The 144,179-nt window shown below is 48.0% G+C and overlaps 1 protein-coding gene across 1 annotated transcript; it reads right to left on the bottom strand.

Annotated features, from left to right (window-relative positions):
• Nucleotides 1–32,548: 32,548 nt before the first annotated feature.
• Nucleotides 32,549–97,676, bottom strand: LOC119433209 (E3 ubiquitin-protein ligase RNF220-like). Its single transcript, XM_037700364.2, has 14 exons — nucleotides 97,626–97,676; nucleotides 66,781–66,940; nucleotides 66,076–66,266; nucleotides 64,644–64,953; nucleotides 50,045–50,174; nucleotides 49,450–49,495; nucleotides 48,489–48,560; nucleotides 47,393–47,435; nucleotides 46,584–46,727; nucleotides 43,607–43,751; nucleotides 38,784–38,870; nucleotides 37,214–37,262; nucleotides 35,242–35,316; nucleotides 32,549–33,918 (listed from the first exon to the last, which is right to left on the bottom strand). The coding sequence occupies exons 1-14, from the start codon at nucleotides 97,674–97,676 to the stop codon at nucleotides 33,847–33,849; spliced, it is 1,575 nt and encodes a 524-aa protein (XP_037556292.1). The 3' UTR covers nucleotides 32,549–33,846.
• Between the last annotated feature and the right edge of the window lie 46,503 nt (nucleotides 97,677–144,179).

Below are 144,179 nucleotides of genomic sequence, written 5' to 3'. Positions count from 1 at the left end.
AAAAAATGACTATCACTCAGCGAAAAAATATTAACACTCAAAAACCACTGGGATGGGTTCGGAACGTAGGTATAACTGAAGTAAAGACTAAAGGATGATGGCAGAAGTCATAGTCATGAGCATGACTCAGCAAAAATGAAAATTACTCAGTGAAAAAAATAACACTCTGAAACCACTGGAATGGGTTCGGACGTGGGCACTAAGTGAAGGGTACACTAAAGGACGCTGGTAGAAGTCATAGTCATGAGCGTGACTCAGCAAACATGAGAATGACTCAGCGAAACAAGATTAACACACAAGAACCACAGGAATGGGTTCGGGTGTGGTACTAAGCAGGGACGTAGACAGGGGGGGGGGGGGGGCTGATGGGGCTTCAGCCCCCCCCCCCCCCCCCCGGAATGTTTTCGTGCCGGCATGCACCGCCGACCAAAACTACCACTGACGCCAGGAATCATTCTGGATTCTGTCTACAATGTCTTTTTAACGCTCGAAAAGACATTTCGGTACGAACATTGCGAACTCTGGCTGGATTTCGTGACAACGCCCTTGCACCTGGAGTCACGTTACGCTAGGAGCCCCATACGAGCACAAACTTTTCAAAGGCTTTTCGAAAGCGAGCGGGCGCGTTGCGGCATCTCGCAGCGGCCGCGGAATCTACGGAGCGCATGGATTTCAATTACGAAACTTTATGGGTATAAAGTTCTCACAAACTTTTGACGCGAAAGGTGCACTGACATGCTTTAAAAATGCAAGCTTTAAATATTTTCAATTCTGGAACTTTATGGGGTAAATGCTCTTATAAACTTGGGCCAGCATGCGCGCACTGAGCCCTCGTGTCCAAGCCGTTCCAGAAATGAAGGCACGCGGTCGCAATCTTCCACACACACGAAAATACTAAATATCACCGTGACTGTGAGCTAGCAGCTGATAATTTTCTCCAAACATTTTCAGGACGCGTGCCTAATGTGATCGATAAGCTGGACCAGAGAGAGAGAGAAAGAAGGGGAAGAAAGACAAGGAGGTTAGCCAGTGTAAATACCGGCTTGCTACCCTGTACTGGGGAAAGGGGTAAAGGGAATAAAAGGTGATAGAAGAAAAAGAAAATTGAAAGAAAATTCGCGCAATAACGCGACCCTACGCGCTACAACGTTCAAAGCCGGTCGCACAATTCACAAGCCCTCAAGAACTTCAGCAGAGCCCTTAAGGCCTTGAGTGCCGAAGCCCGTCTAGACCAGTGTCCTAAAGCTTTTTCCTCTGTGAGGGGGCGATTGTCCAGTTTTTCAAGCGCAGTCGCGAGCACTTTTCTTGCCACATTGTAGCGGGGACAGTCACAGAGGAGGTGCTTGATTGTCTCCTCGCAGCCACAGTTGTCGCAAGCAGGGCTGTCGGCCATTCCAATGCGGAAGGAATAGGCGTTCGTGAATGCCACGCCGAGCCACAGGCGGCACAGAAGTGTTGCTTCCGCTCGTGGTAACCCTGGTGGAAGACGGAGTTGCAGACGTGGATCCAATCTGTGGAGGCGTTCGTTGCTGAAATCACTGGTGTTCCACAGAGTCTGCGTAAGCTCGCGTGCGAGGGAACGAAGTTTTGTGGCGGCGTCTTTTCTCGACAGTGGTATCGATACGATAGGGGCACCATCGTGGGCCGATCGGGCGGCGTCATCCGCACTGTGATTTCCCGAAATTCCGCAGTGACCCGGTATCCACTGGTAGATGATGTTGTGCCCCTTGTCGGTTGCGTGATGGTGACGTAGTCGGATGTCTGCGACTAATTGTGCGTTAGGTCCGTGGTTGAAAGGGTACAGCAGGCACTGGAGAGCTGCCTTCGAGTCACAAAAGATGGACCATGACTGTGACGATTTGGGACCAATAAATTCCAGAGCAGCACGGATAGCTGCGAGTTCTGCAGCCGTCGATGATGTAATGTGAGCTGGACCAGGGCAGGCAAAGTAAAATATGAGAAAACAGAAGAAAGTAAATGGCCTATTATTGAGGAAATTCTTTTTGCGGGCGACAAGGTATACCTCTCCGTGGCCACAGGGACAGTGGCCCTATGGATTTAAGCATAGCCCCCGCTGAAAATACAAGTATTTTCAGAGCGCCTTTTCGCATGCGAGCTCATTGTGGAGATACATATCTGAAGAACCATTTGGAAAGTTGCCCCAGTAATGCCTCGTATTTAAGCCCAGATGCACAAAACCAAATTATAGAAATTTGTGGTGAAATTATCAAAGAAAGCCTAGTTGCAGAAGCAGGCTGCTTCTCCATACCTCCTGACAATACTGCGGACATCGCTGGAATCGAACAGCCTACTGTTTGTGCAAGGTACTTAAACAAGGATGCCATTGACATCGAGGGAGTGTTTTAGGTTTTAGCACCGGAATAGATGCCCTCTCTCATTGCGACTGCAGGTTCTATGTAAACGTGTACAAACTGCTGCAGATTCTAGTCACCCTTCCAGTGACCATTGCCAGCGCAGAGAGAGTATTTTTTAACAAGAGTTTACTAAAAAAACAACTTGCACTCTGCAATGTCTGTGGAACGCATGGTAAGGCTGGCGCTTCTATACACCCACAGAGACGTCGGCATCAACGTGTCTGAAGTCAATGACCGCTTCGCTCAACTTCCCCGCCGAGAGAAGTTTGTCCTTTAGATAGCGAAACAGCAAAAATCAATTCAAGTAAAAAGCTCTGTTACTTCAGGTCCATAAGCTCGTAATTATGAAAACGTATGACTGTTCGTTTGCTTTTAAAACGGCAGAAATTTTAGCCGTTTATTCTAGCAGTTAGCATCATGATTAAAATTATCATGCGAATACGAAAATTACGAGGACATCAATAACCAATTTTGACTGACCTTGCTCATTGAAAGCCCGGCCTACGCGGCGTTTGCCAAAAACACACTCGGATATTGGGTAGTTAAACTTGCCGCATCATCTGTGGATTTCGTTTGTCCTTTTCTTTCCTGTTTAGCTACCTGCTTTTATTTGTTTTTTGAAACGAAGCAATACCCTCCTTTAATTTTGGGTGCAGAATAATTGTTGCCGCTGTGCAGGCAGTTAAATTACACATTTTCGTACTGATTTCTGCATTATTTCTCTATTATTCCACCCACATGGCGCTGTTGCGACCGCTGCATGGCCCGAGTACATATCACAATTTCTGCGATCATAGTTTTGTTCTTGCCTAGATCATCTGTCTTTCTGGGCGCAAAGTTTACTATCTGTGACTGCGCAACATGTTCATTGGTCTTCTTTGACGCATTATATACAGTGACGTTTTCTTAAATACGTAGATTTATTGTAGACTTAGACGTATATTTAAATATCTTGTTGCGAGGTTGTGTGTATACAAGCAGGGAACTTTGTTTCCAGCGACATTGTTTTGCCCTTTAGCGAGTTGTATCTTCGCATTTGTATATTCCATTCTATCTTCGCATTTCTAATGTATATTTTGCAGAACTCCCACTTTTTATTTCTACTCACTGTTGGGAGTGTAATCTCGGTGTAATTACAATACACGACCGGTAATAGCTGCTCCTGCGCAATCTAATGCAACGAGGCACAGCGTTATTGATGTTTTTTTCCTGGCCGTTGCATATCTGCAAGAATGTAATCAAGGTTCTTGAATGACAAAGATTCATCAAAATATTTGCCCTCAACTTATTCATTTCATGGCCTTTACGTTTTTCATATCAGCTGCATGCACTGCTTTGCTGGTTTCGAACTGATATAGTTCTAAAGTTCGTGTGATATTTTCTTTACTTATTAAATAGACGAAGAACATAGAAGCATTGATATCAGTTATTTCAGCCACAATTTTTGAGACATACGAATATATTCTTTTGTGAAAAAATACATATTGTATTTCACAGTGCGTAGCGTTCAATCATTCCTTTGCAGCATCTAATGTACAATGACATTGGCAATGCAGTTATTATTCATGTATTTGATCCCTCGACAAATTCTATAAGGAGAAGGCCACACTGCAGCCTGAGCCCCCCCTCCCCACCGAACAACATTTATGGCTATGCCACTGATACTAAGTGAAGGAAAAGGCTAAAGGTTGATGGTCGAAGTCATAGTCATGACTGTGACTGAGCAAAAATGACAATGACTCAGCAAAAAAAGATTGACACTCATAAACCACTGAAATGGGTTCGGACGGCGGTACTAAGTGAAGGAAACACCAAAAGATGGTGGTAGAAGTCATAGTCATGAGCATGACTGAGCAACAATGACAGCGAAAAAACATTAACACTAAAGAACACTGAAACGGGTTCGGACGTGGGTACTAAGTGAAGGAAAAGGTTAAAGGTTGATGGTAGAAGTCATAGTCATGAGCATGACTTAGGCTTTCGCCTTAAGGCCTCTTAGGCGTAGCTAAAGGGACTCCTGAGGACTCATGACATGAATGCCATGACATGCGTGTCATGTAGGTCATGAAACAGCCACCTACGTCTTGGTGCTCTCATGGTCGTTTCGTTAACTCGGTAGGCTCCCCGCACACTGCTTCACATAACATCGATTCCCACAGGTTGTGGGATCTGCCGGCTTTTTATGTTAATTATTTTGTTTTACTTGCTGTCAGTTGTTCCCCCGATACGTAGATAGCAACGGCTGCAACGAGCCGCCATTTTCTTTACATGTGGGCTTCTATGGAAGCTTCGCTACCAGTTCACATATACCTTGGCCGTGTTGCTCGCGGTGCGCGTTCGCGGCGTACATACGCTTGCGCGTAACCCGTGTTCACGAAGTGAAACGTCACTGTAACTTAGTATTGCGATAGCAATAATATGGACACTCCGAAGCGGATTTCTGCCGTCGGCGTCGCCGTCGCCGTGAGGTTCCGTATGACGTCAACGGCGATGAAGTCGTCGCCGCGCTCCGAACGCTGTATGTGCTAGTGAAAGGGCGTGAGGGACGCGCGCTTTCACGCGGAGCGAACGCGCGTCGGAGAGCAAACGCGCGTTCTGCGCTGTGCTCCCTGAAGGGCTGCAGAATTAAGCGTCGCTTTCCTCCTTTACAATCACCATATATATAGAGAGCAAACGCGAACTTTTCTCGTCGCGCGAAAGGCCGTGGGGGGACTGGAGGGAGGGAGGGAGGGGAGGCGACGTTTAGCTGCGGTACCAAATGCGCATTTTTATGAAAACGTTGCGAGGCGAGAAGGTGGGTAAGATTTCCGACGCTGCTCGACGAGTGTCGCATTTTGACCTCGTCCGAAAACCTCCGAGCCGCCCCGCAGAGGCACCGGCAACAGTCACCAACGCCGTGCGCGTTCGGTGCGAACGCGGGCAAAACGCCGACGGCGTCGACAACGTTGTGCGCGTTGCTGGTGCTGCTGCATGTCCAAGTTTATACAGCCGATAAAGCTACTATCCTTACTCTGTATAGCTCTCTACTAATTTGCTATCGCAATTGATGCTTCGCCTTTCGTGAGAAACTGCGACAATTTTTTTTCCTTTTGATGCCGTAGTGCAAACTAATCCAATAATAAAAAAATTCCTTAGCTCGATAAAACTGCGAAAAACCAATGCTTCGCTTCGGCATGCATGCACCGTTACCCGGTGGCAAACCCGATCTCTCAGACACTCAAAATACTGCGCAAAAGTCCATTAGCTGACGGTCTGGTTGCTCGTGTTGGACATGCCTGATTAAAAGTGCGCAGTACGAGAAAAATAATTCGTTGCTGCTATCAGTGCTTTACGTTCGTAGCAGATATTGACGAACTATTAGTCAAAGCATGACGCAGCTGTCCTGAGGAACAACCTTGGTTTTGTCGGATAGTATAGTGCCTGCGCAAGGTGGAGGCCTTCGCTCCGTTCCAGATACCACTACCGGGCTTGAGTGCATTCGGTTACAGTTCTTATACAGTGTCAGAGTTCTTACTGTCCTTGAAAACCTTTCTTTGGTCCAGGAAAAAGCTTCTGCAACCATAACTTTATCTCGAGCACTACTGAGCAATGAAATTATCTATCTGTAGCTGCTGTACAGCATGTCATAATGTTTCATTGTTTGACGAGTGCTTCAAGTACTGTAGCACTGTTCGAGATGTGAAGCTGTTAAGTTTTTGCAGCGACTAGTAAAAAAACGTACATGAAAAGCGTCTATCTATAGTGTTGGTTGCACTTCGTGGAACAGTCTTGTTCAGGTAAAACAAAGCCTTTCTTGTTACTCTCGAACGTTATTACGAAACACTGCAATAAATAATGCTGTGAAGTCGCTGAAATTCAATTAAACACAAGATAGCTCCGGTCTGCATCAATGAAAAAAATTATATCATATTGTTTGTCGATACATGTGCCTATCACTGTTTATGCATGAATCCATATTAGCATAATTTTGTTTGTGTGCATTTACTATACATCTGCGGAACGTTCTTTCTGACAAAACCGCAGGGGTTTCCTTTATAGCTTGGTGTTACATTCGGGTGGCTGACTATTTTTCCCTTTCATGATACTTTCTCCACCTTGCGGGGTTTCGCAAAACTGATTTACCAAGACAGTACATGTGTCCATATATGCCGATGATATCTCCATTTGGATATCCCGATACCAGCACAAGCGCCTAACAATTATGGCTGAACATACAGTAGTGTCTGCACAAGCCTGTACCTTTCATCGGTAGGATTAACAATCTGGTCAGACAAGTCCCGTTTTATGCCTTTCCCTGGGCTGCGGCGCAGGATAACTTGGATGAAGGTTAGCCACGGAAGCACCTTAATTCATCAAGAAAATCACGGAATATTTCTTGGCGTATAGTACTTGATTCCGGGATCGTAGACACGTCGTTTCGTCGCTCGGAACCGCGCTTGAATGCGGTATACGAATGATGGCCGGCGCGCGCTGGGGCAATCATCCTTCTTCGATGTTGGAGTTACACTCGGCACTGGTGGTAGATCGCGTGTTTTTCCAGTGATCGTTAATATCACCACCAAAGTCCCAGTACGATCAATTGGGGTCTCTACATCGAAAAAGTTTCAGGACAGCTCTTGGTGTGTCAAAGACAGCTTCTAGCGACAAGGTTTTGCATGCACGAGTCACAGTCGTCCTCTCTCCACCTCCTTGCATCTCAAAGTCAGCTCTTGCAACTCTGCCGCCTCAGCGAGACTCAGGCAGGAAGAGCGCTTCTCCGGAGATTTCGAAAGCAGACGGAATCGCGCGTCTTTTTAGCACTGAACACACTTCATGAGCTTGGCCTGCACATCACTAAGAATTTAGATGGTCGGAAACCACCGTGTTCATATGAGAGTGTGGAATACTAACTTACCGTTCCGCGTATTCGCACCAAGAGCCTTAAAACTATAGCAGAGGCAAAATATTTGGCGGTCGAACACCTTGAAAGATTGTATGACAGACATCTCCATTGCACACCGACGGCTCTTTTGACAGAGAGAGTGGAGCTAGCGCAGCGGCGTACGTGACACCGACTCTCAGTGTCTCATGGGCTGCTAGACTTGACGGCGTCGTGCCTTCCACGTCATGTGAAAGTGTCGCCATTGCACCACCCTTGTGGAAACTGAATTCCTATCAGCCTCACCCTGTAGTTCTCTTTTCAGACAGCAAGGCTGCACTGCAACTATTACTGCGCGGGTGTCTCGTATTCAACGTGCATCACGCTGGCCTGTTCGATGTGGCATACCAAATCGAAAATGTTGTCCTGCGCAATCAGACGTGGCCGGAAGCCAATCATACATGTTGGAAGAAACTTGTGATGTTCAAGCCAGCATGCCCGGCCGTCTGACACACACGAGCCTTTCCACCAATTTCTCCACGCGCGAAGTTAGGGAAACCGGTCGATACGAGTTCAAGACTGTTCTGTCCTTTCCAGGTTCAAGTATCGGTACAACACATGCCAACTTATAGGATGACGGTACATATCCATTTATTCAGATATTGTTAAGGAGCGTCTTCTTCCACTCCTCAGGTAGGTTAGAAATCACCTGGTTGGTGATTCCATCGGGTCCCGGGTCACAGCGGCGATGCGAGAATTGCAGCTTCCTCGATGTGAATGAGGCATCCGGCACATACTGCGTGGAAGGCGGAGAGTAGAAATTAGTCGCTGCGGACTTTCCAAGCGCGTGTATGTCCGAAAACTCTTCAGCCAGTGACAACAAAGGGTTGTCTTAGGATAATCAAAGTGTAACAAGAGGCTTCAGTGGTCTAGGCGCCTCTCTGCTCACTGTCCATGTTCGCGGTGTCCATATGCTCGCGCGTAACCTGCGTTCACAAAGTGAAACGTCACTGCAACTTTTTTACCCTTTTGATGCCGCATGGCAAACTAACACAACAATAAAAAAAACGCTTAACCTTGCACTTGGCCGCGCAACGCTTGAAACAGCGAAGCTGTGCGATAGTAGCCCAACATTTTCCGGAAGTGCGCGCGAACTTTTAATCTTATTACTCATGATGATGATAATTTATTTTCGGGCGTCTCGGTCTTACGGCCGTCACTGCGCGTTGCATAGCGCAGCTTGCAACACCGACACCGCGTTCCAATGCCGACACCGCGTTCCAGGAGACCCGCTCCGTGAATGCGTCTATCTCGCTTTCATAGCGCGCAAAACGTCTTCACCTCGCAGAGCACGAGCGCACGAACGCGCCAGCTGTGGACGAAGACGACGACGCTCGAACGCAATCATATGGTTCGCATAAATGCATGCTCTGCAGGCGTGGCTGTATAGCCTAAGTAATCACACGTCAACGAGCAGTCCATATAAAGAAAACGTCACACACAGCAACATCGTCTATGTTCACCTGGTGCTCATATTAGCGTAAATAGTTCCTGTACATGCAACATTTCATTTATTGTAATCAATACCATGTTTTAAAAAAAGTGGCTGTATAGCCTAGTGGCTATACATCACAAGTTTCTTGCTACGCACCACAAATTACGGCTGGCTTAAACAGCTTCGCTGTTAAAAAGAAAACTAATGCAATGGTAAACTTGGCGGTAATGCAGTTCCACTCAACGTGAAAGGTGGGGAAGTGTGTAGCAGTGATTCGACGGTGTTTCGTCCCTTGTGTTTATATTGTTTATCCTGTGTTTATCTTGTGTTTAGCAATGCATCATCCGTTTTGACACCTGTGTTAAGGCACAACTAGTGGGAAACCGCCAGGCACATGGAGCCTAACCACCACTCATATGGATCCAAAGCCTTTGCTGATGATAGAAGCGATTTTAACGAATTTCTGTTAATTAATGCGCTTAACGCTTGATTATTCCTGTCTCTTAAATTATCATGAATCATGTTAGTTTATTTTGAACCGGTTTTGATCAATTCTGCACTTGTCTTGATCCTATTTTGAGCACTTGTTTATGAGCGTGATCACGCGGTAGACGCCGACGCCGACATTCTGGGCCGCTAAAGTGCTTATCTCGATAAAACTGCGGAAAAACTACTGCTTCACTTCGGCATGCATGCACCGGTGTCCGGTGGCAAACCCATTCTCTCAGGCACTCAAAATCCTGCGCACAAATCTGTTCGTTGATGGTCTCGTTGCTCACGTTGGGATATGCCTGATTAAGAGTGCGTAGCACGAAGAAAATAATTCATTGCTGCTATCATTGCTTCACGTTCGTAGCGCATTTTGAGGAACAATTAGTAAAACACGACGCAGCTACCCTGAGGAACAGCCTTGGTTTTGTCGGACGGTATAGTGTTTGCGCAAGGTGGACGCTTGTCTCCGAAGCACTGATGAGCAATGAACTTATCTGCAGCTGTGTTGTTATTTCGAGTACGTAAGCGCTGTCGCAGTAAACTTCAGCGGGCAAACTTCGAGGACTGCTGTCATCATGCCGTATGCGATTTCAACATGATGAAGTCGGAGGTGGCCCGTGCTTGTGCTTATTGGGAGTCCCTAGAGTGAGCTTGGTATAGCATTTCGCATGAGCGCTTGAGTGGTCTGTCCGCGCGTTGGTGAAGAATGTGTATGGTGCGTAATACAGCGCAGTCGGGAAGTTAGCAGATGCATACCATAGGCAGTCTCGCAGTGCTCCGATTGTTGGCGTTTCGTGGCTACTTATGGAATCTGTTCCGGCAGTGAGTATTATGGCCGTGTATGGATCCCTAAGGACTGCATGTGGTGAAATCATAAAGTCCCATAATTAGGTATGAGCAGTGAACGACTGAATGGTTTTTGGCAGAGCGGGCGGGTGCCGTGGTTTCCGACGGTGAGCATCAACTGTCAGTGTTTCTAACAGTGTTCGTCGAAAGTTCTGGGCTTGACAAATTTTATAGGTCGACTAGGGAGGACACAAGAAAAAAAGGGGGAAAAAACGCCCGCGAGTGACACATACCGCCGCTTGCACCTAACTATTTATTTCGTTTATTTCGGAAACGTCGAACTAGATTCGTTCATCCATACAAGGTTAACAAATTAAAAGATCTTGCATTTACAGATGGTCATATAGAACTTGCGTTTTCCTTTCACATAGGTGGACACTGGGGGTGGGCGCGAACATTTCACCGCGATCCTTCTGTACACTCCCTCGCATATATGTAACCTGTTATTTATCACGCCCCTTGGGGAAGGTATAGTCTGATCGAAGTATACGGACTGCAGCAGGATCGGTTGCAGAGATGTGCGACAGATGAACGACACGGGCCGCTTACGAGGGCTTCCTTTGAGGAGGCCATCGGGGGCTCGTTGACCCGAACTCGATCACGCCGAGCCCCCACAGCAACAGCAGCAAATATCCGTGCCAGTCTTCCTCGCACTGTGCGAACGAGGCCGGCAGCACCCGGAGTCGTGCAGCTGTACGCAGCTGGTTTCAAAGAAAAACGCCGATGCTGACGGCGGAAGCGAACATTATTGTTACAGCCGCTGTGTATGCGGCTCCCCGCCTTCTACAGACACACATAAATTAGACAATGGCGTTTGGTGACGAGAAACTTGCTCGGTGATTTTGGGGGGGAGGCGGGGTTGGCGTGCCACGGCGTCGTCGTCGTCAAAGCGAGGCAGATCGAAGCCAGTGTCCGTTGCATAGGATTTCCTACAAAAGTTACTATATAGGAGGACTCTGACGCTGATGACTGCATTCTCACTTTGTTCAATCGCAGTGGCGGTGCATCACGGTGTTTCAGCGTTGACGATCATAAAACATAGCACAAACGAACAGAAGAGTCGATGAAAGAAGACGATTGTGGTCCGAATGGACATGATCGGCATAGAGTAAATGGATTTGCTTAAGCTTGGTCCGTGTGCCTTCAAGCGGATTTATGACTTTGTAAACTGATCATTTTCAATAAGAAATGGTGTTTGCAAAGGCAACAATTCACCATGTTTATTTATGTTCGCGGAAACCCATTGCTTCCGTGTGTTTCGAAAAGAAATGTAATTGCTTGGAAAATCAGGAATAAAAAGCGTAGTGTACATCGACTCAGTGACGTCCCAAGCCACTAAGCACGAAGATGAGAGAAATCCATCCACAATAACCGTCGTCGCTATGGAGGCTGAGCGATCGCAGCGCCACAGTTCTCCCCTGGCGGATTTTGCGGGAAACAGTGGTTCGTGGTGTCTTCCTGTCGCTTGTGTCAGGGCTGATCTGGAATTTCAGGAAGGGCGAAAGTTGGTCAGCTTCGTTCGCAATTAAGTCGCTGTGGCGGCATTATTTTGTAAAAATAATTTTTGTTTCAACGACAGGTTCTCGCTCATTATTTTAATCGATTAACGGTGTGCAAGAATTGTTTCTCAAAATGGTACTGACGACAAATAGAATAATAAGCAGGAAAGCAGTGCCTATGGCCACCTGCTGCTCTGCACGAGATCATGGATTCAATTTCCAGCCGCGCAGGGGCCGCATTATACGACGGGGGCAAAATGCAAAACTGCTAGTGACCTTGATTTATCGGCGCACGTTAAAGAACCCCAAATGTTCAAGATTCGTCCGGAGTACTCCACTACGGCGCTTCTCGAAGCCTCAGAGTTGTTTCGCGACGTTGAATCCCACGAATGAAATTACGTCTTCAACAAGTACCGATCAGTTTGTAGTCATGCCGAAGGATTTCTTGGTTGTTATTTCCTGCTAGATAGTTTCAATAGTCATTTTTGCTTTTTTTTCCGTAAGAGATGGAGAGCTGGGAAGAATTTGGACAAAGTGGTGAGACACACACCCGATCAGTTATTCTTTCCTTTAAATTTGAGCACAAAAAAGGGCTGCATTGAAGCGCATGCATGCACACGCTGCACCTCGTAGTTCTCGTCCATTTTGGTGCTGAAGTTTAATGTCGATCGAGGAACAACTAGCCATACAAGCTTTCAGTTGTTCTATTACTCTTCTTTTCTTGACGGGCCGACGCGCGTCCAGCGATGTAGTGGTCCATAAACCGGATACTCCAGGACAAGACTATCCATGAGCACATTACGCCTGGTTGGCAGTGTTTGGGCACCATATATAACGACCTTCCCGACATTCACGGGAAGCTTCCGCTGCCTGCTCCCGTGCCGCTAACACTGCTCGCGATGCATGCAACGAGTGAGAGAAATTTCGCGCACGTGACCAAAGCAGGCCGAATAAGGGGTACTGTTACAGCAGTCAAGGCCGCGCAGCGTGCAGAATTGGGAACTGAGGCGAGAGAGAGAGAGAGAGTATTACGGGTAGACTGCCTGCGACGATGTGGTATGTCCCTGAAGAAGATGGGAGAGGGAAAGTGGAGAGAAGGATAGGGAGGGGGGGTGAGGGTGGAGGACACAGCAGTGACACTCAAAACGAAACCGGGAAGTCAATGTTGCCGAGTTGGCAGCTGCGACACCCAGCCGTGCGATCGACAATCCGCGGGAGGTTGTAATGGAAGAAAAGAGAGAGAACCTCCCTTAGTTGGCGGTCTGGTGTGGAGTTTCAAAGACATCGGGAGGTGGGGGAGTGTCAGCGGCGTAGCCGAGTGCGTCCAATGCGGCCAGAAAAGGCAGGAACCGCCTGTATCTAAAAAAAGCAACAAAAAAATAAACCGCACGGAAAAGAAAGGAATTGAAGAGAGTAACGCCTGCTTAACACTGAGCGGCATTTGCAGCCCGCCACGTGTATAATACGACCGCCGCGCATGCGCAGGCCAGAGCGGTACGGAGTCTGGACGACTAGGCTGCTGCTGCTGCTGCTGCTGCGGCAGTTCGACTCCTCTCGAGTGACTCTCACTCAGCGGGTGTGACAAAAGAGGACCTCGTCGCTACGGCAGCAGTTTTCGCTTGCCACCGCGAGAAGTGACTCTACTTCCCGCCGAGGGAGAGAGAGAGCACCCGCGGCTTCGGGCCTCACAAAGGACTTGACTCCCCAGCTTGACCCCTCCTCCCCATGACACCTCCCCCCTTAACCCCCCTTTTTTTTTCTCAGCGAAAAAGCAGACCGATAGCTGGGATTCCGAGCGTTTTGAGAGCAAGTTCCGAGCCACACGTAGTGCAGGGTAACCGAAGAGAGCAGCATGCGTTCCTCTTTAGAGGGTGTGTGTAGGTGGGGGGGGGGGGGAGGAAGGGGGGTACAGGGGAGGCGTTCCAGAGAGGGGGGCTCAACTATCAGAGCAGCAAACTGTACGGCGCAGGTGTCGCATTCGGGACGCGCGGATACTCGCACCCCCCCCTACCCCTTATCCGCTTACTGTCGCAGAGCTCTCTCAACACCCTTCCCCTCCCCCTCCCCCTTTCCTTCCTCCTCTAAAGCCCCGCCGAATTTTTTTCCCTACTTTATCCGGGCTCAATTTTCTACTTGAACAACTCTCCACGCTTCTTTTCTTCGTCATCGGGGGTTGGGGGACAAGGCTGCTGAAAAGATGAAGGGGCGGCGGGGTTTAGAGGGCGAGTCGGCGATGTGCAGGGCACAACAACGCGCGCACTCGTTCGCACCCGTGAACTGTTGTTGTTTGGCGCGGCGTGCGTGTCTGGTTGTCACCGGCCGCTCGCGGGTCGAGCGCATAGTCCGAAAAATCGCTAAAGAAGAAGCAAAAGAAATATCAGAGTGCGCTACAGCGAGAGCCACCGAAAGGCGTCACACCCCGAAAAGAGGTTACACAGGCCAGTGAGTCCCTTCGTCGCGGCGTTCTTTGCCTGTGTGCGGCTGCGGAGGCTTGCCGCCGTTCGTGTGCGAATGGACGATGCGCCTTTGTGCTCGCCGAAAAAAAAAAAAAAAAGAACGAAGCCAGCGCAAGCGCTGCGAAATAGGGAAGCGTGAAGCTTGGGTTATAAGGAAAGGGAAGAAAGTGTGCCTTAGCCGGACCCCAGTCAAAATTTGCGAGCGCGTGCAGATAGACGGACAGTAGGACGCATCGGCTCTGCGGATGAGATTAGACCCGTATCTGCGCATGCGCGCGCGTTATCGGTGGGGGGCGGGGAGGGAGCTGTCGGGCCGCCGAATATTATTGTTGGCCGGGCCCGAGATGGCCGCCGGTGTCAGGGGATTCAGAACGTGGCCCCTGTAGAAAACGTTATGCAGTTCCACAGACCTTAGCATTCGCTGAAACGAGACAGAGTGACAGAATCCAAAATGGCCTCGCCGGGGTGGCGTAGGGGCGTTGGCGTTGAGCTCCGGGAGCGACGGCTCAAATCCCGGCCGCGCTGGTCGCATTTCAAAGGCTGGCGAAATGAAAGAACGCCCGTGTACCTTTCATTGTGCGCAAGTTAAAGATCCCCTGGTAGCCAAATTTAATCCCGAGTCTCACACTACGGCGTGCGTCATAATTGTATCGTGGTTTTGGCACGTAACACCCCAGAATTCAATGCACAAAGTGCTCTCCTTGACGTGTTGAAACGTAAACCGGCTCCGTGTACGTTCGGGGCGGACTCAAACGCCTCGCGTCGACCCTAGGTTTGCACAAAATGTAGGTCTTTGGCCCCCTGCTCATGTGCCTTAGAGACACCCATTAGTTCGGACAGTCAAAAGAGTCTTGCGAACACTCGTCTGCTCAGACATCACGTTAGAAAAACAAAAACAAAAAGTGTGGTGGTCAGTGATGAAATCAAGAGCTGAACATCGGTTCAGCATTTCACTTATTGATTACCCGCCGTGGTTGCTTAGTGGCTATGGTGTTGGGCTGCTAAGCACGAAGTCGCGGGATCGAATCCCGGCCACGGCGACCGCATTTCGATGGGGGCGAAATGCGAAAACACCCGTGTACTTAGATTTAGGTGCACGTTAAAGAACCCCAGGTGGTCCAAATTTCCGGAGTCCCCCACTACGGCATGCCTCATAATCAGATCGTGGTTTTGGCACGTAAAAACCCCATAATTAAATTTTAATTTTCACTTATTGATTCTTTTCACGGTGATCCTTTGGTCGTCCTTTGATTTTGTAACCGATTGGTAACAGCGAGCGCTGACGTTGGGCTGTACTTGCTAATGGTCCCCGATCGCTCAACGCGTCATCGTAAGCAGCGCGCGAACGAACGAAGACGAATTAGTAAGGAAAGACACACAACAGGAGTTCTTAGTCCCGTGTTCTCTTCCTTAGGCGTCAATTTGCGCGCCACTGTACTTGCAATAGATCACTTCCAACTTGCCCGCTGGACTGGACGCGCGTACTCGAGATCGCTGGAGGACGCTCTTTAATAACCGTTTGTCCTGTAAAGCGTAGCGAGTGTATACCGGGTGTTTCTGCGAATAATATATCCAGCATTAGGATTATTGGCTGAAATTTGAACTTACGAATAATTCCGGCGTAAGTGAGCTTTCTTTGAATTCACCCCAAGATTCTTATATTTAATGGAAACCACTAAGTAAAAGAGGTAATTAGCGCGAATTTGTTAATTAGCTCATTTTCCTTGGCGATTTATCGTACAAGTAAATCTTGCCCATTTAGGGTAATCCGGTAGATGCAGAAGAATCGCCCTGCCCCCATAGATTACCTTCAGTGCAGTACAAAGAAACGACCAGTTTACGGGGTGTTTCTGCGAAGACTAGATCATTTTTAAGAAATCACGTGTGGCAGATGGCGCAATTCTAATCCTTGAGATGTATTGCTCAAACAGGCAGATATTATTTTCACGAGAAATCGAAATGCATAATCGACTAATTAACAAAAAATCACTAATCAAGCTTGAAACTAATTACCTTACGGCAAATACTGCACCTTGAAAATTTTTAGCCAGAGAGATCACAATGCGGATTCAATTGGAACAACTTGTCAGGATGACACTGTTCTCGAAATATTCATTCCAGAACTTCGCGAACAAATACATTGGCGTTCCTGTTATTTTTGTGCTAAAACTGTATTTTGTTAAACACGTAAGTATAGCTATAGTGCATTTTTTTGTGTAAGTTTTCATGGCGCATATTTCGAAAAATTATGTAATCCACAGAATCCTTCTCAGGTGGATATTCCTTGCAGGCTCACCGGCTACAATTCGTAAATTGTAGTACGTACTACAATTTACAATTGTAAATCATAATTGGAAATCAATTGTAAATCATAATTAGTGAATTTTAGTGTTATTAGCAAATGTTCCATTTGGATTTCTAGTGCAAGTAATGGCCGCCTCTTCGAATAGACCAGCTCAAGAACTAGAGCTACGCTATCTGCAACACGCGAATGTTTATTATTGTTTTAAATTCATCTAATGGTATCGCAGAAACACCCCGTAAATTGGTGGTTTCTTTATACTCATTCAAGGTATTCTAAGGCAGCGCGATTCTGTTGCATCAACTGGAATTACCTTAAACAGGGAAAGCCTTGCACGCACGATAAATCGTCAACGAAAACGAGCTAATTAACACATTTTCACTAATCACTTATTTGATTTGTTTCCATCCGCGCACTCATGTCCCGTTGCGAAATCGAAGCCGAGCAGTAACGAAGTTATTCGTTTAATATAGGAATCTTGGCCCGAATTCAAAGAAAGCTCACTTAAGCTAAAATTGTTCGTATAGTTCAAATTTCAGCCAATCCTAATGGTGTCCCAAATATCATGCACCGACATTAAAAAAATATGTAAATGCTATACGTTGCCGCGCGACTGGCCGCTCGAGGTACTTTGCGTGTATTCGCGGGCTTCTTTCACGCTCGGAAAAACACTTTTACGTAGCACGTATTGAGCAACAGAGAACCTGTATCGGGAATTTTTCACGTTGCTCTACATTTTTATCATTGACAATTTTAATCTAATTTTATTAACTCAGAAGTTGATTACTTAACTAAGCCTAATTATCTAAATAGACGGAATGCAAGAAATAATCATAGCATCTCCAAGCGACGGCAAACACCATTACGCTGATTTTGTCCAGCTACGTGGCATTTGCATATTTTAAAAGTTTGGCCTAAGTTAAGTCAAACACCCTGTATTATTAGTCAAGTCGGCCAGCCAATGGTAAAGATCGCTCACGAACGACAACATAATTTCGGGCCATCATGTTTAGCATCACTCTTGAGATATACGTTGTTAAATTACGCGGCGAAATGCAGTCGTATTGCAGTGTTATTTAATTTACTATTGTTAAATTGTAAAATATTGTTAATCGGCATACTTGAGGTATTTTAAGCTAATATTGCATGCGTAAAAGATAATGAAATACTGGTAATTAGCTAACGTCACAGTGCGCTTTGTTGTGCGAGTATTGCCTGCCTCTTCAAGTAACCCACGTGATGTTACGGAACTGCGCTGTCGACCACATAGACGAGTTTTGATAAAGTGTTGTTGAGACGTTGTATGTCACGCGCCAAACGGGCAGACAATTTTCGGTAGACCTTTCAGTTACACGAGTGTTTCTCGAAAATACAAGATTGCTGTCAAACGGACGTACGATTCCTATAGTTTCGATTTCCCGTTTAAGGTCCTGGAAAACAACCACGCAACAGCAGCATGTAGTCTCTCCAACACGACAGACCATCTTGCACCAAGCTTATTCTCACTCAGGCAGTGCGGCGGTTTATGCGCCAGTGCTTTAATGTGAGGTTGAGTGCGAGCCCATCTGGGAACCGTTGTCCTTTTATTACACTTCGTGCTTTTTTTGTTTTTCTTGTTCGCGTTTGGGCGATGTGACAGAAAACCCATGATGCAGCTATTTCGGTGATTCCCGTTTTCTCTCCCGACCCCCTCGCGTGATACGGCCCGAAGCGGCCCGTCGAGGAAGCGACAAATCTCTCCCCTCGTCCTCTTACCGTTAGCATTTCGCTTTTGACGGCCATCTTACAAGCGTTCCGTCCGTGGCATCCCCTGAGCAAGGGTGCCAGAAAACGGCGCCCAGAGAGCCCTTCGTCTTATCCTTCCCCTCTTTTCGCTTTCTCCCTCTTTCTCTCGCTGCCAAGTTCACAGCGCCATCTCCGAAAAAAAAAAAAAAAAACGCCGGCGCGCTTCCCGACACCTTCCGGTACCGTATCGCGCGCGCCGTACCGTTCACAACTCGGCAACTCACGCCGCCGACGCTCCGGAAACAATCGTCGCGGGAGCAACAAGCCCGCAACGAGCCCATGATGAAATCGACAAATCACGGGAGGCCCCTTCCCTCCCTCCCCGCTTCAGCCGTCGCTGCCCTGGGCGGCGAGGGCCATAAAGGCCTCCCTCTTTCTCCTCTTCTTCCATCCATCCCTCCCCCTCCCTCCCCCCTTAACCTTAACCGAAGCTACGAAGCCGTTCTTTCGGGCCTCTTTCTCCCTCGCCCAGCCTTTCCATCCTACTCTCTCTCTCTCTCCCTCTGCTACGAGGCACCGCGGTGCGGCGTGCCGTGAAAGCGGCAATTGAATGCGCCCCCGGAGTGGGACCCGAGGGAGAGAGAACCGTAGCGGCGGCGTAAAGATGCCGCACTGTGCTGCCAACAGCTCTCGCAACAGACGCACGGGTTCACGCTGCCGCGGACGCAAGCGCCGCACACGACGCGTATTATGGCCGCGTGTATAACAACCGACGGGAACGTTTCGGGAAGTGTCGCAGCCGAGCTAGGGTTTGGGGGGGGGGGATGGATGTCGGCGAAAAAGGCCACACATCTTTCGAGCGCTTCGCCGCTCCGTACGCAACCTCCTCCTCCTCCGTGCTCGGCCGTTGAAGCCGCCGCGTTTGTAGTGTTGGCCGGTGGCTTCTGACTCAGAGCGGATGGTTTATTCGCATCGGCGTTTATATCGGCGCAGCGATCTCTTCGCCCGCGCAAGCTGCCCCGCGCGGGTGCCGCGATAGCGAACAATTAGGAGAGCCGGCTAATTGCGCCTTTTATTAGCGCGCGCGCTTTAATTCGGTTAGGAAGGAAGTGTTCCCTGACGATGGGGAGAAAAAGGTGGGGGAGGGGGGGGGGGGGGCGAACGAGTACCTATCTAGGCGCCAAACGAAGCGCTCCTTTATTTCGCCGTATAGATTCGACCGCAGCGGCACCCGCCTCCTCGTAAAAGCTAATTAGCCGTTGGACGGGTCGATTGCGCTCCAAATGACGAGACCGCGCGAGAGAGAGAGGAGGAATGGGTGCCGCGTTATCGGCATCGGCTCGCCGTTGGAAGCGGCAACAACCAACCGCCACGTGTGTAGTGTAAACGTGTGGCTCTTTTTCGAAAGAACAGGAACTCGTGGTGCCGCCGCTGCCTTGCGTCAGGCGAGGAACCACAGCAGACGACGCGCCCGAGCAGACGAAAGAAAACGCGACTCCAGCAGGGGGCCGGATTCTGTCAAACGCAGCGGCTTCGGCTTCTCTACTTCCCTTTCTTATACTCTGTCGCGTCGTGTATAGATTTTTTTTTTTTTGCCCTTCGAACGGCGCGATGCTGCAGGACCTGGCTGGCAAGCTTCGGCGGCAGGTTACTGGGAGAAAAAAAAAAGGTCGATGGGGAAGTTTCCGCAAAGAAAAAAAGAATCGTTCCGCTTCCGCGTCAGCAGATCTTTTCTTGGTTCTGCTGTAGCCGAGAAGTATAGTTAAACGAAAATGCACGAGAACTTGCTGATGCGACGCGGAATGAAGAACAGTGATAAGAAGAAGAACGGAAAATATTAGAAACGTCGACAGTTTGCTCGCCGCCATATACTGCGGCTTTATTTCGACGCAGCGCGCGCTGTAGCTGCATGCGGCGGGGTCGACGGCTTCGAGCTTGTGTGTACGGCTAGCGGTCGCTCGTCGATTTCGTAGGAGCAACAAGCGAATCGCTGTGGCGTGAAATACCTCTCTTTCCTTGCGGAGCTCGCTTCCCTAACGTACCTTACGCCCCCCTCTTTTATCTCTCTCGCGGGGCCTTTTTTCTCCGACTCTGCTTTACCTTTTCTTTTCATTCTGAATGGGACTAAGGCAGGAAGGATGGGGATCTCCCTGCCGTTCCTTTTTTTTTTTTTTCGAGTGTGTTCAGTTGTGAAAACTGACAAAAGACCGCCGAAAGGCACGAGGAAATGACACTCGGAGAAGGAAGCGAAACTGCGGACCCCCCTGTTTTTCGCTGTCCTGTCGTGTATAGCTGAATTGTAGCCGCTACTATACATGAGCGCAATTACGGAAAAGAACCCTTTCAAAGATCCCGTGGTGCGACTTCTTTCGTCTCGCCTGCTCGGAAGATGGCGCTGGGGGAAAGACGTGTGGAATATACGCCTTGACCGAAACTCATCTGCGCCATTTGGAGCAGCCGCTTGTTATTGACAATTTCGTATGGAAGGGCTTGCAACACGTTGACTGGGTCAATGAAAGGCGAATGTGTAGGCATGCTAATTAGGCGACGCATGAAGTTGTAAAGGGTAAAAGAGACATGGGAGGGGCTTCTATGGATTAGCGGCACATGGGAAGGCAAAAAGACGGGGCTTGGAGTACCTTACCTATGGACAGGTAGTGATAGCGCAGATAAAAATAAAGAATTGATTGGTTGCATTCGAAGCGGTATTAACGAGTTCGTGAAATCGGGCCAGGTGGTATTCGTATAGGAGGAATGAATGCGCACATGGAGGATTTAGACGGATATACTGATGAAAACGGTTCTCCAGTGTGGGATCTGTGTGATGAACAGAACCTTATGGTGGTTAACAGGGAGAATATGCCTCATGGACAGATAACGTGGCAATGCGGAAATAGACAGTCATGTATCGATTACGCCTTAGTCTCAGAAACGGTCTACGCGCGAGTAGACCTCATCTACAAAGGCAAAGACAATGAGAATAGGACGAACTCGTACAGGGCAGTTGCAATTACGTCGGTGGGGATATAAGAGAATGGCAGTTCCAATTAGTTACCCTTGGCAGGCTCCTTGAAGCCGAAACTGGCTGCAAAAAGAGCGTCTGTGTCGTGCCCTGTGACGGGGGGGGGGGGGGGGGGGGGGGGCGACTACATCGACGACACAGACGCTCTTTTTGCAGCCAGTTTCGGCTTCAAGGAGCCTGCCAAGGGTAACTAATTGTTCGCGTAGCTCCCACATGAACTCCGCTATTCAAAATTTGATCGTTGGGATAGGTAGCGTCGAGGACGGACCCCAAAGCACTCATTTGCTGTAGCCACCTATTGTTGATAATTATAAAGTTAATTACCGTAACTTCGCTAATTACGTACGTAAGTGCGGACATTGCTCTGTATCTAGAGGCCGCCAATCCGTACACTCGAATGGCAAACATAACGTGACCAAGATTTATATTTTTCTAATTTTAAAAATTTGCTGCAACTAAAAAAAAAACACCCTGTATAGATGGCAGTGCAAGCCATAAAATTAGAACTGTAGAGGTGGGGGAACAAAAACGATGTATTGGGGGAACTACAGAATGCGTTCAGGCCAGGCTGACGCTTAGAAGATAATATGGTTGTACTAACTCAGTTCACATAGAATTCAGTAGCTCAGGATAGACCTTTATAAATAGCATTTGTAGATATCAAAGGGGCCGACGACAACGCAGACAGGGAATTGTTATATGATATTCTCAAGCACGAAGGCGTAGATGACGACTTCATGGAGCTGCTGAGGGAGCTATATAGAGACAACCGAGTACAAGTTGTATGGGAAGCTCGAAAAGGTAACGAAGTGGTGGAAATTCACCAAGGATTGAAGAAAGGATGTCCTCTGTCTCCATTGTTGTTCACGCTTTATGTTAAGGGTATAGAAAGACGACTGGAAAACAGTGAATTGAGGCTTGGTTTATCCTACATGCGTAATGGACAAAATGGTGCTAAAGAAGGTCCCGGGACTGACACAGTGCTACTAGCGGACAATACAAGAGATTTACAGACACTTGCGAAAATCTGTGGCAACGCAGCGACAAATCTTGGCCTTACGTTTAGCGCAGAGAAATCGGGAATTGTGATACTTAATGAAGAGACGAGTAATTAACTGGTGTCAATTCGACAGCAAGTCATAACCATAGTCAAGCAATATAAATACTTCAGCGTATACATAAACGGAGGGCGATCAAAGCAGCACAGGGAACAGCAAGAAACGGCTATATATAGACACCTTCAGGGACCGGTCCCTATGATTTTGTAACGGGTGATGCAGTCGATGCCCCGCGCCCGCACCTACATGTTGCGCAATGTAGGAAATATATACGAGGTATTTTAAGTTAGAATTAAGCGAATGTTTAAAAATCGCCTGCCGCATATGGCACGACTCTATTCTTTTGAGCTGGATTATACTCAGAGAGGCGGAAATCACGTGCACGAGAAATCAAAAAGCATAATTGAAGAAGTAATAAAGTTTTTACAAATCAACTTTTACCTATAGTTACCTTACGGCACATATTATCAATTTACGAAAGGCATGTCAGGGAGTTCTCATGGTACATTCATTTGAAATTAATTTTGAATCTGCAGCACCAGCTTTGAGGTAAGCGCCGTCAAACTTGCCGTAAAATGCAATGTTGCATCGCTATCTTTTTTTTTTTTTTTTAGCAAGGCGCCTTTTTATGCAATGAAGCACGAAAATGCATGGAACCCCAATGTATTTCGTCGCACATTTTGGGAACGCGTGTCTCGAAAGTGGTGAAATGCCATGAATGTGTTCCAAGTGGATATGCCTTGCGAGGTGACCAGCTACAATTTGTAAATTGCAAAATAGGTCGTAACACGCTCAGTAATCTTGGACATTGTCCCTTCGGCAGCCTGTCGAACTTCACCGCAACACACCAGCGTAACTCAATGGGCAGCGCATTAAAAAAATTATAATCTTGAATAAGATTGCCCAAATTTCAGTAACATTCAGTTAGAAACGTCCAGAGGGTACTCCCTTCTTATGACATACTCATTTACGGCACTTTGTCTTACGTAACATCCCTGCTGCGTCGCCACAGTGTTTTGGTCAGGATCAAAAATATTTATAGTCCATCGATGGTATGTCCGCCGAGATACCGAACGTTCCAACAGCAGACATCAGCCAGTAGACTGCTACTGGCTGATCTTCGTATCCGTATCCGTATCGATGGTATACCCCAGTCTTTCCTACCGCTTCGCTACCTCCGAGTGTAGCACTTCTATAGTATGTGCTAAACCGAAGCCTGTATTCGGCGTAGTGGCTTTGCATGGTGTTGCGCTGCTAAGCCTGAGGTTGCGGGATCGAATCCTTTTCGATGGGGGCGAAATGGAAAACCCTCGTTAAAGAACGTTAAAGAACATCCGGGTGGTCAAAAGTAACCCGGAGTCCCCCACTACGGTGTGCCTCATAATCATATCGTGGTTTTGGCACGTCGAATCCCACATTAAAACGGAATGCCTGTATGTATTCTGCACCGGATGCCTGTTCCGCCGGCATTATCATATACGGCCGCCTGTAGGGACTGCGATGCTAGATGCGCTACTAGCTTTTCTTTGATTGACATTTCAACCCAACTGCCACCGCCTCACACCGCCGGCTTTCACCGGCTTACACGCTGCCGCACGTTTACCGCTGTGGAACACCCCCACGACAGCATTGCTTCAAAGGAATGGAATCGAATCGTTTTAAAGGGAGGTGTCCTCTCCGGACCAAACGAAGCGTTCAGTTAGGCCAATATCTCGCAACCCGCTTCGCACAGGACTTGCTCAACCTTTGCTTCGGCGCAGCGTTCGGCCGATGATGTAAGCTTATTTTTTATTTTTTTTATGTCATCGCGGCGATCTTCGCGGCTGCGTACATTGCATGGCCGCCATGAATCAAAGTAAGCGATACGCAATGTGGCACGGCATGGAGGAACGGAGGGGTGTGTGAGCGATGGAAAAGCACTTGGCGGAGGAGAGAGTCAGCTTGGCTGTGTGTACCCAGGGTTGGGCTCGAGACGCCGCTACGCGGAAGATGTCCCCTGGCGGTCGTAAACAGATGTTGGCAAACGGGTCGGAGGGAGGCGATGGAGAACTGCAGTACGGGGAGCGCCGAGCGGTGCCGAGAAGAACGCGAGGTGTGCTGAACGCATCGGGGACGATCATTCCGTACACGTTAGCGGCGTATCACACACGGGAGGATTATTCTCACTGCGCAGTTCGGCGTTTCCAAACCCCTGGCGTCTGTAGCGCGCTCAGATGGGGGCGCGGAACGAAACTAGAGCGACATTTGACCGTGTAATGGCCATTCCTCGTGATAGACGGTTGTCTGTGCGCAGGGAAAGCCACTTTTGCAGTTGCAGGAGATAGGTGGAGAAATTTTATTTACAGGAAAAGCCGAGAAAGGTCAGCCTGAGCTGCCGCACTTTCGATTGCTGCTGTGGTACTGGGGGAAATGAAAGGGCAGTGAAATGCATATGGATGAATGATGACAGTGAGGGGAATGATGGTAAGTGCGTCAGACAGCGGCCCCACTTAAGGCGCTCGGCCAGCTAGTCCCGTGGCTTGCGGCAACTTTCGCTTTCGTCGTCGGACCCGCAGTTGTGTAGTATCAGGCCATGGACCGAGAACGGCGCCCTCCGACAAGTGGTTCATTTGCCGACGCTGAATGAGAAACTGTGCAGTGTCCTTCTTTCCTGCACATATGCCGGGCAATCACGTAGTCCCACAAAGCTTAGCAAAGTACTCGAATTCCTCTACGACCTCTGCGCGAAACCTGGGATCGGAAAGTGCACACTGAAAACCGATCTGTAGGTGTCACTATTGCGGCGCACCCTGCATGCCAAGGTATTTTCTTTCTTTCTTTCTTTCTTTCTTTCTTTCTTTCTTTCTTTCTTTCTTTCTTTCTTTCTTTCTTTCTTTCTTTCTTTCTTTCTTTCTTTCTTCCAGTCGTAACCATGGTCTTTTCCTTTTTTTTTTCTTTTCCGTTTTGTTCGGGTCGACTGGCCCTGCCTTCCTTCTTTCTTTAGCCTGTCACTTTCTCTCCTACTGAGGGGTGCACACTACCGTCTATTGTTAGAGCTAACACGGAATTGGTATTTGAACACAAATTACTGCTGAAATATGGCATGCATACACGCTGCAGTCGGACGCCTCTATAACGAAGTGCATGGTACCTCCAAAATTGTTCACTATAAAGGTCACTTCGTTGTAAACATCGCGCATCGTACCGCGCACCCAGTAGAAAAGGTTAAGCACACCCAACAAGAGAAAACCTTCGTCTGAAATGAAATCGAGCGACTTGGGGGAAGTAAATCGCTATTCTTTCCGTGCGCACTTCGTCTAACGGAATGTGCGACTGCAGCCGGCGACCTTATTAGGCCGAGGTCTGCAATTTGTAAATTACAATATGGGCCATAAGGTAATTAGTTAAAAACTTCGTTAGTGAATATTTGTTACTTAGTCGATTGTGCATTTCAATTTTTTGTGCAAGTAACGTCCGCCTCTTCAAGTAGACCAGCTCATGGACTAGATCATCGGAAGCCCGACACCAGGTAAGTATATACCAGGTATATATACGGCTATATATAGACACCTTCAGGGACCGGTCCCTATGCTTCTCGGCCTTTTGGCTAAGATCAAATGTAGTACCTCATGGACTAGAATTGTATTGTCTACCACAGGCAGTTTTCAAAGCTTTTTGAAAGTGTTCGCGTGAAACACCCGGTATAGTTGATGAGCGGGCTCAGTACATGGCTCGCCTCAGGCCCAATGAATACGGAATCACGAGCATGAAGTAGCACCCTTATATATATATATATATATATATATATATATATATATATATAAAGTCATGAGGGAGCATACATTAAGCGGAAGAAATGGAGCTGGGCAGGTCATGTAATGCGTAGGATGGATAACCGGTGGAACCATTAGGGTTACAGAATGGATACCAAGAGAAGGGAAGCGCAGTCGAGGTCGGCAGAAAACCAGATGGGATGATGAAGTTAGGAAATTTGCAGGCGCTAGTTGGAATACGCTAGCGCAAGACAGGGGTAATTGGAGATCGCAGGGAGAGGCCTTCGTCCTGCAGTGGACATAAAATATAGGATGATGATGATGATGATATAAGTAAGGCGACAGAGCGGGGGTTCGGGCAGCGGATCTAACACGCGTACGTGCATGCTCTCGTGTGCGCCGAACTTCACGACCGTCTTCAGTTTTCAAGATCGCCGAGCGTGGTTCATTGACTTGCCTGTGAAAGACAGCTGGGGTCCAGGCCTGCTGAATTGTGTCATATAGGCGGTGACTTGCTGGCCCGGTCGTTGTCTTAATATTGTACTCACTGACGTTGTGCTTACACATATTTCTGTAATGGATCCTGAACCAGACATGTCGGCTATGGATCCAGATGCTGTCGCAGTCATTGCGCATGCCTTTTTATGCTATAAACATTCCTCTTCTTCTTCTGACGTCAGAGGCAGCAAGTTCCTGCTTCCGCTGTTGCAGTAAGCCCTCTATAGCGTTGGCGTATCCCATGAATCCGTCCGCGGACCATGTTTCAAGTGGCTTATATAGCTCCGGGAGTGGAGTCTGAGTCTGGCATCCGATCAGCCTTTGCACAGTTCACTGCAGCGCATGAGTTATCTTGTGCGCGAATTATTGTTCTGAGTATTTTTTTGTATTAGAGTGCATTTACACTGTGTACGTGAATATTGCTTTATATTTGTAAATTCCCCGCATATAACTACTGTTTTTTGATTTACGTTATTAGTTTGTAGATAATTGTTTAATTTGCGTCTACATTTACAACGGAAGCACATCACATTTAATTGCGCGTATGTGCGCCTTCACTGCTTCAAATGCGGAGTGGAGCAAGATCCCTTGTCAAGCTATATGCCTTTAGCTCTTGCTCCACTTTCTTTTGTATTTGGAAAGAAAGAATGAACTTGTTCAAAACTACAAACTACATTATAATGTGGGATGCTGCGCCATTCAAGGAAAACCATTTGAAATACGTGCGTTTTAAAGCGGCATTAACTTTGAAGCTTCTTGACTTTCTGGATGGCTCTTTTCCTCATGTCATTGGAGTGGGAGAACTTAACAAGGAAATCGTCCTGAATCAAATAGAAATTTCTGAACGGCTCCGCAGGCATAGCTTTGACAATGTTCAACAGAGGAGGCTCCCAAAGGCTGAAAGGTAAAAATCCATTACCGTGAAACGGTTCTTCTAAAATAGTTCTCCTTAAAAATAAGAAACATCGCCATAATAAGAAGCCGTCTATCGTCTCATCATCACCACACAGTGGGCGCTAGGAGATACGGTACCAGACCAGCTATATGAAACCTGTAGTTTAAGGCAGGTACTTCAATTCATCGAGAACGGCGGAAATTTCCACTCCAAGAGAATAGGATGCGTCGATGCTCAAATGAATGTGTTAATGTGGGGTTCCAAGACGTTTGAATGACTGGGTATGTTTTGAACCTAGCTGCAGTTGGAAAGGCTGACGCCGAGAGAACGGGACCACTAAGGACCGCTCTTGCCAAGCTGTCTGCTATTTCATTCAGAACTATTTCTCCTGCAGCATGATAGTTGGGACACCCTGTATATGTTGCCTTTTTCATTTATCTGTATACATCAAATTTATTTCTTTCCATACGTCGTACAAAACACTGAAAGCAACAAACTCTGGAGCTTGGTGATGCGCGCTTGGAAGCATCTCGTGAGGAATGGGAAGTGAATTTGATGAGTCCTGCCGTTGCTCACCACTTGCTCGAAAAATAAGTGATGTTTTTTGTTCACTTTTAGAGGATGTGCTTACTATAGTCTGTTGAATTATAATGTAAACGTCCACAGAGCTCACATAATAACTTGTATCTCTTTGGTGGATATAAGGGCAATGTTCAATGAAGAAATGTGGTTGCTGTCACGTCACCTACGCTCGCATCTAATGTGGCCTGTTTGGGTAATATGTCACCATTTTGTTTCCCACATCACTAAGTTTCGCGATAAGTTTCACCCGCCAATTTATCTAGCGGTGGTAGATACCGTAACAAAGCCGCTCACCACCCTAAAGCAAGACTGAATTATAGTCGGTGACCACTCAAGAATTACAAGGTTTGTTATGTACGCTTTCCAGCTCAAACACAGTTTGCTTAGACCACAAGAAAATGTATGCACCCGTAGGCAGGCGCACAACTGTGGCATGAACATTTCGTGTAACATAACGTATCGCACACGCGGTACATCTTACTTGATATAAACAAAACAAATGAGCAAACAAAACCAGAAACAGCGCTCGCCAGCCAATGAGGTTCGCTTATTTGGCTGACGTCAAGCGGTTCCGCATGTTTGAAGCAACTGATTTTTCCCTACCGATCCGTCTTCGTGTCACTGGTATTAGTTTGAAATGTGAACGCCTGGGCCAAGTTTATGGGTGATTCAGGTATCACTGCTCAGCCGAAGGAAACATTTTAGCTCGGAACAACTAGCTTTTATTTTCCAATTAGTCTAGCATTTACTCTACCAGAGCAAAGTCAATAAGGTGAGATCGAATTCCATATGGCTAGGGTCTCTATCAGAGGTGAAAGGCAGGTTTACTGCGTTTTTGTGGGTGGAGCTTGTTTGTTTGTCACTAACTAAAGATACTTGACACCCCACCTTGTCAGCGCAAGGTAATTTCCATACTCTCAGTGAGAGTATGGAAAACTTTGTCAGTTTTAGCTAAGTGACAAGAAGGATTCAATAAAAGAAAAACGCAGTAAGCGTCGTTCAAGATATGTAATGCAAGCAAGCCATTGTTCTCACGTGGTCACAGATTAAAGCCTCATTCGTAGAGAGCGCGAAAGCGGCGTTAGTAAGAGGCCTTCACATGATGCATACTTATGGTCATGACCTGGCCATTGACTTCATACGTTATAAATCAAGCTGCTTAATGTTTTATACTGCTGGTACCTGAAGTTATTTCAGTTATCGAAGTAGACCCTTATAGTTACCCATTGAGCTTCATTAGTTGAATAACTGTCCTGCAGTCCCTTTGACCATGTCAACAGTTTATCGCACACACACACACAAAAAAATACTGTATCGTAAACGTCTCACTCTTTTGGGTTATGTAAGCAAATTCACCTCCGACATTTCAGTACGCTTGCAAAACTCGAAGCCCTGTAAACAATTCCTGTTTGGCATCCGGGAATGCCAGATGCCTTGTCATAAAGAGCAAACTGTCAAATCTTAAAGACTTAAAGACAAGCGTTTTGTCTCCAGCACTTATATCTTGGCCATTTAACTGTTTGTCCTATCATAATTCACCCGAGAGACCAAATGCTGATTCATTTTGGAAAAGGTTTGATGTTTTGAAATTGCTGCCTGTTAAATTACTTTCATTTCGCGCTAGACGCGGCCGCGTGCGAAGTCTCATCAGCCGCACTTGTGAAAAAAAAAATGTAACCTGTAAAAAATATACAGTCAAACCCGGATATATCGAACCCGGTTATAATGAACTATCGTGTATACCAAACAGCTGTAAAATTCCCTTGGCAATTTTTGTATAAAGTTTTTTTATTTGATACATATCGAATTAGTCATAAATCGAACTATTTCGCGATCCCCATCGAGTTCGATATATCCGGGTTCTATTGGATGTCTAAATCATCGACGTTCTGACGTCAGAACCCCTAAGATAAATAAAAAAAAATAGGGAGACGTTGTGCCATGCCCTACACGGCGAGAAGGGCAATTTAATGGCCGCAAGAACGTAACTTCTGTCGCGTGCCTCTGCAGGGGCCGTCATGGAACTTCACCTATACGATCTGGGTGAAGGATAATTAGTCACGTGATGCGAGCGGGGGCAGTCTGCGTAGGGAGGACCGAAAAGGCAGTCTCCCTCCAGCAAGGAACGAGAGTGGCTGGTCGGGTCGCCAACGCCTGATCAACCACGGGACCTGGGGCCCTGATCGGCCGCTACCTATACTCACCTTCAGTAAACCACCCGTCTCGACTTCATGAAGTCCGCAGGCCCGTCACTCTTGCCACTTTCCCTGGAACTAACTTATACAGAGTGTTTCACTTAACATGGGCCAAACGTAAAAAAAATATGCAAATGCTACGTAGATGGACAGAACCAAGGTAATGTTGTTGGCCGTCGCTTGGAGGTTATTTTTTGCATTCCGCCTAGTCACATAACTAGTCTGAATTATTTAATCAACTTCTCAATTACTATAATTAGATGAAAAGTGTCGATGAGAAAATCGTAGAGCAGCATGAAAAATTCCCGATACAGCTTCTCTGTTGCTCAATACGCGCTAAATAAAAGTGCTTTTCCGAGCGTGAAAGAAGCCCGCGAATACACGCAAAGTACCTCGAGCGGCCAGTCGCACGGCAATTTTGCGTGCATTCGCGGGCTTCTTTCACGCTCGAAAAAAAAAAAAAACTTTTATGTAGCACTTATTAAGCAAGAGAAAGCTGTATCGAGAATTTTTCATCTTCCTCTATGATTTTCTCATCGACACTTTTCATATAATTATAATAATTGAGAATTTTAATTATTCAGACTAGGGATGTGATTTGGCGGAATGCAAAAAACTGTCAGCCCTTCCACTGGGGTGGAGATGGAAGACCAGCGAAGTTTTACTATGGTGGGAATTGTGTATTTCCAATTATGACTATTAAGATGTGATGGTGTAATTGGTGATTTCAACTATTGAAGAATGAGAAATATATATGATCCAGTGGTTTTCATTAATATAGTGACCACAGGGACCATGGCCTTATGGTCGCTACGGTACACCGTCATAGGGTGTACGGCAAAGGTTGGCACGTTCTTCATTACGCGTCACCAACGTCGCGCGCGTTCGGTGCTAACGCGGGCAAAACGCCGTCGCCATCGACAACAGTTGTGCGCGTTGTTTGTGTAACCGCGCACAACCGCTGCCAAAACGCTGGCTACGTGACGGAAGGGCTAAACGCCGTTGTCGACACTGTCAGGGGAGAGGCGGGCGAGAGCCCAGAGAGAGTCGGCGGCAGAGGTGACAAAGGCCGGCAGGGCTGCGCGCAGGCGCCGCAGTGGGAGAGCGGCCGCGCGCACGCGCAGTGCCTCGATGGCCTCCTCGCCCACCACTTCCCTTCCACTGGGAAGTCGCGGTTGCTCTCCGCCGTGCGCTCGCTCCCCGTGAAAGCGCGCGTTCCTCGCCCTCGCGCGCTTACACTCGCACATACAGCATACGGCCAATGAGAGTTTTTTTCTATTGCCGGACGCGACCATCGAAGAGTGAGCCCTTAACAGCTTCGCTGTAAAAATCAATCTCCAAGAGACGGCAAACAACATTACCTTGGTTCTGTCCAGCTACGTAGAATTTGCATATTTTTTACGTTCGGCTCAAGTAAAGTGAAACACCCTGTGCAATCTTGTTCCATGTTATCGACTCTCACGCATCAGTAAAACTTAAGGGAGATGTTGTAGGGGCCGGTTCTCGCTGGGGTTCCGGTGCCGACGCAGTCGATTTGCGGCCTGCTCTGGATGGCCGCTGGGGGTTAGCTACAAGCTTGGGCGCTCGTAATCTACCTGGGAGCATCTCTACCATAATCACTATTCACAAATTATAGCACTTGAGTAATAATATCTTAACCATTTTGCCCACTGGACTTACTTCCCTCAGAGTTTTTTTTTCACATATGTTCTTTATGCAAAATTTTCCTTTCTGGTTCCGGCCCCCACTAGGCGTGCCTCATAACCAAAAACGTGGCTTCGGCACGTAAAACCTCGTATTTTTTTTTCATACACCCGGTATAAATGCTGAAATGAGCAACCAACCTGCAGATTGTTCATTAATACGATGGCTAGCATGTAGATTCGTTTAGTCTTTGTACCATGGTTTCATTTACTACGCTTTAAAGCAACTCATTATTTTGAATCAACTTTATTTTCCGAAACGCGGAAGGCAATAAGACTCGGTGCACACGCATAATCAATAGTGTTGCATTTATAACGGAACACTTCGATGAAACTGATCAATTTTCGAAGTCACCAAGCAGGTTGAAGCCACAATGACGAAGTTTAGGCAAATCCATGTGCTAACCATCATTCGCATGCTCGCTTGAGCATCGTGCATGCAGCTTCTATAGATTGACACTAGGGCGAGAGTTCTCCCTAGTAGATTTTGTAGAAAGCTTTATGCTTGACGGGTTGACTATTATGAAATACCTCATGCATTTTGAGCGCCTTGGAAGCGACAGAAAAATTCAGAGAGTAAAAGAGAACAGGACAGGGAGGACTCTGAATTTTTTCGTTCCTTGCGAAGCGCGGGAAACGCATCAGTTATTGGAATTCCTACTATTGCTCAGCTCTCTGCCATAGGTTCTACGTTTTGAATAGATCACGGAGTAGACACACTAGGCAAAGAGAGAGAAAGAGAGAGTGAGAGATTTTGGAAACACAGTCTTCAAAAAAGGAACCATCTGTTTATTCGGCGCCTTTGCCAACGTTTCGCTGGCGCACTTTTAAATAACTCAACGTGTGACAAACAGTGACCGCTGGAGGGAAGGCTTGGAAAACAGTACAGGTAGAACTAGCGGGTGAAGTATTTTCCTCGGGAATGGTGGTGGGGGCGAGGGGAAACAGAAACAAGGGGGGAGGGGAAGGGGGTAGAGTCGCGGAGCACATCCGCACTATGTACAACAAGAGCGCGCGCGCACTGACACCGGAAGTGAGGTGAGGGAAGTGGAGTGTCCTCAGTAAAGGAGAAGTACAAAGGAGTCTGCAAACGGGGGGGTCACGTGACAAACCCCCTTCTTTTCGCAACGCCCGCCATCTAGCAGCTCCTTGTCCAACGCTAAAATGTTCGTCGGGTTCTTCTGCGCACAGGTAAGTTGGCGATGGTCCTGACGGGTCGTGTCCTTTCTCGGACTTGCTGGACAGTTTTCATTAACGAATTAATTCTGAATATGTACGAATTCCCCTTGCTTCGTACAAAAGATAATCAGAAGGCAAAGGTAGTATAGAATAAACGAAAGCTCCTGCTGTTCCTACAGCGAGCTTTAAATTATTCGCATCGTTTCTTAAGAGGATTCCTTGGGTATCCGCGAGATTCTTGTAATGCACTTTACGGTTTCTTCGCGTTAGCAAGTCCCGAGACCGCACAACGCAACATACAAGCTTCAAATTTTCGTAAATACGGAATCCGACCTTTAAGCTACTACGCCACGCAGTAGCAAGTATCTTTGACTGCCTGGAAGCTTTGTCGGCAATAAAGGATTCAAAACGAGGAAGAAGATTTCATCGCAGAATCTGCATCCGCGGTGTATCGGGAAGATCGCTGCTCCCGCAATCGCAACAATTCCGTGCAAACAGGATTACGTGTTATCTGGGCAGTCATATTCTTTTTCTGGACAGACGGTAACAATCGTGAGCTATCTTTGAGCCCAGGCAAGCTGTCTCTACCTCCTGGACAACTGATGCGCAGATCCGCAGTGAAGTCGAGAAGCCAACCACGCGTCTTGAATCGCCACTTCTCGGTGCGCAGAACACCCGACATCTCTCCATTGTGACTAAATCTCGCTCTGATGCCGCGAACAGCCCGCAGTGAGACCCACGGCTGCGTCGCGGCAAGAACCATTGCACTTCGTCGTTGAGAGACGCCAAGCTCGCTCATTGGCCGGCGGCCGTCTCCGCGCCGGTGACGTACGAAGGATGGCGCTTCACGTGGACGCGTCGATGCCCGGCCCGTCGGAGACGAGAGGGAAGCGGAGCGTGGTACGTGGCGCCCCCTAGAGGTGGATCTTGCGCAGGTCGGACGGGCACGTGACCGCGTCGCACTGCGGGCAGAGCCTCTTCGCACCCTGCATGCGTGGCAAAGCAAAAAGGCACAAGGCGAGAATGTTAGAAGAAGTGACGAATGACTTCGAGTGTACCGCCACTGTGACGGTGGCACAGAGTGCTGACACCAATTCGGCTCTTTAAGAAACAGTTTAGATAGCACAATAATAATATAAGGTAGGATATGGGAGAATCCAAGATAACAAACTCCGCATCACTCACTTTTCTACCGATTCATTACAGCCACACCAAAGAGAAAATGGAGTTGAGCTTCATTAGTAAATTACCACTCTATAACACACACACACACACGCACACGCACGCACGCATGCACGCACGCACACACACACACACACACACACACGCGCGCACACACACGTGCGCCCACGCACGCACCGTCCGTGACGTCATCGATCTGCTGCCTGGTCTATGTAGGGAGGTGAGGTGCGGCAAATGTTAACAGCTAGGAAACTTTAGGCTCGGGATCAGCTCCGATGCCGCCTATTCAAATACATATAAAACGCAAGAACCGCTTTTATGAAAGAATCCCTTGGCCTTACTAAAACTTGTTGGGCTAGTTGGTAAATGCTTCAAACAACGCCCCTTTCGCCTGTTTTTTCCTTGGTGTTTTGCATCTTTTTCTTTGCATGAAACCATTTGACCTGTTTCAATGAAATTTGCTTTAATTGAGAGAAAAAGTTGAAATCTGGTGACTGTAGCAAGCGGAAACTTCACTTAGAGCATGGGATCTATTAGAAAAGCTACCGAGAATTGGTACGTTTAAAAAAATAAAAGCACAATGTTTACAAATCTGTAAATCTGCGCCAAAAACAGGTATCGCAGTTATGTAAGTGAAATGCGTTAGAGCAGCTAAAGCGAACCAATTTGACTTATCTATTTGCAGCTATCGTGAATTTTTTACGAAGTTTACGAGGGTTTTGCAAAAGTCCTACTCACATACAAATGGTAAACTTCAGACGTGCTTATAAAGATCAATTTTGTCCTCTTTAGGAGTATTATTAGGTACAGTTTACAGAATCGTGATGTCAGTCCTCATTGCCGAGTTGCACAAGTTGCAAACGTGATAGTTTCGTTTATTGAAATATTACAATTCTCAACAATTGTCACGAAACTATTGACGACCTAAATCAGAATTCCGCTTGCAATATTCTCTATATTTAACTTCTTTTAGATGCAAGAAGCCTAATAAAATTAGGTGCTGTGATTGCCGAGAAAAACGATTCATCCTTTCTCATGTATTTAGACAGGAGCCCCAGAGCTGAAGCTTCGTCTTAAGGTGTGCTCGTTTTATAGATGAAACAAAGCCATATGCGGAAGGTGCTTACCAGAGTCTGAAGCCAGCAGCGTTCGCAGTGGACGTGCCAACAACATACGGAGACCAACGGAGTTGTGTACGGACCCTGCGGATAAGACAAAAAGAAAAAGAAGGAAAGATGAGACACACGTGATTATAGATCTCACATCACTATCAGCCTGACTTATGTACACTGCTGAGCGAAGGCGTCTCCCATCGATCTCCAGTTGAGAGAGAGAGAGACATAAGCTTTAATTGTTTGAAACGCTAATCCGATCTCCAGTTGTCATCGTTTCTTTTTTTTTGCGTCAGTCGATTCCATATCTTACGCCTGCAGAATCGCTAATCTCCTTACACGAGCTCAACCTATAACGTTCTCGACTGTGTGTCCCTTGCTTTGGAACCCGTTCTGTATCTTCTTTTGACGATCGGCTATCTGCCCTATGCATAACATGGCCTGCTCAACTTCTTTTATTCTGTTTCACCTCAATGACATATCAACTACATATCAACTACATTTCAACTACATTTCAACTACATTTCAACTACATCTCAACTACATCTCAACTACATCCCAACTTCATGTGCTCTTACAGATGAAAAAAAGAACCGCTACGCGCTCACACGCACACGATACACACATGGTACATTCGACTGGTCGATCCCTTCCGCGCTGCGACTCGGTTTGTAACTGTGCGGAATTCTCTGGCCACTAGGGCCAGAGTAAAGCATGAATGAGCTAAAAGTTCAGCTGTTCCTGGATCAGTCGTATAGGAGCTACGGGGCTGGAACTCTGTCAGATCATGTTCACGCTCGTAGCTCGAAGGTGAGAGCAGTTCCGATAGCTCTGAGCTGGAGCGCGGCGTGCTTACCGTAGAAGGAGGGACTTGTGCCCCCCCCCCCCCGCCCCCTCTTCCGCAGTTCAAAGGGGAAGGGGAGGTCAAAGTATACAATTTATTAGAGTAAATTATCGAAGGTGCTTTAGGTACCCCGTTAAGAGCTGCTTCTTAAAGGTACCCCTTTAAGAAGCGGCTGTCAAGTCACACGACGCAGGCGTTACAGCTATCGTTCGCATTTCAGGCGAAGTGCTCTGTGATATGGGCCGTACACGTACATATCGAGATAAGAGCCTCCGCTCTTGATTAGTGGCATCTGCATGGGCCTCATTGAGGCCAGAAAGATGGTCCTCTTAGTGTTATAAAACCTTGGAACAATGCCTTCACCAGTCCACGGCAACCGCATTCCTACGAAGATAGTATGCAAAAGAGCTCGTGTACCGAGCAATGAATGCACGTGGAAGAACCCAACGTAGTCAGGATTAATCCTGATCCCCCCTCCAACTCCCCACCGACACTACCTTTACCTGTCGTGGTGACTACAGATTGCTTTGGGAGGTTGAACACAATTCATCGATCGCTACCGAAGTTTTAGGCGTTACGCAAGCAGTGGACAGAGATCATTCATGCAGGCGACGGCGTCACGTGATCTGACGAGCCTTGTATAGTTCCCTACGAAAATTACCTGCTGGGAAATTGGACGCTAGTGGCTACGGGAGGGCTACAAGTGAACGGTTAAGCTGCAGCACGGGAGTGATGGTTAGTTTATGCATTCGCCTAAAATTTCAGTCCTCGTGGCTTCGCGGGCAGCTTTTCGTATTTTGTAAGTTGATCACATTGAACAAAATATTGCGCTACAAATGCACCAATTAGCAATTACTGTGCGTGTGTGCAAGGGCTTGCTGCGGTGCCATTTTGAGAAATGAGTGATTGCTAGGGAAAAAAAAGTAACGCCTCAACAAGGTCTGAAGTCACTACCATGCAGATAAGACCAATTCGTGGACTACCGATGGTTCCTCTGGTAGCTAAACAGCGTTCGGCGGCGCTAGATTTCTTTCTAGTAATTTTTTGCAGCAAACTCTCTGGGCCACGCATTAAAAAAAGTAAAAAAAAAGGAAATGAGGAAAACACCACGATGCAACACCACGAAATGATGTGTGCACTTACCGAGCAAATGACGCACTTCCACCTGACTGTTTCGTCCGCACTTGCGCTTCTGCAGAGAGAGAGAGAGAGAAAAGAATATAGGTCAAGGCAGTTAGCAACGTAGAAAGACTCTCTTCACTATTGCAGCTGCGCTTCTGTCGCTTCCATAAAAAGATTGTCAAAGTGCCCCCCCCCCTTCCCCCCAACCACACTCTCCCCCTTAATGTAGGCCGCCGAAATCAAACGGACGCATGAGCAATACTTCGAAAGCATATACTGCTGACGTCGATAACGGTGTTTGGTGATGGCGCCCCAATTTAACGTCAACACGTTTTCGTAGACGGCGTGACAGCGTGAAGACGGCGACGCGATAGCGACGGTGTGACGACAATGGAAGGAGGGCAAAGGAGGCGATGGCGGCGCTATACGACAAGGGAACATGACCTCTTAAGACGGCATGACGAAAACGGAATTGCGACAGTTTAAAAAACAAAAAACAACAACAAAAAGAAAAGAAAACGACGGAGCGACAAGAGCAGCATGACGCCAGGCTGACGACGATGGCATGCCAACGTCCGCGCAACGGAGTTTTCGTTTGAGCTCGTTTATTCCACGGAATCCAGATCTTTCTTTCTTGCCACATTTGTAAATCTCTATACGCTTTTTTTTTCGTTTCCATCCTTTGCATACAAATTACCCTCTCTGTCTTTCTCACTTTCTTATTGATGAGTCGGGATTGTGCATTTTAAACTTTCAATTAAAACAGCTTGGTTGCCAAGTTTCTCGACCTGTTAATCCATTTTGTTTCCACGTGCTCTTGAGGTATTTGTGCACTTTCGTCGCCCATTTGATTTCATTCGTGAGCCTTCCTTCAAGACTTTGTTCTAAGCTCCCTTATATCTAGAAATGCCATCCATAAAGGCTTATTCCGACATATCGAATATCTATGCACTGAATTAGCACAAAGATAATATCATCTAAGCGTCTGCATTGGTATTGAGTGATCATGTAGTTCCCCGACAATAGAATTCCTTTGCCACCCTCTTGGACAGCTCTGATTTTATGCCTTGCATTGCCATTCTCACAGCTAACGTTAGAGAAGCTGTCAAAATGAAGAAAAAACGTGGTGCAAGATAAGATTATAACACCCAACGGCGTTCGGTCACCAGACCTCTGACTACCGAACACTGCAGGTCTTATAGTCGTATCTTGCACCGTATTGCAGTGCTCGAGTCGAGACCCTCGCTACACAATGTTTTCCTTTCATGACAATCTCTCCGCCTTGCAGATCTTCCCAGAACGTGATCTGCCAGATAATGGCCTCTGAGATCAGGAGACAGCGCGATCTCGGAGGCTACGCTCAAAGTCTGCATAGTTTATGAAGGCAGAGAAGAGAATTCTACTAGAAGCCGGAACCGTCGATTTTAAGTTCGTATACTCTCTGAAGTCGATTACGTAATGGTGCGATGCAACGCGGTCCCTACGAATGTGCCTATAGTTATCGCGGGGAGGACGGGAGCGACAGTGCGAAGACGCAGAGAAGGCATAGAGAGTGGGAGGCCTAGCTAGAAGGTGCGGGGCAAGCAATCACCTCTCATCGGCCGCTTGACCATCTTCAGTGCAGGGCGTTTCGCTACTGCTTCCGACACCGGCTCCCGCGCCCGACGACGAAGGGGACCTGCGACGAGGCCAGTAAAATAGAGAGAAAGGAAGAAAGAAAAAAAAAAAACTGTGAGCCGGCGGGTTCAATCGAATGGACGAATCACGGCCGGGACGGCGTGAAAGTTTCTAACTAAAGGTTTATCTGCCCATCTATACGACTACCGGATCAAATGGAGAGAACGCTAAAGATTTAGGAAAATGAGGAAATGAGGTACGGTATACTAGACGGAAGAAATCCAACTCTGAAGACCGCTGCTTCTTGCCTATTGAGCGTCCGTCGTTCTTCAGGAACACTCAGGGTCGCTTCTGTCTGTTAGTAAAGCTCCCGATTCAGTGGGGTGACATCCATGGTCAAGGCAAACATCTGGTAAACACGAAACTTTTTTTTCTTTTTTTTTTTACAAGAACGAAATTCTCGGGTTACTGCCCTTTTCGCGTCCACTGGAACAGTCAGTTCTGCGAGTCTACCGGAATGATTGTGAATCGTGGAAGCTCATTTCGCTGTTTTACTCTCTAAACATTGTCCCTCTCTCTCAAAAGTAGTATTGATTGTGTCATTTACTTTTATATTTGCCGCCAGCGTCCTACAGACCTGGACGAGACGGCTTAATCTCTACAGTGATTCCCTACCCGGGTTACAATAAAAGGGGGGTCACTTCCATACGCTATCCCGTTCCCTTCTCTATTCTCCCCAAACGGGACAACTGGGGGTGCTAGGCAGGCGAAATGCGCCCTCTCACTGCGAACCGGCCCCGTCGACACGTGCGTAAATGCGCTTTGCCCCGTCCACATATCGTTTCTTTCAATTCTTTTTCTTTTCTTTTTTTACTGGCGGGAAGTGTGTATCCGGCGAGTAGTAGCTTCTCTCTCTCTCTCTCTCTCACTTTACTCTTTTACGGCTGCTCGGCCAGCCTTCCCCGGGAACGTTCTTTTTTTTTTTGTCGTTACTTTTCGTTATGTTTCGTTACCTCGACTTTCTGCCTCAACCTCCCCATTCGGGACAGCTCTGTCACCCTTCCTTTCTTTTCTTTTTCACTCTCAGCTTTTGCGAGAGATCAGCCCTCTCTCACCTGACACCGCCAATTTGAGTGACTGTCGCGTCACGTCAGCCGACCGGAACTGATGTCACTCTGACGTCCGCGGACCCGCGTGCTCTCATCCCGCCGGGCCTTTCCCCAACTTCACCCCATCACCTGTTCCCCAAATGCTCGCTTTTCTTTACGTTATCTCTTTTTTTTCTATTTTATTTTTTCTTACGCCTCTCCGTATTCGCACGGCCCTACTCGGAGCCGTATTCAGAGCGGAGGGTGCGTTTTCAAACCCCCTTGCTCGGGCCCGACGTCGAAAACGGACGGCACCCGTCAAAGCGGGGGTGGCCAATTTGACTAAAAGCACCGCTTCTCACTTTCCCGCCAGGGCAATTCTTGCGTCCCGGACGCAACTGCGCGACAGCGCCAAGCCCGACGCCGCGAAGCCCGCCCATCACTTCGAACTGCCCGTCCTCGCTCAACTTTCTGCGTCGTGTACGGTGCGAGTAGTACATCCTTGTTAGGGCAAGCGAGTCGAGTTTTTTTTGCGCGCTTCAAAGGCGATAGCACGAAACCGCCGCCCCTAGTATGGCAGCCCATCTTGAGTCCTTTTCACACTGTGGAGGCACCACTCTCTCCTCGCTTTTTTTTTATTGCTTTGCTTTTTTTCCCCTTAATGTTTAGCCTCGCTAGGAGTATCGGGGAAGCGACCGAGTGTCGATCTGCGTTCCGGTCATGCGAGTCAACTCAAGCCGTCCCTTGTCAAGTCGAGATGCTAAGCAAAAGAAAAAAAAAAAAAAAAAAAGAGGAACGGGAGGAGAGAAGGCGGACGGCACGTTGTCAAACAGCGGAGAACAACTTGTCGTCGAGAGGCCCGCCCGCAGTCCTAATTGAATTATATCGAGAGCATTTGCATGAGAGCAAAATGGAGACCGTCGCTCCGGCATGTTTCTTTTCTTTTCTTTTCTTTTTTTTCGTTTTTGATTCTTTGGTTCACTTTTGCCCTGTACTTATGCTCGTTGGTACGTGGAAGCTGGAAGAACAACACATGCTATACTTAGTCTTTCTGCTCTTTAAATGTTTCATAGTTGCGTTTTCAACTTGAGAATGAATTTTTCTTTTTTTTTCTACCGCGAGACTCCGTAGACACGAAGTTCTCGTTACACTTTAGGGTGTCTTCAGTGAAGGCGACCCACAACGCAAAATAAAGAAGAAAAAAAAAAGGAGAGAAAGTCCATCAGTTCGGCTTTCTTATGTTCCTGTGAAGCCCTCGCTGGGAAGTGACTTCTCGCAGCAGTGACGTAGTTTTTGTCTTTGAATTTCCCGCGTGATCATTGCTTTTATTCTTGCTTATTTGGCATGCATTTAATCTTGCGCTGTCAGCGGTGACGGAGAGAGTCGACTTATCACGACTACGGCCTGATGTGTCTTACACTTTTTCATGGTGTTCTGCATGAAAGAAATGGTCTGGCGTAATAGAAATTATCTTGTCCTGCTATTTTCATGCTGTGTGCTTTATTCCCCGCCATTCCGCATCGGGCGTTTGTTTGAAGGCATGCAGTAGACAGCTTTAACCCTTCGTAAGCGCCTTACACTTCGTGGAATAGCGAAACGCTGATTACGTCGATGGCAGCACCATCGCTCGTACTGCCATCTCGTGGCGCTTCCTTTAACCACCACGACAGAGAAACGTTTTTGTGTCACGTGATTTTTTTCTTGATGAAAGGAAAAGGGTAGACAAAATAATCTGCTATACGCTAATGATTGTCGCTGTTTGATGCGGTCACACCAGCAGATAGTTAAAGACGCCCGTTGCAACTGAGGCTATGTCCTCCGATCACAGAGCATGACCTCTGATTTCGGAGGTCATGCTCTGTGTGCTCTGGCTGACGTCACTGTCGCAAGGTCGCGTAAACAGCGCTGCTATGCTTCCGCCACATATGCAAGAATGGCTTTTCTTCTGTACTTTATGCTGTGCACTTTATGCTGTGCACTGCTGTCCAATTTCAACGGCCTTGGGAAACAAGTTATCCACCTTTTTGCTTCACGCTTTCCCGTCACGTGACATATCAGTTCTAGATGCCCGGCGCCTGTGCAGTTATTAAAGCGAAAAATTAAGTATTCCTTTGTTTCTACTGTTGTGCTATTGTTGCATGATTCTTCGCATCTCACATTTCTTTCACGTTGTGTTCCGTTGCTCAATTGTGTCGAGTACGATTGAGCTCACAACTGAAGAAGGGCGCGTTCAGCTGGGTTGCGTTTTGGCTTAGTGCTTTTGATTTATCTGCCGAGGATGGAATTGATTTGAAGTTTATTTCCATGGCGCGTAAGAAAAGTAAGTACACGTTTTTCGGCTGTAAATTAAGAAGTTCCAAAGTAGGAACTCTCCGGGGCACTTTTTTTGTGTATACAAGATACCGAGACAAGGCAATGATAAAATCACAACGTAAGAACGAACTGTGCTCATAGAAAAGAATATTTCAGTATCATAACCTAGGAGCGACGTAAAGATACAATAGCAAGAGCGTATAACTCATAATTGTAATTACCCTACAGCAAGAAGTTATTTGGCAGAACTTGTTACTGGGCTAGTCTGGTCACGTATGAATAAACGTAGCATTGGTATGACGGACGTAATAAAGGTGACAGACCGAAATTATCTGCATGCGAATTATCATAAACATGCGAGAGAATAACAATTTATGCATCATATGATTCGTAAAGAGTTAAAACGTTTACTGTTACAAATATTACTATACGCAAACGTGTCTGCAGAAAAAAAAAATTTAAGGATAAGCAGATTTATCGTCGTATGGGAATTGCACTTGAGTTTCATAAGTTGACACCACTATTCATAAGACTACTTACTAAGAAAAAGCTTAGTCACCTCGTGGGTTAGGAGTGCATTAAGTTAGTGTACGTCAATAAAGCGATGGTATTCAAAAGTGACGCTTCATTCTAGATGATAAGCGCGCTGATGTCAAGTGGTCCGTGCAAGAGCGTCATAACTTCAAATCATCTCCCCACTAACAGTGACAAAGTGTTAAAAATTGTATTTGCAGAAATTTGTAATTTTCACAGCCTTGACTGCCTCCACCTAAAAGCTGGCCGATGCCAGTGCAATCCGTTGAAAGGATCTTTTTATGTCCAACTATTACGTATGCGGCACTAACGAGGGCAAAAGAAAGTGATAGTAAAAACACAACCTGTCATCTTGATTTCACTTCTAAATTTTTTTTTATTGAGTTTCAATTAGAGTTCCAATGACATGTAAAGCTTTGTAAGGCAGCCAACTGATGCCAGGTAACCAGAGAAGAAGTCGATTGCTCGACGTGGCCCTGATGGCGAGTTCCAGGGACCTATAATATGCGCCTAAGTGAGGAAAGACCTTTAGTCAGTGTTGTGAAATTTGTCTTGTATACGGCCGTTGCACGCTCTCCAGTCTAGTAGGTCGTGTTCGACCGATTATGCGTAAACCACAGACATCGGAACGGAGTCTTGCAGTCACCCAACGGGACAGCCTCCTCTACCGCAGTGTAAGGAAAACTCAACACGTGCACTCAACGGAACATCCCGTCGGCATCTGCTCCAGTAACCCGTCAGGGGGAAAAAACGCCGCTGATCGATTTTTCATCCGGTACTTTTCGTGCAAACACCTGTCACTTAGTGAACAGAGATACAGTAAAAAAAGAAGTATAAAAAAAGGGATAAGAACGAAACTCACCCGTCGCGCCCTGCGGACGACTGCTCGCCGCCGCCGCCTCGAGATTCGGTGGTCCCGTCGGCACTCCCCGTTCGATCCCGAACTCCCGACGGCGACTGGGGATCCTTGCCTCCTCCTCCTCCCGGAGATCCCGATCGGCAACGCTCTGCGCTCGGAGAAGAGGGCGGGAGTGAGAAAAGACAGGCCGGGTGCCGCCGTATAAGTGCGAAAGAATGGTAAAATTTGGTCCCCACGACACGACACATAAAGGAACAGCACACGGAAAAGAAGAAGCGCAAAGAATAACGGCACGCGCGTGTGTCAAGAAGGGGTATACGTGGCTCGGTTGTGCAGGAGCTGCCGGCTGCACCCTCCGGGTTGCAGTCCCTCCCCCTTGGCTCCCCAATCTCCCCCAATGTTTTAACTCCCCATTTTTTATTCAGCGGTCAAATGCTCGTTTTTCTTCGCCCTTGTTCGCTCGATGTTACTCTGCCATGTCGCATCGTACGTTATTGGAGAACTGAAACAGCCGTTACTGTCACTTTACGCAGCTTGAACTTTAATTCTTGCGCGGCAATGTCTTCCATATTGAGGGCACTACACGTGTATTCATTTGGTTGAGTTAGACTAGCGGGTCTATGACGAGCAATTCGTCTGAAAAACAACAGTTAAACTTGTGTGCGAACATCCAGGGGGAAAGTGCAGCATATGCAAGAAGCAACGCTGAAACTAGCGTAACTTACGTTTTCTTATTGTATGCGATATAAACTAAACTGCCCGTACGGGCCCCCGCAAGCAACCATCTATACTGCTTCGCGATTTCTTCGCCGTGTTATGGTACGCAGCTGCATAATCACTGGTGCTGGCTAGAAGACGTTCTTTCCGGTATACCACGGAGCGTCGGCAGTACGGCACGACTCATCATGCGCGTTTTCTAGCACATGCGCAAGCAGCTGAAATGACATTCGCGGCGCTGTTGCGACAGAATATATGGGAAAAAGTTGCACCCAATGGCTTCTCGCACGTGGCTTGGGCTACAGGTGTGTTTTCTCCTGTTTGAGACCCCACGTGGGACGCCACATTTCGACTCAGGGCCGTCGCTTCAGAGCCACTCGCTCAATCAGAGACGGCTGTCAGCCCTCGGCTATAGAACTACCAGAGAAGAGGCCATAACAGCTTTACTGCACATCTGTGAGCTGCTGAAAAGCCTGGAAGCCTGCTGTCAAGATTCGTTCCGTGCCGCTCATCTCGAACGGAAGGAAGCAGTCGAAGTGGGCATAATCAGCAGCACCTTCACAAGGAATAAACAATCCTGAGTTTCGGCCGAAGTATACGTACATGCCGATTTAAACCGAGTAGGAAGCGACCGAACGAAGAGGAACGGTTCTACCAACCTGGCCACGACGGTCGTTCTTTTTCGTCCCACTGCGTTCAATGTTCCCCACACTCTCCCGTATCTCGCCGTCTCTCTCTCTCTCTCTCTCTCTGCAACATCCTTTAATAAGTAGACCCGTCGCACGCTATACCGGGTTACAGTGTGGCCCCCAGTATAGTCTCGGTGCCCGGCGCCGCAGGGAGCGGGGCGGCATAGCTGGGGCTCAACGGGGCAGAAAGGATTTCGGGAAACGCAGGGGAGAGGGGGGGGGGGGACGGAGCCGAGCCGGAGAGAAGGGAAGCGAGGTCCCGAACAACGCCGGTGCTCGCGACGGAGCTAGCGAGGTTCACTGAGGCGAGTGGCAATACTGGGCGCATCCTCGCGTTCAACTCGGCGTTCGGAGAGGGCAGGGAGCCGAGGTCTTCCTGCGCCCCGGAGCGTGGCAGTGTACGCTGTAGGCGTTGCAGTACAAAGTGTGTGTGTGGGGGGGGGGGAGGGGGGGGGGAGTTGTCGTCGCGACGGTCGAGGCTTCCGGAACTGCCTCGTACGGCACTTCGCACGGTGCGTTTCCGGAATGCTGCACGGAACTGGTAGTGTTCAGCGAACTACAGCGGCGTGTGTGTATGGGCGAGGAGGTGCCCCCAATAGCCGACCGTATTGCACGCTGCGTTTCGTCCGAAATATATGTGCCGGGTCGGCGCACCCCCTCTCTTTTGGGCTCGGCGGATATTGCGGGATGGACAAAGGGCTGCGATCGATCGACACTTTGTTTTTGAGTGCATGTTCTAGAATTCTGTTTTTCGTCGTGTTGGCGATCGTTTTGCTTTGTTTCGTTTTTCTCTCTTCTGTTGAAACGTTACCGACTGCTAACGCGTTTATGACACAAGTGGAGAAGCATGATTGGAATGCGGGCGGTTGGCGGAATGAAGCGCGCGCGCATCCGTCGCATCAGGCTCGAGTATAGAATGCTGACGCACGCACGTGCAGACACAACCACGTGCTCAAACATGAAAGTACACACGAGAATGAAAAAAAAAAAGAAATAGCGACGTGTAAAAGACGGGATAACGTGCAGTGAGCTACGAGCCGGAAAGGACAATATCACTGCAGCCAATTTCGCAATAGCACACATTCTCACGGCCAGTGCATATGGCACGCACGTGTGGGGGAACGGAGGGGGGGGGGGGGGGGGGCACTTATTCAAGCTAACGGGTCTAAATTCTAGAGGTGCACGTAGATTGACGACGGGGGCGTTCCGACACTGGCCAGCTGTAGTATGCTCGCGAAAAAAAAAAAGAAAAAGAAAAGAAGACAAGTGTCCATCGTGCGTCATTGTTGTGCGCAAATGTTAAAGTGACACTAAGGAGAAACACTTAATCAGCTTAGTCTGATAATTCATTCTTTAAAAACTATGTTTTTTCGTCAATTCCGTGGTGAATCGTTGATTACTCAGAACGGTCAAGCTTGCATGCCTTAAATTTCGTGCCCCCCCATTCTTCGCTTATATTTGCCTGCTCACTTGAACGCCCTTAGGTCAGTTAAGGCCACCACAGGCGCAAGCGCAATGAACGCGATCCCCTGAACGGTCCGCCTACGTAGATGAGGCGGTGTACGCGCACTCACCGGCTGACTCGTAGGAGGCATCCGACAGCTCGACCTTGAGCGGCGGAGGTGGACCTCGACTCCTCGGCGTACCCGGTGGAGAACCGCAGTCCGCCGACTGTAGGTCCAGCGGGAGCTCGGCTCGACGACGGCGACCACACAGCGCTGGATGGTTTCCGTTTGATCGCGAAGAGGCGTCCAATGGAGCCGGGACGCATTTAGGGTTAAAGGAGGGAGGCGGGCGAGGGAATGGGGCGGAGAGACAAAGCGAGAGGGTTCACATGTAAGATTGATTGATTGATTCATTCGTTCATACGGTTTTAACGTCCCAAGATAACACTGGAGCTAAGATGGATACCGTAGTAGAGGGTGCCGGATTAATTTTGATCACATTATTTTTTTTAACCTGCTCCTAAATCCAAGTACACAAGTGCTTTCGCATTTAGTCTACATCGAAATACGTCTGCCGCGGCCGCTAATCGAACCCACGAGCTTGTACTCGGTAGCAGAACGCCACTGAGCCACCACGGTGGGTGACGCAAGCTTTAGTGACATATGGCCGTTGTGCATAAATGGGAACTTAAGCAGTCTTGAGATTGTTTAAACATATCTAGCAAACTGATTTGGCATGTTCTTTATGATTCAACTAAGCAAGTCAAAAAATATTATTTTAGTTATGTTTATTATTATTATTATATTTTTTTGAAGGGCTGTAGGAGGTCACTGTACATGACCTGTCTACCAAGGACCGAAAGTGTACAACGCGGTTTCAGCGTAGCTGAAACCTGTCCTTCGTCGCCAAAGTGCATCACTTATCAAACCATGCTTACCATTCAGTCGCTGGTGACGGTTACCGCGGACCTTGAGGTAGGTCTGAAATGAGAGTAAAAAAAAAATTAAGAAAACCTAATTAAGGACTGCGAGATGCACGAGAAACCAGCAAGGACAGCGTATGCCGACCTCCTTCGAATGACAGGTTTTCTTTTTTCTTCTCGTGGGTTTGCGCAGCTGAGAGGTTTTTAACGGTGAGATAATCGTCATCATCATCATCAGCCTATATTTTATGTCCACTGCAGGACGAAGGCCTCTCCCTGCGATCTCCAATTACCCCTGTCTTGCGCTAGCTGATTCCAACTTGCGCCTGCGAATTTCCTAACTTCACCACTCCACCTAGTTTTCTGCCGTCCTCGGCTGCGCTTCACTTCTCTTCGTATTCATTCAGTAAGCCTAATGGTCCACCGGTTATCCATTATACGCATTACATGGCCTGCCCAGCTCCACTTTTCCCGCTTAATGTCAACTAGAATATCGGTTATCCCCGTTTGCTTTCTGATCCACACCGCTCTCTTCCTGTCTCTTAACGTTAGACCTAACATTTTTCGTTCCATCGCTCTTTGTGTGGTCCTTAACTTGTTCTCGAGCTTCTTTGTTAACCTCCAAGTTTCTGCCCCATATGTTAGCACCGGTAGAATGCAATGATGGTACACTTTTGTTTTCAACGACTGTGGTAATCTCCCAGTCACGATTTAGTAATGCCTGCCGTATGCACTTCAGCCCAATTTTATTCTTCTGTAAATTTGTTTCTCATGATCAGGGTCCCCTGTGAGTAATTGACCTAGATAAACGCACTCCTTTGCAGACTCCAGAGGCTGACTGGCGATCCTGAATACTTGTTCCCTTGCCAGGCTATCGAACATTATCTTTGTCTTCTGCATATTAATCTACAACCGCACTCTTACACTTTCTCGGTTAAGGTCCTCAATAATTCGCTGTAATTCGTCCCCATTGTTGCTTACACGCTTATTGGGTATTAGGGTATTAGACTGGGTAAGGCTATTTCCTGTTCAAGCTGAGGCGTAAAGCACAAGCATGCCGATGTAAAACAAACAAACATAGAAACAAAAGCAGCCAAAACCCGACGCTCACCTCCCACCGAGACAGGGGCGATCGCTTGCCGGCCTCGTAGGCTGTCCGACAGGCAGATTGGGGTTCCGGTTGCTGCAGGCGAGAAATGAAAGGACACGCAGATTGAACTTGAGGTACGATTCAATGCCGCGATGTCCGCTTTATGTATCACGTGGCAGGAAAGCTAAAGCCGCAACGCGAAAGCTGGATCCCAGGAGAAAGATTACATAGATTGTGGGTGTTTGCTTTACTCATGCAAAAGTACGCAAAAGTACTTTATCAAAAGCATTCATTTCGTGCACCGAGAAGAGAGTGACGCTATTTCCGGTGCACGCTTCTGGCGTTTTGTTACTGCACTGAGTTAGCAAAGTTTCACAGAACTAGGACGGTAACCAATGTCAACGAAGTTGTACATGCAGCAAAAAAAAAAAAAAAAAAAACTTCGTTATATCGCGAATTTCGTTAATTCGAGATTTTGGTAATTCCATGGAACTAAGATTGGGAAATACAAGTTGTTCGTTACATTGCGAATTTAGTTAAATTGAGGTTCGTAATACCGAGGTTTGACTGTACCTACCTACTCCGTAAATCGGGAATGTCATAAACAAACCTGACAACTCTTGCCAATGGCGGCCGTCAACGGAGTAGCCAACTATAGTAAAGGTTTCTGAAGTGACCTGGTGGTCAGTGGCTATCACGGCAGTGGATTGTTTTTTTTTTTTTTTTGATAAGAGTACACGCGCACATATTCTTGTACTGGCATGGCGTGTTCACTGGTGCTATACACAACCTGCTTGCATCGGCATCATGACTGAGATCCTTAAAGCAAGCGGCAACGTCGCTCAGGCATGTATGAACAACAAGTTAGGCGCAAATAGGAAAACGGCTCATGGTTGACGTTGATGCGAGTAGCCTAAACAGTACGCTAAATGATAAAAAAAAGCACGAAGAGCACGTTGGTTGTCTCCGTATTTCAACTCACCAGTGGCAAGCTGTCCTCGTGTGTCCGGTCGACCCACCGGCGACAACTGCAAAAAGTGATATACTCGTAATAAGAAATGGCGATAAGTCATCAGGAGAGGTGTAAACGAGGGGAAAAAAAAGGGGGGGGGGAGAGAGGGGGTGAGAGAATTAAGAGACGAGGAACGGAGAGAGATGGTGCGACGGTAAGCTACGCTCACATAAAAAGCGCGTAGAAGTGTGACTTTGTGGCTAATTATTATTTTCTCTGCCACCGCTATAGATAGGCGGCCTATGCCATTTATCGTCACTTGTTGAACACTAGAAACGTTCCCAACACCATAAAGGGTAAAAGAACAACTTTGGTGGCATGACTACTAAGTTTTATATCAGTTTCTCACATCATCATCATCATCATCATCATCATCATCATCATCATCATAGCGCTTGCTTTCCTGTGTTTGTTCCCGCAAGTGCGAATGCAGAACTATGCGTTTCTCTGGAAGATTACATATACATCCGGGAACATTACACGCACATAGTTATGAGCAGACGTTGGCATCTTCGATGACGAGGTGTGTTCACTTTACTGGCCAAAAAACCCACTCGTACTTTACCTGTAGAAGTCTGCGAGCTTGTCCATCTCGAGCTGGAAGTGGTCGGCCATCTGCGCTTGCGCCAACGTGATCCCACAAACGGGACAGCTGGTCGCCTGGCCCAGTGTCCACTTCGGAGAACCGAGGGGGCCTGCACCGGTAATGGGCACCACGACTGAGCCGCGAGAGCATCGTGATTTGCGTCGCATTCACAGTGCAAACGACCGCGGTCAGAAATTTTCTCTGACCGCGGTCAGAAAAGTGTCTGGCGATGGAAGTCGTCACCCACTCACCATACGCGATAGCGTATCCTAATTGTTTTTGTCGCTTAGTCGTTATAGCCACGTCGGCACGTTATCTTTCACCTTAGATGGACGTCTTGGCCTCTTTTTGGACAACACCGCGGTGTTACAGTACGGTTCCCTGTTAAAGGGAACGCGCAGTCAGTAATCTTCCATCGACAATCGCTGGAATATGGACGCACAGACTCAAAAACAAATATTTTATGCATAAATGTACGTCCATTTGATGATATCAGCTGGTTCTTTCCGAAGGAGGCAAATAATTGTTTCACGTAAATTGATTTTATCGCTGTCAAAGTGTACCCTTTAACAGTGGAGTGTAGTGAACATGTGTCGCTGCTCAAATTAACTGAAACATCCTCGATCTGATGGACCGAACCGCTCCAGCGTCGTCCGTCTTCGACAGCGTCGCGTACAGGTTCATTATTTCCATCTTAACAGTGTCCATAACGTCGTCCGACCAACTTGTGAGTAGCTGTTCCATGGAAATGTTTGTTTAATAGTTCTTATCATCGTGTCCGGGACTTTGGCTTCTCGTATAATGCCTTTGCAGACAAGAAGGTGTTCATTTCATGGGTTTCAACGGCACACTGAGTACAACTATAAATATAGGAAAATGGACAACGGTAGCGCTTCAGGATAATGTTGAAGATGGTAACGCGCTTTATTGGTCATTAAAACTTGGGAAGTTAGTGGCACGAAACCAGTAGGATGGGGCTGAAGTTGAACGAGGTAAATCAGATCATAAAGAAGAAAAAAGAAAGAAAAGAAAAAAAAAACAGGAAACGAAATAGCAAAAGAAAAGATGAAGCAACGAATGATGTAACAAAAGTTTAAAGAAAATAGGGCGACACTTGGACTAAGATTAAAGATACCTAACAGAGTAACACCCAGATACAAAGAAAGCAGCTAATATATCAGTTCAAGGGAAGAGCACGCGGAAGCGGCCTCTAGATTAAAATACGCGGCGTATATCCTCTGCCACCGATGAAAACCGCTGATCGATAGAACGGCCCCGCGGGCTGCTGCCGGAACAGAAACCCCGCGCTGTGGTTCTCGCCGCGGGCGAGGAATCCCCGTTCTTAAGAGGAGGGCGTGAATACATCGGTGTCAAGAGCGTGTCGCTGGTTGTCCGGGGCAGGGAGGGAAAAAAAGAAAGGAAAGGAAAAAAAAAAAGGGAAATGGAGTAAGAAATATCGAGGGCAGCGTTCACGAAGGAGCTCCTTTGGTCCGTATACCAGCAGCGAAGCTCGGCGAATGCCCCACATTTCAAGCCACCTCGGCGCTGATTCAGCCAAAATTTGTTGGCGAACAATTTGTGGCATCACGTATGCATCCAATATCAAAAATTTAGCCGCCAGCTGTAGTTGGAGTCGCAGTCTAGGCAGGACTCTTTAGCCCTGCAGCAGTTCCACACCGAGGAAAAAAAACATTTACCGACTTGTTCCCATTTAATTTAGAAGAAGTGAACCCCTACCAGCTCGCGCAAATGTCAGTTCCGCTCATTTAGTTCTAGCCGCGCAGAACTAAATTTATTATTAAAGCAATTAACTAATTAGTGATTGGTTTGCTGAACTATCAACAAATGAAAACTCTCTCCAGCGTATCGAAAACGCCACTACAGAATATGTTGGCTTGCTTCCTTGTGTTTAATAATTTCCAGGTATCAAAACCAGGGCAGCATTTATGATACGTCGCTATTTGCAGAATCCTCCGCGGTCGCCCAATGGCTGTGACGTTGCACTGCACTGCTCGAGGTCGTGTTATCGACCCCGGCCGCGGCGACAGCAGTTCTGTGGAGAACTAAATGCGAAAAAAGAAGAAAAAGAAGCACGCTCGTCTATTTAGGTTTAGTTGGGCGTTAAAGAACCTCACGTGGTCAGAATTTATCCGGAGTCCACCACTATGGCATGCCTCACGATCGGATTGAGGTTCCGTCACGTAAAGCCCCAGGATTAAACCTCTTTAAACTTATATAATTGCAGGTTTGAAGAAACAGTCTCACAGACTGCCGTGGTCAACGAGTCATCAGAAGCAAAAGACGAACATCTTAATAGACTTTAAAGTGGACGCTCGGAAATATATGTTTGTGATAAGTTGGGTTGTATAACGTTGTATGCAGCGGGTACCGTACCCTATGGGTTGAGCTGGGAGGGATCTAGTGTTTGTACCTATCCATGTTTGTACGCGTAGGACCCTTCACCAATGGTTAAAGACTGCGAAGCCTATGAAGACTGTGAAGCGGCGTGTACAGCAGTGTAGTTTCGTGAACGCTCTGGAGGGGCGGCCGTAATTTTTTAACATTATATGCTTTCGTTTATTTCGTTTTTGCTATACAATAGACATAAATTTATACGCAGTAACCTTTGTACCATTGTACCTTTAACCATTGGGCGCACGTTGAATAACCACAGGGGGTCAAAATTAATCCTGAGACCCCCACCGCAGTATGTCTCATAATTATAAAGTGGTTCTGGCACTTAATACCTCAGACTTCATTAAGTAATTTAATTTTCTAACCTCAATAACAGATCAAAACATAGAACGATGAAACGATGAAAAATTAAACGGTCAGCCTAGCGTTGAGTGACAGAACGATATTCAATGTCTTAAACAGATATACACATTAGTTATGATAGACCATTTATTTCAAAATTTTATTTGTATTTCCTCAGCGTGAGAAAGTCAGAGCTTTACCGTTAAAAAAATTCGCGTCACAACTTAGCCATCGATGACGTCAGGTTAGCGTCACACAAACCAGCTATTTACGATTATGTATCGTCCGTTCTTACGCCTCAAAAATTCCCAAGTGTACTAGACGAACTATACTGCTTATTTTTTTTTTAGTTCAATAATGACTATTTTAATCTTGAAACAACTAGCGCGGAGCAGGTCCTGCCACAAATCTATTACGTCACGGGGAGATTGGTGCGACGATTTCAAAGTGTCATGGCGTCGTTCGTCAATTTTCCATTCTTCCGTCCTTTCCGGTTTCGTAAGCTTCCGCTCACATTAGGAACCGGTTCTTTTGCTTTTGCGTAAGTGCTCATTACTTGTTAGATTAAGTAATTTTCTTTAAGCGACACTTTAAGCGCAAACTGATGATATCCTAGGTGCATGAAGTCGAATCGGTTTGCACACGAAGTCCTCAAGTAAAGGAAAGTAGGTTGCCGTCGGGGCAGCAGTAATGTCGTACTCAACAGATTATATATTCTCGCATTGACTTTATTTCTGCTTTCAAACACGTGACCTCAAGTTCAGCGCCGGAACTTCGTAGTTATATACCTTGCCACCAGGGCGGGAAAGCGAACTAGACACTAGAATATCCCCAGTCCAATACGCGTGCATTTTAATATGGACAGGTGGCCGCGAGGAATGCGGTAAATCTATACAGTCACAACGGTTGCAGTGGCGTGAGAGAATGCGCCAGATTTCCAATAAAGCGGACGAGAGAAGCTTGGGAGGTCGCAGCCCGTCTGTTACGGATAAACCGTTTACGCGGCTCTTTTTCAAAGGAAACCGCCAACGCAGAAAACAGGCTGGCACACCATCCACGGTAGCAACAACAACAACAACAACAACTTTAGCCAGCGGTGCCGAGAAAAGAAATAAAGAAGAAAAAAAGTGAGCAAGCCCTAAAGAGGGAGGGAAGATGAGGAAGACGTGGAATAGAAAGTGTTTCGTCTCGCGAAACACGTCGCCCATCTCCTGAGGTGGGCGCAAACAGACAAACCGTTTTCGTCCGGCGCACCCAAACAAACACCCAAGGGGTCGACGACGTGCGCAGAACGCCTTGCAAAAAGGGGATTCGCGGACGTTCCTTTTTTTGAGCAGACTCGAACGGAGAAAAATATACATATACATAAAAAAGGGAAGGACACCGTGCACCCGATGTTGCGTCGGAGTAGAGAAAGAAAAAAAAAAGAGGGGGGGGGGAGAGTGAAAAAGACGAGAAAATTGGAAAGATAAAAGCCATGAATAAAGATAACGCAGGCGCAGCGGCGGTCGATGGCTCGATGGGCGAGCGAAGCAGAGCGAGGGACGGTTTTTTCGCCTTTCTTGCCGGAGAGAAGTGATAGGCAAGCAATCCCCCCTAGCGAACCGGGCGTCGTCGGCCCCCTTCAAAATGGAATCTCGGCCAACAAGAAAGCCCTGCTTCTTTCGTTTTTCTTTCCTTTTTTCCCGCTAGCTGTAAAGCGGCGCCACCGGCGACGACGACCGTTGATCCGCGAGCGAAATTGACACAGGCCAAGCCGGGTACAGGCGCGAACCAGAGCCTGGCTTGGGCGCACGGGGAGAGTCGCCGCCATGTTTCCTTTTTCTGTTTTTGTAGCAGACGGAGCGAAGCGAGATCGCCTTCCTGTCTGGAAGCGCGGCGATTCCCGGCTTCTTCTGGGGTTCAAGAAAGAGGAATGGAATAGAGCGCGCGGGGAGGCTAGAAATTCAGCCGGACTCCCGACCACCTGTCAACGCCGGGGGGCGGACGGCGACGTCACACAAGTACGCGTAATCATGGGACCAGGACGATGGACACCGAAAAGATGGGACGCCAGCTCGTCATCGTCTGCAACTCGGCGGCGAACAGACGATACCTGCTGACAGCATCGCGGGAGGTCGTCTGCTTCCGCGTGGGCTTCATCTTGTTTTTTTATGTGCCTGGGATGGAGAGCCATGAATGACAGGGGAGAGAGAGGGGACATCGAACGAACCGCGCTCACCAGGTGCGTTTTACCGCACGCCCCGAGGAGGGAAGAGGGTTTTTGCCATTTCTCCGGATCCTGCCACCCAACGCTTCGAGTTCTTGTTGGCAAACAAACAAACGCAGCCGCGCGACAAGCGGGTCAACAAAGCGGGTCGAGCAGACGAACATCCAAACAGACTGCCGATGTTTGTCTGGAAATGGAGACAAGAAGAATGAAAAGAAAGCAGACGAAAAAAAAAGAAAAGACGGTGCATGGCGCTACGGAAGCCGAAAAGAAGAACCCAGCCCGATTCGGTTTCGGCTCCTCCAGCGCGAGCCGAGTGGGCAAATCGAGCAACAGCGCCGGCTAGGAGGACGGATGGCTAGCCCTAATCCGTCCGAGCTGTTCTCAATTTACGCTGCTCGGGACAATCCATCTGTGGCCTCCCCGACCCGCCGTGCTCCCTTCTTCCCCCACGATCCTCGACGAAGCTTCGAGACGGGAGAGCGGGAAAGCGATAGGGAGGGCAAGAGGGAGCGGGCGAAGCCAGCCGAAGCGATCGGTTTTTGTTGTGCAGCGGTAACCTGCGGTCAGATCGCCGCGCGCGGCGCGGTCGTTCATGCAACGCTTTGACTCCGGCCGCTCGGCTTTTGCTGTCGGTCGCTATATATATATACACGTATAAACGAGGTCCGCGGCATAGCATGCGACGGTGGTCGAGGGGGGTGGAAGTGGGGTGTTTCTGAGCGAGGGGACTTTGATTGCGGCCCGAGTCCGATTTCGGGCACCCGGGCGTTCTTCCTCCGAGCTCGCCAGAACCCTGCGACCAAGATGGACGAGCGCTCATATCAGCACACTATTACGTCGCCACCGCTGTTTCTTCGTTATTTTTTGTTTCTCTCTTCATCTTCGTTTCTTTCGTGATTTCTAGGCCTGGAGAAGCGGTAGCAGCTTGATTCGACTGTTGAGAGACATGAAGCGAGCCGAGCGTCGAGGAAAAAAAAAAAAAAAAAAAAAAGCCGTGGAGGATTGGGGAGGGGCGCGGGCGCGATGGTCCAGGAGAGCTCGAGCGGCGGTTTGCTGGCGGCCGCAAGTTTGCTGCCGCAGCATCAAATCGATGATATTGTCCGCATTCTCGAATTGCGGGGTCATTCGATCCGCCAAGGAAAACGTTGCTGCTTTTTTATTTATTTATTTGTGCCTGCCCGTTCACCAGCCTCTCGTTTGACAGCTCCTGATTCACGTGTACTTCTCTGCTGATCTCTGATGTAATCGGAGAAAAAAAAAAGCGCAAGCGTACGATTCGTACTCTGCGGGTTTAATCGACTTGTAGTCGTTCACCGAAACCTTTAACCTTTCTGCTGAAGTCGTGATCTGCATCACCACTTTTTGGGATATTCGCTTCGCTGAGTTTAAAATCGTGACATAAGCATTTTTATACAAGGATCGATGATACAGCGAACGCACCGGTTTGGCGAGAACTGCAACGATTTACACGATCGCGTAACCTCATCTTCGAGGCCAAATTTATTCTTTAAAAAATCAAACAATTCAACTTGTGAGTGCTGTCTTGCGACTGTGCTTGAGGAGTCCGAACGGAAATATTCGCGCGGATTTCCAGCCATGGTTACCGTTAACGAATACGATGTCTCAAAAAAGGTGACGAATTTCCACGCTTCAGCTGGAACCGCTACGACGTATTGGCGCTTAGATAAGAGAACACAAAGAACTGTTGTAAACACATCTTGTCGTTGATGTATTACAAAGCCATGCAATGGCACATATTGTGCCCGTTCGCTGGAAAAAAAAAAAAAAAAAAAAACCTTGCACATTACTGAGACAAGGTGACGTGCAACGTTGCCCGCAACTACCATAGTCGACCTTTCGCAGTTGAGGAACTTAATGATTCGTAAAAAAATTGGTGCGCGTGTCATGTCAAGCTGTGCGCTGTGCCCATCAATGAACGCTGGTTCGTTGTACCTAATTATTTAAAAAAGCTAGGCACCAATTGCAAATTCGTGAGCACACGAACGCCTTCAGTAGAATGTATAATAGGAGTGACTTTGATATTTACCGTATATCTCCGCTTCTAGATTTCTCGTTCTTATCAAACGCTGTTTGCTCCCGGCAACTATCTCACTCTAAGTGATCTACGGCTACTTTATGCAACATACTTCGGCGATAAGCGTGACGCATTAAGCATGAAATGATTTTCAATGCAATAACTACGTATGTATACAAGGTATTCACCCGCTTTCATCGACTCAGTCGACTCCCGGCGGGCCAATCCGGAGGCAATTAGGGCGTGGGTCGAGCAATCCTGATATTAGTGCACGGTATATCTTTGCAACTGTTTGTAATATTTAACTGTAGTACAGGAATCTACGACAGGCATTACCGGAACATAAACGGCAGCTTACCGTTACCTTTGAAAAGACAGCACTTCAATGGTGGCATTCTACCGTTACTAACATATGTATTAGCTACCAACCTCGATGTTAACAAAGCAGCTTGACAAGAACTTAAGGAAGGCGCGATGAGCGACGGAACAAAAAAAAGTGATAGATATGCGTAAAGTTAGAAGACGGGAAGACGATGGTGTGGATAAAAGAGCAGTTGGGGGCAGCTGATATTCTAGTTGAGATTAATTAAACAGGAAGATTTGGAGTTGGGCATGACATGCGATGTGTAGAGCAGGTAACCGGTGGTCTATTCGGATAACAAAACGACTGTGTCGGTGCTCTTTCTATCGAAATTTCGCAGAAAGATTTAAGGTACCTGCAACACGCGATGTGGATCTTAAGGAGCAGTGACGACATTCGGTGAGCGCGCGGATTTTCTTGTTTTAAGCTCCTGTATAACGAGTTTTGTTGATCTTTGTTTTTTCTTGTGTGCCACTCTTGCTGTTTCATTTCGTCATGGAATTACCTATAGGGCGCCTACGCAGATGGGGCGCGGTTGTCTCTATATGTGCTTACGGAATTCTTTGAATAAAACTTAGCTGGGTGTCGGCGCTTGCCCCTTGTCCTCCTCATTTGCACGCTGCAGCAGTTCGCATCAATTAAACCCGCAGGACGTTAGCCGACTGACATAACACTAGATGTAAGGCAGATACCACAAAAATCACGCAGCAACAGAAAAAAAAAATCAATAAGGAAACATGTGTACGAAGCTTTGGTGACATAGAGAAACATTTCCGGTTTATTTAAGTTTTGCTGACAACGAGGTCCTCACTCTTGCCGCTGTCGCACAACCAATGTCAATTAAGCAAGACGATCCAGCCAGATCTGGCACGTAGCTTTTGTCTTGCGTGTTTTGATAGAGGCCAAATTCCTGAATTCAGGCGCTCTTCCGAAAGGCTCAGGTAAGCAAGTGCGTATACTATATTTAATGTATTTGGGAAACAATGGGCTACAGTGACGTAGGTAAAAGAAGGTTTGTACCGGCAAAAGCGACCATCATTGTCGTTAAGAGGAGGCCTTTTATAGAACAGCAAAGAAGCAAGAACCAAATACGAATGGTAATGCACGCGTGGAGTTCCCGCACCAGATCGCGATGATGTCATGTATCTTTATTTCACAATGATTAGGTTTAATTGATAGTTTGGCGCTCAAGATGCATTTTAAGGATACCAACGACTCAGCATGGCAAGTTTCGAGGCTTTTCCCTGCGCCTTTAGGAGCAGATGAGATATACAGTGAAATTCGTGAGATCACACTGACATATATGTAGGCGCCGAGATTTCGGCTCGCAATTCCAGAAAGGCAAATTTGGCCTTCATTTTCTTCCCGGTAGTAATCCTGTCTTCCACCAAGTTTTCATAGCATAGTTTACCTGTCCTAACTAATTTAGGGTGGTACCTTTAAGGTCTGTTTTCAACTGCACGACAACTGCATCACCTATCTGTGTCGCTGGCGAAATGATGTGATTCGGTTTTGGGTTGGAATCTTCAGGACATCTCGGCTGATCTTTCGCGCTTCGCTCACCTGCACCAACCGTCACCCGTTGAAGTTTTCTTGGTATTTTTTTCTCTATACGTCTTTTTTTTCTCTTTCTTTCTTTCTTTAAGCCTCTATCCTACCGTGTCCTCACCAGAATCCGGATTTCGATGAGGCCAAACAGAGCGGCGTACTCTCTGGTCCAGTGCTCCCCACTTCCCTGTTCCTTCCTCCGTAGAATCCCCCGCACCTCCGTGCCCTTCTATATCCTCTTCTTCGTCCGTGGGATTTATAATGCCTTTCTGTCAACACTGCTTTATCTGTTTACCCATTCCTCCGGCATCGGTCATATTGTTTCGGCCCTTCTTGAGTTATTGTTTCACGGTTGCTCGTTCGACATTCTTTCCCTTTCCCCATCTCTTACATCGCGTCTTCATCCCCCACGATCACCCTCTCGCTTCTTCGCCACTGTTTGTTCGTTTCACTTTCCCCGTGAAAGCCGTCCATGCTCCAACCTTTTATTCTGTGGCCTTTCACTTTTTTTAACTTGTTTCTTGCAACGATGTACGCATTCGGCTTTGCGCGCGCAGTATTTGGACGCCATTTTCAATGTACCCCCCCCCCTCCCCCCTCTAACCCTCAACGCCCGTCTTCCACATCCGTCTGTGTGCGCACTCTGTATTTTCCTTTCCTCTTTCGCGATCGCCCCAGCGCGGTCTCCCTGCTCACGTGATGGAAACATCTCCCGCTCTCCCTCCCTCCACGCTGCTGCAGCGTCAATCCCGATACTATTTGTTTTTGCGCCCGTTGACAGCTCCCTTCTCCCCACTTTTTCCCTTCACACCCCCTCCGCTCCTTTCTCCCTAAAGAAACGCTTTTGTAGCGCCCTTTCTATGTTTCCGCGGGCGAATCGCGCCGTATCTGTGGCCCGCGTTGCGTCTCGACTGTGTTTAGTTTGTTTTGTCCCCCCCCCCTTTTTGGTACGGCTGTGGTGCGGCACGTTGGCCGAGTTGACCCCCGGCCACTTCGTCCGGCTGGAAACGTGAGCTCTGTCAGAATTGCCGGTGACATCTGCGGCACCGAGTTCTCTCTCTCCTCTCTCTCTGTCTTCTTTTTTTTTGGCATGGTGTCGTTGTTGGCTAGGGGGGACATATCTTAATTTGTCGTCTCCTTTGTGCGTGCGTGCGCGTGGCAGGGTGAGCTTGTCGCTTGTTCTGCGGAGAGCGTCCGACCGTGGCAGCGTCGATAAAGACTTCGTTTCTGTCTCCGGCTTGGATATACGTACACAGACGGCGACTCAAAACCAATTTGAAAGATCCCCGCTTGTTTCCCTAGGGCTGCCAGTTTAGGTTTCCTTTTTTTTTCTTCTTGTTCTTTTTTTCGTGGGAGTTTAACGCTCGCTTTCGAATTATAAAGCGACTCTGTCGTCCGACCTGGCTGTCAGTCACGGGTTAGGCGAGTGGAACGGACTGATACGTAGGGGACGGTAGCGGGACAACTGGAAGGCTCCGTTACGGTCGGAGTAAAGTGCGTACTATAGTAGCGAGAAACTTGCTATGACATGAAGTTTTTAGATAGGGCTACGTGCTAGAGCAACTATAAAACACCGACCATCTTGTCTTTGCCTTCTGAGAATATCGCGAAGGCCCACAGTGTACTCCCTTCAAGCAACGCCCCGCTCGACCAGATATGCATATCTGTATATCTTTACCGTGAGGAATGGTTAAGTTGTCATTGCCATTGCTTTGAATTCATTTCGTGGTTTATATTTGTAAACCCGCCGTGGCTGCTTAGTGGCTATGGTGTTGGGCTGCTGAGCACGAGGTCGCGGGATCGAATCCAGGCTACGGCGGCCGCATATCGATGGGGGCGAAATGCGAAAACACTCGCGTACTAAGATTTAGGTGCACGTTAAAGAACCCCAGGTGGTCAAAATTTTCCGGAGTCCCCCACTACGGCGTGCCTCATAATCAGATCGTGGTTTTGGCACGTAAAACCCCACAATGTTTTATCTTTATATTTGTTACGGCCATACAAGCTAGGCATTGAATAGGATGCAACAATCACTGCGTGTTTTTTTTTTTTTATGACGAGCGGGTTCTTCAGTGTTTGTGCCGGTTGCCAGAAGGACGGCGTGTAGTGGTGCTCCAGCTACTGCCCTTTGCCATGCGTAGTATGGTACACTTCTCAAGGGAGCAGCTAACTGATTCTGAGTAAGTGTATTGATGGGCTGTACACCCGATACAAGGTATAGTGGTGATCGTTGCTCATGTCCACCATAGATATGGGACCGCTGAGACGCGGGCCGTAGCTCGGGTCAAAAACGACAAAGTAAATGAATGAAAAATCCTTATAGGAGTAATATAGGAAACTAACAAACATAACGAAGGAACAGCAGTGCATTGTACTGTTATATTGTAAATAAAGACAGTTGAATTAAGGCTAGAAGCATTCAGTAATAATAATAATAATAATAATAATAATAATAATAATAATAATAATAATAATAATATAATAATAATAATAATAATAGTAATAATGATAATAATGACTTTCTAGCTAGCAGCTCGACAGCACTTTCAAAGACGCTGGTACTGCGTGCCGCCGAATCCCGCGGCATTTCTTGCGACAAATGAATATTTTCCAAGGCATGACGTCACGGCCACGTGGTGACGTTGGCGAACATGCCTAGCCCAAGAGTTCGGTGCCGCGGCAGAAGGGGAACTTCACAACATACCGCATGGATCATTGTTATAGAGAACACGCAGTTAGTTTCGTGCATTCCCATCAGTTATCGATGAAAAATGACATGAACGTCCACGGAAGAATGTTTTATGCATAAATATACAATCGACTTATTACAACGGCCACATTTTTGTTAAATATACAAATGCTAACAAAACAATCCAAGTATATTGGCTGTATGGTTGGTTAAGTGTTCCATTTCATAATAGACCCTACTGTGTAGAGCCTGTTGAGAACTCCTTCAAGTGAATGCTCACACATATACGTACAGATTGCTTTTAAATTTAGGCCAGTTAAGGCAGATATAGGGTAAAAAACGAAGCCACAAGGACATCTGAATCCACAAGAACGAAGGTCAGACAAATCCGTGCACTATCCATCATTCCCATGGCTAAACGATCGCCGCGCCAGAGTTCCCCCTAGTGATTATTGTAGGAAACTCTAAGCCGTCTGGCCGCTCAAATTCATTGTTAGGAAAGAAGCAATGTACTGACCATAGTCGAAACAATCGGTTGTGAACAAGGGATGCGTACGCATCTAGAAACTTCATTTTGTTCTGACCATATGGCCAGTAACATGAGTCTTACCTCACAAGCGAGCTTATACCACATTATTAACGTGATAGCGTTAAGGTCCCCGTGTGGCAGAAAATCCGGTGTCGGCGTAAGCGCCGCCGTCCGTGGCGGAGAAAATAATCCCGACCACCCAGGCCCTCCGGATGGCGCAGAGGCTTTAGTGAACAAAATTGAATTTCTCAAAGTAAAACCCGTCAGAAAAATCGTAAAGTGGCTAAACTACAACATACAGACTTGGTAGCGTCGGATTGTAATTTGAATGTACAAGAAAACATAATTCTGTTGAGAGGAAACCCCTTTTCCAGCATTTCTACCATACCAACAGCGGCGCGCCCGGGTATGTTATTTGCGAAAACCCCATCCAGATGGCGCTCGCCTCCTCGCAGCGTAAAACGGTAGCGGCGCGGAGAGGCGAAGGTGGAGAAAAAACAACGCTGCAGTTGCCAGGAAGCCTGACAAACATTCATGGATCTTTCAGGGACTTGGACCTACAGTTAATGCAAAAAAAAGGAAGAGAGGGAAATGGCTAGACGGAATTGTGTCAGTTAATAAGGGTCATCATCATCATCATCATTATCATCATCATCATCATCATCATCAGCCTATATTTTATGTCCACTGCAGGACGAAGGCCTCTCCCTGCGATCTCCAATTACCCCTGTCTTGCGCTAGCGTATTCCAACTTGCGCCTGCAAATTTCCTAACTTCATCATCCCATCTGGTGTTCAGCCGACCTCGACTGCGCTTCCCTTCTCTTGGTATCCATTCTGTAACCCTAATGGTCCACCGGTTATCCATCCTACGCATTACATGGCCTGCCCAGCTCCATTTCTTCCGCTTAATGTCAACTAGAATATCGTCTATCCCCGTTTGTTCTCTGATCCACACCGCTCTCTTCCTGTCTCTTAACGTTACTCCTAAGATTTTTCGTTCCATTGCTCTTTGTGCGCTCCTTAACTTGTTCTCGAGCTTCTTTGGTAACCTCCAAGTTTCTGCCCCATAGCACCGGTAGAATGCAATGATTGTACACTTTTCAACAACAGTGGCAAGCTCCCAGTCAGGATTTGGCAATGCCTGCCGTATGCACTCCAACCCAATTTTATTCTTCTGTAAATTTCTTTCTCATGATCAGGGTCCCCTGTGAGTAATTGACCTACATAAACGTACTCCTTTACAGACTCTAGAGGCTGACTGGCGATCCTGAATTCTTGTTCCCTTGCCAGGCTATTGAACATTATTTTTGTCTTCTGCATATTCATCTTCAACCCAATTCTTACACTTTCTCAATTAATAAGGGTTAATAAGGGTGGCAGCGCCTAAAGGTTGTGGAAATCACCGAGGCTACAGGCATTTTGAGTATCGATATCTGACCGGAAGGGTTGATCAGCAGCAGCCGCCACCCCGTGACGATGCTGCGTGGATGGTGGTGCCCGACTCGTCACGTGATGCTCTGCGCATCGCGGCGCAAGCGGAGCCACGACTTCATAAGTCGACGCGAAGAAGGATCGAGGGGAAGGCAACTTCGGGACATTGCAGCAAGCGCGCGTCCCTGCAGCGTTGTGCCTCGCCGGTGCCAACGCTGCCAAGGTTGATCGGCCAGCGGTTCGCGACGAATGCAGGCAGGCTTTACGAGTTTGTTTATAGCACTGCATTCGTGGCATTGTGCGCGCACTTTACTGTAGGTGGTAAAGTTTCTTTATTATTGCGAACGCATATACATGTCCCATGATGCAGAATAGCCGGCGTTGTCCGCAACGAGTGGTACCAAAACTCAATGTGACGCCATCAGCGGCTTGTATGACGTCAGTAGTTATACAGAAGATAGTAAATGGTATAACAACGTTGATTAATAGTAATTATGGCTAATTAATGTAGATTAAGGAGAACTAGAGTGATGCCAAGCGAAGTAAAGTTTGCACAAGTTAGAGCAATGCAACTAATTGTGGAGTACAGCGAATTAAGGTGAAGTAAAGTGAATGATGGTTAAATTAAAGTGGATTAAGGTGTAATACAGTAGATTAAGGTCGGTACAAATTAGATCAAGGTGTATTAAGGTTGGCACAAGTTTGAGCAAATTGGATTAAAGTTAATTGAGGCGAAAAAAGTTGGTACAAGTTCGAACAAGGTGGATTAAGGTAGAGTTGTGAAGGACACGTGGCCACGTATGACATTACGTATCATGGAAGTAACCAATAATGCTTTCATAAGTCATAATGCTTTCGCATTGAAATCACGTAAATATACTTAAGTGACTGTCAATTTTTAAATAGTGCTTTCTTTTCGTCAGCCGGCCACTGCCCTCTTCGTAGCGAGGAACTACACGTACCCCGCGCAAGGTACCAGCCAAACCAGCTCGTCGACGCTGGCCTCGCACTCACCGCTCAGGTGGTCCGTCCTCTTGAGGTCCAGCCCCTTGGCGGGCGAGCCGCTGCGGTCCGTTCCGAAGGGCGATGGCGGAGACGCCGCGTTGTCTCCGGACGAGGACAGCAGGTCCGACACGTGGTGCGGAGACCGCCACCGGTCGTGGAGTCCCGGGGGAAAGGGCAACGTCGGGGCGCCCAGCAAAGAGTTCCTCACGTCGTGCGGGGACGAGCCGCCCTTGTTGGCTCCGGCTCGCTGGTGGGCGGCCGCGGCTTGCTGGTGCGCGTACGAGCGGGCCGCCAGGTCGAGGCACGACGCCATGCGCTCCTGCATTGTATGCATAGGGAAAAAAACGTTACACGCGCTGGCAGTTAAGCATCGGGTCAGGGCGCGCCGGTTGTACTATACGTGTTATAACAGGGTCGTGCACTAACGCCGAACAGTTTTAGCACGTCTGTATGAGTGTTGCTGTAAACGGTACACCGCAATAACGCAACCACAGGCCGGAGCAGCAGCGCTGGTCGCGAGCATCTTGTGACGCTGTGCTTGAACCGCAAGGAGGGAGAAATGTTTGTTTGTTGCAAGAATGTTCTTTCGAATAAAAAATACCGAAGAAAGGACGTCACCCAGGCGCAATCATGTTTTCGTTATACTTGCACTTTGAAAGGGGGATAACTGGGCGAAAGAAGAAACAGAGCAAATATAGCTAGGTGGGTGCATGAAGACAACTTTACTATCAAAGCTTTTATGCCAGCAAATAAGCAGAACAATATATCGTTAGTGTGGTTGAAGTCATTATTGGAAACGACGGCGTGTGACCTTAAATGGAGGAAAGGGATCAGGTGAACGGAAGGACGCCTGCCTCCTTACCGAATGCAAGCAATTAAAGCGTCTATTTTTCTGCTGGCTTCTCCTTATACGGCGCTACCCTGTCGTTGTATGACTCCACACTTCGGTTTGAGGTGCGTTTGTTCCCGATACTGCGTCTGTGGCGGGACAGAACCAGACGTTTCAGGTCATCGATGGCAATCGCAGGGCTGTTAGGGTATTCTACTTGTGTTAGTTTTGTGTACTCTGGTTGAACTCGCTGTCACAAGATGGCGCCGTCAGTGCTGCTTGCTCGCGTCTACATCCCCTATATTTCGGTGTTCCGTAAGCGATAATACGTATAAAAAATGATTGACAGGTTATTTGCTGAGAAATCCTCGTCCCTTCTGCGAAGACTACGCGCTTTTGAGATAGATAGATAGATAGATAGATAGATAGATAGATAGATAGATAGATAGATAGATAGATAGATAGATAGATAGATAGATAGATAGATAGATAGATAGATAGATAGATAGATAGATAGATAGATAGATAGATAGATAGATAGCAGCAAGATGTGTCATCGCCAAATTCCTGCGATCGCCACGGTAAATATGCCTGGTTGTTCTGGTCACGTACGGCCTGGAGTACCTTGGCGAGTGGGTCGAATCCCGCGTGCAGGGGCGGGAACAGCAGCCCCCGCGAGAGGTCCCCCTGCGGCGGCAGCGGCATGAAGGGCGCCGATCCCACGAGCAGGTACGACGAGGGCTGCCCGTACAGCAGGGACAGGGGGAAGCCGCCGGGCTGCTTGCCACCGAGCAGGGGGAAACCTGCGCACCGGGGCATGGCACGACAGTGTCATTTGAAGTGGGCACACAGACAGCAGTCATCTTGATGGAACGGGGCAGGAGGAAGACGTGCGGTGTCGCACCATATATGGCCATATGACCATGTGGGGACACCCATGTGGTCATCTTGGAATCATATGAGACTTGCCCCGTTATACGGCAACATGCGGGTTTTCGTACGGGACTGCCATATACGCACAGTCGCGTGCAATATGAGCTGCAACACGGTGCACGTGTTCAAAAGGGTCCGAAGACTTCACGGCGGCACCGACATAGGAATAAATGGAGAACTAAACACCGTTACTGGTATTTATTGCACAAATTTTTCGCAATGTCGGCACCGCCATGCAGTCTTGGTGCCCTTTCGAACGCTCGGACCGTGATGCAGCTTATATTGCACGCGACTGTACATAAGGGTGTATTGGATATGGGGCAAATGGTTTTTCTCTTTCTTTTTTCGGACAAGGTGGTGTCGCGACCCATGACGAGCACTGACCGGCGGGCTGTGCCGTGGGCAGCAGGGGACCCACGCCTCCGGTCGTGGTGCCGCCGACGCCCGCCGAGCGGCCCTTGTCGTCGGGCGAGGGACTGGAAGGCACTCCGCCCATCAGGAACGGGGACGGCGGCCCGCCATCGTCCAGGCCCCCGCCGGCACCCTGCATACCGAAGGAAGAACGCGCGGGGATGTTTGTCTCTAGGGCCGCGATTAGAACGCCGGGAGGTGTGACGCGCGAACGACAGGCAGTGGGACCGCTACTCATCAAGGGTGTACGATTTTGTAGCGATTCCTCCCGCTCGCTCTCATGCCGCCCTTATCATCCACCGTTCACGGCTGGCCGATCGCGTTGATAAGCGGGCCTACTGACCATTGATGAAGCGCGAAAAGGCATCGCTACAATTTCGCGGCCCAGCACTGCAAAAGAATTTGCGCCTTTAAAAAGTGAATAAGGGTGTAAGTCGATCCAGAACTCACACCCTTACACCCTTTCTGGGTGTCAGGGTACGAGTTGCAGACATATTTACGCCCTTTTTCTCTTTCAAGGGTGTAAATTATTTTACAGTGTGGACCGGTGTAATGTAGCGTTTCTGTGCCAATGCTATATTCTTTTTCGCGCGTCGTCAATGGTACAAGTGACGTCAAAGTCTGCTTTGCCTACGTAACGCCTGCGAAGTGCCTACGTCAACGGTGGATGGTATGAAAGGGGCATAGTTGAGCGAAAGAATTCCTTGCATTATACCGACTCTGGATCATTTAAGCAATTTAGAATTTGGCTCGTTATCTTCTACCGAGCTAACTCGGTACCCGCAAGAAAGTTAGAACAGTCTATCCTTAAGATGATGTCAGAATACGTAGAGAGCTCGGAGCGTTCGGGTGGTGAGCGTATGCGGTATCTTAATGACGGTGACGCCACTCCATAGTCAGAGGCTTAGTCTGCGAATATTCCCGAGCTGAAGAAAGAAGCAACCGGTAGAAAGAAAAATAAGAATTACTTTATTTCTGTAATGTTCAGAAAACTGCGGCAGAGCTAAAGGCCAAGGACTCGACCTGGATATGAGCAGTTTGCAGTTCAAAACGCTAATTCGCATGCATGGCAACAACATGCAAAGAAGGTTAAGGAGAAAACTCCGTTACACCAAAACTTGAAGATCCAACAAAACAAGTGTTTTATTTCGTTTCTTATTTTGCGTTAAAACGTGTTCAAAAATGCAAGTTCATTGAAGTTGAAATGCTCATCCACAACTTCTGAAATGTACCAACCAGTTAGAAAACGTACATATCAGCAAGAAAACAAAGCTCTACATTAGGCATACTATTTATTGCGATAACTTTGTGGTACACAATCTATCTGGCGCATGAATTTTCCGTTGGGTAAAATAAGGCTATCATGCTCGCCTATAATCGATTTAACACCTTTGATACTTGGTATGAGACCAAATGTGGTTCATAGATGGTTCCTAACATCGCTATCTCATTACGCTGATTAAGTAAAACAGCGTTTTGTGGCATGTACTGCTACTGATTGATATAATGTGTTTTTGTAAAGATAACCCAGAAGGTGGTATTTGTAGCCCTGCTTAGGTCTCTATAAACACTGTCTATAAAAGAGGGGAGTGTACCCCCACGTCCTTCGAGCGCACAAAGTAGTTTTCAGACATCAGTAGTACTTTTTTTTTTGCATTACTTCCAGCATACGGTGATTTCTCGAAGTAGACGCTCTACTGAGGAATGTGATCATCATCATCCTCACTCGACAATTTCTCACAGTAGTGCGATAATTGACAGTAAAAGAGCGCGTTGTATATCGCTTTCAGTCAGCGCTAACGGTGTAAGAAGGCAGAGCTTATAAAGTCAACCTACGTTTCGGCTGAAGTTCGAGGCCAATTTTTCCACGTGCTCGTTCCAGGACATGTTCTGAAACCAAACACCCAGAGAGTTGTGTATTTTTGTACGCTGTGAAACTGTGGTTTGACAGGTTACACTTATTTCGGCATCAACTTGTTAATTTATGGGTCGAAGTAGAACATATTTAGTTTATATTTACATTAGGCGTTACTTTATTCTGACGTGACCATGTTTCTAGCCTAAGTAAGCATGTACGTCGCGTGGTCAAAATAAGTCTCTTTCCAAAAACAAGTTGCAGGTCCCACGCGTTGTGGGAATCGGTTTAAGCGAAGCTTTGATTGGTGTTTCCAAAGAAGACTTCTTGTTTAACGACCATTTGCGGGTATAGAGCAGAAGACCAAGTTGGACACATTTTCTAGTTAGCTTAAGGGCTGTACCGCGCACCACCATACACTCAGATTACTTAGCTACGGAGACTTTATTATTTGTCAAAGATTTATTTCTGAAGTAATCTTGATTTCTCAGTCGAGACAATCGTTTCTCAAAGTTAGTACCGGAGTGCTGCCGGAGCTAACAAGACTTTATTTTATTTGTCAAAGATTTAATTCTCAAGTAATTATTATTTCTCAATCGAGACAATCGTTTCTCAAAGTTAGACAGGAATAAGACATTGGCGACTACGAAAGGCCTCCAAGGCGCTTCCACAGGCACCCAGAGCATAGCTGCAGAATCAATATGGCGGCTGGCGATACGGCAGGGCGCAGGAGAGGCCGGCCACAATGGCGGAGCGGTTAGCGCGGGGTTAGAGGGTTGGGCAATATTACGAGAAAAAAAAAAATAGAAGACTGCGCACTCGCTTGGGCGAAAACACAACAACAATAAAGATAAAAGAACATGCAGAAGCGAAATGGAGTTTTTCGTTTGGACGGAGATAGAGAGGCAGACGGCGCAAGCCGAAATGAAAAGCGTAACGGAGCTAGAATAACAGGCCGCCAGAAGTTGGCGCCCCGCCACTAAACATCTCTCTCCCTCTTTCCTCGACCGCTTTCGAGCGAGTCCGCGCGCACTGCGACCGTATACACACACGAGCGCAGTACAGCGGCGTGGCAGCGGTGTTGATAATACGACTTTGATCAAAACTCTGCGGGCTTTCGCCCTTCATCCATAACCTTCTCTCCACTTCCCCCTCGCTCTTCCCGCGTCGCACATTATTTTCTTCGCTTATCTCCGCCTTTCTCTCCCTCCTTCGTACTCCTGCCCCAAACTATTACCTCCCTCCCCGCACTGTACCACCCCTTCCCTTCCAGTTACTCCATGAAGCCGGCCTAGGGGGCGCTAGCGGGCTTCCTGCTTCAGGGCGGAGACAGACTGCACCGTATCTACAGTGTGCGCCGCCGCCGGACTGCAGCAGTGGCGGGTGCCACTGCGGCAGAGGCCCACGCGAGGGAGAAGGGTTAGTGGACGCACAAAATGAAGGGAACGAAGCTCCGAGACCGAACCAAACTTACCCCCCTCGTATCTGACTCGAACCTCACCTATACTGTCTTCCCTTCTCCCCCTCGTCTCCCCCCCTCCCCCGGTTCACCACCCTTTCCATCGCCCCCGTTCCGCAGTAGCAAAACCACCGCAGAGCGCAGCAAGTCACCGCAGTTCCAACCCGCGCAGCCCATAGCGCGGCACAGGCATAGATAGGTCCAGCGCGACCGAAGGCGGAGTCTCGACTCTTCTATGAACAACACTCCGCCCCTCGCCCGGTTCGCTCAGTGGAGTTTCCGCAGCGGCGGGCCCGGGTTCCGGGAGTCAGGCGGGAGCCCGGGGCGGACTCCACGAGCGGACCGGGCGCTCGCACCCCATTGGTCGACGCGCGGCAACAGACTCGGCCCCGGGAGCAACCTCTGTCGCTGCAGCCACCCGAGGGTTGCTCTCTCTCTCTCCCGCTCGGTGCATCGTCGTCTTCGCCCGGGGTTTCGGGCCGGGGACTCGGGCTCTCTCCGGAGTCCATCTCTCTCATTCTCCTAGACTCCGGCTCTCACCCCCTTCGCTTCTTCGCCCCCGCTCCTCCCTTCGCCTCGAGCGAAATCGCATCACCCTTTCTCTCTCTCGGCCGCCCGCGGCGCTGTACTCGCTCGCTGGTCGATGCGGGTGTCGGGACACGAAGCTGTTCGCGGAAGCGCGCAGGGTTCGAGCTTGCTGGTCAGGGAAATAGAAAAGTTTGCCACCGTAAGACGACTCCCCATAAGGGTTCACTTATCCACGGAAACGTAACGTTACATCTCGCGTGAAAGAGCGGGGAACGCAACGTTTGACAGCGAGACAAGAACATAAGCACACGAGGCTCGCGCTCGCGTATTTGTGTTCCTGCCCTCGCTGTCAAACTTTTCGCGCTTTCGCGCAAGATGTTTCGACACCAACTAGCCAAATCAATTACGTTACTCGGAAACGTAATGCTGCTTCGTCTTCTCTTAAGAAATTGCAGAACCCCTGCGGCGCTCGTATATAAAGAGAAATACGAACTATACGTTTGCAGCAGTGCTTGATGGAGATTCGAGCTGCGTTTGTTCTCGTCGTAGCATTTCGTGTCAGATGTAATGAATGTGAGATTTTCGTTTCGAGGGTGAGCGAGAGAGAGGATGTGGAAAGCGACGAGAATGGTGACGTGGGCTTGCTGGTCTTTGATGTTGAGATGAAGTGTTGCGCAACACGGGGAACAGGACGCAAGAAGGCACGACAGACGGACAGAGCACTCGAAGTCTAAGCCTTGTCGCCTGTCAGCTTCTTGTTCTCGTCCTAAGTCTTTTTAGCACTATATAGTTAACAAAGTCTCAAGTCTGGAATACGCAACAACTAGCCCAACCTCCTGCTCTAATTGCGCCTAAGTGTCTGCATGTCTGTCGTTCTTTCAATGTCCTGCTGTTGTACAACGCTTCATCCGAATTCGCTACAAGAGGAAGAACACGGAACGCTGGTTTGAGTCGTCACTGTTCAGGTATAGTGCACTGTCAAAAAAGAAACTTGCCGTACTATTACGGTACTGGTATCGTTACGGGAAAACGTATATTTACATAGATTTACAAATTATTTGCCGTTACACAAAGCAGGAACCAATATGGTCCGAAGTCCACGCGCGCCCTTTGTTTTACTTCATCCTCATCTGAGGAAGCCACCAAACGTCCAAAAAGCTGCACACAGAGTTTGACCGTGGGCACGGAAGGCCACTCTGCATAATCTTTGTCCGTCAAGCTAGAATTCGCTAAAGGTGGCTTTGGTTACGGCTAAAAAGACCACACAACGGAATCTAAATTTTTGTTATTTAGATGTGACATCTGAAGGTGGAACAGACGCTTGTCATCGCAAGATATTATTATAGCGCAGAAGCGCAGCCCTCAATGCAACAGACGAACCTTCGTCATCGGATGATCAAATCAAGGTTATGCTCAGGCAGTTGATTGGGGCCTTTCCAATTTTACTCGCCGCCGGCAAAACACCTGTTGCTAAAACCTCCGTTCAAATACTTGAAGCTCTCGAACCAATGCCTTGTCGCTATATATATAAAAACACGCAAATGGTTCTTAACTCTTGTTTCTTTTTTTTTTCTAGCCCGTGCTGCACATGCCTAAATGTAAAGCGCGTGTGTACCTGTTCACAGTACCGATTATATATGTATAATGCTCTAATGGTACCTGATTAGTCTTCCCTCTTCCTTCCCCTACAACTTTTCCTATCGATAAACGTTTTTCCTTGCTCTTGAGCTTGGACAAGTCTATATCGCTCCGCTGGAAGGGTGGCTGTATTACGTCATAATCGTGTAAAACAGCACGGTCCCCTTACCCCCTTCTCCACAGTAATTCTGCATATTCTTTCTGCATACCATCGAGCAAAGGCATAATTCTGCCTTTGCTCGATGGTAGGTTTGTCAATTAAGTTGCACACGCAAAACATTACGCCAACTCGTGAAATGCTTGGAAAAGAGCAATATGGCGGAATTTATCTACTCAACAGCCGAGCGGTTGGGCATGAGGTAGTATATTTCTCTTCCTTACTATACTGTGCTGTGACACTTGGCAAAGCCGCAGCGTGAGAAAAGGTTCTCGTTGTGCCCTGTTTTTGACATCGCAGCTCGATTTACCTTTGTTGGTTCTCGCATGCTTTTAACGCCGAGAAAACCGCCGTGTCTGAGCGAGAGGTAACTGGGTGAAGTAAGTCCTGCGTCATATGAAGAATTTGTCAACTTGTAATACATGCCGACGTATCTCCAAGCTTCTGTCCTTGGGTTAGTGCCGTGCTGCTACTGGAAATTTCGGGCAAGGACTGAATCCTCATTTTTTTTCGTTCTTTCTCATTTTTCTTTATTATATGCTAGACGTCTCGAAGGAAATCACAGGAATGGCATTACCCCGGTGCCTGTCTTTATTAATGATCGATTCCGTTTTCCGTTTTGCATCGCCTGCCTCGCCGAATGGCCAGTCCCGGCAATGTGGTGGCATTCGAACCATTTTACAAAGCCCCCCAAAAAAGTAATTTAAAACGAAATGTATCAGTGCATGCATCCGTCCCTTATCAGGCTCTCACGCAACGAGCCTGATAAGGGACGAATGACGCAAGACGGATCGGAAGATTTCAAAGCTCGAGAAACTGTTACGTCTTTTATCTTATGTATTATCTATTGCATTGGCTTCCGCCTCTCATAAATGTCCACTTGTGACCGTGTACGCAAGGGAGGCAATTCCAAGTGCACACAACACCGCGTGGGAATGCGAATGGCTGGGTATCTTCGACATGTGCTCAGGACTGCCAGAGGCCTACTGCTTTCAGCCAATCAGCATTGGCTTACACAGCTTCGCGAGCAACCCTGGGCAGTCCGGGACGATGTATCTAAGACATTCAGGGTCAAGTACCGGTCTGAGATGGTGACTTCCCTCGAAGACAAACATAATAGACACTATACTCCATCTCACAAGTCATTCGCAGCACTCTGGAAGCTGTAGGACTCCTTAGCCAATAGGAAGGCCGTACGCCCCTTGAAATGTATTCATCCGCGCCACGTAGTCTGCTCAGTGGCTGCTGAATTCGTGGTGTACGACGCGCATGCGTAAAGGTCCCAACAGGTCACGCATGGATGTAACGTATCATGTACCAAGTAACAAAAACAAAAAAAAAACACTCTAATCCGGCCATTAATCAGACGGTTACGCCTGGAACTATATTACGCTGCGCAAGGATATTGCCCTTGTGTACGCCTCATACTTTCGGCAGCACCGCAAACGACTTGTGAGATGGAGTATAGTAACTCGCTACGGCATTTTGCATGCGAAGCTTCCAAAGTGAGCGGTACTTAGCCCGATCTCCCTTCCTCTTACCCACCTCCCTTAGTAGGCTTTGAAGCCATCCCCTAATTCCCTCTTCATGGCAGTGTGTGCAGCACTGTTGTCCGTATTATTTGACAGACGTGCGTTAAAGCAAACTTCTCACGTGGTTCTACAGGCTCCTGCAGATCGATCGTGAAATAACCAATTATCCGAAATAGACCGCGTTATTTTGCTGCCCGAGATGGCCGTCGCGGATTAGCGAAGCATTCGTATTTTCCCCATAAGTGCCGGACACACAGTAAGTCAGGACGTCGTATAGGCTGCACTCCTTTGGAATGCGCACCACTTCCCAGCTCGGCCATTGTTACGCGCATTGATCTCATCGTCGCACAAACACCTTCCGTCACTGTCGAAACGCGCAACGGTTACCACGACGCCCCGAAAGGAACACACTGCTCTCACGCGGGAATGAGAGAGTACGTTTTAATTACGTCAAGGACAAAAAACCCGAGGGTCGCGCGAAAGTAACGACTTTTCCGACCCCCCCAGGGTCATTCATATGGGTGCCACGGAGGAAGCAGCCGCGAGCCAAGATCTCGACACGGAAGCAAGATAGAAACAAAAGAACCAAAGAAGAAAGTGGGCCGAACAGCGGCGGCTGTGCTGTGGTGCGTTGCACGGATGCTTGAGTAATGGCGGGTCATCCGTATAAAAGCGGCGTCGCTTCGCGAAGCCATGCATGGCAAAACACCCGCGCGGTCGGGGCCGCGCGCCAACGAAGACAGAGCGTCGACGGCCAATTGCTCTTCCGCCTGGACGGAGAATGCCGCGAAGACGGGATCTCCTTTCGAGCGCGGAGGGAACTTGTGTTCGATGCTGTGCCCGCTCACCCCCTTTTTTTCCTCCCCAATCCCGCCGCGCCCGGCGTTCCCTTTTCGTCCCTATTGACCCCCCCCCTTCCCTTCCCAGCACGGAATGCACTAATGAGCAGCGATCCTTTTTTGTCGGAATCCTCTTTCAACAGCGAGCCCGTCGTATATATCGTCTGCAATTGTCGTGCCGCCGTGAAAGAAGGCTCGTCTGCTCGAAGCAGACGACAAAGTTGCGTCGTCTGCTTTTCCGTGGGAGTGCGCAGGACATTTGCTGGCGGCATTTTTAAAAAATTTCTTCGTTTGGTAAATTAAATTACGCGATTTGAAGGGACACTAAAGACAAACAGTATATGGGTTTGGACTGGTAAAATATTTTTTGTGAAAGTTTGATTTCATTAATTTTGCTGTAATATTTTCCTATTGGAAGAGCAATTGATGATAAAAGTTTTTTTTTAAATGTTGCGCCAAAACACCAGCGCCAGTATGTAAGTGTGACGTCACAGATCCCAATGTATACTCTTTCCCTTATTTTGGCCGTTGTGGCGCCGTAAACGCTCTCTAAACTTGGCAAGTCAAGTATATGGTTCTCTTAAAATACAACATATTGCTGTCATTAACGATAATTAAGAATTTAACTAGATCGGAGTACAAACCACCAGAATTCATGACGCCCCGGCGAGCTTGTGCGAGAATTCTAAGGTGAAAGTATATTCGAGAGGCGTGGTGCGTTTTCTTGATCGAAGCCTTTTTTTTTTCTTTTACGGGGACTGAATTATAGTTTGAATAATTACAGCGCATTTTGGACTCCATGTAGCCGCATCTGGGCTGCCTAGCGAATTTGGACGACGTCACGCTTTATACGGGACGCCAGCGTGTAGACTCAAATCTGCTCGATTTTACAGATGTTGTAAAGTGGTCGGCATTACGTCGTATAAGTAAAGGAGGGATCTTTAGATCTTGGTCATCAGTGTGCTGAATCCGGCATGTATATATGTTCGTTCTAGATTGAAGGACCCTGTGTTTTAGTAAACCAGTAGCTTTGTGAATTGAAATTATAAACGTAAGCAGTACAAAATAAAAGCAGTAGAGACAACTCCGCCATTTGCTGTTAGCAGACGGATGGAATTCCAACTATACTGGCACAAATAACAAATGGATGTTCGGCAACTGTGAATGCATAGAATGCAGCCGATAAGCATGATATGGAAAGTGGATTTACATGCATAATCACTTAGAGCGCGTATACATCAGACTGAAAAGCAAAAGAAATTAGCCCGTTCAGCATCTTTTGCTGGGGTTTAGGCAGCCTAAAAAAATGTGAATAAAATTTCACGGGTTTAGTTTGCGATTAAGTGAAACTCGTGTATTATCATGAGATAGATAAAAAACATAGGAGAACAACATCACACAACTGGTGAGCAGCTGCAAAGGCTTCGTGGCCCTCACTGCGTCTTACTATATGTGACTTATTCCCCTTTCGTATTGTCCGCGGTAAAAGAAAAAAAAAAGAGTTCACAAAGGCAGCTGTTCAACATTTGTACTCGTTTTAAATAAATAAATTATGGGGTTTTACGTGCCAAAACCATATGGACCACCTGGGGTTCTTTAACGTCCACCTAAATCCAAGTAAACGGGTGCTTCTGCATTTCGCCCCCATCGAAGTGCGGCCGCCGTGGCCGGGGATTTCATCCCGCGACTTCATGCTCAGCAGCCCAACACCATAGTCACTAAGCAACCACGACGGGTTACATTTGAACTGTCGAATTTTTATTACGCTGATCGAGTCGTTCAGAAACACTGCTGGTCACGTTACACGTCGACGCGCTAACTGTGGAGTGCGTTATCACCGTCGACGCAACATTGACAGGACGAACTAGCGCTCAAGCGTGTTACATCGGCGTATGACAGAGCCACGTGAACGGAGCCTTAAAATGTTGCCGACGTTGCAATGACGCAGCATCTGATGTGGCAAGGGGGGCGATAGTCGGCGGACCGTCCGCCGATGTCACGACGCAGTGCCTAATCGAACGAACGAGATAGTAGATTACAGGCGCCCAGCAGCCACGCGTCAATTGCCCGTACTGCATCTTTTCTACCGAAACGGCGTAACGAAGAGGCGCTGAAATTTTCCTTCCGCGGAGACATTGGGAGCTAGCTTTCGCGCCTGGTGTCCCGGAACAGTTAAGGGCCGAATAACCGTCAGCACTGTTCCACTCCGTCAAATACTGCGAGAAGCCCAAGTTCTTCCCGACTCCGAAAAACCAAAGGTACTGTGTCTCATATATTATAGCCTATTACGCATACTGAAAGGAGAAATTCATTTGGTCGCGTAATAATGATGATTTATAATCCCCGACGCAAATCAGTAATGAAGAGAAAATCGCGTAAGTTTAGACGTGACGGCGCGCGTTCAGAGACGCGAACTCGAAGTTAGGTAATAAATGTAAATGACGTCTCTGCGTATTCTGCGATATGCAGAATCATGTAAACGGCGACAGCACCTATGCTGTCCCGAAGAGCTGAAGAGATAGGTTCTGTCTGAGTATACATAGTTTCAGCAAACGACAGTCACGAACTACACGACCGCCTTGGCGCTGTGGTGTTTACAGGCAATATAGATTATTGTTCTTCGGAGACGAGATAAAGCCCCGAAGGGTGCAAGCATTTCTTAGAGTGCACATGCATTTAATCTCAATTCAGGGGGAGTAAGCTGCAGCAACCCCCCTATATGATGATGCTGATGGAATGCTATAATCACGAGCAGGGTCGTAGGTTGGCGTAGTCACTCGTGAGCATGCGCGCTGACTCGTACTTACGTCGCGCTAATTTTCGCAGCCGTGGGATAGAGTGTGAGTTAGTGACGAATTGTGTGGTTGGACGTGTGTGTGTGTGTGTGTGTGTGTGTGTGTGTGTGTGTGTGTGTGTGTGTGTGTGTGTGTGTGTGTGTGTGTGTGTGTGTGTGTGTGTGTGTGTGTTTGTACGGGAGTGAGTGCCGGTGAGTGTGAATTAACGCGAGTGATTGTCGGCAAGTATGTGTTGGTGCGAGCGTGAGTATAGACATATATATGTGAGTGAGTATTTAGTTCTAAAACAAAAGTGTTAGTGTGTTAGTACGAGTGAGCTCGAGCTTCGTACTCAGCGTCATACCAGTATAGCTATACGGTGCGGCCGCGCCGTGTATTTTATTACTTGGATCCAGTACTCATAAGTGTAAGCTGGAACATCAGTGCACCCTTAACACTGCTTACGAGGATTGCAGGTTGCACTAAACACTCTACGTTTTAGATTGAGAAATTCAGACAGAGTGTAAGTGTACAGAAGAGTCTGGCGTCGCCAAGGTTTCGGCTTCAAGAACATGGATGCGTTTACGAGGTGGGAGAGGGCGTGCTGCGGGTGTTTGTTGTGCCGCTGTGGTCCTTCGTCGCTGGCCTCAATCAAGCCACCGACTTTTTTTGACCAAACTTCGCCGTTCGCGCAGGGTCACACGGACTCACGTTGACTCCTAATAGCTAAGCGAAACGTGCTTCGGCAAGCGCTTTCCAAGCGCCGTTAAGTACGAAAAGCCGTTCTCACGAGCCTTGAAAAGACGAAAGGAGCCGCGATGGAGGGGTGGGCGAAGACGAAGCGAGTGGATTATGAACGCTTCCGTTAAGCCAGCGGCGGCCGCGTTTGTGTCGTTTCGTCGTCAGCGCTCGGGGACAGACGACGCACTTCTGCCGCCACCTTCCTTTCTTCCACTTCCTATTTTTCTCTTCTTTTCTCAAAGAAGACTTGCTAACAGCGCCTCGGTATACTGTCGTTGTATAGGCACAGTGGGCCTTTTTGAGACATGCCGCTTGTTAGTGTGTTTCGTAGTTGGTGGCGCCTTTCTGTGAGGTCGACGGCGAATGATGAGTGGCATAGTTTTCCAGCGAAGCCGTATACCGGCTCAGTAATACAAGGAAGAAGGGGTCACGGAACTTCCCCCCAGTCGTAATTCGAAGAATGGGGGGTATACGAGGTCTCGATGACCTGCGAGTGTACTTGGGTTCCCCTGGCAGCCGAGTCGTATAATACTCCCCGTCGTGCGTTGATTCAGAAAGCCAAATTCGTTTTTTTTAACACACAAACTATGCGGCTAAAGGTGTATATGCGTTGAAGACTTCCTCTGCCAGGCGTCAATGAATAGCCGGAATCGTTTTCGCACACTAATATCTTATTCTGATCGTGTCAGTAATAAAATAACGAAATGAACTGATAGCACGGCGCGCCAGTCGAGCATTAAGGATACGAAGTCCGGCGAAAAGACAAGCTTCCTGCCGTCTTTCCGGAGCTCACTCTTCGAACGGGCATTTTTTAGCATCGCGTGAACGAGTGCCTTTATTTAGGTCGTGTAGTCACGGTTGACTCGTATTACGAGAGGCAATTAGGTAAACAATAAAAATATGTTATCGGTTCGCGAATTCGGGAGTCACTCGCAAGTCGCGAGACTTATCTTGCCGATTATAGTTTAGAAACAAGTCCGTATAATCAGAGTATTTTGCGAGCACTAACATCCGGCGCTGGAACTTCGGCGTTAACAAATAAACCTTAAAGGAAGCCATGCATGGATCACGTCATTAGAGGTGGAAAGATAACGATTATAGTGCAACTTCGGGGGCGCGTGAGCACGACACTGTGGCTTAGACGTCAAACAAGGTGGGTTTCTTACAAGTTGGCAACCCGTAGCTTCTACAGCTATAGGCAACAGGCATGCGTGAAATACATCTCTTGGCACGGAAAAGACGCAGCCGGCATCGGGGTGGATTCTAATGGCATCTTCGAGTGGTCGTTTCAGAGCGCTCTGGCCGTGCTACAAAAGTAGTGAAAAAAGACTTTAAAGCTGTATTACGACAATAACCGGGTATGGAAGTAATGATCCTGCTTCGTTATCATCAGAGGGACCCGTTTCTGCAAACGGTAACGCTTAGTAACCGTTTTACACGACATTTGTAGCGCTACCAGAGCGCTCTAACACGGCCAGCCGAAGATGCCATTAGATTACGCGCGTAGAAATCGGGCTTCTATGGTTGTGACGCGATAGGAGCATCGACGAAAACGTTTTTTTTTCTACATATGTTTTCGTTACGACCATCTAAGGGAAGGAAACATCATCAATAAATACTTATGGAATGGAATAATGGAATTTGGAATAAAGTCTTATGTGAACAGGGCGATTGCAAACATGAGAGAACACTCATACTGTTTGCTGCTGAACACCCCTGCGTTCAGCAGGAAAAGACAAAAAAAAAAGGAAACAAGCAATATTGCGGTATTGTCTTTGATGAAATGAACGAACACGCTCATTGTTTCGAGTGTATACGGGTCTGAATATATAAGGCCATGGTCCTTGCTTTTAAAAAATCACCACAACACACCCTCGCAAAGGCATACTTCACCGACAGAGCTTCATTTCAGGGTGTTTCGAAAACCAGGCACGGGTACGAGTAGCATTCCGTAGAAACTCTGACTTTATCAGCTCTACGCTATCATTATGCGATACTATAGGCTATTCCGAAAATTGTGTTTTTGCTGTTTGTCTAGAATCCTCGTCAACGTTATCGCGAAGGAAGATGAGGACGCGGAGAAAGTGCATCTATCAATTTATTTGTTTTATGCTTTTCTTTCTTTCCTAGTCCTTCCTACGAACGCTGAAGGAGTTCTTAACTGAATGCATCATCTCGCAATATTTTCTCAACAACCGCAAGAAATGCTCCCGCCTGCTAACTGCTGCCTGCCACGTTCGGAAGTCGATTCTGCTGCACAAAGCCACCCCGATGCACTTCAACGGGAACCGCACGCATGCAAGGTCACTCCCTCCCTCTTCTCCCTTATATTTTCCGCGCAGTTCGCTAAAGGCGATATCCATCTTCATCAGCATCAACGACTTTCGAACGCCGCGCAACCTTCGCAGGCCGGAGAAGTCGACGGGCACCCTAAATCACGTGACGCCCTTCCCCCGAAATCTTTATTTTTTCTTCGCTCAAAGGACGACCCGCGGAAAGGAGACAAGCTCGAGCCAGTTTAGTACCAGCTGAAGCGTTGTTTACAGCATGCCGAGTCATTTCCCCTCTTCCTTCCTCTTTCTGCTAGTTTCCCTTGTTATCCTCATCACCTCACCCCCCTAACCCCCTCAACGCCATCAGCGCCACCGAACGTCTTCTTCAGGCGACGTCCCGCCGGGCGCGAATGACGTCTGTCTATAGGCGTATAGCTTAAGCGGCGCGACAGGCTTTTCATCCGACAAACGAGCCCCACAGGGGGGGCGCCACTGGTGATGCACATGGCGCCCCCAACCGAACGACTCGGCTCATCAACGGGGAGCGCGATGCGGACACCTCCTCGTGCGCAGCGCGCGCGCGAGCGCGCACGGGGACCAATTAGTGAGAGATCCGCCGTACACACACGGGTTGGAGATAGTAGAAGGTTTGGTTGAAGGTAGGGGGGGGGGTTGTTGGGGGGGGGGGGGGGGGAAGCCGGGACCTTCGCCGAGATGACCACAACACAAGAGTTGCCGCCGCTGCCGCCTCCGCGGCTGAAATAGTCGCTGGCTCCAAAAAAAAAAAAAAAAAAAAAAGGCAGAAAAACCCGCTGATGATGCCCTCTGGCAGAGGGTGGCTTCGAAACGAGGAAGCCTGTGCTATGGTCTTCGAGTGTTTTTTTTTTTTCTTTCGGGTCGCAGCGGTAGTGTACCACGAGGAGTTTTTAGTCTTTTGTAGAAGGAACAGTTTGTGCGGGGGAAGAACCCTCTGGTGCACCCAAGGCGCTGCTCGGGAAGGCGAGAGTAGTGAAGCGTCCGGGCGCTATCTGCGTGCTCGGAAGTGGACTGTCGGCGAGAGTATACGGCCATGTGCATTGGCGGCGGCAGCGTCCGTGACCGCAGCTGCTGCGACGTCTACGGCAGCCATTAGGGAGAAAAGGAGACGATGGTGGCCTCGTAATGGGCTCCGCGATTCTTCTCCTAAGGGGTCCCAAAGAGAGAAGTGGTGTCGTATATACAAAGCGGCTTGGAGAAAAAGACAAAATATATATATATTTAGAAGCCGTCTTAAGTTCAGTGTCTGTAGTCGTATCGGAGGCAAGAAAGCGTCTGCGTAGTTCTTCAGTCGGTCGCCGCAGGCGCTGGGGTCGAGGCGACGAAGTGCTTCCAGAAGTCGCTGTATAGTTAGTCCGCTAGAGGGAGCAGCCTGTGCGTCGCTGTTAATGCTCGAACAGCGTAGAAAGAAAGAAAGAAAGAAAGAAAGAAAGAAAGAAGAAAGAAAGAAAGAAAGAAAGAAAGAAAGAAAGTAGTGGTCGTTGATTGTTGGGGCAGCGCGTCCTTCCAGCCTTCGAACTGAAGCGTGTTTCTAGACACGGGCGCGGAACAAGTCCGTGCGGGCCAAGCTTCGATTGTCGCGCGCAAATAAAGAGCACGCGTAATTGGCTGTCGGCGTGAAAAATAAGCGCCGTTCCAGCTGCAGGCTGTTATAGAGAGCGGGGCAAATGACTATAGCGGCCTTGCCGACAGCGCGGAGTTGGAAGTGCTCTTGTCGACTGTGCCCACCCACGTAGACACACGTGTGGGTGACGCACCAGGAACGAGAAAAACAAACTTGAAGTGCTTCGGCATGCGTTTTACAACTATATGACCGCGCGTACTGGTGGCGCTGGCTTGGATGCTTATAAACTTGACTTCTTGTGCTTACTACCGGCCTGTTTGCTAATAATTTCTTCGTAGTAAAAGGAAAGAAAATTACGGCACGGAACTGGGCGAAAGTCTGGCGTATATATTCTCTCATTTCTAGCTGAAAAATAAACGGAAATGTCAGCGTCGCAGTAGCGTAAAGACTGCGAGATATAGATCTTCTGAGAACATTAAGGCCGGCCGAGTGACTGCGAATTTTTAACCCGCTTAAGTACGTGCTCTCTTCGCTTGCCAAAAAGGGTGGTGCCCATTACGTAGTCTCGAGAAGGCTTTGAGACCTCTTCAAGACTGTACTAAAAGCGATGGGGCCGATATTTTCTTCATTTGATCAATACACGCGAAAAAAAAAAAAAACGATGTCCTGCCTTCGTTCAAATAGAGCGGTTCGCTGCATTAGTGACATGGCGCTCTGTGGCTACACTATGTATCAATACTGGCGCTATAAAATTGCACGTAAACGCATCACATACGCCTATGAGGCACATTAGTGGCCCTATAACATTTACGTGTCATAACACACGCTGGCAATTAGCGTATAGGACGAACGGGGGCAGAGGTGACGTTCCCAGGTCGAAAGGCCAGGCAAATTTTGCTACCCTCTTCACGTACGCATGGAACGGACAAATGACATGTTGGAAGGCCCCTACCGAAATATAGTCCTGGAAACAGCGCTGGTGCTCACCGTACTATATATCTTTCGAGCTACAGTTTGAGCTTCGGTTTTAAGCATTCTGGGTTTTTACGTGACAAAGCTACGATACGATTATAAGGAATGCCGTGATGGGGGAAGTCCGGAGAAATTTTGAACGCATGAGGACATTTAACGTGCGCCCGGTGCGTGGCACATGGTCGCTCCTGCAATCGCCCACGTTGAAATGCGGCCGCGGCGACTGGGAGTCGATCCCGCGACCTCGTGTTTAGCAGCGCAGCGCCTTAATTAGCTGCTATAGGCCACAACGACGGGTGCTCCAGCTACGGTATGCTGTGCGCCGCCTTTCGAAGCCATTAAACTTCTTCATTCACGTGACATAACGCATACGTCACGCCGTTATAATACGTGTTTGGAACTATTATTGCCGCATATATATATATATATATATATATATATATATTCCGCGGCGAATGCTCACGCGACTGACGATTGGTGTCTATAATTACGCCACTGCATAAAAAATCTAAGCGCGAAGGACGCAAAAGCGAAGACTAGACAAACGGCCGTTATTATTCAAATAGGGGAAATTCGGGCCACATTGACAGTATAAGGATTTTCTTGCAGTTCCTCCTAAGCGCAGTTTATTTATTTATTTATTTATTTATTTATTTATTTATTTATTTATTTATTTATTTATTTATTTATTTATTTATTTATTTATTTATTTATTTATTTATTTATTTTTAGCTGATCAATAGTCTTCTCCGTTCCCTCTCAGGCTAATGTACGTTCCCTGTCTCGCTCCACAAGTAAGAACGATTCGAAGCCAAGAGTAAGCAAGCCAAGTACAGGACTCTAGCTACCGCCAAACGACTTAGCGAGAAAAAAAAGACTACGTGGCATACCTTATACAACGGCTCGTAGAGCTTTTATCTCTAGCCAATGTAGGCACGACAGATGAGAATATTTAAAAGAACTGCTTGGAACTAGTTTATGTACACTTGATATTGTCAGAATGTGCGATACTGCACATGGCCCCAAAAAGAAAACACAAGAAAGAAAACAGGAAAGCGTCGCCTGTAGTCCTTTCCTCATCTTTTGTTTGTGCGTGTTTCTCCGCGTTCTCAAAATGCCGAGATTTAGTAAACACTTAAACCGAAGATTAAATTGGGGTCTGCAGAAGGCGGGGGCAGACAGTGTGCGAATTTATAGACAGGAGACCTGACGAAAAATGAGCAAGTCTCCGAATTCCTCGCTGTAATTGCTGCGTAAGTGTGGTGACGTAACGTCGTTACACGGGGAATGGACGTCACTGGCCGCCTCGTAACAATGCCGCCGCACGCTGTGGCTTTCGTTATATGTGCTGCAGACGACCATATCCGTAGACACAGCACGACGTCTGTGTTCCTGGAACGGGTGACTGGAATTTTGAAATAAGGGAAACCTTTTGAGTGTGTTTGATGTAGGCGTTGTTAAGTTGCCCACTCCTTGCTCATTCCCTTATATTTTTATTTATTTTTAGTGAACACGCGTCGTCGACAGAAATACGCCACATTCTCGACTAAGCAAGCACGTTGCTTCTGTAGTCGTCTGCTACGTGTTGTGTTAGAATGTGAATAATCTGAATGGTGTTAGAATGTGAATAATCTGCGTTGTCGCCTTTCTTCTATAAGCACATGTACACTATATAACGTGATGCAGCTGTATGCCGTACTTTCTTGAAGCGTCTGCCCCTGGACGGCAAGATGTCCGCAGGGCGGCCATAGAAGCGCTTACAAAATTTGTTAATCACCACAACGATCACCCGACTCCGACGTCCCCCCGAATAACTTCCTACAGACCATTTTGCTGTTTATAAACGGAGGCGCCTGAAAAGGAGCCTACGCTCTTTCGCTGCAGCTAATCACAAATTTTACAAGTCAGTTCCGTCGAAAGTATCGCGAAAAAATTATCATATGCATGGGGGACATTGCTATTATTTCAAAACATAAAAAAACTATGTCCCATGCGTTGAACTATATTTTGAAAACCCGTTTTCTTTTCTCTCGAATAGTCGATCGATAAAGAATGCGACCGGGACTTTCTTGAGGTTCAGGCTCACTGCAGTATGTATCTGCAGTTTCTTATGGATGATGGCTAAAGCAATTAATTAATCAGATTTTTCTTTCATAACGACCCCTCCGTTTTAGTGGAAAGCAATGAAGCCGCGTGAACTCGTCGGAGCGAGGTATATACGGCAAAAGCATGCGTTCTTTCTTTCACAGTCATGACGTCCGACGAGGTGCTATCATGTTTGGCAGCTGACATAAGAGAAAACGACGAATCAGATAACAACACTCCCCCCTCCCCCTTCCAATAAAAAAAAAAAGGATAGTACATCATGTCATTTGAATCACGCGTGCGTTTTATTACGTATACCCACAAATTCGAACGCGCACAGCCTCATTTTGCCGGTTTGTTCACGGGAGACCACCAGCACATGTCTCGCCCGCATCGCATCCGCGAAATACGCAATACCCGGCTCAGAATCGAAACCACACCCAACATGCGCGCGTTGCAATGCTATAGCCCGAGCAAGAAACCGGCTCACGTAACGCGGTATTTTGACCGGTGTAGAGTATCGTCAGTGAGTGCGCATGTCTGTTCTTCGTAATCAAGCAACATAACTGACGGCACAGTACACCTGCATGAGTACAGCCGACTCTCAAGTATCCATTAGGCACGCATTCCTTTAGACCGCATGCGTAGCGCATTATCCTTCTAAGACACCTTGTACAATACATCGCACATTGCCTTAAGCTTCTTTCCTCTCTTGTATTTGTCTCTCTCTCTTGCCTTAATCTTTTTGTGTGTTTTTTTTTTTAGAGTTGCACTCGGAAGTGATTACGCAAAATATTCATTCTGGCTGTATTCTCTCTGGCTGTACGCAAAAGTGCGACGCATGTGTAACTGTTAAACGCATGTGTAACTGAACAGTATTCTTGTCGTCCGATTTCGAGAAATGTGACACTAAATTGATCTATACCTCTGTGTCGTCCCAGACGGCCGAATGCAAGCTTGAGGTGGGTTTCTAAATCACTGAGATTGCGTGTAAATACCGGACGCGGCAGCAACGTGGCAATGCACTACACGTAGTTCCATCTTCATCTCTGCGTTTAAGCAATGAAATGCAGTTTTTACCATAGCAAGCATGAGGAGATGATGGCGATAGTGGAGATGTGGAGACGCAGCTTTTGGCATCTAACCGCACTATTTCTATTTAATTTTTGTTTTCAGGTTAATAACAATACCATTAGACAATAAAAACCACCCTGAAGAGCGATTATGTCCCATAGTTGCGTTCGGGTCTCAGGAAACTACGTCGCATACCGCGTAGTTATAAAAAAAGTGTACTGCAGTTAATTCTTTTGGGATGCATCTTACGGCTGCATGTTTACATCTGCACGTCACTTATTTACGTATACTATGTATTTTTTTTTCTTTTTCTTTCTCTTCTGTAGCAGCGAAGGGCTCATACATTTACTACCGCGCAGGGATCTCTCTTTCGTGGCGGAATAAACAACGATTGAACGCCGAGTCATTTGGCGAGAGAGTCATCTGGCGGGAACAGTCGCGTTACAGGGCATTTCAAGCTATACAGCTTGTCTGCGCCACAACGCATTCCTCCCCCGCTCCTCTCCCGGTGCTTGCTATAGTGTCGACCACCCTGGGAGTGTTTCGCAGTCCGCGGGGTGCGTTAAATTTACGACGCACGTGCGCCCTCTAGCGCGACCGATGAGAGTGCGAGAGAGATAGAGAAAGTACTGCTAACGCTTAAGCTCGCGCGACCCGTTCAGAGGTGGGTGTGGCGAGTATGCGGCGGTGGTCCTGTACTTAGAGGCGAGCTTTACGCATGGAGCGGAAGGGGGGGGGGGGGGGGGGGGTTTCCACCCTCTTTGTCATTCGCGAAGGGTTAAACAAGGCACACGGGCGAGTCATTCGCTCACGAAGACCCCGGTCCGTTGGCGTAAACACGTCGTCCCCTCAGCTTACGTTGCTCTTCGGTTTCAGAGGCGATTGCACGTGCTGTAGAAGACGGAGCGAAGGGATACGCGACCGGCGTTTTCTTTTTAGCGCGCTATCTATACGTCGCCGATGACGAAGTCCCCGGCGGACGACGTGCAACGCGAGGACGCGTGTTCGTGTATAGCTGCCCCGTATAGGCGTAAACGGGGGCTGAACGTGCAAATTAGCTCGGCCGTGAACAGTCGCCGACGCACTTAATTGTCTAGATCGCGGGTACGCGCAGTGAGGAGTGAGTATTGCGCCTTCTGCCGTAGGTTTGCTGTAGCTTGTGACCATTTGGTTATTTTTTTTTTTAACGCGACAGCGTTGAGGGCCCCGTGTCGCAGAAGATCAGGTGTCGGCGCCGGCGTCCCGTGAGCGAAAATTTCGGTATATATTTAGGTATAGGTATATGCCATGCCTTGCGTGGCATATACCTAGATTCTAATTCTCATTGACTTATATTCTAATTGACCGATATTCTAATTGACATTAAGAGAAAAAAGTGGAGCTGGGCAGGCCATGTAATGCGTAGGATGGATAACCGGTGGACCACTATAGAGTTGCTGAATGTTGCTGGTGCCAAGGGAAGAGAAGCGCAGCCGAGGACAGCAGAAAATTAGGGGGGGGGGGGGGGGGGTGATGAAATGAGAAAATTTGGAGGTGCAACTTCAAATCAGCTAGCACAAGACAAGGGTAATTAATAGGACATCGCAGGAAGAGGCCGTTCGTCCTGCAGTGGACATAAATATAGGCTGACCATAATGGTATGCCACGCCTTACATGACATGCGGTGTATGCGGGTTATATATATATTGCCGCACCATTCTATCGCTAAAGTTGCTCGTACCTTGTCTTACATTCTTGACAAAGTTGTTCCTCTGGAATTTCGAGCGTGCGTTTCCACCAAACGGTGCTGGCGTGGGTTACACGTGCTCGCCGCTATTCCAGTGGAATTTAGACCTCTCTTTTTAATCAACGTTGCCGGTCTAACTAGACGGGCCTTCGCAAATCGCCAAAGTGCAAAGTTTAGAGGGACACTAAAGGGAAAAAAATTGAGTTCACTTGTATCTGTAGATTTACCCATTTACAATACCTAAAAAACACCACATATCACGGCGAGAAGACGCTTGGTAAGCCCGAAAACGTTCAGGGCTAAAGACAAGTGGCGACGCCTCCTTGGAGTTGTTGTACCAGCCCGCCGTGACGTCAGGAATTCTGACGCCGTATGCTAGGTCCTAGTTAATTAATTAAAATGGTGAAATGTAAAAATGGACTACGTCGTGTTCTAAAGGAGCCAAGTACTGAACATGGCAAGTTTCGAGAACTTTCACGGAGCCCAACGTGGTCCAACGAGGTAATTGTTTTTATATCTGTGACGTCAAGCTGGCTTTGCGGTTTCGGCGCGAAAATTAAAAAAAAGACTAAACTTTGAACCTTCGTTTTCTTTTTTTATAATTGATCTATTATAGCGAAATTAACGACAATACAGTTATCCGACAATAGACTTTATCAGTCTAAACTGATTTGGTGTTTTGCTTTAGTGTCCCTTTAAGGCGTGCCCTGCGTGATGTACACGGCGTACTTGTGGAGGCGGGTAGCGCGACTAACGGTGGCTCTAGAATGAAGCACTGCTTGTTGACAATTAAATTGTCCTGCTCGAATCTACGACCTCCGGTACCCGGTGCTTCTGCGAAGATTTTAGGCAATATTTGTTTTTAAAATCACGTGTCGTAGATAGCACAATTATAATCCTTGAGATGTATTGCTCGAACAGGCTGTCATTACATGCACGAGAAATCGAAATGCATGATCAAGTTATTAACAAAAACAATAATTTGGGTTTTAACTAATTACCTTAGGGCAAGTATTGCAATTTAGGAATTGCCGCCAGGGACATAGCGAGGCGGATTCAGTTGGAACCAGTTCTAAGGACGACGCCAGTTACGCGATATTAATTCCCGAAGCTCGCCAAGAAATAGATTGGCGGTCCGCTTACTTTCGTGCTTCAACGCATAAAACTTGCAGGCTCACCGGCTATACAATTTGTGAATTGCAATATGTGCCGTAAGGTAATTAGTTTAAAACCTAATTAGCGAAGTTTCGGTAATTAGTCAATTATCCATTTCGATTTCTTGTTCAAGTAATGCCCGCCTGTTCGAGTGGACCAGCTCAAGGACTAGGATTGTGCTATCTGCCACAGGCGATATTTAAAACTAATTACTCTCTTCGCAGAAACACCCAGTAGAACTGGTGTTTTTAGACTAATTGAAACTATATTATGTGGAGGCAGCGCGATTCTGTTGTGTCAACCGGATTACCGTAAATAGGCAGGCGTTATTGCACAATAAATAACGAAGAAAAATGAGCAATTAACAAAGTTCAGCTAATTACCTGTTACTGTGCTTCCGCCAATACATAAGCCGGGGTAAAAGTGTGTATTTTGGTTTAAATAAATACTTGGCGCATATTCGCGTTCGTATAGCCATGTACATAAGTTGATCGGTTAGTTACACAGTCAGCTTTGTGCTATAGCCCTGACGCAACAACAAAACTTTACGCTAGTGCGCATAAGATTAGGGTGAATATTCGCTTACAGCAACAATTATTTCCACTCAAGGTGCTTTTTAAACTTCCTTAACCCATAATCGGCGGATAGTTTTTACGACACATAACGGCGTCGCCGGTGTAACGCTGTAAAAACATGAAGTTAAGGCACAGTGTACAAGCTTAATTAAAAATGGCTTGCTCCGTACAGAGCGTGAGGTGACGTTAATAAAAGCAATACGTACAGTTTCTAACTGAATTATTGTAAAACTTTATAGGCGACTCATTTTATCGATCGCGTACAGCTAACAAAACTGCACCGGCTCGACGTACTAGCGCTGCAGTTCCTCTTTGGCGATAAAGAAAGTCCCTGTCGCGTCACGGAAATATTTACATGATCTATTGTTAGTTTTCCCGTAAGGGACTATATACTGCTTGACGCAAGGCCGAACCACGTCAAACCACTTCACGTGGTACGCCGCAGAAGTTTAGAACCAGCGTCACTGCTGTCATCAGCTAAATCATATCGCGCCGGAAAATTTCAGTTTCAGACACCCACTATACCGAGCAGAGAGAAGCGGTTTGGCCCCCAAAACGAGGTTGCTAAGGCACAAAGTAATCTTGAGACCACGGAACAGACACACGTTACCTTTGACACCGAGTCGTCCAATATATCATCGCGATGACAACGACACCGCAAAGTGTAGGCCCCGCGGGTTGGGGAAGAAAGGCAGTCGCCGTCGTCCCGTTTTTATACGGAACATCACGGCGACGGCGGAAACGCGCTTGGGGTGTCCACATAAATGCTATCGCAATAAAAAGGTTTCTCAGATGTAGTGCGATCTGCGGAACAAGAAACTCCTGTATTTTAAGGCGAAATCCTTAAGTGGCTCACTATGGGGAAGAAAGGCCGTTTCCCGTCTTGTTTTTCGGTTTCGTCGCTTTCGATCCTTTTCTCACGGCAAACACAGCCAGGAGAGACGGCCCCGATCGCGTGTGTACATCCGTACATACGTGCGTGTGTGTCCGCGTGCTTCGGCACACGCCCTGGGAGACACATAGTCAACGACCGGCCGAGTAGCGGTGAAAACCGTGAGGCTCTCATCGTCGCTGAAGGGGAATCGGGAGACCCTTTCCGGCCGCAAAGAAGCAGCCACGGGTTGAGAGCCGTGCAGGGGGGGGGGGGGGGGGGGGGTTGATTCTATAGCCGCCGCCTCGGGGCTGTCGCGGAAGAAGACGCCGCGGCGACATTGAAGGAGGTGGGGGACACGACGCGGCCGCCGTGGCGTCGTTAATCGAGAGCCATTTGTCCTCCCCACGCTGCCTCGGCTTGGCTACGGGCTTTTTGCGCGGCTCGGCCCCGGGCTCTCTCTTCCAGTGTCCCGCTCCTCCCGAACCCGAGCTCCTCGAGCGCCCTTCTCTCGAGAGAAAACCGGGAGGACGAGGCGAGAAGAGGGCGCTTGTCTCAATCTCCCGCTTCTTTCCTTTTTTATTTTATTTTGTAAGTGTGTGTGTGTCTGTGTGCGCCTGTGAGTGTTGCGTGTGTCTCCGGTGTTTGCATCTTCTTCGGCCTTTATTTTCTCTGTATACGTTAGTTACACTCTGCCCCCGCTGAAATGCCTGCGCTCTGTCCCTTGGTCGTTCTGTCGTTGCTTCCTTTCTTCCCCCTCGGGGATTTCGGGTTGGTCGCGCGCCTTTTTCGCTGCGACCCACGTCCCCCCCCCCCCTCCTTACTGCTATAGCGTTTGGCACCGCTGTCTTTCCTGAGCGCGATTACATCTTCCGTTTCCCACTTGAAGGCGATTGAAGAGAACCTTGCGGGGAACTGCTGTTTTTTTCCCTAATGTTTCCATAATGTCCCGTTTTATGATTTTGCCCCCCCCCCCTTCCATTCACTCGAGTGTTTTGTTGCGAAGTAAGTGTTTGGTGTCAATACGTCACGCTTTTGTAATAGTACGTAGGGGGCAGCGATTAGTCTGTGATGCGATATTGCAGTGTGAAGTGTATATTTTACATTCGAACTATTGAGATTTTGTAAATACGAGGCGCTCGTTTTCGCCCCTGCAGTTCGCAGGGTATAGTCAATAGACATAGTTGCGACCAAGGTGAAATTTGTTAAGAGTCTTTTTCATAATCTTCGTTCTTAATCGAGATGTTTTTTAAAACAAATTTTGCCTTGGTCGGCGCTGTGGCTACAGAGTACTATAATCTTTCGCTGGCCAGGCAGAATTCTGTCATACCTCTGATTTCAATTCGCAGTGATAACTCACCATGAACCGTCGGAAATCGAGCAAGAGCATTAAACTCTAAATCGCGCGAGTATAGCCGCCACCGAGAGCAAGTATAGCCGGCACCGAGAGCAAGTATAGCCGGCACCGAGAGCAAGTATAGCCGGCACCGAGAGCAAGTATAGCCGGCACCCAGAGCGGTCAGTACATTTGTATTATCGTTTCGCGCTTCCCGGATGTCCTTTTCCTTGACTCTCCCTTGAACGTTACCGTGATGGAATCTTCAGTCAGGCTTCGCGCCTCAAAATTTGCGAACTTTGAATGAACATAGCCGTAAGCTTAGCCAAAAGAGTGAGACAGGTCACACCAGAAATTTATGTGCTTACCATTAAATGGCTTTGACAGTACTAAGCTTGGGCCGATTGACGGGTCGTCCAATGGCTGCGAACGTGCGTTAAACACCATATAGTTCAAGAGGCGTGAATATAATGCTTCGAGGTGAACGAAGACGATAGTATTTTGTCAACTAATAGAACGAGCGATGTTTTCAGGTAACAACATCAGCAACAGCAACGTCGAAGACAGAGTAGGAGTTGATCCGCGCTATCTGTGCTATAGTGTTGTAGATAATTAGGTGGCGGGATCAAATTAGGAAATTTGCAGGCACAACTAGGAATCAGCTAGCGCAAGACAGGGGCATTTGGGTAATTGGAGGTCGATGGGAGAGGCATTCGCCCGGTACTGAACCTAAACATAGGCTGATGATGATTATCTGTGATACTGTTATGTCTGTGCCAGTTATCTTATTTTGTAATATAATTATGTACGAGCTTTTGTGTGAATATTATTAAAATATTTATGTCACACGACCTGTCCCTAAAGTTCATGGACTATTGTTTACGGCATATCCCATGGAAAGCGCTGTTTCCTTCCCGGCTTATATCTTTTAATGCTCACGTTCTTGAAATCGTGAAGTATGCAGTTAATTCAAATATAGAGATTTGGTGATCGGTTGTGTCGTTTTGCAGGCCCCCACGACTATGATTATGTATCGAAAAAAAGAAGAAAAAGATTATTAGGAAAGCTTATCGTATGGTACATTTGACCAAAATAAATGCACAAAAGAAGAGGGAAAAGAAGCAGACAATTAGTAAAGGTTACCGAGACAGTCATAATAGACAAAGGGATGCTGACCAGAACAATTCATTATCTACAGCTGTACGTGGCATCTCTTCACGAGTGATAAGTTAGCTTCATAAATAAAGCTGCAAGTTCTTGCCTTACGAAGCTTCTCGGCTGACATACATAACGAGGGCGGCAGCTTGACTTGCTGTTAGAAACGTTGTTGTAGCTGCAAAAAATTGCGAAGACTACTAATCTCTCGTCTTTGCTTCCTTTCTGATTTTTGAAGCCTCCACATGGTGACAGTGCTTTTTTTCCTTAGCATTGTATACAAGGATATTTCCCTGATACAGCGCACCATATTTTTCTCTGCAGCATCCTTTTAAATGGCATACACAGAGCAGGAGCCGTATTTTGTGTACAGACTAATAGCCGTGTACAATGCGTATATAGTGGAGTTACTATACACGGAGCCCTCCACTACGGCGTGCCTCATAATCAGAACTGGTTTTGGCACGTAAAACCCCAGAAAGAAGAAGAAGAATGGAGTTACTATGGAGTCCAAAACACTATTATTCTCATAACGTGCATATTCTGAGCCTGTAGTGCGCGGTTTATACAGATTTCAACTGTGTAATTGTCTGTAACCCTTGCTTGGAAACAATCCCTGCGCTCTCGAGCGTGAATATTTGGGAGTTGCTGAATGCCGTTGTGATCATAAGCTCCTATATTATTAAATACATTTCCCTTTACCGTCGTTGTAACCAAAATGAACAGAAAGTTTACGGTGCACCCAATCGGATTTTCGAGAAAAGTTCTCAAGCGATTTGTGACTTCTGTTCACTCTTCTTATTTTTTCTTGCTATTCTACCTTTTGTAAGACCACTAGGCTTTTGAGGAGGCTGTATATTATGAAATTAGTGTTTACTGTAAGGCAACATTGACTAATGTAACATGCGTCACAGGCAACGGATCTCTGAGAGCAGCCTGGTTTGCGATGATGGGCATGCGTCAATCCCACAGTTCCGATTGCACGAGATATTCAGGGAAGGCTCCAGGTCACTCATTTCGTATTCAGAAAAAAAAAATAATAAAAACAAAATGGCGAAGTTGTAGCTTCGTCTACGTGAAATCGTTAAGTCGGGTCGGGTCGACTTGTGGGGCCGACATCAGGTCGTCTGGCTTATGCAAACGCTAGCGGGTCTGGTTGAACGAGCATCGAGTCGAGTTGAGTCAACCAGCCGGCAAATAAAAGGGTGTTGCCTCGCTCAACCCGCCTGGAAGATGCAAGTAAAGGCGGTCGGGTTGGTGGGTAAGCTCAACTTCTGACTCCCCACGCTCGAGTCGAGTTCATAGAAACGAAGCTGGTTCCTTTAGGCAACTCCTACACCGATTTGAGGTATTTGTTGTACAGTCGAGCGCCTCTATACAACGAACGTCTGTACAACGAAGTGCCCTGTATAACGAATATATTTCGGAGGCCCCAAGCACTTCATTATAATGGCGTTCGACTGTTGTCAAAGCAAGGTGTCATTGTCTTGACCGTTTGGGGTGCATTTACGTTCACGTTCTGCAATACTGATATAGAAAAAAAAAATTGACTGAGAAAGAAAACTTCAGAAAAAACATTAAGAACATGTCAATCGCTCCGCAACAAAAACATTATGTTTCCCAGTTATGTAAAGGGGAAAAAAAAAGAGAGTGACAGGCTTGAAGCGGACAAACTTTCCACAATAATTTGCAGCTTAAACATGCATGGTTTGCCTGGCCTTTGCGGATGTCCTACGCAGTTCACAACACAGTGATACCTTCTGGTGTAGTGTCCATGCATGCGCTAGATTTCTAGTCGATCGGCTTTAGCTTAACAGAAAGAGTGTTGATAGACTTGCGGTACCTTCTCCTTTTTTATTAGTTATGCTGCTACAAATTCATTCACAATAGCTTTCGAACAATGAACAGAACTTGAGCATATTGGTATAGAGAGCTAATTTGCTTAAACCTCACGGATGTCACTAGAATTTCACTCTTTTTTAGGAGAAACTTGATTTTACTGAGCGGTTGCCTAAAGGAGACCATTGTCTCACATTTATTTGAATTCGGAATGTAAGAATTCAATGTTTCTCCAAACGTATAATGAGGCTGCGTCAGCTTCAAATTTGCGAAGTAGGTAATAAAGAACCACGGTGAATATTACGGAACAACCTCCTTTCCTTTTTGCAAAATAAATATTTTTTAGTCATTGTTGGAACATTTGCGTTGTTAGGCAGACTAACTGATGCGAAATTGGAGGTTCCCGTAGCATGCCACGCGGCTGCAACGTGTGCCTTTTTGAAATATGTGAGTTACTCGGAAACTGTGAACACATCTCGAAGTGTCTAAAATTGCAACAAATGTAATTAAATATGGAAAGATGCTTGTCAACTACAGCGGTATACGTGACTGACAGGAAAAATATCTCTATTACGTAGACGCTACATTCCCAAAACTGGTGATGATAAAGCCGTGTGCGAATCTCAAAAAAAAAAAAAAAAAAAACCACTTCAACGAAAGTCTTTCTCTTGAAGTCAATCTATGGAATTGGTCAATGTTTGTAGTTTAGAAACTTTGTTTCATTTGTGGTGCAATTTCGCAATTCATGCTAGCGGTGGTCACTACACGAGGGAGAACGTGCGTTTTAATGAGCAGGCATGCACGACTATCTCGGCAACTACGCGACGGCACAAGTCTATATGGATCGCTGCCCATACATGCTGTTTTCTTTAAATTATAATGAAATTTTTCTTCGTGACGACTTGTAACAGAGTGAGCACGACTTTTACCACTACGATAGCAGAGAAAAAAAATATCTTCTGGAGCGGGCGTGATTCAAGGAATTTGGACATAGACTACATTGGTGGAGCACGCACACATACATCACCTTCAGGCTCTACGTCTATGCTGAAAAAATGCTTGCAGCAGCACTCGTTGACTTCAGACATTCGCCCAGGACGACGCATGAGGCCGTCAGTGAGCACTTTCCCATCAAATCCAGCACCCGTGATCGAGAAGCAGGCGACGTGTCGTGACCCGATTTGGCGTGTCGGCACACACAGAGGTTTCTTGAACCCAAAACTCGCAAGATCAGCGGCGCTTCCGGGTCATGGGCTTGCGTCACCTCCTGGTTTCATATCTGGTTCTGGCACCATTACCCTGAAGCTGAAGTCTTGATCGTTGTAGGCACCATTTCCTAAGCCACATCATGGATGGAAACAACGCCCTGTAGCCAGACACCACGGCAGTACCGGCTCTCCACGCCCTGGGCTGTCGCGTAACAGGAGAGTTTCCTTTCGCAAGAACAGGAACAGCACAGGTTCACAGGTGTACTGGCACGCACAAGTTGTCGCCAAGATGCACTCGAATGAGAATCCAGCGTGTTACGGTGACTGTATTGGCCTTCGCACTGCTCAGAGGGTCCATCGCACGATGTGGTGTGGGTTCTGTAGGGGTGCACATGGGTCTCCCGGACGAAGAAGCGCCGACGTGGTGCGCAGTTCTTGGCGGAGGATTATTATTCATTATACACGACATATTACTCTCTCTCTCTCTCTTGGCGCCTTGGAGTTGTTGTTCAGCTTTGGAAAGAAGTCGTTCAACACTGTAATGCATAGGCAAGCAAACTATGGGGGCGCGACACTTTGATGTGGGCCTTCCTTGACGGATGACGCTTCGTCTTCTTGTACGGCGGCGGCTGGTGTCCTGACGAAAGGTGTTTTCAAAGATCCTCGGGATTGGCATTTGAGGCTGCTGGCGACGGTGAAAGACACAGGTGCAGTGTGATGACACTCTCGGGTGGCCGGCTGTCATACTTGGTGAATGAAGAGGCAGGTGGATACAAATGAATGCGTCGGTGGCAGTCGATGATATCCGTGGTCTTCTTCAGTGAAACAAATGCTCTCGAGTCGCGGAATACACATTCAAGGATGGTACTAGAGCCTCACGCGTGTAAGCGATAACAGTAACTGTACGGCCATGTCACTGTTGTCGAGGCGAAGCGCTTGCGTAAACGTTGTTACATTCGGCGCATAAATTAGTCACTCTTCGCGTTTATCGAAAATTACGGTTCATATACCTTGCACGATTAGATTACAGGACCTCAGTCTCCTCGATAACAAACCCCGCGAGTTTTACATCCCACGACGCGAGTCATTACAATTCGCTTGATTAACGGACTTCAGCCGCTCCTCGTTAGCGCGACGTGTTAATACAACGCGGAGAAGAAAGAATCCCGCATACTACAAAGGCGCAAATTGGAACACACCGTTCTCTCACATTATACGGGACACCTGCAGGAGCACGGGACTGGTAACAGTGTCACGTGATCGTCCGGTCACGACGACCTTACATAAGCCTGTCGCTCGCCTCCACTACAGAACCAGCTGGCCCGATTTGCCGGCAGGACGTTCTTCGATGACGGGACGGTAACTGAGCAAGCAGAATTCAAAGCGTGCCACAGCTGGGAGATGCGCGGCTCAGCCGCGGACTCACCTGGGCGAACTTGAGTGACATGGGGCTGACCAAGCCCGACGATGCGTCCATGCGGGCCTGAGCAAAAAAACCGTCCTTTCGCCCCGCGCGAACACTCCGAGTGCCACCGGCGGCCGAACCGTAGGGTGGGCGTGGCCTCTGTTCGGCGCGGGCCCCTCCCACCGGCAGGGGGGGGTCTCCCCTCTGCTCCCGATTGGCCGCCGCGTCGTAGGGAAAAAAACGCGCGCGCGAGGGAAGAGAGAACAGTGGGGAACGCGTCGGAGAAGTACCAAGGGGGTGGACGGAAGTCAATAGCTTGCCGGCCGCGCCCCGCGCCCCATGGTGCAACCCCCCCCCCCCCCCTCTTCCCACGCACTCCGAGACGACTTCCTCGGCCTGGATGGAAAGTCGGAACTCTACCTCATTTGCAGAGTAGGGTTGCGTGCCCGGCTTCCGACAGCAAAGTGCGCGCCTCCGATTGGCCGGTTGCTCGGTAACGAGTACTGTCAGTGACGAAAACATGGCTACCGGGGAACCCAACTCTTAGTTAGACCTCAGCCGTGTTCGTTCTGGTTCGCAAAATTAATAAACGACACTCGCTTTTTTTATCCAAGAGAGAAGGAACAAGTAACTTAATGTGAGGCTCGAGTTTGGTGCTCGACCCTCGGTGGCTTTCTTTTCTGATTTAGCTGCTTTGACGCTAGCGTATGCCTCACGCTGCCAAAACTTATTATTATTTTTCATATTTCCTTCTTCTAGACCTGTTCCACACTGCGTCTTATAACGGGGTGCGACAGCCTTGAGGTGCTTTCAAATTAAAGCCACCAAACTTCTCCGTTTCTAAAATATCAACTCACTACATTTTATATCAGCGTTATAGTCCCCTATGTAGATTTTTTTTAAAACCATCCACACCTAAATTTGTAACAAATATCTGGCTGAACGGGTGCATTTAATTATCCGGAACTCAGTGTACCCGGAACAAATGTTTCCCTTGCCAAAACGCAATGCTAGAGATGCGCTAGGAGAAATTTTAAAATTTTTGTTGTCTTTCTTTTCGCTCTGTAACAGAAAGGAATAAAGCAGCTGAACTATTTTCTGTCCAAATGTTTTCACAACAACCCATTTAAGAGAGCAGGAGAGCCTCCAAGAGTGGCTTGAATAAATTACTTCACAGACTGGTGGAGCTGCATATAGTACATACTTGGCCAACGCGGTGATCGTATTCTCGACGATTCCCTTTGGATATATTACTTTCAGTTAGCGCTCGGGTTGAGGGAGGGAGGGGGGGGGTTACAACTAGTAGAATCATTGCCCATTTCTCCAACCGGGCGTCGCTCATTGCATTACCTAGCTAAACATTTAACCTCACCCCGTAAGACGATGAATCGATAACATTTGCGCGATACCTGTCACATAATCGCACGACAAGAATTTCTTAATAATGCGGTTACGCCGGGCCAAACGCCACACCACCGATCGCTCGGCACCAACGCTTTTTTCGCGTTCTCCGGGAGGCGCCAAAAATAGCGAAAGAAAAATGACCGCGGCTTTAGAGGAGCAACCGTACCCTGCCGACCGCGCCGCATATGCAGGGACTCCGATCCGCAAAAAGGAGCATTCAGTGCGACCCCGAAACGTGGAGTGTTTGCTTGTTGTTCGAGGCGCGACGGGCAGTCCCTTTTGGAAGCCGTGTCTGCGGAGCAGAGAGTGAGCGACTGTTACTGCTAGGAGAGGAGGAACGACTCGGAGTGGCAAAAAAAAAAAAAAAAAGGCGAAGGGTTTTGCGACGGAAGGCGGCGCATCATCATCGATTGCCGCGTCGCTCCCTTCTCCCCATTAGGGCGTAATTAGTGGCTTCCCGCGCGGCGGCCCGCCGCCGCGAGTCGCTTTGCAGTGGACGGGTCAGCGAGCGCTGCCGGCGGGCTCGCGCGACGCCCGTAGGGATAGGGAGCGGAGGAGGAGGTTCCAGGGAATTGGGTTTCTCGGGAAGGGAGTTGCGGAGCAGCCGCGGGGTGTCGCTGCGGTGGGTTTCGGGGTATACTGAGAGAGAGAGGCAACCAGTGTGCGCTGCTGCTGTGTTGCAACTAAATGCGCATTGCGTCCGCTCCGCCGCGGAGTAAAGTTGGCCCCCGCACTGCCACCGTGATAGTCTCGGGTTGGAAGCCAGAGTGAACCGCGCGGGCACTGCCGGGGTCAGTTGCGCAGTGCGGCGTCGTCGGTGTCGCCGCGGTTGCCACCAGGGCGCGCCGCCTTCGCAGGAGGCGGTGTCAGTGGGTGGCCTCGCGTTGTTTATACGCGACGGAAGCATTGGCGACACATTCGGGGGGACATATAGGGGAATAATTATGTACTACTCGAACCAATTACGTGCAGGTACGCGGACATTGCAGCGAATAATGATTATTGTTATTTGATTTCAAAACACGTGTACACTTGACAGGAAAGGGAGAGCGAGGAGCAGGCTGGCAACTGCCACCGGAAGGGGCACGACGCCGGCCTACTCTTCAGAAAGGAGGAAACAGAAACATAGAAATGGAAGATAGGATGAAGAGGAGGAAAGAGGAAATAAAATAGAACGAACTTAAAGCAGAACTGTTTTATAACCCGCGTTCGCTATCTGCGGTATGCATATTTGTTGTTTTTTTTTTACTCACTTCTCCGTCAGCCATTGATTGCTCTGACCTAACTTCTCGAGGAATCGAAGACTGAAATTATGAAATGATGACAAACGGAATGCCAACAACAGCTTTTCTCGCTATACTTTTCGTCAGTATTTACAATTTGTCTTCTCTATTCACGTTGTCTAAGTACGCAAAGGCGAACTTACTCTTTTGAGGATGTTTATATCACTCTGGGGTCTCCTATCGAAGGGCTCGTCTACCCCGGTGATGGAATCGTCGAGCCTGTCTTTGTCTAGTCCTCTTCAATTGAGGTTCGCTTTTCTTTTCTGAGAAACTTTCTTTATATAAGCGTGTTTTGATAGAAGGAGAAAGACGGATCAGTCTATTGGAAGCTACATCATTTTTCCTAGATTGGAACAAGGCTGGTGTATGTACTTGCATGTTCTATGTAAATATTGATACCACGTACCAGTCCCGCGCGAGCTTGTTAACTTATTTACCTCTATGACAACTGAACATGTTTTCAAACCAAATAATGATATTAATATTGTTAAAATATGCGGGATCCACAATGCGCTGTAGGAATAGGTTTAAGCGAAATTGTCACTTGCGAAAATTGTGCCTGTTTAGCGACTGTATGCACGTATAAAGCACGCGACTCAGTTTTGACACATTTTCATCGGGAGCGCCTCGCTCATCGGAAACTTGGGGAGGGGTCCGGGAGGGATCGGCCATGCTCATCTCCCGCATGACCACACCTGAATGAAGATGACGCAATGACGACGACAGCTCGACGATGGAGGCTTAATTGCGACGATATGACAAAGCAGTGAGGACGACAGTGCAGGCGGTGGAAGGATGACGACATGACAACGCAGGAATGATCTCAATGGCACGAAGGCGATGAAATGATGACGACGACGGCGTTTTGGTGTTGGAGCTTAGGTCCGCGCTTATACGTGTGTTGCAGACCGCCTGGGTTTATCAGTATATCCGGCGCTTGTTTGCACTGTGTCGAGTACCGACCAATCTAATCGCACAAGACAATAGCGCCAACAGTCAGCGGCCATAACCCAAATAGTTAGAAGAGGCAATGGAATCTTCGGTTTAACAACAAGAACAATAAGACTTTTTACCAGAACTAATTTATGGGGCGGATATTTGCAGAACAGCAATTGAGCTTGAGGAGCAACCATGTATCACACAAACTATTTATTTTTACTTATTAATAAAATAAAAGTAAGTAGAGGTAAGGTTAGTAAGTTTAGCTTCGCCCTCTGGCGATGGAAGAGAAAATAATAGGCGTAATGGCAACAGACTCGGCTAGTCGACACCGCCTTTCAAGAATAGACCGACGTCTCAATGACGCACGGGGACGCACCGATTCCTTGTTCGGAGTTTCCGCCTCGCTCACCAGGGGCGCAACGAGTCAGGGGACGACCTTTCCCGGCCCGAAACTATGCATGGAACTCCAGGATGTGATCTCCGTGAGCGTATACAAAATTATGGAAAAGTTTCCATAAAATGTAAGTGCAACGACCTGGGGGTAGTTGGGGGTAGAGTGCTGCACAGGCCGGTTTTTCAAGCCCGGGCCCGGCCCGAACCCGAAAGTACCACGCGTAGACCCACCCTAGCCGGACCCGGTGATTTTAAACCAGGCCCGTACCCAGCCCGGGCCCGAAAGATTCCGACCCGGCTCAACCCGGCCCGGCGCTGTTCTATTCGACCCATTAGCTCTTGAGCCTATACGAATCTAAGTCGAGTTGTCGATTATTGTGAAATACTTTCATGTGATCAACGGGCGCTGGGCGGCGCTCAAGCTGGATCAAGCTATACTGTGTCCCCTCTGGCTGGCTACTTCAACTGTGAGAGAAACAATTTCGTTTCATTGCTAGCCGAACACGCACAGAATAATATTCGAATATTTGGTATGAGAACACACATATACAAGGGAAAGTTAGGAAAATACGGAGGGGTCAAGCTGGAAACAGCTACCAGGAGTGGTGCAACGCCTGCTTACATTTAGGGAGGAAGATATAGAAAAGCACATCCGTTCATCACCCTGCTCGTGCTTTAAAGTGTGATATGGTCGGCCGTAATACATTTTCTACATACTTGTGCGGCAGTATATTTGCGATGGTATAGCTGAACACTCCCGTACACACCGCCAGCCATTTCTCATCTCACTTTTGAATCTCATGTATTCATTGGGATGTACAGTGATGGAACTCAAGCCAATAAATTTGGCGCACATTTTTTTATATATTATTTTATTTAGTAATACTGTTAACCCTCTCTTGAGGGTCGTTACAGGGAGGGTCAGCAATTGAATTGCACATAGAATAAACATTGAAGATCATTTGTAGGAGAACATTTGTAACACATAGAACATTTGTAGAAGAAACACAGTTACATACAATGAATAAATAATAAGCTACACAGTTTGAGCGAAATACTTATCAAGACCAACCTCAAGAAAACTCACAGTATTTTTTGTACCACATCATTCAGCAATCCATTCCACAGTTTAATAGCGTCAGGAAAGAAAGAAAAGCGGAATAAGTATGTTCGAACTAGTATTGGTTGTACGAATGTACTGCGTGTTGTTCCTGGGAACCTTTTGTAAATGTAAATTTAATGTAAATTTAACGATGCTGGTCTATTGGCTTTCAGGAATACCATAATACACGGCCACTAGAAGCTTTTTCATTAAACAGAAATTGATGATCCACAAGGCTATAACGCTTAGGTGCAATCACATTTTCGCACGGCACATACCATTTTTATTGCTTTATTCGGCTTCATCATAAGGTTACCTGAGTCGACAATTTAGGCATCATTGTTCTGCAATATATGCAAATTTGGAATTCAGTACAGTGCGTGTACAGCGTAGGCAACGTAGCTTTTTTCCAGTCAGATGGGAATATGATCTGCTTGTTTGTTCACGTAAATTCGCAGGGAAACCGTCTAGTAAAACATATACAAGGCTGCGAACACGAGGGTTGAACCACCTAAATTGCGAAAGTAGGATTGAAAAGAAAAAAAATACCTGAGACAATAAAATTTTCTGCGTTCTGCTTTCTTTTTCACATCTCTCTCACCAATGTTCAGAAACTTTGCAGCATCCGCGTAGGCTTAAAATATTTTTATAAGAACAATGGGCACTTGAAAGTCTAAATTTAGTTAGTTCGACGCATTATGCAATAAATTGCGGCAGGATAATCAACTAGCTTGCATAAAAATAAGAAAAATGATGGATACCAGTCGCGAGTTTCACGCCTTAAAAACAATGTCAAATAATATTGTAGAATTTAAGTGCTGCCACTTAATTTAAGTACTTTAAGAACTTGCTGAAAATTTATTTCATTAGTGTTTTGCCATTAAAATGATAACGCACAGGCAGTGCAAAGTGGCACATCAGTGACCGCTCTCGAAAATCTACATATTAACACGATAGCGTTTAGGGCCCCGTGCCGCACAATATCCAGCGTCGGCAACCGGCGTGTGACCGCAGGTGGCGGAGGAAATCACCCAACCACATCAACCGCACAGGCCCTCCACGTGGTGCAAGGTTTTGGCGAACAAAAATTGAATTTATCACAGTGAAATCCGTCAGAAAAATGGTAAAGTACGACTTCACCATTCGGCGTCGGATTCGCTGTCGGATTGTTTACCAATCGGCGTCGGATTGTAATTTGAATGTACGAGAAAACCTAATTCTGCTACGAGGAAACTCAAACGCAAACCCCTTTTCCAGCACTTCTACCAGACCTGCGCGCGTCGGGGCAATAGCAAACAAATAATAAAATAATAAAAAAAGGTGCTAGGGCCTTCACATTCTAATATAAAACCAGTGATATTGCCCCTGAAAAATGTCTTTCCAGCAATGCATTTCAGTCTAAAAGTGAAGCCGACTTTAAGGGGATCGGTGTAAGCTTGGAAAGCTGGCTTTCCCACGTGAAGTGTTGCAGTGAATGAAGCCTACTTGCCGTATGCGAACGATGCGATGCGAACGGGTCCCGATAACGCTATCGCGTTCTACTCTTAAAGGCGAAGCTTAAGCGTTCTCCATTTTTTTTGTGGAGCAATAACGATGACTCTGCTTCTAGGCACATCTTGGGCTCTTGAAAAGTGTGACCAGCTAAATACGGAAACTCCTCTCATTGATTCCTCTTGTTGTATCTATACGAAGGGCAGCTTGGATGTACCAGAACAGTGTAGTGAATTGTTTTGCAGCGACTCTCGCACCAATCAAATAGTTTCTAACCTCTCCAGCGTGATTGCAATGCAAATATATCTCTGACATCTTCGTCATTTTGATTCGACTTTGTGATGGCTAGCAACTCTTGCAATTTGCCTTTCGCCGCCCCTCGCAACCACCCCAATGCGATTCCCCTTGTTGATAGGCGGGGCCGCTGTGGAACCCACAGCGCTACCTCCATCGAACGTCGGGTCATCCGTCTCACGCCCAAGCACGATCACCTCTATGGAAATTCGAGGCTCTAATACCAGGGGAACAATGTTGACCAGCATTTTTTTAGTGTCCCGAATATGGAAGAATCCGACACAACCCATCTTAAGATGACTATTAAGTTAATGCGATTAGCATTCACGCAATGTAGCGATAGAGCCACGCAGCGACACGCCGTATTGACTAAGACACCTTCATTTAGAATCTGTAGTGGTTCGCCTGAAATTTCAAATGCTTCAACTATATGCGACAAACATTGTCTCCATGATTGGCTCGCTTTGTTATGACGATCGCTCGCCGAGGTAATCTCACAACGGTAGGACGAACGGCTCCTGCAGTGACGGCGATGGAATTACGAGGAAGGAATGACGTCGATAGAACGGCGAAGGCATTATGAGGAGAGAGAGAGAGAGAGAATAAACTTTATGCAAAAGAGCACACGAGCGTAGGTAGCTCTTCCGCTGTGCAGTGGGTGGTCCCCTCAGTCCAGGAGTCCATCGGCCTTAATTGCCCTTCTCTCTCGGTTGACCAGGTTGAGCTGGTCCGTCGAGTCGGAGCTGGACAGCGCGGCCTCCCATTGCCGTGTGGTGGGGTGTGTTATGGGTGTCAGCTGTGGTGTGTTTGCGCAAGCCCATACCATCTGGTAAAGCGTTGCGCATTGATCGCAGTGTGGGCATTTATAGGAATACAGCGCTGGGTGTATGGCCTGGTAGAGACTCGAATGTGGATATGTGTTTGTTTTGGAGTTTTCGCCATATTACGGCTTCCTCTCGCGTCAGAGCATTGTGAGGTGGCGGTAGTGTTCTTCGTGAAAGGCGATAGTGTTGTAGGATGTGCGTGTAGGTTAATGGTATGGACTCGGGGTGGAACTGCTCGGCCGCGGCCCTCTCGCGGCTTCCGGTGTGCATGCGCTCGGGCGTATAGGCGTGTGCCTGCAGCTGATTGCCGACCAAACACACCAGACCAAACACAAGGGCTATCAGAGACGCCGTATTGGAGGTCTGCGAATAGGCTCCAAACGATAATTTGCAATCAGCCACCATCTGAATGCGACCGCCATGGCTGGGGAATTCCAACCCACTAGGTCGAGTTCTGCAACGTAATCGCTGGAAGCCGCCGCGGAGGGTAAATTTCGATTGGAACGAAACCAATGCTAAAAGGGTATATCCAAGTCGTCTAAAAAAAGTTTATTATTACCAGGGAATCAAGCGGATGACAACGACTGTAGCGACGAAGAAATTTTCTATGACTAGCGACAAGGTCATGTAAGAGACTCTCTGCAATCAACGCACGACAGTTGTAAGAGCGAGCGTGTACCGCACCATGAACACCCCCGTTACGGCAAGGGTTTTTAAAAAAATGGAGCCGTTTAACTTCTTGAAACGGCACAGTCGGTTATGAGGGACGCTGTAGTCGAGGGCTTCCGATTAATTTTGATCACATGCGGTCTCTTAACGCGCACTCAAGGCACCGTACATGAACGTTTTTGCATTCGGACTCTTCCGGAATGCGGCCGCCGCGGTGGAGATCGAACCCGCACCCTAATGCACCTCGGCGAAACGCCATAGCTCCTGAACTATAACGGCGGGTCCGCGGGGATTTCCGAGAGATAGACAGGTTTTGCTCTACCGTCTCCACTCGGTTTCCGCCTTGACGCCGAACAGTGACCGAATGACGCAAGGGCTGCTCCAGCAGGAAAAGAACCGAACAACAGCTAGAAGGGACAACGACAACGACCTCGCGCTCCACCGCAACCGCACTGATGAGGAAGAGTTGCGAACCGATGTATAGGAGACGAGTACTCAAGACTATCCCGACTGCCGAAAGTCGTGCCGCCCGATGGCCCGACAGCTAGATTGGGATTGTGGCACACGCAGCGGTACGAACCAGACTCGTCGGCCCAGTCACGATCGCAGACATCAACAGCGGTATCCGACCATGCGGTTCACATCTGTCTCCCTACTTGCGCTCGCCTGAGAGAGCAGCGTCGTAGACAGAATCTAGCCTTGACATCGCGCACCAGTGCCAGCTGTTCAGTTATTTCCCTTCCCATGAAGCCCTCGCACGCACGCACCGCACGCACGCACGCACACGGGCTCTCACATTCACTCAACAACTCGCATTCGGCGTTTCAGCTAATGGAGGCCGATAACTGAAAACGACACCACTTGAATTTCGAGACCGCACATTTGAGTAATCATAGTCAGTAGAGACTCAGGACCTGTCATAGAGCGTCAGTGGCAAATATCGTGGTGTTGTTCGAATTAAGGGTTAAATATAACTGGGGGGGCTTGCTGGTGGACCAACTTTACAATATGTGTTGCCTGCGATCGCAGTGCAGCACCGAAGAACAGCGGCTACGCAAGCAACGATCCGCAAAGAATAGAAATACAAATTCCTAGCGACGTAGCTTCCGACGCGGAAGGAGCTAGGAGGTACGAGGGGGTCTTTCGGGAAAACCGGGAATCCCGCGAAGCGGGGGACCGGAGGCATATATCCCTTAGGCAAACATGTTAGCAGCAGATCTCCCGGCCGGGCGCGTCTGTGCTGAAGTTTGAACATGGCGCGCGTCGCGGGTGTAAACTCGGTGGGCTTTCAAAAGTTGTGGCTTGTGTACGAATGGGATTGTTTCTTTAAAACGACGCCGCTCGTGCGGCTGGAGAACTAGCTTTTTCTTCTTTTATTCATGTTCTATTTCTTTGTTGGTGTTGCATGCCTTCCCTCGCCTCCCTTGTGCGCCTTCCGTGCACGTACATTTAGGCATGCGGAAAATCACAGCGTCATTTTCCTATAGTGCTGTACTTTACCCACCCGCTTTCACTTGCTGGTGGCAGGTGGCGCTCCTAACAAGGATAGTTAGGATCATACGAAACCGTCAGTCATGGCTCAGTGTAGTTGACATGTAAGGTGAAACATTGGGCCAGTTGGTTTGCATCACGAGATCTTAGCAGCGTGAACTAAAACATGTACACAAAGAAAAAGACACATGGAGACAAGCGCTAACTTCCAACCGTATCGGCTTTTGTTTATTGACCGGGGTATACACAGAGAGGAAAACAAAATTCCGACAACAAAACTGTACAGAAAACAAAACCATCTAGGTGTGTATGCCTGTGCTTTTTAAATAATATATATATATTTGAACATGCAGCAGAAGGCCTATACTAACACAATTATGTCCCCGCGCCATGCGAGCAGCCGCAGCGATAGAGCGAGTGCGTTCGTCCTTATGTCTAGTCACCACACGGGTACACGCGAACTCCGGTTTGCACCCACAGTCACGGCAATGGATAACCAAAAAACCGTCTATCCCATTTCTTACATGGTTACAATGTTCGCACAGACAGTCGTTCAAGCACCTTCCTGTTTGCCCCACGTAACATGCACCGTAAGAGGGGCATTCTGTAGATACATGGCTCATGCTGTCTACGATCTACGTGCGATGATTCGCTTTGCATCGACGTGTTTTTCCTCTGATAGGACAACTTGTCCTCGCTTGTTCTAACAGTTTTTGCGGATCTGAAAAAACACTATCTGAAGGCCCGATCGCTGACCCACTTTCTTCAAGCGATGCGAAATGCTGTGCCTGTAAGGAATAACCGCGACTTCGTCACGCCTACGGTTGCGCGGAGCGCGCCATTACGCGAAAATCCATTGTAGTCGGCGTGACCGAAATGTGGTACCAAAAGTATAGCCGACGGCGCAGAAAGTAAGGACACGTCAAAAAAAAAAAAAAGAAAAAGAAAAAAACCCTCGGATTTACGTCATATTTCTTAGGGAGGTTCCTGTAAACTAAGTCTTCGAAAAGAAAATTTGGTACATTTTGATCTGGGTGGGAATCAAACCCGGGCTTCCGGGGTTCAAGACAAGCACGCCTCCACGACGCCGCGGCGGTTTTACGGCTCTGGCTTACTGAAGGTGCGCCTAGTGCGTGCGTCATGGCACACGTCACGTCGTGTGCTAAAGGTGGGGCCTAGTGCGTGCGTCATTGGGCACGTGATAGTGCGGCCAATGGGCAGGAGGTGGCACCACGTCATTGGTGTATGAATTGAGCGCTTTCATGACGTCCCGTGGTCTACAAAAGCTATAATGATTTTGCCTTGTCACATGTATAAGCAGTCTGAAGTGTCTCTGCCGAATTTTTTTAGTGATGCCGATGCATTTACGCTTTAATTTATTTAAAAAACATTAACCATAGCAGAGGTGTACAAAAAATGCTTGGTAATTTTTTGACAAGCATTCATTTAATGAAGGATGTCATTTTGCTTTTTTGATACAAGCAAATCAATACGTGGGTCTGTTTGACTCAAGGCACATGACCTGTCTGCTTTAGTATCCAACCTGTTTCTAGCCTGTGATTTGAATACTATAGAGAGTCAAGAGACCACTTTCGCTCAGTAATGTTGACGAGAAAGTATGGATAACGTTCAGGGCGAGTTTGCTGGTTTTGGGGAAAGTGGAAAGTATTTTGGCCCTGCAATTAAAGTTGCTGAACTGGTTTTGTCCCTGGAGCTCCTCGTTTGCTGCGGTGTTGTTGAGTACCAAGAATTCCTCTCGTATACGAGATGAATTCATCAAGAAGAGGTCATCCACAGTGCATCGGAAAGGAGTGCGAGCGATATTGAGCTGTACATTCTCATTTCTATGAGTATTGTGAAAATAGTGTCTCAACTCTTCCAGGAACTTTGACAAATGTCCCTTGATGGCTTATTGCAGCTCCTCTGCAAGTGGTCTTTCACTGTAGATCTCGTTCATGTGTTGGAAGGAAGCTACTTTTCCCTTCTCAATGTTCCGCTTAAAACAGCTTAGCTTCTCCAGGGCCGCGATTTTGTAGCGATGCCTTCCGCTCGATTATATGCCACTCTTATCATCCACCGTTAACGGCCGACTCATCGCTTTGATATCGCGGGCGGGACATCGCTCTGACCACTGACAAAGCGTGAAAAGTGCGAAAAGGAATATCATCGGAGAAGGAATCGCTACAAAATCGCGGCCCAGGAAAGCCTCGATGGTGTCTGTGTGCATCATGACGGCTGTATCTGGGCCCTGTAGTTGATGATTCACTCCATTCAACGCTTCGAATGCGTGTGTCAAATAGGCAATATTGCACTGAAACTTGATCTCGAAGGTCCTTTAACAGCTGTCTTCTTCCGTTTAGCTGCTAGAAATATCGGCAGTTCATCAATGAGCTCTTATGCACGCGCAAGAGCATTGCCCTCTGACAACCAACGTACCGAGGTGTAGAAGAGGAGGTCTTTGTGGGCAGAATTCATGTCGTGGCACAGCTGGTGACACACCATTCATCTGTTGGACACACACACACACACACACACACACACACACACACACACACACACACACACACACACACACACACACACACACACACACACACACACACACACACACACACACACACACACACACACACACACACACACACACACACACACACACACACACACACACACTCACACACACACACACACACACACACACACACACACACACACACACACACACACACACACACACACACACACACACACACACACACACATCATCATCATCATCATCATCAGCCTATATTTATGTACACTGCAGGACGAACGCCTCTCCCTGCGATCTCCAATTACCCCTGTCTTGCGCTAGCTGATTCCAGCTTGCGCCTGCAAATTTCCGAACTTCATCACCCCACCTAGTTTCCTGCCGTCCTCGACTGCGCTTGCCTTCTCTTGGTATCCATTCTGTAACTCTAATGGTCCACCGGTTATCCATCCCATGCATGACACGGCCCAGCCCAGATCCATTTCTTCCGCTTAATGTCGAGTAGAATATCGGTTATCCCCGTTTGTTCTCTGACCCACACCGCTTCTTCATGTCTCTTAACGTTAGGCCTAACATTTGTCGTTCCGTCGCTCTTTGTGTGGTCATTAACTTGTCCTCGAGTTTCTTTGTTAAAGGGACACACAACCGCTCAGAACATGAATTGAGATAACCCCGAGGATGGAAAGATTGTCTACCGTATTGGCTAGAACGGGCCCTGTTTTCTCATCAAACATGGATTGATATTTTTAATTCTTCACTAAAAGTCGTGAAAAATGGCCTTTGGCGCCCCATGCGGCGAAAACATGAACCTATTTAGGAGGTCTAACACGTGACATTCTACCAGTGTATGCTGTTCCTGATCTTTTTATTAATATTGAAATGCAGTAACATTCTTGTAATATAAGTTTTTTTTTCTAACTTACAATGTGCAGATAAGCCTTCGTTTGTAGTGAGTAGAAAAGTGGCGCTGCCTTAGCCTTCGTTTTCGATGACTTAGCTTGGCTCGTCTATCGACTGAATAACGACGACGGGGGCCAGCCAGTCATGACGTAGGCGTGTAGTTGGGACAAGAACGCGGTGCAGCTGTTAGAAAGTTCTGTACAGCAACGCAAACTTATTGCACCAGTCTATTTACCTTTAAAAGCGGCTGGAAAGGGGACAATATAGGTGGTTAACCACAGTTGCACTAACTCCAATGAAAGCACGACGATGGACGGCTTTCACAATTTGCGAGGTGGGCTATCGGCATTGCTATCACTTCTCAGCGTTGCTGGAGGAGGGACTCTTATTTTTTTTAGAAGCTGCTCAGATCTAAAAATTCTGCTTACAAAATATCCACGCACTTCTGGAAGTAACCACTGCAGGTGTAAACACTACCGAAGGTGAGCTTTTTGTTGCGCCATAAAAAAACTGGGTCCATAAATATTGGTTGTCAGTCCCTTTAACCTCCAAGTTTCTGCACCATATGTTAGCACCGGTAGAATGCAAGCAATCGGCACGGGTCTACGTCGTCTTCTTCAACGTGCCACGGAAAAATGCAGGATGCGCGTCTGCTTCACTAAAACTGCTACGGCAGTTTCGCAGGATTTGTTTTGACGCGCGTCGGCAGCATACACTTACGGCGGCTCGTAACAATGCAAGTTCAAAGTTCGCGCCCGTCTACTCCGGCGAGCTGCAGAACACCTGATTGTATACGTAAAGGGAGATGGCACCAACATGGCTGCACTTCCGGCTTTAAAAACGTGACGTCAGGGCCTCTCCTGTTTTGTTGCTTTCCTCCATGCCATCCGCTTATTTCCAGCAACATAGCGGAAGCTGGGAATAGGCCAACAAAACGGCGTGCGTGACGTCACGCGAATACTTCCTTACGTAAATTTAGTGACGTCTAGTTGTGCGAACGAGAGTCAAGGTACGGGGAAACGGGAACTTCCCTTGCTCACCATTCTCTCCATTCGACTGCCGCACATGAGTAGACACGCGAGCGCAACAAAGAGATAAGACAGGTTATCGCTGCCTCGGAAGAGGTTAAGCGCCATATCTGGAGCAAAGATTCTGCTTCAGTTTGCGGTCATGTCAACACCGTTCATCAGCCTTTTTTCTTCGATAACATCGATTCGGCTTTCGAGAGAGAAAAAAAAATAAGAACACGAACAAGAAGAACAAGAAAGAAAGAAAGAAAGAAAGAAAGAAAGAAAGAAAGAAAGAAAGAAAGAAAGAAAGAAAGAAAGAAAGAAAGAACTGGAACCTCCTTCGCACCTAAGAAGCCTTTTGGCAGCGCCTTTTCTGGGGTGTCTCCCGGCTGGTCTCCCGCTGCGTTTACGATCACGTCGACACCGGGAGCGTGAGGAAGTCTCCGTTCCTTTTGCCTACACGTAATGGAGAATGTGGTGTTTACAACAAACACGAGATGAACGGGATACTGCAATATGCACACCAGAGACCGCGCCGCGATGAGATAACAGCTAAAGAGACTGGTGAAGGAGGATTAGGCAGGGCTTCCCAAATTGGTTCGTGCGTTTTTGGAAAGCGTCGAACTAAAAAAAGAGGAAGCAAGAAACGTCGGAGAGAATGCGAACGAAGCACTGCGGTCCGCACAGTCCGTAGCTGCGGCACAAGCTTGACGCGAAGCAACGCGATGATAGAGATAACAGCGGCACAATAAAAGCGAGGCCATTTTAAAGCCTGGAGATAAAGCAGTCGCGTCGCTGTCACGCAACGGAAAGACAGCCGCCGGAGAGAAGGAGAAGAGAGAGAGAGCTGGTGACTCGGGGGATGGGAGAAGAGTATGGGGAGATCGTGGGGGAGAGGGGGGGGATGTTTGAACGACAACTCCATCCCCTCGCGCAGGGATAGCGGGAGCTGCAGCGACGCAGCGCGCATCCATGCATACAAGCACGCATCTCGCCGTCGTCGTCCCCCGGAGCTCTGCGCCCTCGGGCCGAGAAGCCACCGGTGTTTCCTCCTGCTTTTGTGTATGCGTGCGTTCGAAGCTTCAAAAAGAAAGGAAAGAAACGGGATCTCCGGGAAGCCACAGGGATGCGCGAAGCGGGAGTCGCGCTGTTGCTCTTACGTATAGGTTGTCACGCCGCGGAGGCCCGGCGGCGCATCGCCGGGCGTATATGGGTTCGGCTGTTACGCGAACGACGCTGTCAACGTGCCGCGCGACAACGCGCGGCAGCGGCGGGAGAGGGGAAGGCGGTGCTCGAGGGGACGTGTAGGGAAATTCGGGAAGATGTCGGGAGGTCAGAGGGGGATGAAGGGGAAGCGGTGCGCGTTTTAAGGGCGATACGAGGCTGTGTAGACAGGCTTTTAAAAGCGGTTTGTCGCTCCGTGCGCGGCGTCAGGATCGAAGATGTTCCATGCAAGCGCGAATGGTATGTTCTCGCTCTGAAGGAACGCGGCGCGCGCTTTCTGCGAGTACATGTCGACGCGGGAGGAAATCTGAATGTTCGAGACGGAAGTCGTTGTTTGCGCGGAAAGCTCGACGAGTATTCAAAACGCGTGCGCTTTCCGAGTTTTTATTTCCTTGTTCAACGCTCGTTGGTAGTGCGAATTTGGGATTCACTGTCGGTGGTCGCTGATATCGGAACACCCATGAAGGACGTTTTGGGACAGTTACGCACGTATACTTGAGCAGCTACGGCCGAAATACTGAGCGAACGCGTTCTGCGGCATTGTGAGGAAGATGGAGCGTGTGGGCCGTGCACAGCGTGATAGGGGGTAAACACAATGTTGAGAGTCAGTTGAACAGTAATGTGCTGGTATTATATAGGCCGTAAAGTTTGTATACTAAGAATGCGAAATTTCCCCGCACGCTTCATACTATATTTACTCTAGTGAATTATAAAGTTTTCGTGAGGTTTTCTTAGAGCCATGCAACGCAACAAGAGAAGGAAACAACATCCTATTCTTTTACAATATTGTTATGAGCCAGTTGTCCGGCAGACAAAGAAGATGCTGAAGCATAGAGCTGAAGAGACGAGGAAGAGGTGAAACTGTGGTTCGCCATCTTTGTTGTTGTTCCCCAACATTTAGTCTTCTTGTACATAGTGTGAATAAACCCCCTTTTCTGTAAATCTCCCCGTAACATCTTGGTGGAAGTGCGGGGTACATCACCAGCACATCACGGAACTTCGAAGCGGAAACCTCGTGGGCCCTTCGACCATGTCGACTGAGAGGCCCGCTGCTTCAGCTTCGGCTACCACACCACCGATTGTCTTGACTCAACTCCGGGACCCTGGCGCCTTCTCGGGCACTGACAACAAGGACGTTGAAGACTGGCTAATCGAATACGAATGCGCCAGCAAGAGCAACCGTTGGGACCCGACTCTAATGCTGGCGAACATCATTTATTATCTCGAGGGAACGGCCCGTGTTTGGTTCCGAACACACGAGGAGGAATTGACCAGTTGGGACACTTGCAAGCAAAAACTGCAGGAACTCTTTGGGAAGCCGCTTGGCCGCCAGCGAGCCGCCAAAAAGGAACTTTCGTGCCGGGCCCAAACATCGACTGAACCGTACGTTGTGTACATTCAAGATGTATTAGCACTCTGTCGGCGGGTCGATGACAAGATGCTCGAAGCTGACAAGGTCAGCCACATTCTTAAAGGCATCGCAGACGACGCCTTTAATTTACTCGTGTACAAGGACTGCTCGACGGTCGACGACATTATAAGAGAGTGCCGACGCTTTGAAGAAGCAAAGAGCCGTCGTGTCTCACAACAATTCGTTCGGCTCCCTAATACCGCCGCTAGCTCATCGTGTGAAGACGTCCAGCCGCCTGGTACCGAAAACTTGCTGCGTCTTGTCCGGCGTGAGATTGAGGCTGCGTCTCCGTCGGTTCCCCCGATACGTTCTTACGACGAGTCCCGCCCGGCAGTATCTCTGATTCAAGCTGTCGTACGCGAAGAGCTGGCGAACGCAGGCATCCGTCCGATCTGTTCTGTAAGTAGCCCTACGGTCGGCAATTTCTTTCGACCTCCCCGCCCACAATCGACCTACCTCCGATACCGCGACCCAAACCAGTGGCGCACACATGACGACAAGCCCATATGCTTTAATTGCAATGGAGTTGGTCATATTTCCCGCCATTGTCGCTATCGTCAGATTTCGTCTCCTCGTCCCGCGTACGCTTACCGCCCAGAAGACAGCCGGTTCTCGCCTTTTCATGCCCGCAATGACCTGCCGCACTGTGATGTTGCTGCTCCGACTCCACACTACGATCGCCGCTCGCCGTCCCCACAGAACCGGCGTTCTCGCTCACCGATTGCCCGTCGCTCACCGTCGCCATACCCCCGCCGTCCCTCTTCGGAAAACTGACCGGTGCAGCTCCCGGAGGTGATGCTGCATTGACCAACCGACCCGGAAATCCTCTGTTGACCCTGACCACCCGACAAAACCTTTTGGACATAGAAGTGGACGGCGTGCATGTTTCGGCGCTCATAGACACGGGGGCGCAATTATCGGTTATGAGCGCTCGCCTTTCTCGTCGTCTCCGCAAGGTTCTGACGCCCGCGGCGTCGCCTGTCGTTCGTGTAGCCGACGGCGGCACATCTTGCGTCGTTGGGATGTGCACTGCGCGTGTGAGCTTCGCCAGTCACCAGACCTCAGTTCTATTCGCCGTTCTGCAGCAGTGTCCACATGAAGTCATCCTCGGCCACGACTTCCTGAGTACCCATTCTGCCCTCATCGACTGCTCTTCTGGCCTTCTCCAGTTGGAACTTCCTTTTGTACCCGATCTCCCCACCGAGTCACAGCCGCGTTTATGTGTCGCCGAGTTTGTTCGCCTTCGACCAGCCGCCGCGACGTATGTCACACTGACCTCTGATTCCGCCATTTGTGACGGCGACTACGTCATCTCTCCTTCCCTAGACGCTCTTTTAACAAGGCAGGTAGCCCTCCCTCACTCTGTTGTGACTGTTTCTGCGAACCGGGCATGTATCCCTATTCTGAACTTTGGACGGACTCCACAGTTTCTTCCCGAAGGTATCACGCTGGGACATATAGCACCTTTAGACGCACACGACCCTGTGGCCCTTACTATGGATGCGCCCCTGTCTTCTGGAAGCCCTGACACTAGTACTTCATTTGATGCACATTTTGACGCCATGATCGCCCCCGACCTTTCGGCTGCTCAGTCTGACGACCTTCGTCGTTTGCTAGCAGCTTACAGCGACGTTTTCGATTTTGCTTCGCCCCATCTCAACCAGACAAAAGTTGTGACTCATCGCATTGACACCGGCAACGCCAGTCCCATCCATAGGCGTCCTTACAGAGTGTCTGCGACTGAACGGCGCGTAATTCAATCCGAAGTCGAGAAAATGCTTACAAAGGACATCATCGAACCATCTACGAGTCCTTGGGCGTCCCCTGTGGTGCTTGTCAGGAAAAAAGACAACACCTGGCGGTTCTGCGTCGACTATCGCCACCTAAACAAGATTACTAAAAAGGACGTGTACCCTCTGCCGCGAATTGACGACGCCCTCGACTCTTTGCATGGCGCACAGTACTTTTCTTCTATAGACCTTCGGTCCGGCTATTGGCAAATCGCCGTTGACGAAAAAGACAGGGAGAAGACCGCCTTTATAACACCCGATGGGCTCTACCAGTTCAAAGTTATGCCATTTGGCTTGTGCAATGCCCCCGCAACTTTCGAAAGAATGATGGACTCCCTTCTTCGTGGTTTCAAGTGGTCTACTTGCCTGTGCTATCTCGATGACGTAGTCATTTTCTCGCCTACGTTCTCCAGTCATCTAAGTAGACTCTCGGCTATTCTGCGCATCCTTCGCAATGCAGGTCTTCAACTTAACTCTGCCAAATGCCGCTTCGGTCGCCGCGAGATCACAGTACTTGGCCATCTTGTCGATGCTACAGGTATACGGCCTGACCCTGCCAAAGTTAGCGCCGTTGCCAACTTTCCGACACCTCGCTCCACTCAGGACGTCCGTTCCTTTTTCGGCCTGTGTTCTTATTTTCGGCGGTTTGTGAAAGATTTTGCAGCACTAGCACGGCCCCTCACCTGCCTGCTTAAGAAAGACGCGACCTTTTCTTGGGGTCCTGCACAAGCGTCCGCCTTCTCACAGCTGATAGGAATACTGACATCACCACCAGTGTTGGCTCACTTCGACGAATCTGCGCCCACAGAAGTCCGTACCGACGCCAGTGGCCATGGAATCGGCGCAGTTCTAGCCCAACGTCAGCATGGTCAGGACTGCGTTATTGCTTATGCCAGTCGCCTTCTTTCCTCGGCTGAGCAAAACTATTCTATCACAGAGCGAGAGTGTCTCGCTCTAGTTTGGGCCATCGGCAAGTTTCGCCCTTACCTCTACGGCCGACCCTTCACCGTTATTACTGACCACCATGCTCTATGCTGGCTGTCCTCTCTCAAAGATCCCACTGGTCGCCTTGGTCGATGGGCACTGCGACTTCAAGAATACTCGTATACCGTCGTTTACAAGTCTGGCCGCTTGCACCAGGATGCCGACTGCCTCTCCAGATACCCAGTAGATCCACCAGACGCTGCCCTGAGCGACTCCAGCCCGTGTGTTCTTTCCATCTCTCAACTCTTCAACATCGCTGCCGAACAACGCCTTGACGAGTCTCTACGCAAGATCATCGACAAATTGCACTCCCACGCTCCTGATCCTTCCCTCCGCCTCTTTGTACTCCAAAACGACACGTTATATCGTCGCAGTTTACTCCCTGACGGTCCTGACCTGTTGTTAGTCATCCCGGCTCACCTCCGTTCCACTGTCCTGGAGCAGCTTCACGACGCACCAACGGCGGGACATCTTGGCGTGTCACGCACATACGACCGCGCGCGCCGCCGTTTCTATTGGCCTGGGATGTCCCGCTCAGTGCGCCGTTACGTGGGCTCATGCGACCTTTGTCAGCGCCGCAAAAAGTTGACTCTGCCGCCTGCAGGACATCTTCAGCCTCTGGACATTCCTTACGAGCCTTTTCACCGCGTCGGTCTCGATTTACTTGGTCCGTTTCCCCTATCCACCTCTGGGAACAAGTGGATCGCCGTTGCCACAGATTATGCGACGCGGTTTGCCATTACGCGTGCACTTCCCACTAGCTGTGCCACCGACGTTGCAGACTTCTTGCTGCATAACGTCATACTCCAGCACGGAGCTCCTCGGCAACTGCTTACTGACCGTGGGAGACAGTTCCTGTCCAGGGTGATCGATGACATTCTAAGATCCTGCGCGACGCAACATAAACTGACTACAGCCTACCATCCACAGACGAATGGCTTGACAGAACGCCTGAACCGCACCCTTACTGACATGTTGGCCATGTATGTGTCTGCCGACCACCACGACTGGGACGTTGCACTACCGTTTGTGACATTCGCGTACAACACTTCCAGGCATGAGACCGCTGGCTATTCGCCGTTCTTCCTCTTATACGGTCGCAACCCTACATTGCCTATGGATACCCTGGTGCCTTCTTCTGGGTGCCCTCCCACTGAATATGCTCAAGAGACCATTGCACGTGCCGACCATGCACGTCAAGTTGCTCGCACTCGATTTTCTGAGTCCCAAATCCTCCAGCAGTCTCGCTACAACAGCCACCACAGGACCACCCACTTTGTCCCTGGATCGCTCGTTCTCCTGTGGTCCCCAGCACGACGCGTTGGCTTATCCGAAAAACTGCTCTTCCAGTACACCGGTCCATATCGCGTGTGCCGCCAAGTGACTGATGTCACTTATGAAATCGCTCCACTGCTGCCTTCGTCATCCTCTGCTCCTCCCCGCAAGGACATTGTACACGTTGTCCGTCTCAAGCCCTATCGTGCCCCGGACACCCCTTAATACATTGTGTGCTAGTTTTTTTTTGTTTTTTGTTTTTTTCATGTATCCTTCGTTCACCTGCACCGAGTCGGTGCTTTCGCCGCCGGAGGGTAGTGTTATGAGCCAGTTGTCCGGCAGACAAAGAAGATGCTGAAGCATAGAGCTGAAGAGACGAGGAAGAGGTGAAACTGTGGTTCGCCATCTTTGTTGTTGTTCCCCAACATTTAGTCTTCTTGTACATAGTGTGAATAAACCCCCTTTTCTGTAAATCTCCCCGTAACAATATGTCCAGCCACCGGACACACACGAAATGTGAACACACTAGCGAGTTTTTACTGCGGCAGATGACGCAATCAAACAAGATCTGCGACGGACCAGGCTGCTCACGGGCCTAAATGAGGCCCTGTTGTTTATATATACCTTGGTGTTGCAGTTTAATATGTTCAGTTGGAAGGATGACCTCAACGAAATTACCCTTCGGCTCACCAACCCACTCATTAAAGCACAAAAGTGTGTGTAGGTATGTGTGATTGTATGCGCTGTTTAAGTGTTTATAACTACGTGTGTCATAATGATCACCGAACTCACCTGGAGTAGCATGTCAGGTGATCAGCCAGGCTAACGTCTCCAGCATATCATTAAAGTTTGTATATACGAGTATATAATCATCATCATCATCATCATCATCATCATCATCATCATCATCATCATCATCATCATCAGCCTATACTTATGTCCACAGCAGGACGATCTCCAATTACCCCTGTCTTGCGCTAGCTGATTCCAACTTGCGCCTGAAAATTTCCTAACTTCATCAGCCCACCTAGTTTTCTGCCGTCCTCGACTGAACTTCCCTTCTTGGAACCCATTCTGCAACTCTAATGGGCCACCGGTTATCCATCCTACGCATTACATGGCCTGCCCAGCTCCATTTTTTCATCTTAATGTCAACTAGAATATCGGCTATCCCCATTTGCTCTCTGATCCACACCGCTCTCTTCCTGTCTCTTAACGTTTGGTCTAGGATTTTTCGTTACATCGCTCTTTATGCGGTCGCTAACTTGTTCTCGAGCTTCTTTGTTAACCTCCAAGTTTCTGCCCCGTATGTTAGCACCGGAAGAATGCAATGATTGGACACTTTTCTTTTCAACGACCGTGGTACGCTCTCATTCAGGATTTGGCAATGCCTGCCGTATGCACTCCAACCCAATTTTATTCTATAAATTTCCTTCTCATGATCAGGGTTCCCTGTGAGTAATTGACCTATATACACGTACTCATTTACAGACTCTAGATGCAGACTGGTGATCCCGAATTCCGGTTCCCATGCCCGGCCATTGAACATTACCTTTTGTTTTCTGCGAATATATATATATATATATATATATATATATATATATATATATATATATATATAGCGAGTATATATACGAGTATATATCTTTTGCTAAAGCACAAACACACATGCCAACTCATCCACGTGCTTTCACTCACTCACTCACTCACTCACTCACCACATAAACTCACACACGATCCTCCTCTATCCGTCGAGCACGGCTTAACCCTTTCGCTGAGCCTACAGAAAGTCGGCGTAGGCCGACTACGTATTCAGGGCAGCGCCGGCGGCGATGGATGCCAACCTCGACACGTCCACTGGGGACGGCCAGGAAAGGCAGAGCCGTCGCCCTCGGCGTCATTAATCAAGGCCGCAAGACCGGACACAATCGAAGCCCCGATCCTCTTCGACGCCCGACACCAACCGAGCGACGTCGCCGGCGGAAACAAGAAGAGAGAGAGAGAAGAAGAAGACCTCTGTGGCGTCCCTCTTCTGTGATGCTCGTTAGCGCCCCCGGTTGAGCAGGGGGCTCGATTAATTACGCCCTAATGGAGAGCTGGGAATTCGCCTCCGCGCGCCTGTCTCGCCACCTCTACTCGCCCTGGTCGCTTCCTTTTGTGTTTTTTTCCCGCGCGTTGGAGGTGCTTTCTATACGTCCCGGATACGGAAGGGGCTTCCCAAAAGGCACTGTGATGGCGGCCAGATTTGCCTCTCTCCCCCCCTTCCTTTCTGCCTGCTCTCTTTTTCTTATACCACTCTGGCGTGTCGCTCTTTTGACGTCACGCGAAGGCAACGACACCGAGCGTCCGGTGGCGTCGATCTCCACTCCCTCATGGTTTCGGTGGATGAAACCTTACAGCTGAAACAATGTACTTGCGTTCGCGCGTAAAAAAAAGACAGTACGATGATAGCAAGTACCCGTGAAGTTTTCTGAGCAAGGCTGTATTCGTTTTATTTCGGTGCTACAGAAGTGTGGGGTTTTTGTCCTTCGTCAGCGTTCCCGTTTTCTTATCTTATTTAATATTTTTCTTTTTTGTTCTTGCACGAAAATGACTGTGTGAGGGGACACGCAACATGGGATGAAGCATCTTCTGATTACATTTCGTCATCAACCTATCCTTTTTCTTTTTTTTCTTCATTTTTTGTTTACTCCGTGGTGTGACATTTTTGGAATGCAGATAAGTGTGCGGTTCCACTAAACCAAAAGACGGGGCTTTCCGGCCTATCATCCAATGTCTTTTATAGCTTTATAGACAAGCTGCATAGACAACTCCTATACAGACAGCTAAAGTTTTACAGACAAGCTGTTTGTAAACAAACAGACATATAGTTACAAACCGGCTATCTATCACCTCACTATCATCTGCCCTCAGTATCACGTGGTGAAGAGAGTGAGATTATGATCGGCCTCGGAAAATGGGTGAGGCTGAGGGAGGGCGCACATTGTAAGGCGAGGCCAGTGAAGGTTGGTGTTGACGATGTGAAGCTAAATAAGGACTACGCGATTCATACTGCTGAAGTACAGAGAACTCACTTGAGTCGTATGCGTGGTGGGTTTGAGTTCTCACGTTTTTGAAGCGCGCTGAGAGGAAGCCTCTCGAGCTCAGATCCACAGTACGTCGAAGCCCATCTTGTAACTGATCTCAGCCATAAATTGCTGTTGTTGTTAGGTGCGATTGAGCTTAGCAACTGGGAGTTGTAGCAATAACGAAAGTGGAAACATTGACGGAGAGTTTTTCGCATCACTCCGGCGTTTCTTGTCTCCTTTTTTTCTCCCCACTGATTACCACAGCTCAGCACGCTTCCTTATACGAAATAAACATTCTGGAATTAATTTTTTCTTGCCTCATTTTGAGAGAGACAAGAACTGGAGGTTTGACGCTTTTCGGCCAATTATAGCGCTTGTTGAACAATAATGAAGGCAACATCAAAAAGAAGAAATCAAACGTGATGTTGGATTTTCAGGCATTTACGAGTATAGTGTTTGTCGAACTATTGAAGGCAACATCTAAAAGAAGAAAGAAAACGTTATGTTAATATAGATGAGCTTGACTACAGTACAACCGAAATTGATTGGTTTTATGCTTCGGCTGCCACATGACAATGGTGGTCGAGTGACTTTATTTGCAGTAAACTTAGCAGTTTGAAGTGTTTTAGCTTAACCTCTATGACGTCGTAATGTTGCGCTGATTCTCTCAAATAAGCACAACAGGGTAGTTGATTAGTATAAGAGGTGGTTTATTAGTATCTAATCACAAATTATAACAAGCTCTCCATCTTCAAATCCCGGTAACTGGGGTGAAACCTTATGCATAAAAAAAACGAAACAAAAACGTTGTGATTGATTAGGAATATGTCCGCAACTCAGCACAGAACACATTCATGCTTCATCTAGTTAACCATCCTTACACATTGTAACAAATAATGTTAAGCTTCATGTAATTAACAAACACACTTATTGCTTGATAACAATGATAAGTATTCGCCTTCGGCTGTTTTCGTAGTTCATGCCGATGATAACGACATATGTTTACCTTCTCAAACTTGCGCCAGATATATGAGGGACACCGTTAAGGTAGGATCCAGCGATTCCTTCCACGTAGGCTTATGTTGCTATATTTAAATATCAGCGAAATTTAGTAATTACTATTAATTTTCTCTTTCACTTTGTCCGCTACCGAAATGCAGCCGCTGTGGCATAAATGGAAGACATCACCTCCTGCTCGGCAGGCGAAACATTATTTGCTGATTAACCACGGCTGGCATGCGCACAGATAAAATTCAGCCTTGCTAACATGTTGTCTTCTTAAGCGGAAGCGTAAGCTCGGGTGCTCCTATCTAAATACATGTACAAGAAGAATTCGTTTTTCTCGGTAACCACTGCACCAAATTTGACGAGGTTTATTGCATTTAAAAGAAAAGCCTAAAATCTAGTGACTGTTGGTTCCGAATTTTTTTATTTAGGTCGTCAAATTGACAAAAATCGCAAATTTTCAGAAAACGAAACTATCAGGTTTACAACTCTGTAACTCAGCAATGAAAAATCGTATCACAATTCCGCGAATTGCATCTAATCGTACATCTGAAGCGGACAAAATTGATGTGTTACAAATGAACCTAAAAAAACTTAGTAATTTGAAAATACACTATTTGCAGAACCCATGTGCACAACGTAAGAAACTCACGCAATATATGAATTTGCATACCGAATTGGTCCGCTTTGAATGATCTAATGGATGCCGTTTAGAGAAGCGCGATATCTGTTCTTGACGTATAGCTATTAATTCGTAAACATCGTGCTTCTATTTTTTTTTTACCTTTCGAATTTTTGAAAATTCATTTAACAAAATTCAGGCCCCAAATCGGAATTCCGCTTCCAGCAGTCATTAGAATTTGACTCTCAAATGCAACAAATTTCATTCAAATCGGTCCAGGTGTTATGTCAGAAAAGCGTTTCGGCGTTTTACCTGTATTTGAATAGACCGCGTCGGAGTTCGGGCTGCGATAAAGCTTCCGCTTAAGTGGAATCCCGTGTTAGTACAAATTTAACATCGCCATCGGACTATTTACCATCTCGAAAACAAGAACGTGGCCTCGTTTCATTAAGTGCTACAGAGAGTCCCCCCCCCCCTCCCCTTTTCTGTCTTCCTTTCTTTTTAACAGCGGGGCTGTTTAAGCCGGCCGTAATGCGTGCCGCCTGCCACTGCGTTGTCTGGCAACCACCTCGCGGAGCGTCGCGCGCTATGCTCGGGAGAGAGAACGAGAAAATGAAAGAGAGAGAGAAACAAATTGTAGCAGCACCAAAGAGGCAACGCGCAGAGGTGTTGCTGACGCCATCCGCGCTTCTCCGTTTCCCCGCATTAGCGCCGAACGTTCGCGGTGTCCGTGACTGCAGCAGGTGCCTTTGGCGGCGGCTCGGCCGAGCTCCCACCAGCTGCGTGCTCCTGCGCATGCGCCGTCACGTCATTCCGGCGTGTCGTCTGCGCGCCGCCCGTACACTGTGCATATAGCTCTCGCCCCACTTTCCCTACGTGTGCACGGACTGCAAGCGCTTCGCGAGGCGTTCCCCGATGCCACAGAACACGAGGAAATGCTTATACACTTCGTATAACTTAGCATCATTTGGTATAGCCAGGACCAGCTAGGAACCGATCAGCTCCGCTGTGTCTTTAGCCTTAATTGCGCCACTAGTGCAAGCTACCCCAATGTTTTCTTTCATTTTTTATTTACTTATATATATATATATATATATATATATATATATATATATATTGCGCTTAATCGGAATTTTGCACTGTGGGGGTGCAGTGCCACATGCCTGCAGGGAGTGAAGGGCTCAAAGCAAATTCATATTTTTCGAGCTATACTCACGGCTGTGACGGGGCGCATATGGTGAAGCTGTTGGCATAAATTAACACTTATTTTAAAAATCGAAATACTGGCCCCCGAGCCAATGTTGGTCTCGCACCTCCTACACCAAGGAATCGCGGGGCCAAAGTAAATGAGAGAATTGAATTAAAACGGGGAACCGCGAACCAACGGCCGGACGCCATCTAGGTTAAAAATGCCTAAAAACGTACTTTTTTTCTGTAATGTATCGATCTCCAATGTGATGCTGCCAATACATTTTGTGGCACTATCCCTTGTCTGAATGCTCTGTCTTCTACGTTCAGTTGTCCAGTCTACACTTTCCTCTCTGTAATGGCATTTATTGTATGCTTTCTTTTATGATGTGACATGTGACACTACGCGCTATTATATAGTTTACTTAATGTCCTGTCAATTTGTCTTGATCATTGTTTTCCTACGAATCCTTTGTAATCCTTTCCTCTTTGTAATGGGCCCCCGACTCACTAGCCTAGTCAGTCGGCTATGGACCCAGCTGGTTTTGAGTGAGTGAAATAACTTTTATTGGAGGTCCGGCGAACTCGTCGCGCACCCAGCTACTCCCACGTCGGGACCGGCAGGTCTAGCGCACCGCCCCGGTCGCGGGCAACCATATTTTTGTATACATTAAAAAAAAAACAGAAGAAAAAACAACAAAGTAATTAGTCAATGTGAGCCCTCGTGGAAGGTGCCTTCTTCAGAATGTCCTTTCAACTGCAGGCATCACGAGGCCTTCAGTGACTGTGAAAGAGGCCCGAGGACCGCGATGTACGTGGGAGCAAACATTAGCGAGGACCGGCAATGATCGTGAGTGGACATCGTTACGGACGTAATTGCGTGCATGGGAGTGAACGTGAACATGAACCCGAGTGAGCTAGTGCTGCCGGGCGTGAGTGGAAGCAGCATTCATGCAGTTTACAGCGCTGAATGCACGTAACATGCAGATGGGACGGCTCCACTAAGTGCCCACCTAGTGGACATGTCCATATCGTCTGCTGCTGAAATGCCGTTTGGCTACGCGAGCCGGTCTTCTTCTGACGCGTTCCCGAGCCCAGCCAATCAGAACTTGAGTAGAAGATGAAAGGGACATGTCCATTAGGTGGACACTTCCAGAATACCCTCCCAGGTGATCGGCCGGTCGTCTTTCGCGCGTCTCTTCTGCAGCGCGTCGATAACTTGCGCAAGGATGCCTGGCTGCCCGTCACCGTGGAAGTTAGCACAGGCAGCCTGTTAGACCTGAAAGCATGTGCATTTGTGAGGATGTTAACATAAAAGAGAACGGCAGGGCTCGCCTCTCGTCTCACGGACGATTGCGTTGCGTATTCCATTGTAGAGCTGTAGCGAAGGAGACGGACACACGTCTTCTCAGTCCCAAAGTCTTGTTTATTCTCTCACCGAAAAGAGGGAATAGAGCTGGTGTCCTGTGCACGCCGGATGTGGCGAGAGCTTTATGGAGAGGGAGAGAGGAGAAAAGAGGGAAACGAAGAGCAGTATACGGTGCGCGGAATTTGTGCGAAAGAAAAAGAAAAGGGAGTAAGAAAAAAAGAGGGAGCCCACGCACTAAGCTTACTTTCGGCACCACTGGTCGGATCACGTGTCCGTGCGCCTGGCCAGAGGTCCTCGAAGTTGTTTGGGGGCTAGTGGGCCGTCGCCACGCCGCTACACAATGAGTGATAGAGAATTAGTGAGAAACCAGCGTTATTTGATATCAATATATTCGACAGAACTTTCCGTGAGAACTTTAAACACGACAAGAGCAATTAGCGCACGCGACGACGACTACTGCCACCGCGTAGCCTTATTTGTAGCTCGCCCTTGACGACCTTTGATGTGAATCCTGTGCTTGGACGGACATGAGAAGCAAGCGTGCATAGTAGACACGGGTGTTTGTGACACCGTTGCGAGGTGACATAGAATTCATTTACTGCGTAAGTGACGCACAAAGGGGAATGCAGGGGAGAGGGGCGGGGGATGGGTGGAGGAAGAGGATTTCCGGAGACTGCCGCCGGTCGCCTGTACGGGGGGGGGCATCGTGCAATCGATGCCTGGTCATTTCGGTATACTATCAGCAGCTGCTGCTGGCGCCCCTGGAGCTCTCCTTGAGAAAAATACGTACGCGCGCATTGTCAACCGCAAACCTCGCTGGGCGACTGACGCGCGACACAGGTATCGTTTCTCAGAACTCTCGACGCGTACAACCATAAACACCTGTGCGGCGAGCGAACGGGGATACCTTGTCGGGGCTGCAAATCATGTAATCGTGACAGCCACGTCCCCATTTGTCGCATTTATCCCTTCTCCGAGCTTCAGTCGCGATTCGGGCGCTGTTTGCGGTTTAGGGACCGCGCTTCCCTCCATCCCTCACCCTCACCCTTCTATCGCGGCGTTGCTCTTCTCGTTGTGCACACATGCTCACGCGCGCGTGCACTTACCGCTCAAGGAGGGAGGAGGGGGGGGGGGGGAGGGTTGGGGGGTTGGTGGCAGTGGTGGTCCGAGAGACGAGGAACTGATCCGGAACATCTGGCACGCGCCGCGGCGACCGCCCGCCGTGACGCTTTTACGATCGCTTGGGCAAGCAGTCGCCCGCCCACCCCGAGCTTGGACTACGGATTTACGATGGCCCCGACAGGTGATCCCGGGCGCGTTTAGGCGCTCTTCGATCGTGTTGAGACAAGCCGCGCGATGCATTTATTTCTTTTATTTCGGCCTCGTTCTTCTCATCTTTGCCGATGGTTTCGTCCGCCGATTGTGCACGCGTCCTCCCAGTCGACAGCCGTCGCCACTCGAGAGGCGAATATTGTTTTCTTTGCTACTTTTCGTTACGTGCTTCGTCTGGAGGGCGCAACGTCGCGCTCGTGTTTTTTTTTTTTTTTCTAAGCCCGTAGTTTCAGCGGCGCGTACGGCCACCTATGACATGCGCCTCTCGAAAGCGCTTTGTTGACCTTCGCGTCCGTGAAGGGATTGCTCGTTCTCGTGCCAACAGATCGGGCTTTGGTGTTTTAGGCATAAGAAACGCGAGTGTTTCGGCGTAAGATATCCTCGTTGGTGCGACTGTTTACGATTGCTTCGATTACCGGATGTCGCTCAGTTCATCTGTACGAAGCCTGTGTATGCTAAGGTTGGATGCCATGATGTTTAGCTGTAGATTCTAAGAAATAATCCTGTGTCCTGCATGTATCCGATGAAGCTTCTGTTAAAGCTGCTTTCTTTGTAAGTCACTCACTCAGTTATTACTTTCTGAGACTTTATGCTTTGAGACAAATCTCAGTGGTGCCGCGATACGTTTCCCAGGTAGAACTACGTTATATACAATTGAAGCTCGTCGCCTTCGCAGTGACGTTCGGTTGTGACGTTCGGTAGACAGGTCACAGTTTTCCTCCTTGAAGCTTGACTGCGGCGCTTGCAACATCGACATATCATAGAAAGTGATCATTTGAAACCCGTTACCTGTGGACCCTTCGGGCGCCCTTCAGGGACCCTTCTTAACATCATCATCTTAGTTATTTCCTTTCGTTTAATCTTTAATGTTTTCATGCGAAATATGTACTGCGGCTCCCCACACGCCCCGTACACCACGGCCTCTTCGCGTGTCTGATATTTTTTGGCTGCATTGAACCTTCGAGCATTCGAGCTCTTGCCATCTTTCGTGGACCCTCCATGCTTGTGGATTTTCCTTCCGCAGTTTCTCCGCATTTTAGCCGATGTACTTTGACTGTCCGTTCTCCCAGCTGTCGTGTCGTCTATAGTTCAATATTCTAGAAGATGTGACTCCTAACGCAGCGCGTCAATCTTCTCTCCTATAGACTATGTGTCACGCAGTCGATGTTGGAATAATGACAATCATATCGCAAAACTGACGCGTGCCAGTCATGTAACAATGAACATTATTTCGCAATTAGCGCCAAACTTACACCCAGTATGCCTCGTACTCCCTGCCTGAATTCTTTTCCCCGAGATGTCCTCTCCTACGCCTTATTTTCTTCCCGATTACGCCAAAATTCGCCCGCACAGCAGCCTGCCCAACTGGAACTCATTGCTGACCGCGGTAAGCTAAAGGAGTGTAATGTCGTCTCGCTGCTCGAGAGCTAAACCGAGAAACGCCCCACTAAAGACCGAGCGCCCGTCTTCAACAAACTCTGTCTCACGCTACCGAGGGAGCGAATTCCTCCCGCGGAGAAAATGAGCCGATTACTGAACGGGGAACGCAATCCTTATTTCCCCATTGTCTCCCGCCGCGAATGGAGATTGGGCGGGAAAAAAAGGGGGAAACCGCATCCAGGAACAAAGCCGGCGCGGTCATCACCACATCGGTTGGCGCGCAGCTCGGCTCGAAGCAGGTGTTCTCTGCCTCGGCTCTCGGAAACAAATCCCCCTCGGTGAATAGAGCGGGCCCAGATTCCCTGCCGAGCCATCCGGGCGGCCTAGATCGAGCCGGGTCCTGGTAGCTTCAGCTCGCCGCGGTCTCTACGGTAACTAATGACCCCGACCGCAACAGTGTCACGCTAAGGCCTCCTCGCCTCTCACTCTCTCTTCTCGTTCCGCTGCCACTCCCAAGAGACGAGCAAACGAACGTACATACATACACATCCCCCCCCCCCCCCCCCCCCTCTGCGCCAGTCGAAAAAGGCCGGGGACATCGCTTTGGCCACCGCACCACCCTCACGCTGCGCGGCGCGACGGCTGGGATCCGTGTAAACAAATGTCTCCGGCCGGAGAGGACCGTGGCCTTTTGCTGATCCTTGTAACTCCTCCGGCCCTTTCGTCTCTTCTCCGCATAGCACGGGTGCGTACTTTCGTGTTTTTGTGTTTTTGAGCGCCGCAGTGGCCAAAGCACCAGCCCCTCACCCCCAACCTCTGGCTTCCAAAACGACTCATCTCCGAGACCTCGCCGCTAAAGACAAGCTAGGCTCTACGCCCCAGCGGCGGGCCAAGGCGCGACCCCCGCAACGAGCAGCAGGCCCCCCTCCCCCGGCCCCTTTGCCTCCCCCCCCCCCCCCGCACACGCCCACCCACACAGAATTCGCCTCCGTTTGTCGTCATCGCGTACGTGTATACGCGTACACCCTCCGTCGCGCGGTGCGCCGGCTTCTTCCAAATCCGGACCGCTTACGAACGGGATCACCGCGGCTGCGCGGCGAGGATTTAAAAAACATTTGTCTCACTCAGGTGATGCGCTGCGGGGAAGGCTAACCTACCCGGGGGGCAATTGGGGGCGAGGAGGGAGGGGGGAGTGACCGAAGAGGAGAAGGGATTCGCGAGGTTTACATCTGCGCCTGTATATTTTCCGGTGAGGGAGACCATAGACTGAACACGCGAACGCAGAGAAGGGAGGGCCGAGGATCATACCAATTACAACCCGCGACCCGGCGCTGCTGCCTGCGACGCCACTAGTAACAACCTGCTCATTTCTAACACCCCCTCTTCCCTCCCTCCTCCTCCTCCCCGGTCCCTCGCTTCTTCCCTTAAAACTCTCCCGCGTTGCTCCCCAGGCACCCCGATACCTTCCCAAAGCACTTCCCCGTGCTGAAGCCACGGCGGGGCAGCGTATCGCTTTTCCGGGTGTACAGGATATCGTCGGCTGCGCGCCACGTAATAAACAGAAGGTCCCCCCCGCCCCCCCTCAAAAAAACACCACGCCCGCAGACCGCTTTATCTCTGTCGTCCTCTGCTTGTACAGCGGTTCAACCCCGCCGACACCGTTGTTCCTAAACGCGAGGCCATACACGTGCACGTGGCCAAAACGCCTTGTTTCAGAGCAACCCTCCCCTGCCTGCACACTGCGGGGCAAAATTTGAGTTTCCGTCGAGACCGCGGCTGGCTCAGTTTGCGACCGCGTAACTACCGGTGGCAGCAGGGCGCCGGGGCCACTTTTCAAAGGGTGCTGTTTCGGGCGATATAGATGCGACGCCTCGTACGTACACGCATGCCGTTTATGCATGGCGCCCTCTCCCCCCTTCTACTGCCTACCTCCTTTTCAACTATGAAGTCCATCCCTCCCTCAACTCTGGACTGTCCATCCGCCCGATCAGCGCATGAGCTGTACATAGTTATTCACTGCATTTCATCGTGCTTTTCTTTTTCTTTTTTTGGTTCTACGTCCTGCATGCGCCTAATGTTCATCCGCGTGCCGGTTCTTTAAAGTTTACGCAGGGGAGCTGCTGTTTGCACTGCACAGCCCTCGTTTGCGTGTAGCACGTGGCACCCCCTGCAGTCCTCCTCATACACTATATAGTAGTGATCCCCCAGAGCAGGGCAGGGTGAGGCGACACGCGCGATGTTTGCCCACGTCGTGCAGTAAGTTTGCGGTGCGTAGCTAATCGAGGCGCACTCGGAGCGTACTCTAAGTACAGCATTGTCCATTGTTAAAGGGAACACCATGCTGGTACGTCTGAACCGATTACAGCTCAGTTGTGACATGGAAATTTGGGCAATAAGTTTTTTTTTTAACCAAACAATGGTGGACCCCTTCTACGTCACATCAATCACTCTTTTCCTATAATAATTCAGGTTCAGGTGACGTTGGTTCGAATTCTAATTAGGTGTTCCTTCTAAGATTAGACCATAGCTGTAGATGAATAAGCTGCACAAACCTGCCCGCCTTTCCAGGTTAGAAACGTATAAAATTAACGGTGACTTGAAATCCATAACTGCTTCGGTTTATCTCTTGCTAACGGGTTTCGTATATGGCTGGGTTGAGTTAGGTTGCTATAAGCGAGCCACATCGTACAGGCTCCATAAACTGCATTATAAATGCAAGTGCATTTCAGTGATGTCAATTATCGCGTATCTGATGATTCGGCTTCATTTGAATTTTTATCCCTTTCGTCCTACATGATATAACGCGCCCTTCGCTGTTCTGTTACGTACGCAGTTTATCTCCCTTTCTTTCACTCCCCTATCCCCTTCCCCACGTGTAGGGTAGCAAACGGCACAAAATGAGGTTAACTTCCCTGCCTTCCCTTCCTCACTTCTCTCTCTCTCTCTCTACGCGAAGCATTCTTGTCGAATGTAGACCGGTTATTTCTGCCGGGTATCTGATAAATTTTGTAGCCCGATCCCTACGGCAGTGCGGGGTAACACTCTAACGCACAGACTATTATATATCCTTCATTGTGACCTTTAGATCCGGTAGAGCGGCGATGAAATAAAGTGCAATGGCTTATCGCTCGACACATCTGCTGTCGGATTCTAGGCGTAGCGCGTGCACCTGGGTTGTTCCACAAGTATGCGTTGACGTCATCAATGACGCACATTGGGATTGCTCTACCCCAACCGCTGAATCCACTGCGGTGAAACCACCAGTGATGTCACCGGACAAGACACAGACGAAACCATAATAAGTGAATCGATGGACGTTGAATAATTATGTTAAATGCTGTATGTAATGTAAGTATACATACTCTTAAAATGCAAAATTATAAAATTGTACATGATCATCCCAATTACAATGCAATATTTTATAATCATTTAATCTTCACAACCTGCGATCTAGGTTTTTCTTCAGAAAATCACCATTGTTCGTGAGATCCCTTCTACAATCATTGTTTCGCACTACGTAGCGCTCAACTGGAATTGTGACTGCCAAGTTACTTTTGATTTTTTTTTTCATTCTTCCTATTATCTCATCTGGTCGTCGCTATGCGAAGTAACAAATCTCCATACTATATAGCGCGGCTTAGTCTTTCAGTTCCCAAAAGGGATTATCTATTCCGATATCTATTCCCTGAGGGCTTTGAAGATTGCAGCAGCCACACGCCATGCAAGCCGTTCTAGAGCAGGTAACCTAAACGCCGATGCCAGCTACGACTGCGACACAAATCACGGTCGTATTGCGATTCTGTGCTCCGAAGCAGCAAGCACGTCGCTCACGCAAATAGACAACCAAGTGCCCTAGACAGAACACTTGGAGATCTCATCGCATGAGCTTTCCGGTTTTACCCATCATGCGGAAGGGGCTGGCTCTGAGCATTCCGTTCCTCGAGTCGTCTCGCTGTATTGCACAGATCTACGTTTATGAAATATGTGCAGCTTGAAGGTTTGGTTCAAAGTATTCAGGTGGGGTTAGTAAGAATGTAAAAACAAAATTATGGGGTTTTACGTGCCAAAACCACGATCTGATTATGAGGCACGCCGTATAGTGGGGGACTCCGGAAATTTGGACCACCTGGGGTTCTTTAACGTGCGCACCTAAATCCAAGTACACGGGTGTTTTCGCATTTCGCCCCCATCGAAATGCGGCCGCCGTGGTGGTTTAGTAAGAATGGTGGAGCCAGGACGAGTGATGTAGAACTTTAGCACGAGCCCCTTCATTCACCTTCTGTCGTTTTATTACTCATTCGCCAGGTTGGACCATAACCGCCTGCAGAAAACGCTTTAGTTGACGTTATTCATCTCGTTAATCTACAAATATCATGCCAGTGTATTTTGTCGTTATCCAGCTAATTACGTGAATGGTGACCGTCGTCGTTTGTGCTTACATTCAAACTGAATAGACGCCACCGCTTTCTTCTTATTCTTTCATAGAGTGATTGAATTTCTTCGGAAAGCGGCTCCGAAGAATACAGCAAGAAATGCTGAGGGTAAAAAAAATTGTCGCCGATTTTAAAGCTGACCTCTCAATCACTAACGGGCACTTGAAATGATTACTTCCAAGTACTATAGACTCAATCAGCTTATGCAATCTGCAATCAGCAATTATGCAGCGGGTATCTCTGCCCCACAGTAAAACTGATACCCAACCATGCAGGTCATGGCGTTGAATAACCGACATTGATGTCACCTTTGCTATAACCACGGCAGCGTATACGTTCGGTGTAAACGCGAAAGGCAAGGGCATCTACTATAGCTGCTTGACCTCGGTTGTCTTCCACATCACGGCGACATGCAATACGGGTGGCAGATGGCTTCATCAGGGACACCGGTTGCACATAGAGGTCTACCGACGTTTTCATCTAGGTCGTACCTGTCGCCTACCGAGTGTGACAGGTCCCGTGGCGTGACACCGACAAAAAAAAATAATGAAAGAAAGCTGTACCGCTACGCATACACACTATTTCCCTCCTTCTACCTAGATATCAGCACTTTACGCAAAAAGAAAAGAAAAAGAAAGCAAGAAAAGAAAACAACGAATCAACTGCTTCAGTGTAGTCTTCCCACGGTTTTTTTTTCCCGCCTCCTATCTTGTTACCGAAACCTCGAAAATAGCAAAGAGAAGACGAAGTAACGCAAGGTATCACATTTTTGCGCCGCTGAAAAAAAAAAAAACTCGCTTCATCGCTAGGACCGCGACGGCCATGGTTTCTCGCGCGGGCGCCCCTGATGGATCACCGGCGAGTGTCGGCGTGACTCGAAAAGGGGCGTCGCGGTGACGGATGTCTTCATTTTGCGACGACGGGTCACATCAGCGTCGCGGACGGCAGCGGCATACAGTCGAAGGGCAACGACGGGCGGTGTCGCGAAGGAACGTTGAAACCCAACTTTCACCGCCGCGTGTTGCAGGGAAAAAAAAAAAAGGAAGCGGTCCCCACAGGACACCGTGGGCCGCGGTCTTTCTCTTCTTCGGCGGCCACGCAGTACTGGCGCGCGCTTCATTGTGCACCGAATGAAACAGCCCGCCTTCCCGTTTTTGTCTGAACGAAACAAGGCCGCTTGCCCATTGTGTCGCGCGCGGCGCAACGGCAAAAGAGTCGCCGCATGTTGATTCTTGAGAACGCCACAGAGAGAATGGGGTCAGATCTGTCTCGGAACGTGGCTTTACAGTTGTCGTCTGCTTCTATTTCGCACTCGCTTTCACCGCTGATTTCTTTCTGCACTCGCTAGAATACGATTCGCTCCCAAACGTTCGCGAACTTGCTCTCTACCCATTCCCCCCCTCCTCTTCCTTATTTCTCTTCACTGCTTCTATTGCGAAAAGATGGAACATCAACGGCCTCAGTGGTTTGTGAGGTTTGGCCGATTCTCGGGAGTCTGCAGGAGACGTCATACGCTGGTGCGCAGCGAATGGTCGGATGATAGAGCATCCAACGCGAACGCTAGAGGATGTTGGGTCAGATGCGAACTAAAGAAGCTGAACCCAGAAGCTGTGCAGTGGGTATGACATACGTCCCCTGATGCATGGCGACGATCTTTCCCAGGGGAAACGTTCTGGGAGATGCCCACCCGATCTTGTTGCGATTCTATTCGAAATGGCCGTCCTTTCATTGTTCGTTGGCTGACTTTCTGCGATCACTACATGCTCCTGATTGTTATTAACTGCAAGCTGATTGCTGAAATCGATATTCAGTACATTTCCCGGGAAATGGGATGTCTGCGCAGAGCCATTAAGTTTGTTCAGCATGAAGTATGGTTTTGTCTCGAATCCCCTTAGCTTTATTCATCTGAGAGAGTAGGTGAGACACCTCACGCGTACTACCATGCACAAGCCGCTGGATTAAAAAAATGGCCGCATATCTGCTTGCTTCGGTGAAAATGACGTCGAAAGACGATTGTCTTCTGCCGCCCCTGGTACGTAACACCCTCTCTTCTTCCCCTCCTACCCTTCAGGCTCTTCCCCTCCCCTCTCACTCCTCCCATGATGTATGCAATGAAGGTCTTGCTGAATTCAATTCAAATTTCCCGCGTTCGCGCGCCATCTGTTGGGACCTTTTATTACTGTTGGCTAAAGCCGGCTACAGAGCCGCGGATTCAGTCGGCGTGTTTTTAACGCGTAGAGTCTCTTCGACACCATTTCTAACGCGTTGATTTTTCATTTACCAACGTAAAAACCAGTCCAACGTGTATTCTTAATTAAATGAACGCTGCGAATCACGGTTATGTACATATATTTTGCCTTAAGTAGGCCTAAGGTTACCTTTGCACTGTATGATGTTGACGTGTATTACCCCGTGCCACCAATGCTAGTAGCTTGGTGTGTTTTGGCCGAGCGGTTGAATCGGTCTTGACCATGCGGCTGAATCGAGTGACAGACAGACAGACAGACGGACAAAGTTTTCGCGTTTAGGCAGCCCAAGAAAGACTATCGTCTTAAAAAGCCGCGACAGATTCGCGGCTTTTGGAAAGGACCGTCCAATTTTTATTGCGATAGCACTTATACGGACACTTTAAGCATCTTCAAGCCGTTGCCGCAACCGCCGTGCTGTCGCAGCCCACCCGCGGAGACGCGAGCGACGCGCGCTGCGTTTGCCTACAAAAAAATGCTGGCTCTCCCGCAATCGAGAGTAGATAATGTAAGCATGAAATGACTAGCGTATGGCGTCTTCTGCTGCCTGTGGTGCCGCCGCCTTCAACCGCTTTTCTTCTGCCAACAGTGCAGCGCGCTCAGCGTCTGTCGCTACTTTTTCTTCTTGTCGTGTCGATGTGGTCGGCTGCAAACGTGCATCCAACTCATCGACCGCTGGCGTTGAAAAGAGCCCAGGCAACCCTGTCTCAGCGCCGAAAGATGACAATCAAGTGTATGGTGTCCTGTACCTGCACTTTGAACGTCGCTATTGGAAATGGCAAATAAATCTTCAGCATACTAGAAGTAACAGCTTGAGTGATATTGTGAACAAAGCATTAGGAAGCACTCGGAAGCAATATTTTTTTGTACTTTGTTAGGACAGTAACTAGATATATGTAACGGCTCTGGCTTTTGGCTCAAGGTCACTTGAAGTTCGCCGACAACGTGGGCTAAAAGCATTTCACGCCTAAAACGACGAAGCCGCTACGTTCAATCGAATCTGCAGCGGAGCCAGGCCGGCGTTCCGCCTTCCGCTGTTAGCACGAGCGAATTGTCTGCACAGCCCACACACTAACGTTCTTGCTGAGCAGCTGTGAGCGTACCACGGGCACCGTGTTGCATACACATGGCCTGAGTGGAACGGACAGCCAAAACTACGTAATCCGTTCACTGGACACTGGACGGTTTTCCGGCGGTATCATGTCATCCACTATAGGGAGCCTTCACGCAAGCACTGTTTCATGAGCCACTGTGGTGCGGCGCTTGCAACGTCGCTGTCGACGACCCTCATCGCGCAAGCGTTTTGAGACGCCTTGTAACTCCTACGAGGTGCTGCCTCTGCTGCCAGCAGTTGCGTAACGCGATGCGTCGCGCCCACATGTCACCCCAGAGATTTGTTTGAACGCCATCCGAAGTGCTCGAGCGCCACGTTAGTGCTCGCTGTCGCTAATGTGCAGTGTGCCGACCGGAGCACGCGCTTTATAAAGCTTGTCGCCCGAAGTGGCGCTTGTAGTCGCGGCGCTGTCGTCGCTTACTAAAGGTACCGTCGCTTTGAAGATTTCGTTAGTTGACGTGGCGCCGAAACACACATACTAGATTACACGAAGGAAGCAAAATTGGGGGGACGCGATTCAGATTTGCGATGACGTATCGGAACGTTAATATTGTTCACCGTGCCTGCGGTGGCCTCGAAGACCAGTGCGCGGCTCTTGCGCCGTCCGGTGCGCTCCTATGTGCCCTAAAGATCCAAGTGAGAGAGTGTGATTTTCGTGCCGGACCGTACTTACATTTGCATAAGGTCTCGCATGTGATCAGCCTCTAGTCGATAGACCAATGTAGGTAAGGCAAGTCGGAAAAACGGATTTGTAACTTTGGGAAAATGATTGACTCAGAGAGCTGAGCTAGTCGGGTTGAGGTTCAGAAGTCGGAAAGGCACTGTTTACCAGGTGTACGGCGGACTATAAAATAAGGGGTATGCAATATGACGTCATCGAGGCCGCCATATTGTAGCCAAGGACCCCCCCCCCCCCCCCCCCCAAGGAACTCATGCGGGGGATGCATACAGGGGATGCATACAGGGGCTAGAGGGGAGTAGCTTCGCTGTAAAACACATTAGAGGAAGCGGCGATCGCCACCGAAGCCAACAGCAGGCCCCAGCTGAATGGCCGCTTTTAATCGAATTCTGAGGTTTTACTTGCCAAAAGCAGGATGAAACATGGGAGGCACAGGTTTCACCGCCTGAAGTTCTTTACTGTGCACCTGAATCCAAGTATACACGAGGCGTGTTTTGCATTTCGCCTCCTTCGAATTGCGGCCGCCATGGCCGCCAGGATCGAACTCACGACCTCGAGAACAGCAGCGCTAGCGCAAGACTCACTTCAACGAGTTTCGTCATCACTAGTAAAAGCCGGCAGATCCCACGCCCTGTGGGAATCGATGTTATGCGAAGCAGTGTGCGGGGAGCCTACCAAGTTAATGAAACGACCATGAGAGCACCCAGACGTAGGCAGCTTTTTCATGACCTACATAACACGCATGTCATGACATTCACCGCATGATCCTCAGGAGTCCCTTTAGCAACGCCTAGGTGACCTTAAGGTGAAAGCCTTAGCAATGCTCATGACTATGACTTCAGCCATTAATCTTTAGCCTTTTAATTCCTTCGCTTAGTACCATATCCGGACCCATCCCATTGGTTTATGTGTTAATATTTTTTCGCTGAGTCATTGGCATTTTTGCTGAGTCACGGTCATGACTAAGGCTTATACCACTATCCTTTAGGGTTTCCTTCACTTAGTGCCCACGTCAGAACCCATTTCAGTGGTTCTTGAGTGTTAATCTTTTTCGCTGACTCATTGCCATTTTTGCGAGTCATGCTCATGACTATGACTTCTACCACCATCCTTTAGTGTTTCCTTCACTTATCACCAACGTCAGAACCCATTTGAGTGGTTTTTGAGTGTTAACCTTTTTTTTGCTGAGTCATTGTTATTTTTGCTGAGTAATGCTCATGGCTATGACTTCTATCATCATTCTTAAATGCTGCCTTCACTTAGTACCCAAAACCGAACCCATTTCAGTGGTTCATGAGTGTTAATGTTTTTTCGCCGCGTTATTGTCATTTTAAGCGGCTGTTTTATGACCTACATGACACGCATGTCATGGCATTCATGTCATGACCTATCATTTATGTTCGTCATACACTCTTGTCATAGTATGCCAATTTTGTTAAATACCATATTAACGATACGACCATGAAAACACCAACACGTAGGCGGCTAGATAGATAGATAGATAGATAGATAGATAGATAGATAGATAGATAGATAGATAGATAGATAGATAGATAGATAGATAGATAGATAGATAGATAGATAGATAGATACTGTCAAAGTGGCAAATGTTCGTCAAGAAATGCTTCGCATTTAAAAAACGACTGGAGCGCCTACGCTTCATGAGGTCGGGTGACGAGGCGCGGTAGAGCCCCTCCTGCGGCACGCTTAAATAATCGTACGAATGTAAGCTCCGCATTAGAAGTAGTTAAATATTAAAATAAAGGGTCCATGAAATTGGCGCAACGCAGCGAAAACGTTCAGTTACGCTTATATTTCCTTACAAAGTATTGCTAAAAATTATTGTAAGTAATGTGCAAACCTTGTGCATTTTGTGTGGTCTGCGTAGGTGTATCAACGCGCCACCATGCAGTCTAATGAGTCGCGTAACAGTTTTCAAACCGGCGTCCTGGATTGACATATCTGCCTGAAATCTCAATTGAAAGGCCGCGCGAGGAGCTAGACCCGTTGGGCAAAATAATTACGGAAATAAGCTACTAACCGGTGTCGAGTACTCAGTGCAGGGAATATGCGAGTTTGTCACGTGATTTTCTCATCACCCGTCTACAGCATGCGCAAGCTTGTTTTTCGGCAGTGAGAGTTGTGTTAGCCACCATGGTTCGTTCCGTGGTTGTGGCCTGTGTGGCGCTCGCCACGTGAGATGCCACACTCGACACGACGCGACAAGGGACTGAATCAAAGCCTTGGTTGAAGGTCCCTGAGTGCCTTCATGCAAAATGTTTGGATATCATTATTAACCCTGTAATACCCAAACACAGTTCAACATCAAGGAAAAAAAAGTACGACAGGCTTCCAGATTTATTATCGAAATACAAGTCATGCATAAAATACGTAAATACAAAAGGAAGTCCCAAAGTCGCGAGAATCCGAGTGAGAACTTCTAGTAGCCCACAAATCGGAGAATTACATCCCGGTGAACACTGGCAAGCACAGGTAAAAAATGTTCTACCATATAGTGACGCAAGCTAGAAATAGACATACATTCGAACATAAAACATGGAAAAATAGTGAGCACGAAATAATATGAAATAATCACGAGTTTAACAAATGTGAACGCAAGTTCTTTTTAAACATATCGATGAGCCCCTTCTTTATACCAGTAGGCAAAAACTTCCAGATTGATACTGACGAAAAATTTGCAGTATACTTGCCGTAATTGACCCTCGGAATAGGTAAGATGAAGTTATTTAATGTTGCAAAGCGGGTCGAGGGTACAAAAGCAAACGGATTTTAATGTAGTAAGTTTCCATTTACAAATTTGTATATGAAAATGCCGCGCAAATATTTCTTCACTTCTCGCACAGATAAAATATTGTGTGAGAAAAGCAAAGGCGATGTATTGCACGTGAAGCTGCCGAACGTTATTAAAAACAACTTGTTGTTTAACTAACTTTGTTAACTGCCCTTTAATTTCGGTCTGTTTCTAACGTTTCTGTTAAACAATGTCGCCAGGTCACGGCGACATTGTTTCACGGCAACATCATTCTTAGCGAAAACTCGCTACTTGATAGTGTTGCTGATAACTTTCTCGGAATTTGGTCTTTTTTATGGTATCATTGTAACTAGACGCCTTTCTTTTTATCTTTTGAAATTACATGTTTAATTTGCCCTTTGCTGTGGCATGCAGGCATTCGGAATGGGAAAAGTGAGAACAACTCCCAATTACTATTTTCCCATCCAAAACTGTGTTAAGATTGTGCTTTGCATATAAAAGCTGATTCGATGCCGCAGATGGCTGACTAATAAGCTTTGCGTTGTCTCTTTAGAAGTATATCGTTAAGGGGGGGTGCATAAATCCCACCTCGGGATAAAATGGGTGCGAGGCATTGAAATCGGCCAAGATCCCTCGAATAATTTTAGCAGGGTAATTACCCTAGCTTACACGATCATATTTTTTGACCTTGATTTTTATTATTTCACTCTGTTGTTCATGTGTATGAACTGTCGCTGATACCCTGTTCGGTGGTGTGTCTAACTCACAACCCTGAGCTCCACACAGCCAATCTTCAAAGATATTGTCAAATAAAGAACGAAGAGTAAAACACACTGATCCCAATTTAAATAATAAGCGGGAAGTTTGGACAGTTTTGAATTCATTTTTAGCCCCGCTTTTAGTACAAACACCGCGTACGCTGCTCGCGCTGTTTGGACAAGGCTTAATGAGCACCGAAAGTGCTTAAATATCCTCTGAAGCTGTGACTAAAGCTTCGTGTCGTCTATCCAACAATCGTCGACGACATCCGAGGAAACAGGTTTGCTGAGCCGCACCGGTGCCATGCACATCCATTCTAAACAGGGAGGCAACGGAGGCAGCTAAGGCAAGCAATGAACGCGTCGACACGTGGTCAAACATGGCGGCGCCCACGAGATCACCGTGAAAAGGATCGATAGGCAGTACGCCAAATCTCCCGATCCTAAACCAGAACTATGGGGCATCAAAGCAGCGTTGATTATATGATACTTTGGGCATTACAGGTTTAAAGCGCGCTTAGGTTGCACGCTGTGACAGGTTGATATATTTCGCATTCTACAAGCGGAGCCTTACTGACTAAGAAGAATGACGCGTAATGCTGTATTTTCTGCCGCTTTAACTGGTTTTAAGGTTGTGTGAAACCGTTAAGCCACGAACTGCTGCTGCATACACCTAACACTAGACTGCGCAAAACTGTAATATAATATGTTAGGTGTTTAACAGGGAAATATAACGAAAATTTTAAGTAAACAATAAATATTTCTCTCTAGTATTTCCGCACTTACTTTATGAAGATAAGTGTGTCACGAAATTTGAAATCTTAATAGACATGAGCAACCTTTTTCAATAGAATCCCGTTGACCATTGTGCACTTATATATGTTGAATTATTATTCTTTGGCGAGAAAATTACATATTTATACAATGCGCTTGGTGACAAAGTTCTATCCTGTGGTCCGTTTCCTGTGTTCTGTATAGCGCTGTTAAAAATCAACCAACCAGCCCCCACAATTGCACATGCTGCTAACAAAATTACACCTTGCTATGTTGGCAAGAAGTTTGTAATTGTAGTCAATGCACCACTACTTTGTGATATAATTCAGTTCTGTCGCTACTCCTTGGAAATGTGTAGGTGTCATCGGCGTAGCGGAGACATTCGTCGGACATTACAACGATTAGATAATTGAATTTAGTTAAGAATGAGAATGGGCCTAAAACCGATCATTAGTGCATCCGCCTGTGGTGTGTACATAGTAACAGTGTCACTCAAATAGTTAGCATACTTTGTTCTCGAGTAGTTATAAGTTAGCCAAGAGTTGCGGCCCCCCGACACGAATTCTGTGAAGCCGTAATTTAGCTAATACGTGTATGTAACGATTAAGCATAGCGGAGGATTTCGTTAATTCAACCTACATTTTCATGTCAAGTATCGTATGTCGAATATGCTGTCTCATTTTTACAGCGAAGCTGTTCATGGCTAGGCTTTCGTGTATTTTTCGTTTGCGTGTGCAAAAATGTGGGCCGATTCTGGTGATAGTGAAGAAAGGGTCCAAGCGCAATGGCACATACTCCTGTGGACTCCGGGTGGTGGACTCCGGAACTTGTAACGCGCCCTTGAACTACCCTTGTCACACCTGGGACCCAGAGGACCAGGAACAAGGATAACAACACAGGTTTTATTTCAATGTTATTGAAAAAAAAGAAAAGAGGGTCAGAAGAAAAACGAAATGGAAAAATGTAAAAAGCAATCAGAAGGAACGCAACAGGCCATTCTGAGTTCAAGAGCTAAAGTTCGTTGAGGTTAGCGACGATCGACGTGCCGATGGTAAATCTCGCGTGAGACAGAGATGACCTTGCTCATGGTCAACTTCTTAGACATTTTCAGGTAGGACCGTGAGCATATCTTGCGCATGACGGTGCCATTTTTTGGCTCGCGGTGCGGCCACCAACCGAAAGCCCAAAAGGCCGACCCGCGTCGGCCATGTCTACGTTCGCACCGCCCTCTCATTGTCTGACGTTCCAACCGCTCGCGTGCCTAGTTTCCTGCCGCTCTCCGGGGGCGGCGGCATCGTGGCGCGTGAATATAAGACAAGGTACCGTTCTCCAAATCCTTTAAATTGCACTTCTCTCGTCGTAATGGGGAGGCCGCGTGTATAGGGAGCCTGCGTTGCATGTAGGTTCCCTAGCCGCGTGTAGTGTGCAGCACTCCTGGCGGGCGACGATTGCATTCTCTTCTCTGTTCCTGCCGTCGCTCTTTGTAGGCGCGCTGCTCCTCGGGAGTCCGGACTACGCGCGGCCTCGCCATTCTGTGTCATCGACGTGTCATGTGCTAAACAGCTTCGCTAGTCATCCACCTTCGCAGAGTGGAATGGCTCATGATTTTTTTCAACAGTGTTAAGGAGACTAGTTTCATTGATTTTTCTTTTCTTCTCTAATGATATTGTTTCTTGGAGTATAAATTATGTTCTTGAAAATATTTATCAAGCCCACTGTAGAACACTTTTTGAAAAATTTGGCTGCTGGTGACAGTAAGGTGACGGTAGGGTAGTTCGTGAGTCTCATCATTTCTTGCGTTCTTAAAAACTCGCATTGTTTTGCCATCTTAGAATTTCGATGGGTAAAAAACCAGTTAAAAAATTGGCTGTGGCTTAACTCAGTTATGCCTGGGTGTGAGTAGCGAGAGGTACGGTTAGTGTTATTGTTTAGCTTTGTTCTCTCTACGGTTTTTCTTTATCGTTTAGCTTTGTACGTCTGAGTGTTTAGGTTTCGTTGCTATCTCTCGTTAAGTTATGGTTACATTAAATACTTGACATTTCTGAAGTGTAATACATTTATTTTGAAAGTCTTTATCTTGTTGTTTCTCAATTGCCACAAAGACGGCCCGATGGTCGATGAGGCAGGACGATAAGGGGTTGTCGTCCAGTGACTTGAACACATTTCGGTTGCTATCCTCATCTGAATCCACTCGCCTGGCCGCTTCGTACTTAGGACGCTTTTCGAGGCGTGCGGCTCGTTCTTCCTCCGTCTCCTCGGCTCGCTGCCTCCTCTTGGTTTCGTTCCGACGACGAAGCCTGGATTCTTTCAGTCTCTCCGACTCACTTTCCATATCTGCCGACGCATCCCACCAAGCCGCCCCTTCTATATATACGATGCAACACCGGCTCCTCCTCTGTTGCAACGTGGTTTCACCGGCTCCTCCTCTGATTTCATGCCAGATGCAAGCGGCGTACGCTTGCAACACAACTGCGGCGCGTCGCCGCGCCGTGGTAACTCGAGCAGACGACGCCAGATGGCGCGGCGAGCGGCGCTGCCAGCTGCGGCGGTTGCTAGGCAACGCCTCAGCTCGCGGTGCGGCCACCGGCCACAGCGAAACCGCGAAAATGCGGCCGATGTAGCGATCGCTACAAAACGCAGCGCATTCCTTTGTAAGTGCTACCGGAATGCCATGATCTCCAGTAGACATCGTGTTTATCAAAGATTATTTTAATCTATTTATCGTTAACAGGAATGAAAAAAAGGTTTAATGGTAATTTTTACTTTCTATTTATTTTTCATTTGTTTTGTCACCTCAATATTTGAATGGTACGCTTA

This window comes from Dermacentor silvarum, chromosome 11 (genome assembly GCF_013339745.2).
Source record: "Dermacentor silvarum isolate Dsil-2018 chromosome 11, BIME_Dsil_1.4, whole genome shotgun sequence".
Taxonomy (NCBI): Eukaryota; Metazoa; Arthropoda; class Arachnida; order Ixodida; family Ixodidae; genus Dermacentor; species Dermacentor silvarum.
The sequence above is the reverse complement of the archived record's forward strand: the minus strand, read 5'-3'. Positions and strand labels throughout refer to the sequence as shown.

Coding starts and splice junctions, on each gene's coding strand:
- LOC119433209 (XM_037700364.2), bottom strand. CDS start 97,676: ATGGACGCATCGTCGGGCTTGGTCAGCCCCATGTCACTCAAGTTCGCC. Junction 64,954..66,075: donor TCGCCAAGGTACTCCAGGCC/GTACGTGACCAG, acceptor CATACAATGCAG/GAGCGCATGGCGTCGTGCCT. Junction 49,496..50,044: donor AAGCTCGCAGACTTCTACAG/GTAAAGTACGAG, acceptor CACTTTTTGCAG/TTGTCGCCGGTGGGTCGACC.